Raw genomic sequence first — 142,225 nt, forward strand, 5'->3', positions numbered from 1 at the left:
GGGGAGTACCTCACTGGATGGAGGCCCTGAGGCAAACTCAAGACCGATTTGAAGGATTACATCACTCAGCTGGCTCAGGAACATCCGGGGATGTCCAGAACAAGTTAGTCCAGGGCTCCGTAATTCCAGTCTTGGAGGGCCAGTCTGCAACACAGTTTCCAGATTTCCCTGCCAAAACACACTTACTAAACCTGGCAATTAGCCAATTATGATTGTGTTTGAGCAGAGAAATCTGCAAACTGTGTTGGATTTTGTGCTGTAAAAATTGTGCCATTCTTTGGATGAGATGTTAAACCAAGGTCCTGACTGTCTGAGGTTATAAAAACATCCTTGGGCATCTTTCAAAAGAGCAGGGGTGGTAGCCTGATGTCTGAATGGCCTTGTGCTCGTGTTTATGTTCCTGGCTAAAATTGCTCACTGTGGCCTTATCAGATCTGGCCTCCTAATCATCGCCTTTATCTTACTGGTAAATTCTCTCCTGCCCCTTCACCACCTTAGCTACTGTGTGGTGAACGTACTGGTGCAGAATGGCTGCTGTCGCATCATCCAGGTGGGTGTTACACAGTGGTGGTGGTTGAAATGACTCCCCATTGGTTCTATAAAGTGCTTTGGGTGTCTTGAAGTGCGATGTATAAGTGCAAATGCAATATTCAGCCATTCATGGTGATGTTCACTATTGCATTCCTCAAAAAAAATGCAACTGGACTTCTGCATTGAGGCTTATTATAATAATGTCAATGAGCCCCATGAAAGTGATTAGTGTACAGCAATGAATATGTCCTCTGCATTTAACCCATATGTGACATAGCAGGGAACAGTATCTTGCTCTGGGTTTCAAACCAGCAATCTTATGTGCCGCGTTTCACTAACCATTACGCCACCACTGCCCCCTGCTTAGCCTTATGCATTTTTGTACATTTTCAGTCTTTGTTCAAATATTTCACTAACATTGGTGCATTTAATAAGAGAAGTATTATGAAGTTTGGCATCTTTATTGTTCAGTATTGTTTTCGCGATTGTACGTCAATATTCTAGGATTAGATGGCTTCATCTTTACAGGCCAAAAACAAGCCTACCCCTCTGGACATCGAGTTAGGAATTTTGACATTACATAACAACCATGAAGCACTTTACAAAAGGCTATGAAGTCATAGATTAAAAATCCACTGTCAACACGCACACACACACACACAAACATAGTGTATACAATATAATAACTTATTATCCTGGGAATCTTATTCAAGTTCAGCAGTTACGTTATCATGCATGTTAAGCATGTCTGTAGGCAAATACTCAGACAAAATACCAAATTACAGTACATGTTGGAACATTGTAAAGTAACACACCGCAAGATCAAAGTCAGCGTACAGAACAGCTATATCTGTTGTGCTTTTTTCTGTCAGAAGCTGGAAATCCCTACTGATGAAAACCTGTACCGTAACATAACCACCATCTTAAATATTTTGAAACAAACAGCCACTTTTATTTATGTATTATTGCAACATGCCAGTTGCAAAATTCATATAATGCATTTGGAATCCCTCCGAAGAGCAAAACTACAAATTCATTGCAAACATTAATGCTGAAACTACTGTACAGCAAATGGCGTGTGGTAATACTCACACTCCTTCTTCGACTCTTGGATTAACTGACGAACATTACACTTGATTGAAATGCAGCTAAATAACAGCATTATACATTGACAAATAGACATCTTTTAGCCGAGTACATAAACCGTTACGTCTGTTCCTAACCAGTAGATGGCAGCACTAGCGCCAGCTTGTACAGCGTGGGCGACCATAACCGCATAGCGATACGCTAAGCAGCGATGAAAGCCTGGGGCTTCATTTAATATGTCCGTTTCATGGTATAATTTCCATCAGTTTAAAACAGCTGCGCTGCTTGTGGGTTACTGCACGGTCAGACTTGGGACAAACAGGTGCGCCGTCGGTCATTTTATTTATTGCAAGTGTCGTAGGTATCACCTCTTCTGGCTTCATTTTGGTTTTTTCCGTCTACAAATAATGTCCTGCTAATAAGTAAAACCATACTTTAATCTATTTTCCTGATTACGTTTACTTGAGTACTGCAGAAGAATTCACAAAATTCCCAATCACGTTTAATAAAAGTATGAAACAGAAAACATCAGCTGGCAATTATAAAATGCTACATGTTCACAGAACTTTGCATAACATTTCTTCCTGTTCTGACCGTTCATTCGCTTCATTTAGCGTTGAAAATTCTTCCACCCCCGCAATCAACAGTAACGGTTCAGTATCCCCACATTGTAATAACAAATTCTCCATATAAACATAACTCAGCTGGCTACTTTAAGAGCGCCTGTGCTTGACCGATCGCCAAATCCATTTACGATCCCTGCTCCACTCAGCCTGCCGTAGCTATCGGGGTTAAGCACGCGAGATGGACAGGCGCCGCTCGGCATACAGTTCACTGAAAGACAGCCTGACACAAATGTAGCAATGTGTTTCGTTTTTAAACTGAATGCTCAGAGAAAACGATAAGCACTGAAAATGAAGACGAACAATTATACGACACAGTTTGACGTTTTTCGCTTGAAATGCCGCAGCAGCACTTCATGGCTTCAGGTACGCGAGCACAGGTCCGACTCCTTCGCGTGCCATTAGGCGTAAGACGTTCGGATAGATCAAGCATGTTGTTAAAGACTCTGTCATGGGCAAATGACGTCATAATCTAGCGACAAACCCTTGAGTGTGGCCTGTCCACCAACATGTTTTAAATATAAAGACTAAGTGGTCAAAAGACAATGACCGTGTGAGAATGGCAACTGGACGTTTTTGCTTTGTATGCAAGATTTTTTACATTTTTCTCCTACATACATATATAAAACGAATAAAATTATATTATATACATGAGATAGACATGTATTATCACAAATCTTATTCTTTTCTAAAGCTTTTTTTATATATATAAACAATTCCCATTGTTTTATAAACCAGTATGCCACAGATGTGAAAGCTGTCTGGTTTCTGCATACTGTTGGCCAGGCACTGAGTTCTGTTTCTGCAAAAACCTGCAAGGTGTCTGTCTGCTACAAGGGGGTGGACCAACTCATGGGAGATATTTTTCTCCCAACATACTAACAAAAGGCCCCAGTTAGTCTGAGTGATTTCTGCCAAACTGGACAGAAGTCCCAGCTGTCATGAAAGAAATGTCCTTGTCACAGCTACTTGCTTAAAGCATCAACTGAAGACAAAATGCCATTAAATCCATAAAAGGTATCCCTTCACAAAAACATTGACAAATGTCCCATATATTGCAAACCATATCACTTATTGCCACTCCATGTGATGTTCTGTATGGTTTGTAGCACACTGAAAAGTGACATATATTGTCAGATCAATTCAGATCGATTATGCATGCTATTACATTGTTAAAAGCAACAATGATAGATTTATAATATATGATTCACTAACATAAAAATATATAAATTTGCCTTCATGTATTGGTACAGCTCTGTTTCCAAGGAGGTTACAGACAGGTCAAGAGTAAAGGCATGATTCTAAAAGATCACAGTCACTTGAGCACCTGCCAAGTGTCAATCTCAGTGAGATTTGACTTAAAGACACTGAATTAAAATAAAGCATTAAAATTTAATTGAAATGATACATTTCCCTTGGGTTAATCAAAATGAAAAAAAGTGAAAAAACTATATATGCTTAAATTAAAAACAAAAAAAAGAAATGTACAAATGAGGCAAATATACAAAGTGGCACTCGGATACAAAGGCTCGCGTACTGTCACATCTCAGCGGATCACCCCGCCGTCGCCCTTCAGCGATGCCATGGCTTCCGCCCACATTCCCTTTCCTGCTCCTTCAAACTCCTCTGTCCCTCTATGCGTCCCCCCGCCCCCTGCCCATCCACCATGGACTCCCCGCCTTCTCTCCTCTTCTGTCCCCCACTGGGTGAGGTAGGGGGAGGTGTCGGGGAGCACTCCAGATGGGCGAGTTGGGCGGGCGGATGGACTCTGTCCCAGTGGAGGGGCTCAGGTTCCAGTTGGCGGTGGCAGGGAGGGAGGCAGAACTGCTGGGTGGGGCATGGACCTCACATCCTGGTGGCGTCCTCATCTGAAAATCTACCCCTCCTTATCAGGAGTGGTGGTCTGGAAAAGGTACATTGGGCAGAGGGGAGAAAAACAGGCCACCTGTCAGCATTTTATAAAGGGGTTGGGGGGAGGGGTGACACTGTATCTGGACATGCTAAGAGAGTCACTAGCACGTCGCCATGGAGATTGTGTATCATACCTTATCCAGTACATTCCTGGGTGTTGGTAGAAGTCCAAGGACCCTGATCTCTGGATGGTTAAGCTGGGGTCCATCTGTGCAAACAGAAATGAGGGGAATTCACTGTACTGTTTTGATAACCATCTCTTGAGCTCAAGTCATCTTTCTGTATTCTCAAGACACTTAACCAGAGCTGCTGTGTGATTATGCCCCCGTCCTCCAGGTGGCAGTGGAGCACCAAACGATACAGAAAGATGTTCTGAACACAAGCATTAGACGAGTCTAATAAATGTCAAAATGTCCATAAACTTATTTGCTTTGGCTCTTTGTGTTTTGGACCCAGTTTCTATATACCTAATTGTTTTCTGTAAATGAAATGAAAAAAATGAGAACATGGCATGCGATGGCAAGACTCCTGGTTTCGCCCACACATAAGAGTTAATACTGCAGGGATGCAGAAGATTTCAGGCCTAATTAAACGAGCAGCGAGTCTGCAGGTGGATATTTGATGTCTGAGCTTTTTGAGAGCAGTTGACAGCACTGCTCAGATTAAGCAATATGCCAATTTCACTGTTTTCTAATAGGCTGTAATTTTCACTAGACAACTGCCTTGTCACATTTGTGCTCCACTATACACTTTACCTGCAACCAAAAGAAGTTCTTGATGAAAACTGTTCAGACCCAATATGAAAGTGCTTCCTAAATCCTAAGATTACATTAGTGTATTTCTCATATATTTATGCTCAAATATCAACTGACTAAATGCTGAAATAGGTTCTGTGCCCTTTCATGTTATTTATGGCTCCCTGGAGGCGGGGCTTACCGTGATGACAGACACTTCAGCCGTGGTGCTGATAGCTCGGGGCCCAGTGTTGAAATGCTTCTTGATCTTCCCAGCAACAGACAACTGGTGCTCATTCTCTGACAGGCCATCTTCCTGTGAGATGTGAAGGGAACACAGGTGAGGGGAGGCGACGCAGAGCACAGCGGGCGGGCAGGCGGGCCGCCATGTCAGGAACACCTGCACCGGTGCTATAACTGTTCTAGTGCCTGTCCCTTATTCCGGGATGGTCGGCCTGCCATTTTTACTTTCACATATTCCTGCATGGCTTAGTTCCTGAGCACTGCGTGTGCCAGTCAGCTCAGTGTTTCCCAATCCGCTCCTCTGGGACCCACAGAAAGTCTAAGTTTTTGTGGTCTGCATGGAAAACAGCATGGAGGGAGCAAAAACATGGACCAACTGTGGGTCCAGAGAACCAGACTGGAAAACAATGAGTTAGCTATACCCCAGCCAACACGGGAGTCATGCAGATCAGTATGTTACTTGTTGCCTTTTCTGGGGTTGTGCCGTGGGTCACTTACGTTGACCCAAGGATGCTCTAGAACCTGCAGGGCTGTGTAGCGCTGGTCCACTTCCACCTGGAGCATGCAGGTGATCAGCTCCTGAAGAGACAAAAGCCAAAGTATGCTACGACTCACACCATGTACATGCACACAACTACACAGACTGGCATATACCAAATCACATACCTTTGCAGAGTCGGACACATTATCCCAGTAGGGTGATGGAAAATCTAACTGCCCCATAAGGATCTGGTCAAAGAGAACTTCCTGATCTTCACTGCTTCTGCAAGAAATAAATTGTGGTCAGATCTTTTATACACAGACACCTGTTTGTGATGAATGTAGAATGAAAACTGTTTTCAGGTTAAATAAAACAATTTTTATTCGGCTTATTCAGTCTCCAGCCCAATGCCACTGCAATACTCCAGAATAACTTGGGACACAGCAGAAGGTTTTTAACTAAAATGAGTCGGGTATCCACACAAATACCAAACAAACTTAATAGAATCAGTTTGTTTGCATGTATATTACTGATGTTCCATAAACAACTAACATTCAATATTCTTCGAATGATAACATTATATTAGTGTTATAGTGTAACATCTTGAGATAATTATGCAGCGCAAAGTGCTGTACTGGCATTGAGTATCGTTCTGGATAATGGTGGCTGCGGAACGAGTAAAGATGGGGGTGACTTGAGAACCCACCCACGGAATGGAGGGAAGCCGCAGAGCAGGATGTAGGTGATGACGCCGGCTGCCCAGATGTCCACTTTGAGGCCGTACCTGCGGACAGATCAGCGGTGAGCAGCAGGGAAGGGCGATGAATAAGGTAGCCAATAGCGGGAGACAGCATGCAGACTGTTGACGGAGAGGAAGTGGCTTTCTTACCCGCTCTCTGCAATGATCTCTGGTGCTACATATGTGGGGGTCCCACAGACGGTGTAGAGGGGTCCGTCCACCACTGTGGCCAAGCCGAAATCACCAAGCTTGAGGGATTTGCTACCATCTTGGTGTTCGTACACCTAGGGTACAGAACAGTGATGGTGATGATTCACACCAAAACAGCTACTGTTTTATATTTTAAGTGTATTTCGCTGTTACACGGACACATTCACAATAACACAAACCACCAAGAGAATAGGCCTCGTGTATGTGCATGAAGATATGTTTGGCACATTCACAGAGCTAGCAAGAACAGTGGGACCCCAGCACAAAGCATTCTGGGTTGCCAAATTAAGTAAAACAAAATCACAGAAAATGTCTCCAATTGTGAAGGTAATGATTAATTTCAGCCAGCATAAAAAATATATGCAAACTGGCAATGAGAGAATTTGATCTCTTGCTAGCAGACAGCCCTAGAAAGCTACTTATTTTTGAAAATTCAGGTCAATTCAGGCACTCAAAATGCATAAGAGATGGTATATGAGTCTCTGAGAGTCTGGCGCTTTTCCGGCTTGTCACACCGGAACAGACGCCTGCCTGTTCCTTACACAGTGACAGTCCCGCTGATCCCTAGGCCTCGCCAACAGCCTGTTTAAAGCAGTGCTTCGGAGCACGAGCAGAGGCAATGAATCATCCCCCTCCTCTTCGCGTGGATGATACCGTGCATGCCGCTGGATTTAGAAGCTGCCCTTTGGTGCTGAGTACAGCCAGAACCAAGTTTATTTTTACGGTTTTCCTCGACCCGCGGGGCTTTGTGGGGGAGTATGGTGCCGAGAAGCCAGCGCTGCCCCCCCCCCCCCCCCCCGCTCCCAATTTCACAGCCATTGACGGGGGCCACCGAGACGAGGGGAAATAACAAACAGACCCTTTCATTTTGTCTCTCAGGAAACTGGATTTTTTTTTCCCTAGCTGTCGAATACAGTTCAACAGAGGTGAAAAAAACAATCCTGAAGCACTTCTGAATTTTACGTTCATGGTTTCAAAGTTACTTCTTGAGAGATGATTTAATTAATATTCATAAGACTGACCCATATATTTGTTTACTGCACAGTTGAATCTTTTATCACTGTAAAGATTTTGACAGGCAGTCAGACAAAAGATAGGAGGCATATAATAGCCCCCCTCCCTCCCCCACACACACACACACACTGGCCTCACCAGCAGGTTCTCTGGCTTTATGTCACGGTGGACGATGTTGAGGCTGTGTAGGTACTTGATGGCGCTGGCTAGGTTGTGTAGCATACCACTGGCATCTCTCTCTGTGTATTTGTTGGTGGAGGTAATAGCATCAAAAAGGTCACCGCCCTGGACAGAAACACAGAATGCAGGTCCCAATGAACAGCTGTGAGATCACTCCTGCGCAGACGGCCAATCATTCCACCTCTACTAGCAGGACTGATGACCAAGCCGAACCCTTAGGTTACTATCTATGTTTCAGTATTTTTTTTAAACACAAACATTTCATTGAAAAAGAGTCACTTGAGGAAAACCACAAAACTTCAGCTTTCACCAAGGTTCCAGATGTTTCCCCTTGAGACCCTCCGCATCAGCCTCAGCTGCCCACCCATCCTCAAGGAATGCCTTGTTGTCTCCAAATCTTTTCAGAGGCTGTAAGAAATATGGCCTATTTTCCCCTTCTCTGACATGTATAAGAGTTCCGTCTCCGAGGCTAATAAGTAGAGCAACAGCCCAAAATAGCTCTCCACTCTGAACAGGCCCGGCTCGTCTCAGGAACACTCATTAAAATGAAAAAGGCTGTCACACAGCGATTCTCCACCCACAGTGCACTGACACATCTCTGCCTCTTCGACCCGAATGTTCATCTCGGTTTGGGATGAAGTAGGATACAGACACACCATCTTCTACAGTGATTACGTTCCATCATTTGGTCTGGAGCGGCCTTGTTAACCAAACCAGGCACTAAAAGCTTCGACTCCTTGCTCGTTGCTACCGACGCACACATGCAGAGATGTTTTGGGCCGAGTGTTGTGCTTAGTGGCGTAAAAACAGGACTTCAGCCTCAAAGGCTGTAAAGCAGCACGGAAGGTAGGACACAGCTAAAATTCAAAGACTGAAGAAGCTGTAAGGACCAGAAGGAGTACAAAAATCAAGTGGTTTTCCTCAGGAGTGACTTGAAAATGATCTTGGAACGCACATATTCATCAGCGTTCCTCAGACATGGACATGGACAGAGGCATCTTATGTCAAGAAAGCTGTGTTGACTAAGGATAACCATACCTTGACCAGCTCCATAACCAGGTAGAGCTCACTGTAAGTGTCCATCTCCTCAATCAGCAGGACGATGTTGGGGTGTTTGACTCGTCGGAGGATCGACACCTCGTTCTGTATCATGTGCTCCTGGGAACGAACAGATTGGTCACGGGCATCAGCCGGATAAATCCAATACTCAGACCGCAAACCGACTTCCGCCTCTTGGGTGGACATGCTCAGAGGGCCACTTCCATGCACACTGCCTCGCATACCTTTCCTCTGCACTTGCCCTTGTTGATAATCTTCAGAGCGTACTCCCTGCCCGTCGAGTGCTCCACGCACTCCCGCACCACAGCGAAGTTGCCATCTCCGATGGTCCTGCCCACCTTGTATCTCTCGGCTATGGAGGCGGGCACTGGGGGGCAGTCATTCATTGCCTCGGCTGAAATGACGACACAAGCGAGGGTGTTAGAGGTCAGTCTCTAGTGGAGAGGGGGAGAAGCTCCTCTCTACCTTTCTACGCCACAATGGTTCCCTCCTTCCCACCCACTACACTCAGTACAAAGTTCTTGTAAATCAACGTCTATCCTTCCTCACCTTCTCCTGAGAGATCTGGGTATCTCACTGTTGATAGAGGACTGCCCCCCCTCTCCTCCACATACTACCACAGTATATTCACTCCCCACCTCTTACCTTCACTCCCTGCACCATCACCTTCTTCTATGGAGTTGGACACCTTGGTAGAGGTAAGAGACAGGGATGAGTTGCTGTCCTGGGATCCCTAGAGGAGGAGGGGAAAGACAGTTAGTGTAATCCTGGAATTAAAGCCGCCTAAACTCCAAATGTCAACACCATGAAAAAACGCCCTAATCCACTACTAACTACAGTACTTCTATCCAGGTAGCTAAGGTAACTAACCTTATACTAGTACTTAGAACTGCACATTCCTCCACTGTGAATGTAGCCTCACAAGAGCCAGTGTAATTTTTGCTTTCAGACTAGCATTTTTTTTTTCCCTGTTCTAAATCTCATTTGCGGCTTATATAGATGTCAGCCGCGAACACAGAATTCTGGTTTCCATGGGAATGGTTTAGGCAAGTGGTGCTAATAATATGTTCACAATACTGAGTCAGCTGGCTGGGTCAGGGCTGAGAGCACTTCCTTTGACCAAATAAGGGCACTTCCTACTTCCAGGTTCCATTTCTGACATGCAAAAAGGTATATCAGCTAATTCAATTCTAAGTTAGCTTAGCAAATTCTCTGTTAGAACACTGGCCAAATTTTACAATTTTACTTTATTATACTGCACATCAGTTTAGAACATAAACATTAATTGAACAATAAAATAAAATAAAAAGGACAATATGGAAACACAAAGAAGCCACACAAAAAAAAACATTTAGATGTAATCCTTTTTCCAATGCTTCGTATAAAAATTGAATCGACTCACCAGTATTTGTAAAGCACTAGAGTGTGTGTCACCTTGCTTTAAGCAGAGTGATGTTCCTCCCCTCAGTGCCTCTAAATGACTGCACTGCCCTGAAGGAATCTGACTGCACCAGGCTCTGAAGGAGCTGGTCTCCAATACAGCTCTGACCAGTCCATGCCAATCAAATCTCTAAATGCTCTCTCAGCCAATAGGCTACATATGCTCTCTGCAGTGTGGGCAACAAAGAAGTAAGTAAAGTGTGCATCTGTTTTACTAAAATAAAAAATTTTTGAGGGCAGAACGAAAAATCATTGGCTCAGAGAGATAACCAATCAGATTGTAGAGGAGGTGTATCTAAGCAAGTAGAAGAGGCGGGACTAAGACATCTGATTGGTTGGTCATCCTCTAGTTGCTTGGATCCACCTCCTCTACAATCTGATTGGTTATCTCTTCAAACCAATCATTTGTTCGGGCCTCAGAATATTTTTGTGTAAGCAAAACTCCCACCAGCATAATCTGGGCAGCAGTGGCTTAATGGTTAGGGAGGCGCCCTCGTAATTGAAAGATTGCAGGTTTGAATCCCTGACCAGCAAGGCACCACTAAAGTACCCCCCCCAAGCACTGCTCCTTGGGTGCTGAATTAGCTGCCCCCTGCTATGTCACGTTGTCATATATGGGTTAAATTTTGTTGTAGTGTGTCAACAATGACAATTAATCGCAAAAAAATTTATCTGCATCCTGTAAAACTACAGACACCCAAAAACCCTGTCCTGTCTTTCACTGAGCTAAATAACAGTGCATCCTGAAAAGGAGGATTTCCTTATCTGCATTAAAATAAGGATCACACACAGCACAGAAAAGCAAAAAATTTTACAAGTTACAACAAAACACACAGATGTTACATGACATTATGGCAGGACAAATGAAATCACAACTCAGGATAAGAATCAAAAAACCAGTGTGAGAAGCAGCAGGAGAATCCTCAGATGATCAGTGTTACATATAAACTGGGTATGTAGAGACAATTATGGGAGCAGTGATAACCAAGTTGGTCCGACAGCATGTTTTTGTGAGAAACAAAAAAGTCTGTACAACATTGCACTGGATGGCAGGGTGTGTTGTCTTTTCTGCTGCTTCTGTGCATATCAAAGGTCTTGCAGATATTACATAGAATCTCCCCTTATCAAGCACACATTATTTGACGAAACACACGTGACGCCGTGATCCATTTCCCGCAGACACATACGGTCATGCTGGTTCACGCATGCACAAAGGGCAGAAGAGTGGAGAGCATGCAACTGAACAGGGAGAATAATGAAGATGAAAGCATGTGCTCTGAAAATATAAAAGCCATGGAGCTGAAATTGTATGTGATGATGGAGGTCTTGGAGAATCATTGTGGGAGGTGTGTGTTTTCTGAGTCCTGCACTGAAATACCGTGACTAGATATTTCTAAGCCTCCACTACGAGAAGAAACTAAGGCAGCAGAATACTTTGAAATCAGCAACCCTTTCATGGTCTAAGAAACATGCGGGATGGGTGAATTCATTTTATATTCCTCTATTGTTTTCTTTTACTTTATTGAGCTTGCAGTGGACAATTACTGGTCTCTGTCACTCATTTCTTTGCAAAAAATGCATTGTTGGAGAGGTTGTGTCTTCGCAGACAGAGTGGAGAGAGTAATGGGAGGACGGGCTGATTTCCCCAACCTCAAAATCAATCATTGCAAATTCAGCTTCAAAAACATTTCAGCTTCGGAAGTTAAGTTCCTAAGCAGGCACAGTCCATAATGCACACAGAAGGCCAAATGCTTCAGTCTAATTTGGCACTCAGTGACAATGTGGCCATTCGCTACTACAGTATTCTGGAGACATTCCAGCGGGGAGCTATATGTTTTACAAATAAGCTCATGTATCACCCACAAGCCCCTATCCCTTCCCACACCACCTCACTTCACCCTATGCCCATCCGCTGTGGATGCTTAACGACAGGAGGTTAGCGAGCAGTGAACACAGGCACAGCCATGGTTAACCAAGCTATCTGCGAGGCAACGACAGGAACTGGCAGGGTGCCACGCTGAGGAGGCGGGCACCTTGCCGCACACCTCACGTCTCACACCTTCTCTCTGCATCCAGGCGCTCTGTACACCCTGAAGAGTGAAAGTAGGCAGGTCTATGTTTACGCCTCCCGAAGAAAAAAACACACCAGTAGCTACCAGACCTAAATGAATTTCCATGAGGAAAGAAAACAAACCACGAGAAAAAGACAAATTAACCTTTGATAGTCGACTACTACTGCTGGCTCTCTGAGGACAGAGAAACATCCAGAATACCTACAGTACATATAAAAGACCATTAATACTGATTAATAAGAGTGAGGAAACCCATTTCAACTGGCTCTAAAGAAGCAGAAGGTTGTTAGCCTTCATTAGATATCGACAAGCGGGACACCCAATAGGGCAAATGAATTCAGCCAACGATCACCCATCTTCTGGGGTGGAACCTTCAGCAACATGAGCAGTGGAACCAAAGACAGAATGAACTAGAACCACAGAAGCTCCTGCAAGGCTGGCAACATTGGGTTCAGCGTGGGCCAACGGGAAGGTGAAAGGAGAGGATGAGTGCTGGGAACCAGAAGGGACATGGACTGACCACAAGCTATCTTCCACCTCGTTTGCAGAGCTTTCTCCTTGCTCAGCATTCTTTGTGTCCTCCTTGCTCCTTGGAGGATGAGGAATGTGACTGCTAAACTACTGGGGACTCCAAACGATTACCGTGGTTGTTATTTCCTGAGTTTGAGAGCTGGTAGTGCATGCTGGGAACCCTTGGGTGTCCCACATTCTCATTCATTCTCTGCAGCCAGGAGCGATGCCATCACAGAAGTGGGACAAACCGGTTCTCCGATGAATGTCTAAAGCAGGGATTCTAGCTACCAAGAACATTTTCAGGACTCAGAGCAGCAGATTCAGATTCATGGCATGACACCAGAAAAATGACCACTCAGATGGTGCTATTCTGGAAGCTCCCGTTTTTTTCCCCCTTTTTCCTTCCAGCATCTGGAGACATCAAAGGAAATTAGCATGAAAGGGAAATTAGTATGGAAACTCAGCAGCCGATGGATGCTCTTAGGGTGGCGGGACACAGAGCTGTGTCTGGCTCACATGCAGAGGAGGCCACCCCCAGCCAGGTTTTATACATCTGGGTGGGAGTCCACTTTCTCCCATGAATCCAATATATACGGCACCATTTTCACCTGCCACAGTGGTGCTGGGCTAGATTTCTGAGCAAAGCCAATTCAAGCAAACACATTTGAGACGCTTAAACGGTTTATGGAACAGTTTACGGCTTATGTAGAGTAAAGCGTCGGCTCTGAAGTGACGGTCTTGAAGGGCTGTGAATGTGATCGATCGGGATCTGCCCTACAATTCTCTGCCTTCGATCAGCTACCCTTTGGATCAGCTATCCATGCTGAACCACTTGAACATAACAGAAACTCTTCCTGTTTAGTTGCATGCTCATCAAGGTAACAGCCAAGCTTTTACAAACCCAACTCCCCTGTATCAGTCTGTATATCCTACTGCGTTTTTTAAATACATACTCTGTACAAACTTATTGCTTTTCATTTTATATTCAAATAATATCAGCTGTGAACTCAGATCCATTTCGAACAAGGATGTGTCTCCTTTCTGGAGCCCAAAAAGCATTCTGGCGACTCCCAATGGCTCCTGTAATGTGAGCTCTATGCTGGGGTTTCAGTGGAAATTCTGTCCTTGTCCTGAGAATACAGAAGGAAGTGCATTAATGCATGCGCGTATACGCGAGTGTGCACGGCTGATCGTGTAACTACACACAACTGCTTAACCGCACATGTCTATATCTTGTTAAGAAGGTGCATAAATGTCTTTGCCAAGGTGGATAAATGCCAATCCAAATCTAAGATTGGTGGAGAAAGAGCTATACTAGGGATTTGGAGGTCCTTGTTTTGAACCCTAATGCAGCGATCAGATAATGATCTTCGCTGAAAATTTCATTAATCATCCTCGAGCACAGAGAGTCAGGTAAACAAGCACTGTGTATTTACCCGCACAGGACTATCAGCTAATAATAATACTGACAGTATTTTATAACATGTTGGTACTCACGGTCCAAATGCATGACAATGAAATATACTTAAATGTTCTCCAGGACATGGTCTCGCATGTGAAACTGCACTGAATCTGCTGCACCCTGTATCTATGGGGATCCATGCACTGCACACACTGCTGCAGCCATACTGCGACTTCTATAGCATGAGTGTGCCTGGTGCTGCCTGCCACCTGCCTGGCCCTGACTAGCCCATTTCGCCGTGGTGGGGACCCGGCAGTCTCTCGCAGGGCTGGTATGGGGGACCGGCTTTGCGGGATGCCAACGTGAGAACATGATGACAGTTACACACAGATGCGGACGGCGCTGAAAGTAATGCTGATGGTGTCTCTGTCGAATCCACAGCCGACATCGTGGCCGACTGCAGCGGCAAATGCAACAAACCGGACCGGTCCAATGATGCGTGTGTGTGAGCAGGTGAATATGTGATAGCATGTGTATCTGCATGCGTGTGTTTTAATATATTAATTGCAAGGATATACTTGTTTGTGTTTGTATTAGAGCAACAGCGGCGGGGGGGGGGAGATGGGATGACGTTTGAGTGGCAGCTGCCGGTTCTCTTACTGTGCGTTTCCGGAGGCTTCCTGGACTGGCTGGGGAGGGGCTGGGGGACTTGGCGGACTGGGGGGTGGACAGCTGGCTGCCGGGGGTCCCGTTAACTGTGGCCGCCAGACCGAGGGAGAGAGAGGAAGACAGAGAGGAACAGAAACGTACATGAGAACTTGAATGGGAATAGAATACAGCCCACGCAGCTTCGGAAATGCAAAACACACACGCAGCCGACGACACGGCACGTCTGCCTCAGACAGTGATTTTAACAGTTCATATAAATAATAAAAAAGCCAATGATAAAAATCATCATAAGGATCAAATGGGCAAGTGATTCTATAGAGAAATAAATGTCATTTCTTCAATGAACAAACCCTCCGACAGTCCTGTTGCCGACACTTATCTACCGCCTTATGACTCACGGTGAGCATCTGAACATCAGACAGATCGAACCTACAAGAACATCGAATCTTCACAGCCGTCACTAAAATCCCACCCTGTCCACACAGCCCTGCCACAAGACCGGCACGATTGGTAATTAATAAACTGTGAAACTAACATAACAACAAGCATTTCATAAAAGTAGTGAGAAGCTCTCAGCACCCTTGTTGGTTATGGTAACAAACCGCGGCGTATAGAATGAAACACGGAACGGCACGGAGCGAATGCCTGGCAGCTCACTGACAAACTAGCGGGGTGGCTAACCCCCCCAGCGTTTAGCCATCAGCCCTTGGAACCCCGACCGGCTATCAGGGAGCCCCCCCCGACCCGGCCCTACCTTCAGCGTACTGCAGCATGCTGCCGGCACAGTGTTAGTCCTGAGAGCGGGGAGTCTGCCGCCGTTCCGCTGCGCATGCAGTGAATGAGCACGAGGGGAGGGGGGAGCGGCCCAGATGTACCCGGCGACGGCATGCCATTGGCCGCCCGCGGGCCTGCGTCAGCCTGACGCGTGCCCGCCGGCGGCGCGAAGGCCCGCGTGGGGGGAGGGGGCCCCCGAAAGGATGGGGGAGTGAAAGATACTCCAGTGGATGGGAGGGGAGAAGGATTAGCCTGCCGGGAGCCGTGAGAAAAGGTACGAGTGTGAACGAGAGGCGGGTATAGGGCACATTGCCAGAACTGCCCCCCCCCCCCCCCACCTTAATTAAAGGGCAGACACCGCATGGAGTTGCATCTTCATCAAAATCACATAGCTGTGCCAGAGATGAACTGCCTGACGTTCTAAGAGGAGGGTAAACAAAACAGGCACCATGCCGACACGTCCTCAGGGGGGTGTCGCTGAGCGATACTGAATAACCTCTGTATCTCCATGTCACTCTGCAGCCCCCCTGCCTCCCTGTCCAGTCCCCAGCCTGCGCTCGTGCACTGCAGGCTGTAACGTGTCTCACACGCTGTACTTACAGTTCTTTACCAGCAATGTAGAGAAACAGAAGATTAAGAGCAGAATGACGAAGGGGGGGTGAGACCTGCCCCTCACTCCTAAATGTGTTCGTTCTTCTCACGCTCAGTACATCCAGCACCCTTTGCAGTTCCTCCCCGAAGCACACATGTACATACACGCCTACACCCTCCTAAACTGTTCTTCATCCCCCCCACAAATAAATGTACACTTATTAGTGTAAATAGTGTGTTGTCATTCATCGTCATTAAAATCAGACCCCGCTTAGCCTCCCTCTGCATAAACCTCCACTGACACTCCGGCCGGGAAGGGGACAGTGTGGCATGTGACAGACGCTGTGTGCTGTGTGTAAGAGCCACAAGGGTCCATTTTTGGACAAGGTTTTAGACAACAGATGCGAGGCTTTGAAGTGAGTTTGACAGACAAAGCTAGACAATGATGCACTCAGATTCCGTCAGCATCAGAGGCAGGACTGAGAAACACATACACACATTCACACACGCACACACAGATTAGGTGTCTATATCTTTGTGGGAACTTTCCATTCATTTCTCTGGGTATAATCTTAGTCCCAACTATGACAACCTTAACCCCTATGCACGCACGCACACACACACGCGCACACACGCGCACACACACTGCCTACCACCCAAACACACAATCAGCCCACTGCTTTGTCATTGGTCGTCCTCACCACACACAAAGTTACACACGCGCTCAGAGACTGGGCTCCCGTGCCAAGCGTGCTCCGTGAAGGCGTGATGGAGACGAGGTGGGGGTGGGGGTGGCGGGGGCTGGTAAACGCTGCCTCTCACGCTTCATGCCACACGGGTCGCCTCACTAGAGTAGAATTGTGTGCTTGTGTCCATTTGCAGACAGGTTCACAGATACCCCGGGTGCCACCAGCACCATCAGCATGCTTCTAGAACTTTTGATATCTGAGTGTGAATTCTAAACTTGCAAGTTTTGGGACTGTCTGTATATATATTTCGTACAGTGTGTCCACATCTGGCAGTATGAAGGAAGTCACTGTGCTTGTGAGTTTGTGTGGATCTGCATCTCTTTCTATCTTTTTAAGTGCTTGTATATGTCAGTGTGCATTTGCATGCCTATTTCTGTGTTTACGTGTACATGTTCCTGCATGTGTAAGAGTGTGTACACTCTGAACTTTGTTCCCTATGTTGGTATACACTGATCAGCCATTAAAACCACATGCCTAATATTGTGTAGGTTCTCCTCGTGCCACTGAAACAGCTCTGACCCGTCGAGGCATGGACTCCACAAGACCTCTGAAGGTATCCTGTGCTATCTGGCACCAAGACGTTATCAGCAGAACCTTTAAGTCCTGAAAGTCGCAAGGTGGGGCCTCTATGGATCGGACTTGTTTGTCCAGCACATCTCACAGATGCTCGATCAGATTAAGATCTGGGGAATTTGGAGGCAAAGTCAACACCATGAACACTTTCTCGTGTCCTCAAACCAATTTTTGCATTGTGGCAGAGCGCGCTGTCCAGCTGAAAGAGGCCACAACCTTTGAGGAATACCATTGCCATGAAGAGGTGTTAGCTGGTACGTGTCAAACTAACATCCACATGAATGCCAGGACCCAAGGCTTCCCAGCAGAACACTGGCTAGTATGTCTCCTCCAACTTGCCTTCTTCCCATAGTGCACCTGGCCGTCCACATGATGTAACACATAATGCGACTCATCAAACCAGGCCACCTTCTTCCATTGCTCCATGGACCAGCTCTGATGCTCATGTGCCCCTTGTAGGCAATTTCAGTGGAAAACATGGGTAGGTATGGGCACTCTGACCGGTCAGCAGCTGCGCAGTCCCACACTAAGCAAGCTGTGATGCACTGTGTGTTCTGACGCCCATCATACCCATATTAACGGCAATTTGTGTTACAGTAGCTCTCCTGTGAGATTGGATCAGACGGACTAGCCTTCGCTCAATGAGCCTTGGGTGCCCATGACCTCATCGCCAGTTCACCGGTTGGCCCATCATGGACCACTCTTGGTAAGTACTGACCACTGCATACCGGGAACACGCCACATGACCTGCCGTGTTGGAGATGCTCTGTGCAAGTCATCTGCCCATCACACTATGGCCCTTGTCGAAGTCGCTCAAATTATTATCCTTTCCCATTTTTCCTGCTTCCAACACATCAACTTCAAAAACTTGCCTAATATATAAAGGCACCCTTGACAGGTGCCACTGGAACGCAATAATCAATGTTATTAACTTCACCTGCCAGTGGAATTAATGTCATGGCTGACTGGTTTTTGCACATATGTCTAGTTATCTGTGTTTAAGTGAGAGAATACATGTGTACCTACAGTATAGTATGTTATTGTGCATGAGTACATGTCTATGCGTTTGTGACTTTGGAATAAACAAGTTACATTCTTGCCATCTGCCAGCCTTTTAAATTTAGCCTGTGATATACTGCAGAGAAAGCACACTTTCCCATACCTTTTCTGTTACATTTCTGCCCTGGAAATTTACTTGGAAGGTGTATGTCTATATAAGGCATTAAATTAAGCCGTCAGCTTTGCATCATTAACTTTCCCAGGTATTAAAGAGCATTAATACCAGAGGGACTTTGTGTAATATAATGAAGAAACATCTGGCATCTGTTATTTTAATTATGAAGTACTCAGTACTTAAAATGCCCTAAACATTTTGTGTCACACATGGCTGCACTTTAGGATTTGCAAAAAACAAACAGAAGAGATTTACACATTTCAAAATAAGGAGTATTTAAGAAATCCCATTCTATATAATTTCTAACAAATTATTTGTGCAAGGTAAATTAAGTGGGATACTGCTTAGTGATAACTCTAACCATCAAGCTTTTAATAATGTTTGTCATGTATGGCACGTATTATTAGCGTACAATACAAATAATCTACTGTACGTAAGCAGCTGCTTTCACATCTACATGAAGTTTTTAGATGTTAATCTAAGCAACGTCCCTTCACATTCGGGGCTGCCCACCTGCCATGAGATGGGTTAAAAAACAGGGGTTCTGGGCACCAAACGGGGGTGGGGACGGAGATTAAAAAAAACACATTTTAGAGGCATAGCTGGCATTCTTCCACTCATGCCATCTAACCATAGACTTTGACGGAGGCGCAGACTGTCCACTTGGGACAGCTACCCAGAATCCCCAGTTTCAGATCTGCCCGTCTGGCCTGATCAGTTGGGAGCCTCAGGGGAGGCTTCTGAAGTTCCCCATCGATCAGCCCGAAACACACTCCCTCTCTGGCTTGGTGGTATTTAATTAAATAGTATTGACAAGAAGTGTGGCCTCTGCGAACTCCTGGCAGGAGTATCCGAGGGGATGAGCTGGTCCCGCTGTGTGTGGAGAAGGTGACGTTTGAGGCTCTGGGGGAAAATGGAGAACGGATCGCCTTGAGTTTGAGGCGGTTACACACTGTTGGCACCAGGTAGCATGCATTACACAGACAAATCGCCTCAAAGAGTCCCAGAAGAGGCTCAGCTGCTATACCCTGAATTTTTAACCCGAACTAATATACAGCTGGATAAATGGGTGACAGTGTATCTTTCTTTGAAAAAAAGCATCAGCTAACTAAAAAACAATAGGAAGAATCATAACGATAGCTGTCATGGCATCCAGGCACTTCACGCTCTGTGACATCACCGTGACCCTGTATTGTACTGGATAATAATATTAAATCCAACCGGGTTAAAAGGAAATCACTGTCATTAAACAGGTGAATCAGGACAGGAGAGGAATCCTGTTTATTTATCAAGCCGTACTTTTTAGAGCGTATAGTTGTGTAATTTAGCGGAACGCTGTTTAATGTAAGAGGGTCAGAGTGGTACAAAAACAGGTTCTGTTCCCCACTGTCAGTACAGTTCAGTTGGGGTAAGGGAACATTCTCCAGCCTTTTGGGAAAAATACCAAGGTGGAGGACTGACCTCCACTGTTTAATTGGAGGTGAAGCTACTGGAAACTGGGCACTGGCCACAGCAATGCGGATAAGCCTCTTAATATGCCTTGGTAAGTGGGATAGAGGGAATGGGTTTGGGGCAAATGTCTGACCGTATGTCCTCACCTTGGAATCTGTCCGACTGTCAGACGCGTTTGATGGGAACCTGAATGGGGGCAAACAGCACCCAAGAGCTTCGGCATCAAGCTGCTTCCAGAACTCACATCTTCACATGGTTAAAATGGATTCACTAGACAGTAATAAACACACTTCCCCTCCCGGTCTTAAAAACTGGGGGGAGGGGTGATCTGAAGGTACTGAACTGCAGCAAAATAAAATGCCAGGCCTCTGTCACATCAGAGTGAGGAGAAATAGCAACCCTACACTTCTGAAGTGTTTTGCACTTCAAACGTTTCCTTTAATGGGGTTTTAATGCTTCTAAGCCAGAGGTGGTTAGGTGTGGGCAAAAAATGTATTTTCACGATTTACATTTCAATTTGTTGTGCCAAAGGGGATGCCTTGCATCCCAGTGTATGTGCACAGACTGTATTGATATAAGATTCTTCATTTACTGCTTTCTATCTTTTACTGACCACAGTTAAGGTATGCGAGTCTCTCTGCTCAGTGATGAGACAGGACTTGAGTTTAAGTGTCTTGTGGAGAAGGATACAGGGGCTGCCATCTGTCTTGGCTGATTAAGTCTGCTTGGCTGATTAGGTCGTACAAAGTGTGTTCCCTACTGTCTGACAGACAAAGCTCTCTGTTTACCGTGGGGGGGGGGGGGGGGTCCTACACCCGCCGTGGACTTTCTGAGCACTTTGAAAACTTATAAATAAATCTCAGTATAAAACTGGTGGCAAAGAACTAAGGGACTGGTAGAAACTTGGTGAGAAGCCTTACTGATGATTGTGTTACGGGTACCATACTAGGGGTGGGTGATCTGATTGATATAATACCGTGATCAATCTTGAAGATGTTCACAATCTACTTTTCAGGTGAATCACAGAGAACTTCGCAAAAAACCTTGATGGCCAGTAATAACGTGGATGACCTCCTAACAGAATGACCTCCTACTAGATGGCTGTGCTGATTGGCAAAATTATATCAAGTGTCTCTATCACAGGGTCTCTTTCATGCATTATGTATTTGAAAAACAATTCAATGTGAGCTATCAGCATGCCGGCTGAGAAGCTTTTGTCGGGTTACCGTTGGCACTTCTTGAGGTAATACAATAAATATGTTCAACCACTGTAAAAAGCATCCAACACAACTTTAATATCTACAATAAAGTTTAACTCAGGATTTAATGACCATTTTGAAAAGTGTCTTTACTGCAATATTGTGTTTTAAATAGTGCTAACAGATAAGTCCTTATGTTTGTTCTAGTCCACATTGTCATGCTCCGATTGTGCCGATCCTCTTGTGTGCCACGCCCCCTCATCTACCCCATGTGGAATCCCCGTGTTACCAGCTGTTTCTAACTGTGTTAATCATTGTTATGTATATAAGTGAGTTTCTGTGAGTCTTTCCCCTGTCTGGTCATTAACGCCTTACCATCCTACGTGCCGCTCTATGTTCATGATTGTGATTTACCCATAATAAACCCCACGTTCACCCGACTCCTCGATTCCTGTGCCTGCTTCCCTGCTCTGTGCCAGCGCACAGGTAGTGACACGGATATTCTTGACAGGACATTTCAAAACTGAGAAGATTGTAATTCAGACCAGGGATCCTGACTGTGTTAAAATTGATCGATTGTGATTTTTCTGGGAAGATCGCCCTCCCCTACACCATATGCTATGGAAGCACAGAGGTTCAGAGCTCAGCTGTTGTGTGAGAAGTACCACCCTCCCCAAGCACCACATGACTCACCAAGCTGTTTGACCCAAACTAACACATGGTGTCCGGGGGGGTGGGGGGGAGGTGGTGCTGAAAACCATGCTACAAGCTATTTTTCCAGAAGACAGGTTAGAGTCACGGGGGCATGCTGAGCGGAAACGATCACCAAGTGGAACCGGATGGGCTGAATAATGATCAGTCTGGCTTAGCCCTGGGTGGTGGGCATCAACAGGAACAGGCCCAGAGAGATTTATGGAGGAACCAGTCACACTTCCTATTTCATCAGTACCAGAAGTGAGATCCAAACCCAGCATATTATCTACTGGCCAAAGCCAGGTGCTTCTGGATTCATGTGACAAACATCTTCATTAATCTACAGTACAGTGCAAAGGTCTTAGGCAGTCAAAAGAAACATTTAAAGCTATTTATCTTGGTAGTAAGTGTAAATGGACGGAGTGCTGACTCTGAGGCTAGGGATCTGTGCCAGCAACTGGAAGGTTGCTGTTTCAAATCTCCTGAATGCCCAGAGTAATTCTACTCCATTGGGCCCTTGATTAAAGGCCCTTAACCTGCAATTGCTTCATCCTGGGTACGGCATTAATCTACATCCCGCCCTATAAGGAGGTCCTTCAACTTACAGGGAATAACTTGGGGGTTGATGACAGGATTGACACTCCAGCCACCGAAAAAAACTCACACTGGTCCAGTCGGACTAGTGTGGTGCTGAGGTATCACCCACCACATGGCTGCACTCAGGTTCTCATCCCTGAGGTGCTTTGTCATGTCGTGGGTGCAGCAACACACTGTAGTCAGTGCATGCTCCTTACCTCTCTCTAAGTGTATAGATGCTCAGAACAAAATACAATTTCACATTAGAATATATGCAAATGAACAGTAACACAATAAAAACTAACAAGAATTTCTTCTGTTCTTCAAAAAGTCACCGATATCTGGTTGGATGGCTAGATGAACCGCAGCCAATCCATGTATTTATTAAATTTCAATTAATTAATTAAATTAGTCAAATAATTCAACGAGGCACTGATTAACCAAGCAAAGTGTGCTGGTGATCGAGTCAAAAATAAATCCTTGGGTGTATTGGATCGCTGCTGCAAATACTGGGAGAGCTTTTGAAAAGGTTAAGCTATCACACTGACAGGCATAATATCATAGTTTTACACCAACACGAAGATAAATTAAACATAATTTTCTTTGCCAAAGACTTGCACAGTAATGTACTTTAAGTTCAACGTGCTCAATCAGTCAAGAAAAAAAGAAACCCAGAAAAAAACATGCCTTTGCTGTCCCTTTGAAAGCACTGACTACATTACAACAACAGAGGAAAACTTGGGCAGGCTTCAGTGTTAAAATACTAGGAACTGATCCTTCAGTAGTTTATGCTGAGCATCAGGGCACTTAGTCTCATCCCATGCTCTGCCATTCACCAGCCCATCAGCAGTGTTGGCACTCTGCACTGAAGGGAAGAAAGAACAATGCCTTTCTACCTTTATATCAGTCTGGCTTGTTCACTTTCGAGACTTTTGTGCTTTTCCATCTGGTTCCACTACATAAAATTCAAAGGAGTGGAGTGTGCCCTGGCACATTTACATTTATTTATCGAGCAGGTGCTTTTGTCCGAGGGGAGTATCGAGTGAGGCTGATAATACATCACAAGCATAACTCTCTTCAAACAGATCCCACAACGGCAGAGTGGGATCTTCCTGTCCAGTTACCTGCTCTGTGCCCCTCCAAGCTCTGTTTAGGGTTGAACACAGCGCACATGTGCATCCCTCAGTTCTGCCCGGCCAGATGAATGATGACTCACACAGTGCACTTTACTCTGGACCTCCTCCAAACCTACCCCCACCCGCTGCGATTCTGCCAGCTGCTCTATCCTGTCGTTCCTACTCCCACCACTGGGGTATGACAGGAGTGGCTGCACATTCACACCTCACCCGTCTACTCACTGACCACCCCCAGGAAGGCGGCCACTCAGTCTCGGTGCACTGGTCACTCGCTCTATGCCGCTTACCCCCTCACGCCCTCAATCATGTGAGATTTCATTAACAGCAAAGCCCAAAATCGGCATGGGGAATGATAGGTCTCTGTGAGTGTTTTAAATACTGAGCACAGACACACCAGGAGGTAAATAGGAATCAAAAGAATGGGGTTCAGGGTAGGATAGATTAGACTTTAGAGCTATTCTAATGCCTATTTAACTGCTTTACTGGAATATTTATCCTCTTCTCCCAGTTAATGCTCACTGCCTTTTGTTGTTAAAAGCATGCTACATATTAAACAAAAGAGATGGAACCTGTAGAATTCACTCCCCTTTCAAAGAAATGAATATGGTTGGATTATTTTTATATGCAGCAATGTGATACTGCTGCTCTGTGGATTAATCTTTTTCTGGCTCTTTAAGTTAGCATGAACACTACTGGATTCCGTCATACAAATGCGGATTAAATCGGCTTGTGTCACCACTTTAAAATTAGCAGGCTGCGCTGCACTCCAAGCGTGGGGCATGTGGACGTCTCCATATAACCCTAACCCTAAACCTAACCCTAACCCTAACCGCAGCTGCCTTAAAAATAATAATGAAAAACACCCTCCTGGGCTAGTGTTCTGTAAAAGGTGAGTCTGTGTGATGTACAGTGGCGGGTTTGGGGTGGGGGGTGGTGTTAACTGCACCTCCCAAAGCACTCACATATCTACTCTGTGTGACTGGGAGGACTTAGGTGGTACACAGCACTGCAATCACTCATTCATCTCCTCCCAGGTGGAGGTGGACAGACAGGCTACGTCAAATGCAGAGAAAGAGGGGAGTCAACCCAGGAGATGGGACCAGCCTCCTTCCTCGCTCTCCCCCCCCGCCCCCTTCCTCACATTCAGCAGTGTGCTACTTACGGTGTTTCATCAAAATATTCAATTCCCCAACCAGGACAGCCGCTACTAAGATTTGACTGGGAGCATTTAAGAATCCTTCTACTGCCCTGAATACACCGCCTGCTTATTACTTACCTTTGCTGACCATGCAGCAGTGCCTCCAGCTTCACAGCCCTGGTTACACTACACACTGTCCACTGAACTCACTGCACACTAAAAGCTGCCCGCTGACATCACTTCCTGGATTACACAAGGCCACATCACTGCACCTACATCTCACTGCCGACACACTGTCCTCAGATTACACACTATCCTGATTATACTACAGTGCCCACTAACATCACTGCACCTACATCTCACTGCCGACACACTGTCCTCAGATTACACACTATCCTGATTATACTACAGTGCCCACTAACATCACTGCACCTACATCTCACTGCCGACACACTGTCCTCAGATTACACACTATCCTGATTATACTACAGTGCCCGCTAACATCACTGCACCTACATCTCACTGCCGACACACTGTCCTCACATTACACACTATCCTGATTATACTACAGTGCCCACTAACATCACTGCACCTACATCTCACTGCCGACACACTGTCCTCACATTACACACTATCCTGATTATACTACAGTGCCCACTAACATCACTGCACCTACATCTCACTGCCGACACACTGTCCTCAGATTACACACTATCCTGATTATACTACAGTGCCCACTAACATCACTGCACCTACATCTCACTGCCGACACACTGTCCTCACATTACACACTATCCTGATTATACTACAGTGCCCGCTAACATCACTGCACCTACATCTCACTGCCGACACACTGTCCTCACATTACACACTATCCTGATTATACTACAGTGCCCGCTAACATCACTGCACCTACATCTCACTGCCGACACACTGTCCTCAGATTACACACTATCCTGATTATACTACAGTGCCCACTAACATCACTGCACCTACATCTCACTGCCGACACACTGTCCTCAGATTACACACTATCCTGATTATACTACAGTGCCCACTAGCATCACTGCACTGACAAATAAAAACACAAAAGACAAATAAAACCGGAGGTCCGTCTGACTGCGATAAATACAGGACAGCTGGTACATGACAGCAGCAGCTCCAAAGAGTTATAACAATTTAACAAAGCCCTGTACCCATAGCAGGACAAAAAAAGCCATAACTTGCCTTTTCATAACTCTTTTACCCAGCATGACCTGTGAATTAGACCTTGCTCCATTGAATATTCAGCTGAATAAAGCGATTCTGAAAGGCAGCATTACGCAGATTCTTTCAGCCAATGTCACGCATGCAATGTCACTTTTCTACATGTTGCTCGGTAATTCAGCTTTTCGGGGTGAAGTACCCTTCTGAAGGATGTAAACAGGTCTCCTGTGATGTATGTTTGCTCACCACGGGATCCTGCATTCATATTTCTGAGTCATTGGGCTCTCCATCCTTTACAATTGGGTCTGACTGCTAGAATTATTTCACTGAAAATACCCTGTGCAATGTTTTGTTCTGCAAAAGCTACTTAGAAATAAATCATCAATTTCCTGTTTAGTGTTTTGCTTGGACTGCATGGTCAGAGTAACCCTGATGTGGTCCTACAATCATTCTGTGTATTAAAGAGGGGGCTGGGCTAAGGAGGTAAATGGTGAATCACAGAATTTCATTCGGGGATCCACTGGAAGGTGTCATTAGGCCAGTACACAGTGTGCCTGCCTAGCGACTGCAGAGTCACGCCGCCTGCTTAATCACATTCTGAAGCTCTATTTAGCTAAAGCCCCAGAGTGACACATGTGCAATAAACTGCACGGTTCAACAAAACAACATGAATGGTATCTAGACTAATCAAAGTGCGTTTGATACTGAGATGCTGTGAGCCTCTGATGGCTATTAGGCCGGCCTGGTGGCCATGTGTTCAGCGCTGCGGAACTGATGAAGGACTGTGGCAGCTCTTGGGGGTTTATTCGGGGATTGGCCGGTGATAGAATAAAGGGGATTACAAAATGGTTTTGCAAACACTATAGAATCTGGTCTGGCCGGGAGATAATGTGGTGAAACAAGGCAGCTGGGCTACAGGGGCTGAGGGACCCCTCCGAGGACACCCCCTGGGTATAGAGGATTCCCTGAAGGTGCAGGAGCAAAACTGTGCTCACAATCAGATGAAAGTGACTGGGAAAGTGAGACAAATGTTATTATTACTCCCCTGTCAATTTAGGAAGACATTTTATATAACATCAGGCATGTGACATCACATGGTATTTTAATTACCAATCAAAAGAGATTTCATCTGTTACCTTATCACACTATGTGGCCAAAAGTATGTGGACACCGGCTTGGCCAACATGTCATTCTGAAAACAAGGGTATAAATCTGAAGTTGGTCGGCCCATTGTTGGTCAGCCTATTGTTGCTAAAATTGTTACTATGTAGGCTCTACTCTTTCCATTAGATGTTGGAACGTTCCTGGGGGGGGGTTTGCTGTCACTCACGCTGGGTATTGATGTTGGGTGATCAGGTCCCTTTCTGTGAGCTTGTGTGGCCGAACGCTTCGCCACTGAACTTGCCCCCAGAAGTTTTGACCTTCGCAATCACCTCACTTGCCAAGGGAAGTTCTAGCAGAGCAGAGATGTGGCAAACTGACTTGTTGGAAAGATGGCGTCCCATGATGGTGGCATGTGGAAAGTCACTAACCTCTCCTGTACAGCCACCCATTCTGCTGCCAGTGTTTGTTACAGGAGATTGTGTGACTGTGTGGTACACCTGTGTCAGCAATGATTGTGGCTTAATTAGGCAACTCCTCTAATTAATAGGGTTGTCCACATACTTTTGGACATATAGTGTATCAATGCTGGCACTTAGGCTTTCACCAGGACTGAAATAATCCCAGACACAAACTTATCTCTAAAGGCCCGTGTTCAGTCCTTACTGTAAGTTATTGCATTCCCATAATCAGTAACCTCAGGACAGTCCCTGCCTGCTTATCCACACATGCTCACGGCTTACTGGTTACACCCTGACGTTAGCCTCCCCTGTCATAGAGCTCTGTCTTCGTTGTGACTCGTTTAATAAGCTCTCCAAAGTCAGCTCTTCCCTTGAGAGCACTGGTCTGAATTACGTGAGAGGCAAGGTGACCCGAACCGGCCCGGAGTCACCTCGACCGCAGCACGTCATTCATCTGCTTCAAGGGCTTGTAACATGCACTGCCTGCCAAGGAGGCTCTACTGCCGGGCGTGGCGTCAGTGTGTGAGCGACTCAAACCTCATGACCCCAGCACTGAGTGAAGTGCCGGGCTATATCTCTGCAGTGCTGCATAGCATGCTGCATAAAAGCACTCTGTGTACCATGTAAGGTTGGGATGTGTGGGGACAAGGGCATGGACCTTTAAGCCAGCCAGGGCTTGGGGAGGGTTGTGTGTAGCCAAGAATTGCGCTCAGAAGATGCCGGAAGCCTACTCATCTGCTGACCCTGGACCAACCACTGCTGGCAGAACATTGTTCTGCCTCACTCAGGGACAGATGCAGGATACAGGACATTCCATCCAGGACATCACGCTTTTGGAAGAGCTTTAACGAGCAGCTTAACCATGGTGAACAGTGGCTCTGATCTGTTGGATCTCTCTGGAACCTGGACCAGCTAATTAGGAGGACATCCTGGAGGGAGGGAAGCTCTGTGTGTTCCGCTGACTCCCTAGCAGCGGTTTCCCTGGCAGCGGATCGCCCCGCAGGGCTGCCATCACAAGGTCCATGTGCAACGCTTCTCTAACAGTTCCAGAACATTTCCCGCAGACAGGAGCTAGCATGGTTGGGGGTAGCTGGGGGGATGCTGGTACCCTTCCGCACAGAGATCCCCATGCACATAATGTTCCCTGACGCAGAGGACAGCAACCTGCTGGCAGACAGCCGTTACATAAAGCTATAAGGGGAGGGGGGGGGGGGCGCACACTGTATTTTCACTCCATGCAAAATTTGCTCTTCAAACAGTGCAGGGAGTGGCGGGGGGGGGGGGGGGGGAAGGACAAAGTGACTACCATGGCTTAAGCTTCTGTGCAGCTGTAACTGCAATTTAAGCCCTATATATATATATAATATTATATATGCCTAGATACATAAACTCCGTGACTTAATAATAATGAGCTTATGTTCTGGCAAATAAGCCGTAAGTGAAGCATTATACAGTGCTGAAGTACTGCTATAAAAGCAGACTGTCTTTTTCTTGGCATTTTTTTTAAGCAACAGCATAGTATCAATTGAAACGTAACGAAACAGAAATAGGCAACATGTACACGTCTGTTTGCATACGTACGCCGACACCCAAACATGGAGCGACGCGGGAGGCTGCCTGGCACCGCGTCTCCTGCTGTGACAGCACGAGCAGCCACAAGTACCATCAACCTTTATCATTAACAATTATTTATTAAGGTTACAATAAGGGTTAACGGGATGATGGTCGTAAGTACCATCAACTCGCAGTTGCATATATCATAAGTCAAAATATATCTATTTTCTATAATTTATTATTTTACATTCTGAATTAAACGCATACGACTTAAAAATGTCTATAATTCTTCTTATTAATCTACTTCCTGCCATCCTCTGGCTTGTATTCCTCATAACGACCACCACGATGAGGCCAGCAGTCAGGTCAAACAGAGCAGCAAAACGTGAGCCGTACATGATCAGTGGATATGGAGTGTCCCCTTGTGTGCTACCCGCCCATCACCCACTGAGCGGAGACGCATCCGAAGCTCCGTGCGCATCCGAATACCAATGTGGTCCAAAAAGCACCCATCCCTGAGATCCGCTATGATCCGCATTCCGGCAGGCAGGAAGTCAGTGCCATACATGGGCATCAGCATCAACGCTCGCCTTGCCTGGCTCCAGTTTCCTTGGCAACCACAAGGTACTTTTTCCTCCTCTTGCAGCAGTCATCTCATCTAAATTTCGCGCAGAGTCGCCAGGGACAATGACTCCGTCACAAGCCCTCCTCCTCTTTACATCTCCGTCTGTAAGTTTCCGCCGTAGTTTTGAACACTTCGTCTGGCCTTGGATGACAAACACGTGTGCAGAAAACAAAACATACTTAGAATGCAAAACACAGCAGCCACACTAGACTGCCTGGTAAATGAGAGTGGTGAGGAGCAGACAGACTCATGAGGCGAGACAGGCTTGTGAGGTATTTGTAGCCTTCAGTAATTCCTCACAGAATCAAAACCCATACATATAAATGTGGCCCAGGCACACAGACAAGTCCAAACCCAACAGATCACTGCTGATCAACTCCAGGGTCTCTCTGAAGACCAGGCTACTTGCGAGAACATTTCTAGATTGTGCAATTTAACTTACTGCGGCACATACAAGCCAGACAGACCCCCCCTCTTGCAGGATGTATACAATAAACATCCACATTTCCCACAGAAACAGCGGCATCTCCAGCAAGGTGACCGTGAAGGTTGCTGTGGAGCGGGCTGGATATAGAGAGCACTGTCAGATGAAATAAAAGGGTTAGGGAATGTAAGAGCTGCTGAGTCCTCGCTGAAGTAAGCAGAACACAGAGGAGACATCCTGTTCCCTGCCTGCCTTCGTCAGCCGCAAAATCCTCGGGCTGCTTGTGTCGCCCACAGTCAGCCCGGTGGCTTCAGAGGGAGGGGGTAAGCTGCCCCACTTGGACTTTAACAACCTACACCCTCCATCCCCTTCTCTTCCTGTGGTCTTCTCTCGCTCCCCAAACCCCAACAAGCTCTCTGCCTCTGATGCTTCCACACTTCATCTAACATGCTCAGGCTCCTCTGGCCCGCTGAGGCAATGTAAATGCTACTTACGCATTCTTAAGGGCTGCGGATTTGCTGCCCAATGAGCCGCATTTGTCGCGCTGTCTTCTTGGCGAACCGCATGCATTGTGAGCACCCCCCCACCCCTCACCTGCGTGAGTCCGGCACATGCTGTGTATACCTGGAGTGTGTGTCTCACACATACAGAGCAAAAAGCACACACATACAGGCATGCAGGAATTTTTTTAGTTGTTTATATGAAGAATGCCCTTTGTTATAAGTAGAAAGAATGACCGACGCTGACTTTTAAAGCTGATGCATAGCTGCAAACAAGGAAAGTTTTCTTATTTGCACTTGCATTAAGACCGGGCTTTTATGACCCAGTCCAAACCTCTTATCCCATAATGAACGTCACTGTTAAAGCTAAAGGTAATTCTAATGTGTTTTGGAAACACTAATGATTTATTGCCAAGATTAAAGGTTAAAGAAAATTTTTTACAAAATGACAAATGATATTAATACACATGGAGACGTAACCAAAATGGCCTAAGGCTGGCCTAGGAACACAGTCCTGTGCATCTACTGGCATTAAATGTCTTAAATATCGGATTGGACGCCAATTCCTGCTACAATTTTTAACGTTTTAAAATCTTATTGACATATTCTGAAAATTGTCTCGTAACCCCAACTTTGGGAACCACTGTTACAATGTAACCAAATACAGACACTCCTCCACTTACGAACTTTCAACTTGTTCGTTGGGCTCTAGTTTTCTGTCCGCAACATAAAAATTTTTTTCTGCACGCCAATTCGGCCTACTACGACTTCTGCCCGCTACTACCACCTCGCAGCAGCGTAGCGTGCGTACTCCCAGTGTCCCAGTTCTTTGTACTTGCGTATACCCTTAAAATGATGTTGAATAATGACTTACGAACATTTCAAGTTACGAACGGCTGTTTGGAACGTATCTCGTTCGTAAGTAGAGGTGCGTCTGTATGAAGAAAATTGTACATTGCAAACTTTCAGACATACAGTTTATTGCAGTCCCACACAGTCAGCGGCCACTATATTAGGTATTTCCAACTAGTACCAGAAAGGATCCACTTCTACCTCCAGAAACTGCAAGCTAAATGTTCAGTGAACTATTTCCGCACATCACTGTTGTACCATGCTGTTATTCTTCTACTTGTGTCCTTCCCATTAGCTCTAACAAGGCAGGCCACTCTCCCCTGACCTCTCTCATTAACAAGTTGTTTTTGCCCACAGGACTACCACTGACTGGATGTTTTTTGTTTATTGCATCACTCTTCGTAAACTCTAGACACTGCAGCGGTTGAAAATTCCAGGAAGATGCACCCCAGCCATTGTAACGCTGAGCCAAACAGTGACTGAACCTCTTGACCCTGTCTGTATGTATTTGGTTGCAGCCGCATGATTCACTGCTTGGAGGAGCAGGCCATTTGTGTTAACAAGCAGGTGCACCTAATCAAATGGCCACCATCTGCAACACAGTAATGCAACAACAAATATGCAACCTCAACTTCACACATGCACCATGGAACAGCTGTTACCTGAGCCAGTGGAAGTGGGTGACTTGCTACCTCTGGCCTGGGTGGTGCCCCTGGGGCCGCTCTTGGCACGTGTGGCAGAGATCTTGCCGTAAGAAGTGGACTTCACTATCCGGCACTCTGCGGAAAGAGATGGGCATGAAGTCTGAGAGTTGAAATACGCCCCACATTTTCATTCACATCCCTATTCTGCATTCATATTTCACTCACCGAACTGGTCCACTTAGCCAGAGACTCTTACATTATGCATTTCTCAGTGGATGCTACCCAAGGAGGCCAAAACACGGCATATTCAAGTTCAAATTCCTCCACAGAGCTACAACAGCAGCTCCCCGGTGGGAATTAAACCGCCCGCTGTTGGTTACACATCAAGATTCTTCTTCTGGGTTGTTTAAAACTTTATTATTCCGGAGGGATCTTTCCCTTGAGTCCCTGGGGTGTTAATGAAGCCATTTAAGCAGACAGCATAATGTTACATGATTGGTCCGACGTGAGCTGCCTCAGATAAGGTCACGCGCCAGGCAGGATTTACGATTTGCGTGGGACGCCGATCTGATCCGCGTGACCTGGGGATGGAATGGGAGCAAACTGGGAAATGAACACAGAATATAGCGGTATTTGTTCTGACATGAGAGAAACCAGTAGGAAAACCAAAATGGGAGGTGAGTCTATAAATGGGTCATGCCTGCTTGGTGCATGTAGGCTGTCACCATTTAAAACAGGATATCATCGGTCACTGGTGATTGGCTGTATGGAAATGAAGGGGCGTGGCCCCATCCCAGGTCACTTATGCAAAGAGTTCCCAACCTCTGATCTGCGCATCTATACTGGTCTGTAACCAGTATTCCACTGGACCATGGATTGCTGAGGGTATCTCTCCCAGCCACACCTTTTTTAATGGCCCCTTATGTTCGTGCATTCCGATCACATCTAGAAAAACAAGTCGCCAAGTTTCACTGATCTGAGGACACCAAAAGGTTGGGAACCCCTAACCTAGGCCAACCCTCTATCTTACACAAACAATCCCGATAATGTATATACTGGAGACACAATCTTTCCCTGAGACTGTGGGTTTGAAAGCTCTGCAGACACTCTGCCGGACAGGCCAGACCCTCGTCCATTATCACAAGAGAAATGGTGCAGGCAGCGCTAAGTTATGAAGTATGACAGATGTATGCTTGGAGGAAGATGTGGGCAAAGCAGCAGCTCTATGTATGCAGCTGGTGCGCACTGTTATTGCACCGCATTAAGGGTGGTTACTTTACACGCTGCGTTGAGTGGATGAAGCGGGCCCAGCTTCTGTTGGGTCACCTCAGGGTTGCGGACGAACTTCACACGACAGATTACACAGAGCGGGCTTGGGTTCCAGGCTGTTGCACGGCGGCCCGGCACATGATGTAACATGGGAGCAATGCTGCTTCTTACGAGAGACCCTGCGCCTCAGATTTAATAGGAACGGCAAGTCCCATCAGCTGGCCGCCACCCTCCTGACGGTGCTCGAATCGAAGCAGCTTTATGCCCCCCAACACTGCACCGTGTTCAGAAAATGAGCTCCTTGTTCCTCCTTTGGGGCTGTGTTACCACAAGGAGAATGTTATCGCTCGCTACTCAAGCACACTGTACCACAAAAAAAAAAATACCGTAACATCTATTTGAAAGAACTCCAGAAATGTGAAATGTATCACATCAGTATCAAACAGCTGCTGCATTGTGCGAAAAAACCCGATGCAAAAAAAAAATAAAAAAATTTAAGGTTGAGAGACTTCTAATGGATTTTTTTTCTTTTATGAGCAAGGCAATTTCACTGCTAACATTGCACAAGCGTCACCAAAAGCAATTTCAATCGTCTCTTGACGCTTGGGACTACCCAGGCAGAAGGGAATGAACCTCCCTCCTGAACGCTTCAAGAAGCCACTAAAGTTCACTGATTAATTATGCTTAATTGTGCTTAATTACTGTATTCCCCTCTCCCATGGAGCAAACTCATGCTAGCGGTTGCTTTTGCCTCCGGTGAAGAGGACGTTACAAAAAAGTTTCAGAACCTGTTAATTTCTTTTCTTACACTGTCATCACTTTAGACGACCAAGTAATCAAATTAAATACTGTTCATTACTAATGATATGCTTAAAAGCCAGCATCACTGATTGCTAATTGGGGGGATATTTCGTATGTGTACATGGCTCTTCAATGGGCGACAAAGAAAAGAATCACTTTTTCCTCCCCAGAGTGAGTACTTTTAGTGATATTAAGTAGCATCTTTAACTGGCTAACAGACAGAAGCGATGATTGTCAGCTGGTTTAGTCTTTTAGAGAGTCGTTTTCATCCCAATCTTTCCATTCCAGCCTGCAGCCATAACATCCTGCCAGCGGAAAAGGAAAAGGCGGGAGCGAAGGATCATTTAGCTTGCACACACGCTCCTGGCTAATCAAAGCCTTTGCGACCTGCTCCGGTCTCACACACTTTCCCCACGCTGCCCGCTTGGCCCTTCATGTCGTGCACTCTGCTCTGTACCTGATCTCAGGACACGCTGCTCTCCACAGGGTTATGGGTGCATTTTTCAGGTTATGACACCCACACTTGAGGGAACAGAGGTTCAAAAGGCGGCCTGATAAGGTTCCAAACGCCCCTCTACTCGAAAACACCCAGCTGTGTCCCTCTTACACACAGCTGTACTGCATTTGCATTTACCAGACAGTTTTAGCCAACATGGAAGGGTTACAATTAATGTATGCTCCCTAGGATTTGAGCCCACAACCTTTGTGATATTAGCACAACAGAGTACTTGTTGAGCAATAAAATCCATCACATTTACTCCCTATAACTCACAGCCATACACTACGCATTCCTTCTAACATAAACCTGTACTATATTTGTTTCCTATAACACAAAGCCATACAGTATTCACTCCCTCTAACTCACAGCCATACAGTACTCGTTCCCTGTAACACACACCTATACTGTATATATCCCCTATAACACACAACCAGCCATACACAACTCATTCCTAATACATAGTCATACTGTACTCTTTCTCTCTAACACACAATTATCTGTATTTGTTCCCTTTAACACATAGCCAAACACAAAAAAAATCCCTCAAACACACAGCCATACAGTACTCATTCCCTCTAATACACAGCTATACAGTACTTACTCCCTGTAACATACAGCCGTACTGTATTTGCTCCCTATAAACCACAGCCATACACTATTCATACCCTCTAACACACAGCTATACTGTATATGTTCCGTATAATGCACAACCATATAGTACTCACTCCAACATACAGCTGTAGTGTACTCACTCCCTCTAACACAGAACTATACTATATTTGTGCCCTACAACTCACAACCATACACTACTCATTCCCTCTAACGCATAATCCCACACTATGTTCCGCTAACCTGCTACTTTGCCTCAGTTACACACAGATCTTTCTATCGTTCTGGCAGTTTTTTCTTCTTTTTTTAATTTCTCAATGGGAGAGACAAACCCAACAGCATCCCAGGAGCATGCAGGGTAACCATGGCAACCTGGCATCTAAGCTCTGACTGAGAATCAATGGTGTTTGTGTTTCACATTTTTATTCATTTCGGGCGGAAGGTCTCATCCAAAGTGGCTTACGTGGCCGGTGCGGCTGAAGGGGCAGGTCATTCTGTTTTGATGGACAGCTGTGGAGGAAGATGTCCATAAGAAGGCAGCGGGAAAATGAACGCATATGTGACCAATAAGCACCAGCTGTGATAACCGGGTCAGCACACCCCACAGCTGGTCCAGCCCCTTCAATAACACTTGTGATGCGTGCAGCACGACTGCAAAATAACCCGCAAGCTGCACGTAGACCGGAAAACGAATAATGGAGCCATGAAAATGAAACGGAAACTCAGGTAGCAAAAGCTTTGTTGACGAGCAAGTCCTAAAGCACGGAACAGATCAAACAGACTGGGCCAGCTCATCGGGGCCCGCCGGAGACCGTGGGTAGTGCCCCCCCCAGCTCATCGGCTAACAAGAGCTCTCAGTGACGTAAATGCCGAGGGCAAAACTTTGCAAGCGGTGGTGATGGTATTGGGGGGTGGCTATGAGTTACAGGGGAGTGCAGACGATGTGGGGGAATGGAGTCCTTAAGGCAGGAAGGGGAGTATGCCTCAAATCAGGGGAAGGTGCTGTGCTTTTCGGGTTCCTACCTACCCTCGAGCTTGTCAGCCAATTTACGGCATCCTTGAGCAAGGCAAATTAAGAAAAGTGCACAGGTAGCAGAAACAGCACTTGATTTGTTTCTTAATGCTGTCTTGTGTGTCTCAGGTCCACCTGAGAAGATGAGCTGCATGCAGGCCTGCTGAAGCTCCCATTACGTCTCAGTTACCATTCGCACCAGCTCAGGTGCATTGGAATGCTTCTTCTTGCATATCCCATATTATTCTCTATACACAGACATTCACACAGCTGAGAGTGAAGCTTGGGAGAAGCTTGCAGCCATTTATCTGGGGGGGGGGGAGTTAATGGTCCAACAGGGATACGACTATTCTTCCTTCTGGGGCTCAAACCGGTGACCTTCCAATCACAAGCACAGAGGACTAACCCGCTGAGGTACATATTCCCTCCATTATCCCCTAGGTGCAGGTGAAGGCTTTGAATGGGCCATCCTGTGGCTGATAAAATAAAATGGTTCTTTAATGGAGCTGTCACAGTCCCCCCCCCCCCCCCCCCACACATTTCCGGTCACATGTATACATGAAGACACCACATGTGACTTCATCTCACTGACAAGACATCAGAAACATCACTGTATCATGTCACTTTGATCCAAGCTGATCTAATGGCTTCTCGTTTAACAGAACCAATCAGAGGTGTCACGGGGGCCAACCACCTCCATGCTGGACCTGGCAGGGGTTTGGGCGTGGCCCGGCACGCCGCGGGGGCTTGATTAACGCACTGGCGGTGCCTCTTGGGTCTCGGCACAGGTGGATTGCACGCGTCTGACGGAAGTGAGGGGGAATGAAGAGCGATGAACGGGCCGGCCCACGCACAGCTTGAGCCTGGCAGGCACACAAAGGGGAATTCATTCATACCCCTTAAAGAATGAATTAATGCAATCATTCATTCAGACTGCGAATGAAGAAAACAGGGGGAGAGTAGTGGGGAGGCGGAGGAGATAACAGAGGAGTCCCTCACCGCTGTCATCCAGCATCAGGTCATCCTGGTAGCGGTACTTCTCTGCACCACAGGCGATGAAAATGTCGTCATCGCTGAAGAAGTCCTGCAGACTTGTGATCTGTGGCCAAGACAGACAGCAAAGCTGGTCACTTGAGCCTCAAATCCCCTCCAAGCTGGACCCCCTGACAGCCCACAGTTTGTCCCTCCCAACTCCCAGCCAATCAAGAACACTGAACACCTGGTACAGATGTCACACATATAGTACTGTGCAAAGGTCTTAGGCAGTCAAAGAAAATGAGGTTTAATGTTCCATGATTTACGTTGTCAAAGTGTGGCAGCTTAGCCATTTCAAAACCTCTGCTAAAATCAGCCCAGTATTTGCAATAACCATCCAATACACCCAGGTATTTTTTTAACTTGACCACTACCCCACTTTGCTTGGCTAAACTATATCCCATTCAGTTAGCTAATTAAATTATTTAACTGAGCTGGTGGTGAAATGTAAGGAATACATGGAATGACTAGGCAGTCCTGGGAGAGGTTTGGGAACCAGCTATGCAATAAGATGTCAATAACTTTTAGAAGGACAGAAGAAATTCTTGTTAGTTTATATCGTGTTACCAATAATTTGCATATGTTATTATTCTAATGTTAAATTCTGTTTTTTTCTGAGCAAATATATACTTACTACTACTGCTTAAGATTTTTGCACAGCACTGTACATGCGAATAGGGGTAGGCATCTCACCCTATAACGTCTCTGCATGTATGTGTCACACTCAAGTCACATACCTTGTCTGAGTGTGTGTGGAGGGGGGGTATGGTTCTCTGGCTGCCGCTCCCCTGAGAGACGAGCCTTTGGGTCAGGCTCGGGAAACTCGGCCATTGTTAATCATTTCTGGGTCAGGTTAGACTGTTTCACCAGAACTCAGAGTCCTCTCTCTAGCCCTGAAATGATGTGCGTGCGTGCATGTGAGGTCAAGGCACTCTCCCCCCCAATATCGGCTCTCCACTCCGCTTCCGCAGTGTGATTCATCCGCGACTGCGCTCCCGTCAGACACCGTGATGGGAGATTACACCGCAGTCATTGCTCCAGCCCCGTTTCCCCGATTCAGCTGCTCTCATAGATCATTTCTTACAGATCTCATCGGATGCCAAATAAGAAATATCTCCCCTCAGCTTCATATCTGCATCTGCGTTCACAGCCATGGTGGATAATAAATAATAAACCTGAAAGCAATTTACAAACAAAAGTAATAAGGGGTCCATCTCCCAGTCCCCTATGTCATTAGGCATCAGCAGGAACAAGGTGCCGTTTGTATAATCAGGTTCAACACAATTTGGAACAACAAAATAAAAAAAAAACATGGCAAGGTGAAATAATTACTTTTTGTATATCATATGCTTCAAATATTAATGTAAATTACCTAATGTAATTCATACTAGTATGACGCACCAGTGATCTGATATTATCGACTTTTGACATAGTCCTCCGGCACCACCATTCAGAGGCCATGGTGCCAGTTCACGCTGCTGCGTGAGTAAGTGCTGTGCCAATGTCGCAGGAAGAGTCACAGTCCGTGGCAGTCAGTGGACACTGTCATAGTTGGTGTCGGAAACCCCGCTGTTTGGTAGAGGGTGGGGAGAGATTAAAGGAAGCTGACTCAGAGAAGCTGACTCAGAGAAGCTGACTCACCAGCCAGCTCAGAGGCAGGTAGATGCTTATTAAGAGCTGGGGGAACAACACGGTCAGTCCATCATTTGTAACACAGAAGAGAAAGGTGCAGAGAAAGGAGGGAGGGAAGGGAGGAAGGGAGACAAGGAGGGAGAAATGAGAGAGGGAGACAGATAGAGGCACTAAACAGAGTCATTACGACCTTCCGGCACTTGCTCAACACACTAATCGCGTTTCCAATTTGTCTCCGAAACCATGCGGTGATTAAGCCCCCCACCCTGAAATTCTCCTTCTCACACATAAACAGAAAGACTTGGCTAATGTAGTGAGGGACACTCATCATCACTTCTTGAAATAAACAACTTTCGCTGAGCGGGGTGTTATGTTTTACTGCTTAACCGGCAGAAAGAGCAGATGAGAGGAAGTTGCAGCGGCATCGCGTTTAGGGCCTGTGAAATGGAGATGGCGGAGTCCGTATGCCATGCGATCTTGTGAGTACGTGCCTCCTGATCTCCCAGACTCTGTGGAGACGTGCCAGTTTTTATTCACAACCATCAAGGCCACTTGTCACAATGGGCGTGGCGCTGGGCTAATTTAAAGGCTAGAGCTCAGAGTTCACACAGGCAGACCTACAACTTTAAATGAGGAGCGAGACTCACTGAAAGACACCTTTAAACCAAGGAGGAGTGTCAGAAAGGAACTGATAAGGCAGACAGTAAATCACTGGCCTGGAAGACATTTCCTGCCTTGTATTGATTTATACTACATTCACAGCAGTCCCCCAGATCACCACTAGGGTGGTACAGGACCTCAAAAGGCTGATACAGATAACAGACCATCACCCAGACACAGCTGCCAGCAGTGTCAGGACATTTACTTCACAAGCTGCCTCAGAAAAGCCAAATGCGTAATGACAGACCCCAGCTATGCTGCACAGTCACTTTTCTCCCTGCTACTTTCCAGAAGACGCTACAGGTCCATCAGAATCCATTCTTCAAGACTCAGGAACAGTTTCTTCTCAACAGTAAAGAGAATGTTAAATATACACTGATAACTCGCACTGTAATCCCACATAATTATTCATGTTGACAACCTCACCACCTTGTTGATATACTTGTGTTACTGTATTTTGCATGTATATCATGTGTATAATGCATGTATATCATGTGTATAATGCATGTATACTGTATATAGTGTATGTATATTGTATGTATGTTATTGTCCTAATGTTCTCCCCATGCCGTCATCTCCTCCAGATTCACTGGTTTCCTCCAACAAAGTAAAAACATGCTAAGGTGAATTGAGGCTGCCAAATTGTCTGTAGGTATGAATGTGTGAGTGAATGGTGTGTGTGTGTGTGTGTGTGTGTGTGTGTGTGTGTGTATGTGTGCTCTGCGATGGGTTGGCGCCCCATCCTGGAATATTTCCTTCCTTGCACCTGTAGACACTAGACCGCCACGACCCTGAATAGGACAGTCTGGTACAGAAAATAGAGAATTGCTTACTGTGCTCACTATTCTGTTATTCACTATTTATTGTCCTTGAACGTTACATGTTTTTTTTTTAGTCTGCAGGGAGGTATGCAGACAAGTTTTTCATTGTACTTATACTTGAACAAATAACAATAAAGCTTTTGAATCCATGAATGTTTAGAATCGTAAATACAAGCCACTATTTAGAAACTGTAGCTTCTCCAGATTTCAGACTTCAACAGGCTCTTGTTACAACTTGCTGTTTTCCAGCTTCTGACGTACGCTTAGGTGGAGATATTTCTGGCGTGCTTTCCCACAATGCTCAGTGTCCCAGATAAGCTCGAAAAGCAACACTGACAAACAAACAAACTCACAGACAAAAGCATATAGACATGGGTGGGATAGCATCTAGCTCTAGAGGTGGTTGGCTGGCAGTAGAGGGGTTTTAGCCTAAGAGCCCGGCTTGGTAGATTGGGAAAGCACATACTGTTACATCTGTCAACAGTTAATGAGTGAACTGAGGATGCTGCTTCAAAGACGCCTGGGAGAAGCTTTGAACTGCCGACAATATGTGCATGAATAGAATCAAATCCTTCTACGGCTTAAAAGAAACACAGAGGTTTACAGCAGAATGTATCTTGAAAAACTGTTTTTCTGCAGTCAGACTAGCTACCCATAAAAACCACCTCACCCATTGAATGAGAGCTACAGTCACATGTGACTTAGATGTGAGTGACATATAACCATGGCATACAGACACACTGGTGAGAACAGACTTTCAAATAGCTGGGATTTTGGACAGGTTTCTATAACTTGGAACCAGTGGAGGACGCATTTAAAGATGTCTCCACGTGAGCCTCCAGACAGCCTGCATCTTCTCGAACATCAAGGGCAAAATGGCACCCATATTTCACCGTGTGTCTGTCGCACCCTGCAGTCAGCTGCCCAGAAAACACGAATGGTCAGAAAGACTAGGCATGAAAGATCAGAGTCTGGCAGGCATGGATAGCTTGCTTTTTATGCTGTTTAGATAAATAATAGGCTCAGTTATGTAACCACAACCATGATTTTCAAAAGACAGGGGGGGTGAAACAAACAAACAAAAACCAACAGTGTGATTTACAGATTCTAGGGGTAGGGGTCATTTGAAGAGACAATGAACACACAAGAGACAAAGCCATGTTCTTCTGGGCCTCTAAAAGTACCACAAGGGATTTGATAATTGCTAAAATAATTATTCACCAGTTACATAATTAAAGCTAAAAAACAATGCTCTCAAAAATGTGGACAGAGTGGAAAATGACAGAGCATTCTGAAATAATGGGATTTTCTTAAATCCCTCCAGTGGCACTTCCCAGTACAATACCATAACTGGGATTATAACAGGCACTCTCTCTTCACCTTTCAGAAGGTTAAGACCATCAATATTTGAGCTATAAGCAAGTTGACTGACTTAAACCTTCACTAGCTTCCACAGTAATGAGGCACTTAAATCCGAGACTCTCTTGATACTGATGCTGATTCATGTAGACTCCATGGAATCTGAATATTATTATTAGTTACATAACTCGCTTGTCTTTTATCCTTCACTTCAGGCTGCTTGCAGATTAAAGTGTTCTATCAACAAATATAAGGGCATAAAAGGTCGCATTGTATTATCAATTCAGGATCTGGGAATAGTGTTGTCGTTCACTGCTCAATAAAGAAACTTTTTAAAATCCAGCAGCTCATTTCAGATTTTGTATCTGTATCAAATAAGGCGAATCTCTCATTCTCTGTGAACTGCCTCAAGAAGCTTGATAAATAGCATTTGAAAAACCCTTTCATGATATGTTGTATAACCATTGCCCTTGGCTGTGTATGTTGGGCGAGAGCCACCTAGAGGAAATGAAGAGAGACAGCAATGTTCGGGTGCATGGCACTCGATTCCCGCTGCATTTATTCCTAACAGTCTGACACAAAACCAGAATGACTGTCTGAGAAGTATTAGTTGGGCATTTTTACATTTCGAAATTCCGATTCCAATTCTTCTTCTGATAAGCTAGATTTGCCTTCCATGTTCCATCCGAATGCAGTATATAGTTCTGGTGAGTGTACAGTCTCTTCAAGGAGACACACTCACACAAAATGAGAAATCTAGACACACCAGCCCACCAAACTGTATGCTTTTGGATTGCAGGAGAAAGTCTGGACAAACACAGGGAGAGCATGGAAACTGCTCATAAACATTACCGATGGCAGGATCTCAGCCCCCGACTCTGACTGTGTACTAGATAAGCATTTATGGATGATGGATGAATAGCTAGAAGTAGAACAGGAGGTATAGAGGGACAAAAGGACAAGCTCCTCTGCTCTGCAGTAATCAGCTTGTATTTCTATAACGTTAATAAGCTCTCTGCACCAGAATGACAGACCAGGTCCAATAGTCTGGGCAACCTTGATCTTCAATAAACTTAGAGGCAAAAATATTATTTCTGCATGCTGCACTGCTCATCTATCCATTTATCCTAAGGATACCAGTAACTTCCTTCTTCCATCCTCAGTTTCCCATGTCCTGTGGATCTGTTTGCTGGCCCGAAGATCAAGGTATTTCACTTTGAGTAATAACACACTAGTAACCAGCATGCTACCCAAAAATGTTCTGTAAAGGAGATGAAATCAACATACTTCAAACAGTGAAATTACCATGACATATTTAAAATTTCAATAAGAACAAATGGTGTAGTTCACATTTTGATTCATGGGTATAAATAAACCAAAATATTTATCATTTATAATTTGCTTCTTTCATTGACCTCCAGTCCTGAGTAAATGGAGATTTACTGTTGATCACCTTGCTTATCCTGTAAGCTTCACAAGGTGGCAGCAGCGATGCAGCAGAACTGGATCGGACTAGAATACTGCAGCAATGGATTAACATTTTGTCCATTTAACGTTGAGCAATCTTGCAGTTTCTGGATGACAACAAGAAATTGCTGTGGAAAAGAAACAGGCCACTAACAAAGCAGCACACTAATTGGCTGGGGACCAACTGACTGGGTGAAAAACGAATGATCTCAAGGGGAGACTATTCATTTCCATAAATGCCTAGAATGGAAACAATTACAGTGTGCTGAGATATATAGGCCTCCCACTCAGTGGATCCCATGATCTGTCATCGGCCAGCTGCCTGCAATCTTCACAGTCATGTGTTTTCACCTCTGTATGCACTGGGTGTGACTGAGCCAGCCAATCAAGCAGCAGATCAAAGACATTACTGACTGCCAATGACAGATGTAAAAACAACAAAACCTAATGCACCAGGAAAACAGTTCAAGTTCATATCCCATGCTTCCTCAGGCCCATAAAGACATGCTTCATTTTTTTTATTTAATACAATGTCTTTTTCAATCGTCAAATGCCCTACTGTCGCACTGAATTAAGTTGGCCACTAGATGGCAGTAGAGTTTGTAAATTTAAAGGTCCATCTGGTCTATGATTTCCATCTGCCTCTAGTCGACTTGGCATACACCGTCATCCAGGGATGATCTACAGGGCATTAGAAAATGCCAACGCCACAGAAGATTCAAAGTGCAGATTTAAAAAAAAAAAAAATAGTAACAATCACCCTTACAAAGACAAATCTAATTCCTGGGGAATTCTGAAAAGGCCATAGTCTGAGGCAGATCAAGGACAAGTGAGGGTCACTGTCATCCAGGCAGAACAATCCATGTGAAGTGCATGGCCACCTCCAGCACCTGTACTTGAGAGATACGACCTTCAAACTTTCAGTTGAGAACATTATATCCAGGGAAGGGATTTGTTTTATTAGAGAGAGACACTTAACTCACGTTTTTATTTTTAAATGCAACTGGCAACCTTTAGAAATAGAGACATTAAGGGACCAGAAGCAAGAGACTTGCGGCTAATTTAGATATAGTCAAAACCCTGAAAATCAAAAGGACGAGCAAGGACATGTATCAAATTCTGTGGGTTTTTACAGGAGGTGGGGGCCGTCACACTCCCATACAATGGGAACCACCACCGCACCACATTTAAGAAATGGCGTCGCCAGCATCAGAAGGTGCCCCGCGGCCCAGAGGAGACAGGCTGACGGCACAGATGAGCCAAGCACAAAGTGCTCTGCTCGGCCAACTTTGGCACCTTCTTCCCCCAGAGGAATAGGGCAGCGCAGGCAACATGCTGCAAAAACAATACAGCACATCCCACTCTAAACACAGCACAGCCTGCACCAGAACACTGAATGTTACGTCATTTGGAACTTAAAACTTTTAAAACTCATACTTTCTCTTGTACAGTCTGAAGCCCTATTTGAAGGGGTGAGCTCCTCCCCGATTGTTTACAACAGGGGTCACCAACTCCGGTCCTGGAGAGCTACTATCCAGAAGGTTTTCTATCCTACCTAGCTTCTAATGAGCCACACCAGTTCTCAGGTAAATACCAGGGCCAGGTGTGGCTCATCAGAAGCCAGGTAGGATAGAAAACTTACTGGATGGTAGCTCTCCAGGACCGGAGTTGGAGACCCCTGGTTTACAACTACAGGCAGACCTGCTAATCGTCTCCCCAGTCACATTGACTCCTTGACCTGTATGGCAGTTACCATGACAGCTTTAATAACTGTGTTACTCAACTGTTCTCATTATTATTATGCTTGAATTTTTTTTCCTGTGTTAGACTTCATCGAACCTTAAACTCAGTAATAATGAATTGGGTCAACATAATTAGAAGAAAGGTAGCAGTTCAGCAGGATCGAAGACTCATAATTTCTCCGTTTCTGCAAATTAGCAGCTGAAGAGGAGTTTTGGATAGCTTTTGGATCTGGCTTTGGTGATGTTGCTAGGGGATGAAGAGTCCCTGTCCACTCCAAAATCTGAAGTACATTTTTCTTCGACTCCCTGCCTGCCCGAGCAATGGCCAATATTTATTTTTTTTTGGTCTCTATAGTATTCAGATCCATAGACTCTGACCCCCCTACCATGCAGCAGATGATCGATTCACACCCTGCCATCACCTCCAACTATGTCAGTGCCCAGCAGTTGGGGAAACAGCTGGTTCAAACCTCTAGGCAGCCAACTCTGTCATTCAGATTTAAAAGCATGGGGAGAGGGAAAGGATGAGGGATGCTGCGTTGGGTATTGCGTCTGGCTGTGAGTGTGGCCCATACTGGGATTGTTTATACAGAAAGAGCCAGACGGGGAGCTGTCGTCAAGGAAACCAGACGGACAACAGATCAGCCATTTGAAACAGTAAGTGGAAGCTTCATTCTGCACTCACCTTGTTCACACATATTTCTCCCACAGGATATAGTTGTTTGGGTCTCTGGAAAGCTATTTTTTCATTATCTATTTTTCTCTCAGCCAAACATTCGGTTACTCACCCACTCCTCAGCAGCTATGAGGCTCAAAATTGAACCCCTGCTGTTGTGTTGTGGCTGTAGCTGCCAGGCTGAAGAGGAAGCTGGCAGGGGTTTGAGTTGGGCTGCAGATAACAGCAAGTGGATTCAGTATCGGCAGCACAGCTGCCCATTAAATAACACTAATGTTTGGACAGAGTTCATCTGAACCGTCTACAGTTCCAGGCATACGTGTTCGGGGAAGATTTACAGGGCTGTAAAAAATATCAGCACCTTAACATTTCAAAGGGCAGGTTTAAAAAAAAAAACAGGAAAGCTATAATAACAGTCTAATCCCCGCAGGGTAGGAAGAGTCCATAGTCTGAGGAATACTGGGTATCAAACTGGTAGACAGATGTCGGTACTTTTTTTGGGGGGGGGAATTAGAGGGATGTCTCTGCTGGTCATACAGCGTGAATGTCTGCATCCTCTAAGGTTCTGATATCCACCCAAGTTATGGATAAATTCCCACAATTAAGAAGGAAATAAGGATCCCACAGCAAGCGCAAGCAGACCTGCTAAGAGAGGGGGCACCGTCTGCGGAACTGAGCACACATTCTTTTCATCATGCACTGACCCAGACGGGGACAAAAGTGAGAGGAGTTAACACCCCGCAGGCCATCTCACACATAGGAAGGGAGAGAGAGGGAGTAAGAGAAGCACAGTCACAAGGTGAGGAGATGAGCTGTCCGTGGTGCTGAAATCCTGACTCACTCAAAAGATGGTGTCACGGACACTGCTGAGATGTTAATCAAGATAGCAGTTGGTGGTGCTGAACAAACCCACACACACCCATACACACATTAGGTATATACATCTTTGGTGGTACTTTCCATTCATTTCTATGGGCATATCCTTAATTTTAACTATGACAACCATAACCCCTATCCAGTCCTAACCTTAACCATAAGTTTAGTCTTTTGGCATTTTTAGTTTTTTGTAAAGCATTCAGATTTTCATAAAATTCATTTTCTCTATGTAGGGACCAAAAAAAACAAAAAAACGCCCTAACAAAATAACGAGTTTTTGTCACATTGTGGGTACATTCGGTTCCCCCAATGTAATGTATACATGCACACCCCCCCACACATACACATACAGTCGAGAAAAAAACAACAGTCCACATTAATATACAATCATATATGTACTACATAATTTGTCTGTCTGTCTATTTACATATTATGCACAGCCCAGCACCTATTAAGCTCAGCAGGACTCCATACTGACTGAGTGTTGAACTAGCATCACAAAGCCAGTAAACTAAACAGAGCTTCTGGGTGTTGACAGGAGCTGATTTAGTTGTACAACAGTAGTTCCCCTCCTTGGATCTAATATACAATGCTTTTGTTTCAGCTCTTTTAATGTTACATCATCTGCTGCTCGGTTGAAAGCTGTCTGATCCACACTGACACATTGCATCAGATCAGGATGACATTCTTTCTTGGTGAAGCAGTAGTGGGCCATTTTCTATAAGAATATCTGCTTGCCAGCCGCCCCATGGATACTCATTTTGGGGCCTGAACTGCACACTGTCTGAAAGGCAGACCCATAATCCTATTATGTAATTAGCTTGCACAAATAAGGCTAAATGCAAGGTGCACACCGGCTGTCCATGAATGTGGTTTTGCGTAATGGCAATTGCTACAGTAATGTAGAATGAGAAGAAAGTCCATAAGTTTGGACCACAGATATATGGAGAACATGCTACCTAGAAGACACAAAACCGTGGACTGAATGTGAGCCCCTCCCACTCCTACTTCAGTCCCTCACAGACAAAAGCACTGGCCTGGAAATACCTCAGCGGCAATTTAATCCAATTAGAGGCAAGCAAATCCCAGCCATTCACATGGTCATCTCTAAATAAAATGGCTGCAGGGACCCATCTCATGTGACAAAGAGCCATGTTGGGTGGCAGAGGAATGATGCTGTATTTGGTGGAGATAAGAAATTGACCAGCCTATACCCAACTTGTTCTATGCAGGTTCAATACAACTGATGGATGATGACTGTATCACTTGGCCTAATAGTAGCTATTAAGTATTTTATACATAGGTACACATGGCCTTTTGCGCAGCACAGTGACTCTGTGGGCATCCTGTGACCCTCATCAGGATAATTGCTTGGAAGACGGATTGATGTTGTCTTAGTCTTTATATAAGATAAGGTTATTTGGGAAGTGCAATTTAAAAACACAAAATGTCATAGTTACAGAAGGTCACGCTGTTGCTTCAGCTGCCAGCTCTAACAGGAACATGTAAGCCTGGATGTCACTGGGCTTTCGTCAGATTCCGCATTGTCTTGCACACTTCGTATAGTTATGTGGCTAAGCAGCCCTTTAGCAGTAGACGCTTTGCTTTGAATTATTATTGACATGTGACACTTCTGCCGAGCAAGTAAACTGTTTCAAATAATTCTAATTTCTCTGGAATGATCACCTAGGAGATTGCTAAGAAATGATGAGACCGCAGTTCCTCGCCAGGATTACTACTACACTGGCACACACGAGAACATTAGCATTAGATAATGGGGCATTACGATCTAATGACTCAAGCTTTCTGACTAATCACTTGGGTCAGTTAAACTGGAGGTGAGCGGCTGCATAATGTAGACTGTCTTGGAGCCTTTGAGTTGAGTCACTCAGACCCTGAGTGGGTGTCGCTGAACAGTACTGACCAGTCTGCAGCTGCCCTGCAGTCTATAAACTGCGATTAAACTAGTTTCACTTTGCATCCAAGAATACTGCCTAATTGACATAAGAGAATCCAGTGTAACATCGAAGTCCAGAATGATCAAGATTTGCTCAAAGTAAGATAAATCTAGAAATAATACCTGAAATTAAAATAATTTTAGATTTACTGGTTTATGCTTTAAGATTGAAAGTAACCTTTTTCAGAAGCAGAAAGACAGACATGCCCAACTGTGTGCAGGCATGTGCAGGGTACCTCCAGGGAATCTGGTTTCCTCCCACAGTGCAAAAACATGTATCCAGATAAAACTAGTGATGGACATAGAGGTAATTTAACAGGAAAAAAAAACACTCATGACCCAATATTCACAGCCTGGATGTGGCTGCAATAAGGATGGAAATGCCTGGAAGCTGGGGGCTGATAATGGCAAAAAATGCCCTGTCAGTGCTGATCCCACCCCCAATCTATGCTGCATTTTTACACTGCAAAGGCCAATAAAGCTGCATTTTGCTCAACTTGCTAGTTGCAACATCACCTGCTGCAATCTGAGCACCATATCACAATGTGGAGGCCACCTGCTTCTCCTCCTTCTGATAGAATCCCATGCAAGTGGGCAGCATAAGACCACGGCTTGATCAGAGTATGACACACTGGTTCATAAGTCTACCCGGCTTGCCAGGTTGTAACAGTTTGCAGAGTCAATTCCAAGAAGCAAGAATTTTGGTATACTCTTGGGCAGGGTACTGAATTTCTTTAGTCGATATTAAATTATTCAACTGGGTATCAGTGCAAGACGTATGATTATGTTAGTCATTTTTAACTTACAAACTCAGGCCGCAGAGCTAAAGAAATCAAATGCCTCAGCTAATCTAGCTTCTAGCCTCAAGTGGCATAAGGCTGACTTGCATAGCAGCTGAACCAACAAAGCTTTTGCTGAGAATGAAAACCAACACCCCTCAAGGCTGGGCTCATGAAACTCCCCTTCACAAGAGCATAGTAAGGTGCTGAATTGTTCCTCAGTGAAAAGAGGATTGGAAGATCTGGGCAGGAAGCCTATTGGAGTTGAAAGGGCTCTGGGTGACAAAATGCGCTAAAGGGTAATGAAAGACTTCACCTTTCAGTCTCATGTGAGGAGCCACAAGGTACTTACTGCCAATCTTTATCTGTTAAACCTGACAAGAACCCACACAGAGTCAGGGATGTTACACAACACTTTCATTGTGTAATAATTATTTTCAATACAATGTTTAAAATTATTCTCTTGTCATTCTTTATGAACAGTTTGCTTCAGATAGTTCTGTTAAAGTTAGTGGAACCTTGTTTCTCCCGTGATTCCTGTCACTGTTCAAGTGTCAGACCTTTGCCTTCTGGAACACAGTGAGGGGGCGGGGGGTGGGGGGGGGACAGATTCAGAAAATGAGGTAAACAGTAATTAGCAGAGGCACTGCACTATAGATGCCAGAACGATTATTACAGGACGGTCATTTTGTTTTCTGTGAGGAAGGAGAAATATCAGCAGGCTAAGGTGAAAGAACACCCCTAATTACACAGCAAACATTATTCAAGCTCGTGTGGGAAACAGATGCTGCACACCCAATCAGTGACTGAGACAGGTGCTGCCACCTGACCGTCGGAAACAAAAGTGGCTCTTGCCAACAGACAAGCAAACTGTCACTCTAGTCAATACAGTCTATACAGACACTCACATCTGTCAATACCCAGTCTATTTATACACTCACACTGATCAATAACCTTGAAATGTTTGTTCCTTTGCTTTCCATTTGTTGTCTTATTTAAGAAAACAACACTTTTGCAGAGCAAGCAGGATTACACTGAACAGCGGACAAAGATACTTCAACAGTAGGTAAAAATCAAGACAGTGCTTGAGTGAGGTTTGAGGTCAGTTTCATTAGGCCTACCACTTCAGCCTGTGAAAGGCTCCCAACTGTGACGGAAATGTGACCAATATTCACCATCAATGAGAAAGAAATGAGACCACCACAGACCACATTTTAGTATTTATATGCAAGATACCATCATGCAAAAGAATAAGCAAAAAAATCACTATTTTTTTTTCAGTAGTGCAGCCATTCATCCTGTTTTCTGCATGAAACATTACATTTTGATGCAAGTTCTTACCGAAGGGAACTAAACTAGATAAAAGCATATGGCAAGATTATTGCCGCTGGGGCAGGTATTATGCACATGGATGAAAGTGCCCTGTTTATGTGTTAATGAAATAGGCAGTGATAGTCTGTGAAAACGATGAGGAGAGGAATGGTGGCCAACTGCACTTAAAAGAGCAGCTTCTGCCAGACCAATCTTCTCCTTTCAGGTGAGCTTACAGAATAACACGCAGCAGCGAACCATCACTGACCATCAAAGCGAATCATTGCAATAGATGGAGGGTATAAACAGTTGGTAGAATGAAACAATGATTTTTCTACAAGAATATATATCTCAGCCACTGCATTTCATTCTCAGAAGCTGCAATTATAGACTTCTTGGTAAACAGCCCAGCAGATAAGAACAGCAAAGCCACTGTGCCAGTGGTATAAGCCACTTTTCTGCCATCCATCCCAGCATTAAAACCCAAAGAGCCCTGGCAACACAGCAGCCCATAAGCTGCCCTCTCTACATCAACGGCCCACTGTGACGTCACTGCAGTGCAAATCTTCAGTGCTGCAGGAGTGGTTCCTAGGCAACCAGCTACAGCAAGCACATCACTATAGAAACCACCCAAGGGAAAAGAGGCAAAAGAAAAGTCTGTAACACTGCCAGGTGGACAGGAACGGGTTGTCTGCTATAAATAGCTCATATGCGTATAAAGTACATCTTACAGAGACGTGTCATTTTTAGCCTCAGATGCCATTTGTCGTGAGTTTTCTGCAGTGAATCCTGCTGTCACATTAAAATAGTGTGAAACACCACTTCTAATTTACTCTTCCCTACATATTACTTTTTTCTTGCTGGGTTATGTTTACCCAGAACAACTAAAAAGCTAGCCCATTTACACTGAGTATTATAGAAGATCCACTTTCAGTACTTGAACCAAGAACCTTCAGAATTACAGTTCTATGCAGAGATAGAGATAAATCATCGCACCTCCTCTGTATGTGCAAATACATAAATAAATATAACGATAAAAATACTAATTCTTTAACTGCTATTTATATTCACTTACTTGGTAAAGCAGTTTGGTAAAGCAGGACATTTTCATTTATTTTAAGCCAGGTGGCTAAAAGTCCTTGTACAATGCTGAAACAGCAAAGCCCCTCCAAGTACTTCCATCTCAGTGTCACCTGCTGCATGGCTATTATAACAGTACAGGAACAGAAACAGTAGCCGAAGGGTGCTACGAGATTCTCGCTGGTTCTTAATTCCACCCTCTGGTTCTACGTTGGCTATTCCTGAATGTAGACAGGGTTCCCACTTGAACAGTGACCATCATGAAGGAATCTGGACTGAATTGTGATCCACTGGCTCCGACCTCCCCAAGTGTGGCAATACCACGGAGGTTTACACAAAAGGCCCAGAAACCTACTTTTATTTCTCAAAGTCCCACATCTTGATCTAGAGTTAATGAGTTTAACCATTTCCTCATTGTGCATTTCTCAGATGGAGCAAAAATGGTGCATTGAGACATGAGAAATGGAACTCTGGGGTTTGCTGTTTTCTTTCCCCATTGTGTCAGAGTACGATTGACTGTCTGCTCTATACCTGTTTTTAGGTCTCTTCTCTTCACACTTGATCCATTTGAATTTCAAGGGTCTCACACCACTACTCTGCCTGCCACATTCTCCATTTATGTCTCTATATTTCTCTCTCCCTCTCCAATTTTTACTTTCTTACTTCCACTCATTCTTAAAACCTTAAACAATTCTTTACCTTATGTTATTATTCATACCATATTTTTCCTCTCTTTAAATCTCTGCATTTCCTGGATCTGTGCTCTTCCATTTCTCTGCTTCTGCAACCAGAAATCTGTCTCTCTCTGAGCCTGTCAAGATATCCTCTGATTATCAGTTCCCTTCCACCTGTTCATTTTTTTCTACGCTCTGAAGATGTACCTTACTGGTAGCTCAGAACTGTTACATCTGGGCTAGTGGTTGGAACCACAAAACAAAGCAGTGACAGTTGTAACTCCTAAGACTACTTTCATCTGCTCTATGGAAGGTGTCCAGTCACAGTCAATGAGCAGATGTTATGCACAGCAATGACCTTTATACCATTCCACAAGCCTTGTTCCTTGTTTTTGGAGTTAGGATGTCTGTGGTCAAGTCAAGTCAGATTTTAACAGGCACCATTGTAGAAATCAAGGTCTAACCCAAAAACAAGACTTTATAGCACTTATGGTATTTTTTTATGTTTAAACAATGTAACATTTTACTAAACCCTTCATTATATGTTCAGTGCCTTGGTAAGAACCTCTATATGCTGTACAAAAGTGTTTGCAAACACTAACATCAACAACTACATGTTGCATTAATTGAGAAACTTTAATTAGAAATGCCTTCATGCCACTGACCTGGATGAGCAACTGGATGATGAATGGATAAATGGATGGAATAAGCAATGCATTATGCCTACATAATACAGACGCTCGCAGGGTTATGATGGTCTGTGTTACGATATTTCAACTTTACGATTAGCAAATGTTTTTCACTTTCATAATAAATTATATCAGATATTCAACTTTTTCTATAAATTATGCTTTGTGTTAATGATTTTGCCCAACTGTTGGCTAGTGTAAGTGTTTTAAGCATGTTTAAGGTAAGCTAGGCTAGGCTATGATGTTTGTCAAGTTAGGTGTACTGTATTAAAATGCATTTTCGCATTACCATAGGTGTATTGAAACATCAGCCCACCATAACATGGGCAGAGGCTGTACTTATGATATGGAAATATAATTAAATTATACAGAACAAAACCTTATGCAGGCCTCCTTCTTTAATGCTTTATTTCAGTAGCTGACCAAGGTGCTGGTTCATACGGTGAAGGGCTCTGGTGAAACAAAAAGGCATCCATCAGGCATCAAATCAGTGCCTGCGGACTTTTCTGGAAGCAGTTGGTATCCCATTACACTTTTTGTTAATTTGAGCAGGAGCCAGGGAAGCGGCCAATGGATGAGGCAGCTGAAGTCAGCGGTCAGAAAAAGGCCGGGGCTCTGGCGTCACGACTGCGCAGGCTGGCAGCTAGAACACCCTGACCTGCTTTTTAGGGGGGCTGAGGGGGAACTGGCCTTCTCCACTGCAGCCAGGATGTGACGAGGATGACATCTGCGCAGCACATCTCCTCTGCTTAGCCCCTCCCCCAAGGAACAACGTGCACTGAATCGAATGCACATCTTTGTGGTAAGTCACAGGTAATTGACAGGTTCCACATAAAGGGAGCAGCTCCTGACAGCAGATTGGGTGCAGGTGTGTGTGCGTGAGCATGCAGAGACATCAGTGCAGAATAAGAGTGTCAGAGAGCGTCAGAGAGACGAGAATATGTGGGCGGAGGAACCAGCAAAGAAAAAAAATACTTGCAGCTATTCCTGTCTTTTCTTTGTAGGATCGGCGGATATAGAAACTGTGTAGGCAAGTCTTGGCTTCTCATTCATATCTCTCTCTTGCTTTCGTCTTTCTCTCTCTCTTGGGTTTACTGAATAACTCACACTGAATATATATATATTCAGTGTGAGTTATATATGCAACTGTAAAAGTTAGTATTTGGTTGCTAAACTGGTGTGTTTATCATGTGCAGATTAGCATTTTAACACTGCCAGATACCTTACCAAATCATCTCCAGGTTAAGCACACAGAAGGGCTGCAGGGGCAACTCGAACTAGCAGCCTTGAGGCTGTGAGCCCAGATTCTTAACCGCTATGTGACCTGCTGTGAGGGAACATCATGCGACTGCTCCGGAGTGAAATGTTTCACACTGTCTTGCTGCGGCTGAAGCTGCTAATAATAGATCAGACAGCACCGCAAAAAGATGTAATTTCAGAATATATCATATTTAAATGTTGATATATAACATCAGTCACTGTGCAAGTATCATAGCAATCAATGTGAGTGATCCAGCAATTTTGGAGTCAGAGCTGAGAAATACTGGGTGGAATTTCATGTAGAATGTCTCCTGACAATTCCCTAAAACTGAAAACACAACTGAAAACATCCCAGTTCTTGATTATCCAGACTTCACCTTTTAAAATCTCCAACCCCATCAACAGAATGCTAAACAACAATGTCAAATAACTGAATGAGTCGTTAATGGTCACATCAGGTCACATCTCCTCAAACGTAAACTGGTCGTAAACTTCAATTAGTTAGTGCTGGGTTTTCAGGAAACATGCATAATTATGTTGTATATCTTGTTAAATCATCAGTGTAATGCACAACCCTGCCTGCTTGGGGCGCCATACTGTCCATGTGTTTGCCGCAAGAGCAGGACAGAGCTTGTTCTCTGCATCACAGTCAGTCACTTAACACTCTTCACAACTTGAAGGCCTGCCTAGGGAATGATCCGGACAAGTCATATTTTGGGGTCAAAGTCCATCTTCATGGATGTATACTAGAAGCATCTGGTGGAGGTCCATGCTGGGAGGTCTATGCTGGGGTACTGGAGAGGAGGGTCCGCCCGTTGGTCAAGCCGTGGATCCAGGAGGAAAAATGGAGATTTCGTCCTGGTCGCGGAATGCCGGACTATCTATTCACCCTCACAAGGATACTGAAGGGATCATGGGAGTTTGCCCAACCAGTCTACATGTGTTTTATGGACTTGGAAAAGGCAAATGATCATGTCCCTCAGGAGGTCCTTCAGGAGTATGGGGTAAAGGCTCCATTGCTGTGGACCATCATGTCCCTGTATAAACGGGGTGAGAGTTTGGTTCACATTGCCAGCAGTAAGACAGACTCGCTGGTTACTGCCAGGACTGCCCTATGGACAGAATTTCTATACGTAGCAAAGGAGTGGAAGAAATTTCATCTTTGCTTTTCGCACATGATGTGATCCTGCTGGTATTGTCGTGCTGTGACCTGCAGCCTGCACTGGGGTGGTTCGCAGCTGAGTGTGAGGAGTCTGAGGCCATGGTTCTCTACAGGAAAAGGGTGGATCGCCCTCTCCTGGTGGGGGATGAATTGCTGCCTGAAGGGGAGGAGTTTAAGTATCTTGGGGTCTTGTTCCCGAGTGAGGGAAGAAAGGAGTGGGAGATCAACAGACGGATTGGTGCAGCGTCAGCAGTAATGAGAGAAATGAGCCGGAAGGCAAAGCTTTTGATCTACCAGTCGATCTACTTTTCTAAGCTCACCTATGGCCATGAGCTTTGGGTAGTGACTGAGAGAATGAGACTGCAGATTCAAGCTCCAGAAAGGAGTTTCCTCCACAGGGTGTCTGGGCTCAGCCTTAGAGATAGGCTGAGGAGCTCAGACATTCGGGAAGAGCTCAAAGTAGAGTGGCAGCTCCACCGCATCAAAAGGAGCCAGTTAATGTGATTCCGGCACCTATCAAGGATGCCTCCTAGACAGCTTCCTGGGGTGGTGTTTCGGGTATGTCCAACCAGGAGAAGGCCCCGGGGCAGACCCAGGACACACTGGAGAGATAATATCTGTCAGCTGGCCTGGGAACACCTTGGTATTCCCCAGGTTGAGCTGAAGGAGGTGGCTGGTGAGAGGAAGGTCTGGGCATCTCTTGGAATTTGTGTGGCGGGGCATATTCATTTTCCATCTCGCCCGCTTGCTCATATTCACACCCAAAACCACACATACAACTGCGTATACATAAATATTAACATACAGAAAAACGGTGTGTCCAATTTTCTTTCCACACTAGGCTTGTGCAATATGATGAAATAATTGGTAATGATATTAGACAAATAACCCGGTGATAATTGCCTTTGTCGGGGTATTAGGATTAGGCTACACACCAAGCAAGATAACAAAAATTTCTCATGTGGCGCTCAGTTCAGCCTATTAGCATAAGTTTCCACCTTCATTTTTAAAAAAGACACACGTGATGAATACCTTTGGCACCTACAGGAAGAGAGCATGATACATCCTGAGATGGCTCACGGTGTTAAAAGTTTGAGAACCACCAGACGACCAGTGACCAGTTTTTAAAATCATCATTAAATTCGCCCCACCAATCAATCGTTTTCCACAGGAATTAAATAATGATGTCACGTCTCTCTGTTAATCAACACCCCACCCCCCAATCAGCAAGATTTAATGCCAGTTATGTAGTGGATTATCTGTATATCGTTTTTTCGTGCAGTTTTTCTTTCAGCCCTGCATCGTTCCATGTGTGTTTCTATTGGGGAGGGGAAGTGTTGGTTGACTCAATATTACAGACTAGTATTACAGTTTATCCCAATTTTTTTTTATATATCACTTAATTTTCTAAAATGTTATTCTTGGTCACACATTTCATATCCCCTGCCATACAGGCAGTAGCCAGCCTGTGGTGCAGTAGTTAGCACTGTTGCCTCACATCTCTGGGACCAGGGTTGGAGTCTCTGCCCTGGCTCTGTGCATGTTCTTTCTGTTTTGTCAAGGGGTTTCCTCCGGATTCCCTGGTTTCCCTCCGCAACCCAAAGACATGCTAAGATTTATGAATGCGTGAGACCTGTGATGGCTTGGCACTTGGATAGGAATAGGCTCCAGACCCCTATGACCTTGAAAAGGACAAGCGGGGATGGGGGGCTACAGAAGCATCTTATACTCTCACCTGCTTCCCATCAACAGTGTAGAGCTTCTTAACGACCCCAGAGTCGAGCTTGATGGCATCGGTGATGTCACTGAGCACCTGCTCGAAAGAATGCGCCGTCTTCTTGTTGAGCAGGATGCGCACAGCCTTACGCGGCTTGACTCCGCTGCGGACAATGGTCACCAGCTTGGGCCTGATGAAGTCCTTGCTTTCCCGGGCTTCCTGAGGGTTGGGCTTGGAGCAGGCCAAGGAAGGGGGAGCTCGGCTGGACACGGCAGTCTTCACATTCACTGACCAGTTTGGGCTGACATTCTTGGTGTAGTCCAGTTTCTTGAATGGCTCTACGGAGCCACACACATAGCTCTCACCTGCAGTCCAAAAAAATTTTTTTAAAGTGAATCCACAGGACAAAAAGCCCATAATGAGCACATGTGAGAACATTTCAAACATAATAATTCACCTGCTTAATCCACGTGAGATTTCCACTTAACAAATATATGAAGAGCACTTTACCACATTCACATTAAATACCTAAGGAGTAAAACAGTATCATGTCCCTGGGATTTCAACACTGACCATCATTTTATAATGGCTCCATTTCTTTATCCAGCACAACACCAGCTGGACCAAAAACACAAGTTGCTACTGGAAAAATATCTATCCCATCAAAACGGTAAATTTATTTAGCAGGCAAGGATCAGAGACCAAAGTTCAGATGGCATTTCTGGAACAACAGAGGTTAAGGGTCTTGCTCAAGGGCCCAAAAGCCTTATGACTCTGTTAGTCATGAGATTTGAACCAATGACCTTCCCATCAGATCCTAGCCCACAGAGCCATATACCGCTCCATCTGTGCTTTTGTGGTTACCTTAACACAAAACAGATTGTAAGTGTGTAATCTCTTTGTTGAGATTTAGACCCTGCACATGTTTAATTATACAGCAGTTACATAATACTTATCCCATTAAGCCTAATCCTCACCATAAACCTAGCCCAAGCCTTTAAAACGATTATGAAATAATAACGAATCAGAGACATACATTACTGACTTGATACCTTCCAAGACCTTCCAAAGTCATACTATTAATTGAAGACAAACATGTTCCTCTTACAATGGAAAATCCCTGATCGGAAATAGACCCCCCATTTTCCCAGCATCTTTCACACGACAGATCAATGATAATTATCCAGCATCGCTGATACTCATTGACGAGTTTAAGCAAAAGCCGATTAACAAGACCTGACAAGATGGAGAAATGCACCCAGACAGTGATTACACAAATGACAGCTCTGCAAAGGTTAATTGTTGTGACTTTGCCAACAAAATGCCCCATTTTTTGCCATCTTTCACCAAGCCTGAATTTTTCCCCCCTTTAACATGATGTTTGGCCCACTTTTTTCAAGGTCATGAAATACATGATGTAAATCTTTTCCATCCACCAGTTGGGTTTACATACCATAATAACCTGTTGCAAATGTTTTCATCTGTGTCGCTGTTATTATCCAAAACTACTTATGTAGTATGTCATATTTATATTTAATTTCAACAAGTACCACAACATAGGCCCTGGAGAACGCTCAGCATAGGAGTCTTTCATTACAGCTTCGTAAAACCTTAAAATGTCACCACCTGAATCTCTCTGACTGTATGAATATTTGGTAACGCTTTACATTAAGTGCACCTTCATAATGCATTCATAAGCAGCATGTAAGTACACCTTAACAGCTTCAATATACATTAATAACAAACATTACATGATTATACAATTACAGTATAATGTTTGTTATTATTATATAATGTTTGTTATTAATGTATATTACAGCTTTTAAGGGATGTTAGGATGTTGAGGTGTACTTGCATGCTGCTTATGAATGTTCTATGAATACTTAATGAATACATTATGAAGATGAACTGAACGTTTTATGAATCCAATATAAAAGCATTATGAAGGTGCAGTTAATGTAAAGCGATACAGAATATTTTGAGTGTACATGTGCACATTGTTCTAGTCCAGTCACTGTCATAGGGAGAAAGTGATGGTCAGAAAAGTTGATGACAATGAGTCTTTACAACACACTCTTACCCAGCATCCGCCATCCAACAGAGCTGTGAATTATTACACACAAAAGGTGTGATGTCCACAATTATTGGCTGTCTTGCCCATAATGCCCACATAAACCACCCCCACTCTAACACGCACCTGCTTGCCTATTTTTTGATTATGCATATTACACATACGTCAGCAAGACACACTGCCACCCCCCCCAACCCAAACCCCTTGAAAGAAAATTACTTGGGCATATATCTGAACAACCAAAGGCTGTGCTGGAGAGCCAGTGACTGGGACTGAAAAAGACTTATTGGAGAAGCTATAATAACACATTATGGAAAAGAGGGGCGAGCAGAATTTTGGGGGGGTGGTTGGTGATTTTGGGTGTTTGGCAACCTCAGCTGACATTCGTTCGGCAGAAATCAATCCAGTGGATTGCAGTCTGTTATTCACAGCTCGATAACAGGAAAGCCAGTGGCGTACTCAAATTACAGCCCCATGACAGCCAGCTACCATAAATTATTCTTAGTAAAAAGGCAATTGTCGAAAGATATAGACTGGATTTTATTCCATTTGGGGTGAAATGGCATAATCGGCCATTCACAGGGAAACGAAAAAAGTCTATGTGGGTTCCTCTGAAAACTTACATCAATCTCGAAAGTTGTACTATTTTGATGGCAACAGGCAAACAGGAACCTCTGAAGACCAGAGCTACAAAACCACATTTACGTCTTTAGTTTTGGTATTATTGGGTCTGACGTGGAGAAAGATGCTCTAAAACTAACCAAAACTGGTTTGGACATGGCCAAGTAATGAAAACAAGAATGAGACTGTAAGAGAAAATAACGTGTAGCCGCAGTTTAAAAGTTTGTTTTTTATAATAACTTATTTTATACGAAGCCCCTGAAGTGGCGGAGCAGTACCTTCCACCATCTGGTCAACGTCCGTTATCTTTTTACTGCCGTCGATGGTGTAAATGGTCCGCACTCCCTGCGGCAGGTGGACATTGTCGCACAGGGAGCGGGTGAGGTCCTCCAGCAGGGTGTCGAAGGCGCGGAAGCGGTCCCGGGAGACTGCGTAGACAGCGCCGTTGAAGTGACGGTCGCCGTTGCGGTAGAAGCGCACCTTCTTGGCGCGCTTCTCGGAGCTGAGCGCCCGCAGCGTGCGCGCGCGGTACAGGCTGCAGTGCGCGCTGTGGGAGGGGCTCGGAAGCCCGTTGGCTCGCGCTGCCCCGCGCCCGTGCCGCCGCGCCTTGTCCCGCTCGTCGAAATGCTCCAGTTCCATGCCTCCGGCCCGGGTCGAACTCATATGGGAGCAAAGGCAAAGCGAAGATCACCCGAGGAATGACACCTATTTAGGATGAGTGGAGAGGCAAATGATGCAATTATAAGTATGTGACAGGTAAATGCTTAAATTGTTTTTTTTTTTAATCAAAAATTGCATATGTTACTTTACGCTCCGATTTGTGTCTGTAAATAACTTTGTAATGAGAAATTGTGAGGTTTTCTCTTTGTAAGCTCTAGGTCGTGACGAGCTTCAAACATCTGCTGTCACGACCCGCACAAAGCTTCTGAATACGAAACACGTTACTAGCTGCGTGATATCTACTGTAGGTGACATTTACTTAATATGTGCGATTGCAGCAGAATAATGAGAACGCTTATTGCAAATAATAAACACGACGGATTTTAACCTGCTGCAAATAAATATAAATGCCAAAACTTTCGGAGTTGTAGGTTATAAAATGAAGGCCAAGAAAACTGTAAAAACTGTTAAAATTAACTCTGTTAAAGGGAAGTAGAGCAACACATGCCTGATATATAATTACACGCCAGTATATCAGTATGTTTTTCTTATATCTCCTAAACTGCTGTCAGAAACAGGTGCGGTTTTGTGTTCGTTCTGAGTAAAGCATTAGAAAAGATTCGTGATCCGCTTACCGTCTGGATGACGCTTGATCCAGCCAACACGTTTTAAACGGGGCACTTCCCAATTCAAGACCAATAACCGAAAATGGTCCCGCAGTTTATCAGCCCTGACCTGTACGTCTCTGTCGTCCCGCGGATCTCCGTTGTTTTTAGGGAGGCGAAGGAAGCTGGAGTGCGGCTGCTTTCATCCGTCCGTCGAGCGATTGCTGTAATTTGCATTAGCCAATCCCTCTTTGAAACACAGCCCATGAGTCGGAGTCAGAGCCCCCCTCCTCCTTTGCACGGTGTCCCCCGAGGTGTTCGCCTGTCGCGCACCGTCTCCTCGCCATCCGCCTGGACAGACGCGCTCACACAATCTCTCTTTATCACATCTGCGCTCAGCATACCGTAGACATCGCATGTGTTTAATATGTTACATGTTTGCAAAACATGCATATAAGTTAATCGCAGAATGACCTTATGGGTTCATGTAACTGACGATGTTTTATTAGTTTTTCATATGTATAAAAAGGCGTAACAATTGAGGTTATTGCGCGTATAATTAATAGGAGATGTCTTTAATACGTATGCAGACGATTCACGCCGCAGGCTGTAGCGGGCTGCGGATTCTTCACGCTGCCTCAGCGCCAAGCGATGCCTTAAGGTCGCCAGAAAGAAACAGCTGGGGTATCTGCAGCCAGGGTGTCTGTGTAAATGTTTGTGCAAGATAATGATAATGTATTATAAAGAACAGAATTTGTTTTCCATGGCAATTCACCAGCGTTACAATCTGTGTGTTTTGTCGTGAAATATCAATCTGTGATACAGCATTATATTCCACCCCCGGCAAAATACAGAAGTCGATAGATGTTAAAAAAGACAAGGGAATTACGGTTTTAATAAAATGCGCAAAGCAATAAAGAACGAGTTAAACGTGGTAAATGTGCCACCTCTTCTGAAAAATAAAAGCTCAGGTTGCCTCCTCATATCTAGTTGATTTCTGCAGTGCTGGCGATTAGCAGGTAGTACTTTTCCAACCGGACCTGCTCCCGCTGCCCAGTCCTCTTCAGGCAAACCCTTAGGGACCTAAGAGACTGCAGCTTCTGCCTCCAGCCTGCCGTCTGGGAGAACACGCTTTCCTTCCAGCCCATTAAAATATCCAGCAAGGTCACTGGAATCTCTTTTGCAGTCAAATAATGAGATGCTGGGTCTGAGACATCCCAAGCACCAGAAGAGACTGGATAAGAGTCATTTCAGTTCATTCACAGAGCGTGAATGGTATTTGCAATGTTTTCAGTCTCTGTTACCACATTTTTAATGGGTAGCATTAGCATCAGCTCAACTGACAAGTCATGGAGCCTTTCTATGTGACATTTTCCCAGTGTGTAGTTTACCAGTCCGTTTTACTGGTTTTTAATGGAAAAACTCCAGTGTGTGTGTGTGTGTGTGTTCCATAAATCGCTGAGAATTTGAGCAACATAACCAAGTGAAGATTCTCTTGAACTAAAATCTTTTCGGCATGTATTGTTCAAACCCTAAGTATGTAACATCGACAATCACAATACAAAACATTTTATTTATGTTTATAAAGGATTTGATTTCCTGTAATGAACCCGTAAGTAAGGTCACAGGACAGACATGGGCAGAGGATGATGATGGTTGGCTGCATGGGTAGTTTCCGGTAACTAGGCCACACGTGCATGACTCAGGAGACTTACAGCCATAGAGGGTCAGTGGAGAAAATAATGATGCCAAACGCACAGTGTCAAGTATTAATGGTTGGGGATGCCAGGCGAGATGACAGGGAGAGTGGGCCTCTCATTGGCTACTTCTGACCGAGAGAGAGAGAGTGCTGAGAATGTAATTTACTGCCTGAGACTGTGTCTCACCCAAAAACATTGACCATGTTTGGATTTCTCAGACTGTATTGCTGTGAAATGACAGAAGGAAATGAATAAATATTAATAATAAACATTTGCTGTTTTTCCATTTCCAAATGCTCCATTTTGTTTGTCAGTCGTTGTTGGAAAGTTTCGTAAGTTTCCCGACTCCCGTATACACTGGCAACAAAAATCTTGGTTTTCCTCATGTTGAGCATCTTGAATTAAATTGTCAACAATGAAGAGGAGGAATGAAATAAAAAAAAAAATAAAGGGCACTTTCAGAGCTGAGGCAGGAAGTCAACTGCTTTCAAGCCAGACAGAGAAAAAAAAAACATGAAATGTGTTGACCTACTTCCACCCCCCCCCCCCTCCCTGATAGTGCTATCTGGTCTTCTTGATGTTTGGATTATGACACAGGCTGGAAATCTCCAAGCATTCTGACAGAGATTACAGGCAGCATGCCACTGGTTACTCTCTGCAAACGGGTCTCCAGTGAGGCGTATCTAAGCACCAGAAATACGAAACCATGTGTATGTGTATCATGTGGGTGCCCCCTCCAATCTCTCCTGACAGTATAAATGAATTCCGGACCTCATTTTTCCATTCTCACATTCAAAGCCACCCTACCATGTTAGCCTTTGTGCCAAATGGTTTAAGTGTTCAGTCCATCTCACTCATAATTCAACAAACATCACAGCAACTGCTACCAGGCATACAACCCTACACTGTGTAGTGCCAGACATGTCCTGTAGGGGGTGCACATTGTTGCCAGCCATTTCTCGTATCATAGGGAAGGTACTTTTGTATATATTCACATTACTCATTATGACGGCAGTGTTGGCTCAAGCTCCATGTCTTTCAAAATTGGGGAGGAAGTTCACCAGTGTTGCAGAATGTAACACAGACAAATTATTCATGAGTCTTTACCTAAGACAGTTGCTGATCGTTTGCCTGAATAGCTAAATGTGAAGTCCTGTGATGGGTTGAACCTGCAACTCCACTGTGTCTCCTGCCGTGGGCCCTGTGGGCTCTAGGCTCACCACAACCCTGTGCGGATGGATGGATGTTGAGATTTTGGCATGATATTCACTAGAAAAGGCAGCTAAACATATTTCACTGACCGAACAGAGTAAGAACGGCCATCCCACTAACTTCCATAACCATGGAAAGAGGTAATTTACCAAAAGGAAAATCAAAATCCTTTATTTAAGACAAACACAGTGACAGTAGTTTTCTTAATGTGATTAGATCAGCATGTTAGTTTTGCAGCTGGATTCTGTATGACGGACATCACAATAAAACTATTAAAAACAGCTTTTTAGAAGATTTTGTTTCAACCGACCAGTTGAGTATTCTATCACTGTGACTCTTTATGCTCAACTGGTCGGTTGAAACAAAATCTTGGTCTGGATTTATACTCTCTAAACCTGAAATTTCCGCTTCTGTGTATGAGAATGGATGTTCTGCTTTTATTGCCATATTCAAGGATTTAAAAGTGTAGGTGGTATAGATATGTAGTCAGAAAATTATGCAAATACTGTCAGAGTGTGACACAGACCAATGTGATCGTGGGAAATGATTCTGACAAGAGGAGTGACATTTGGAAGCAGGGAGTCGGGGGGTGTGCACACTCACGGTGAATCTGTCAGCTTGGCAACGTGGAAACATTTACGTCTTTTTCAGGTTGTGTCACTAGTGCATTTCGCTTCAGGTAAAGACAGATTCACTGGTTTTAACAGTTAGATTTTAGGCAAAATCAGATATCCTAGATTTTAGATAAAAACACTATAAAATACCTATTTTATCATAAGTGCTATTTACATTTGTTACTGAAAAAGGTGAAAATCAGAAAAAATATTTTAAAATACACAAGCAGTGCTGCCAGTCAAATGTTTTTCAAAACCCTGTATTTTCACATTTTGGTTAAACTTAACCACATCAGCAAGCAATGCAGTCGTAGTAAATAACCTATCAGAATGATTTTAAGAAAAAAGAAGGTGAAAGTGATGACATGACCTGCACATGATCACCTGATCTTTGCGTTGAATTGATTTGGGTTGATATGGATAGAATGCTGGACCCTCTGTGACCCGAATAGGACAAGCAGCTACAGAAACTGGATGCATGCATGGATGGTTGGATGGATGAAATGGTCAAGGCTACATTTGTGGGCACTTTTCCAGCAGCATTGGAGTGAACTTCAGAAAAATATTGCATAGTGTTTGTTCAATTGTAATCACTGTAAAAGATGACCATTTTGATGAGTGCACAATGTAGCCATTTTTTATTATTCCTGTTTCTTTACATTTATTTGTTTAGTTGATGCCTTCATCCTAAGTCATATTAACTTACTATTTAGTAAATGGCATTTACAATTGAATTCTTCTGTGACTCTTTATGAATGTATAAGATGGACAATGAACGACCGGAAGAGGATCTAGAATATTACAGAGCTGATCTCTGGAGCCATTCACCTCTGCAGGGGTTTTAGATACTCAGTTGCTTAAATGTAGGATTGGTCTTCAGTGACTTGCTTCCAGGGGAGCTGAACGTCTGCTGAAAGGAATCTCCTCCACACCGGGACCTTCTGTGCTGTTTTGAGAACCTTATCTCTCACATCTCCAAGCTAATTTTGCTGGTCCGGAAATTCTGCAAGAGGCAGTAATTGCTTTAAAAGAGGATGCAGGACGACCAAAAGCACGCACACTACTCATCTCAGTCTTTATAACCAGGTAGTTTTTTTTATTATTATTCACAATGCACAACCACAGGAACCTGGCTCAAAGGTTTGCTGGTTCGCGGGTGACACAGTTAGGGATTCTGCTTCAGACATGGGACACCTCCCCTTGTCTCCCCCGGGGTGGTCCCTAGTGAAATGAGACCTTATGTTTGGCAGCCCCAGTACACTGTTGCATTATACGGGCCCATTGTTACAGTTGTAGTTAAAGGTCTGAGGGTATGTGGTGGCAAAAAGGGGGCAGTATAGTGGAGTTAGGAAGAGGCTTGGCCTACGGGTGACGTGGTTCAGGTTAATCCTGGGGTGGAAGAGGGGTTTCACAGCAGGAGGGGCCAACGGGGGTGGGGGGGGAGGCATAGTAAAATTTGCCGAGGGGTTGTTGGTAAATTGTTAAGAATTTTGCATGATCTTCTGTTATCTAATGGGGCACTCGGTAAAAATTGCTGGCAATTTGATCACTCCTGATAACTCATGGGTTCACAGTTTGGAAAAAACCATCATAGCAGAAATACCAGTTTGCAGGATAATATGCAAAATTGTCCCATTTCTTCATAGATAGAGAAATAAGTAAATAGCAAAGTGAATTTAAGGGTCAGAATAAACATGCAACGCATTAAAAAATCCTGTGAAACTCGCAAAAGAGCACAAACATGAAAAAGCTTTAATTGTACAATTGTTGATTGATTTTACGGAATGTATAAAAGAGGGAGATAAAATCATGAAACATTTTGAATGACGTGGGTTGGTGCTAGAGAAGTGAAACTGTATTTACAGCTTGTGGCCAGCAGAGGGATACATTCACAGCTGGGCTCTGCAGGGCTTCAAAACAGCGTTGCTAAACTTAAAAAAAATCAAAAGAATAGCGGTGAGAGTGTGTTGAATATATAGAGATTCCTGAGGGATTCGCATAGGACAGTTATGGGAGACTTTTGCGAGACCAGCAGGCTCTGTGATGAAAGTAAGACAACATTTAATGGTCATAAATTCCTGTGACATAATGATCAGTCTCAGTTTCCACCAGCAGCATAGATTTATCATGTGTCCAGATTCTGGGCAAAACTAGAACCATCTGGTACTTAAACAGAAATATCTGCCAGATTGGACCTACAGAATGAACGCGCTGTGTGTTACACAGAAGTACAAAAACAATGTTTTTGACATCACTTCCTGTTCCTTCAAATGATATCAGCAGATTCAGTCACTAGAATTAAATATCTGGGCCTCCTTTTGTGCTAAGATAGCCTGAATGATAATGGCAGTGGCGTTATGCGTGCCTGTAATGATCAACATCCAACCGACATTTTGTGTGTTCTTGTGTCTTTTCATATTTTCTCATAATTAGTGCTACATACCTGCTAAGTAATAGCTTATCCCCTCCAGGTTTTCGGACCCCGCAGTCTTCCAGTTCCACTGTCTGAGTCTTGATATAACCTGATAAAATAAAATTCCTAGGGTGTCCAGCAACCCTACTGACAGGTTCATGCCAGTTGATTGGCCTCTTTGCCATAAATATATTTTGTCAGGGGAGTGATCTGACCTTTGCTGATTGGGAAAATAATAAACAAGCAAGAACAAACAATCATATAAGCGAACAACCAAATAAAGTTGGTCAGGGGCGTCACCCTCAATATTTTCTGATGGGGGCTTGGTAGGTTCTGCCGAATGGGGGGTGGATTTTGCCAACCAGAGGCCTGAAGCTTATTTCTAGGGGAGTGTAAACTCGTAATTTTACTACCTAGGTACCTGCCTGATCGGTAACAGAAACATTTGCGTGGGGAAGGGAGACCCGTTATTTTACTACAGAGCTACATGCTTGCGGTACGAATCTTCAAGTAATGCCACAGTAGGCTTCTAACTGAGAATATTCAGAGTATCCTGAACACATACTAAAGTATTTTCTTCTGCAGTTGAATGCTGGCAAAAGCTCAGAGGAGCAAGATATACACCCTGAGGAGACCTGGCACTATTCCTAGACAGCAAATCCAATTTGCGTGATCGATTACCAAGCACTACCAAGTGTGACATGATTTTTATTTCTGCACAGCACACAACAGCATCCCGTTAAACTAATACATGCAATTAAAATCTGATGAAGCATAACACCCTTCACTGCAGGGGGGAGACCTGGATTAAAATTAATTCGCCACAGTTACAAAGCAGAGATAGTCTGGCATCTACCTGTTGCCACTGCATAGCAATAGATTGATTTGCAGCCTCTGAGCCAGTGTTTAATACTTACTGGGTAACTTAGTTATGAAACTCACTGCAAAGTCATGAATGACAGACACTGCACAAATGTACCTTAAAGCAATGATTTTGACAGTCCCTCATTTGTAATCAGATTTTGGATTAGGATATTAAAAATTTTTAATACATAAATTACACGGCCAATATGTAATTTGTCACTTCATTACACAATAGTAAGTGCCATATTTTTCCTTTTTCTTATAATAAGATGTTAGGAGTAGTTAAGCTCATAATCCACCCTGTGGTGAAACAGATGCAGTGTGTCAGAGCCATAGATAAGGGCTGAAACGACCAAAATATCATACGCTATATAAATGACCTCTCCCGCATATGGAACATAAAAGAGAAGAATGATTTATTTCCTTCAGTGTTTTCCCTTTGGTAGCCGATCTGCACTAGACTTTGTCCTCAGCCCTGTTCCCTGCAAACAGAATCAACCGCCTACTCATTTCTTAGTCTATGGTCGCTTAGGAGGAAAGACTAGAAATAAAGACATATTTCAGATTTAAAAAAACGCTACTACGTGAAACCAAACGCAGAGGGATGTTTTTTTAAGGTGTGGTTTGTTGTTTTGTGGCTTAGGGGGCACTCATTTAAAGTGATGTACACAGAGTAAAATTTTAATGTGCATAAATCTGAAGACGAATACCAAAAATATAGCAGAAAGTAATGTCAAAAAATATTACATGCTTTATTTTTATTTTATGGAACATAAAATTTATTTCCTCGCACATCCATATGCAGTCTAACATATCTTGTATTCCCAGCCAGAGTGTGACTAAAACAGCTTTACGTGACATAGGGGCCTGAGAGGGGGAACTGAAATGGCTAATCTGTTACATAAATGTACCATCGTCCTCAGTGGGGATGATGTGCGACTCCATGGGTTTGGATTCTTGGATGTCTGGAAGGTTGCTAGTTCGAATCCCATGGCCAGCAAATTAATCATATAACTGCGAGGCCTTTGCTGCTTAAGGTTTGAGGAACCTTCATTCACACCGACTGAACAAGCACTTACAGCACATACAGTTATCCAAGCAAGGCCAACGTTTGACACCACAAACCCACAACGCTCCCGCTACTGAAGAAACATTGCAATGCTGTTATTGAGAGAAGACTAAACTGGTAAGTTCTACAAGTAGAAGGTCTACTTCTTCTACACAACGTCCAGAATCTCGCAAGGCCTGATGTGGTTGGGGAGAGGAAATAAGATATAGGGCATGATGTTCTGTTCCCATTAAGATGTAAACAAAGTGGGTGACAATTCGATAGTCAGTCCCAGTCAGTCACTCTTTGTCAGCTGGTTCTACATATGCTATTTTTGCTGCTTAGCTGGTGAGAAGGTACCTCGGAGGGTCCTGACACTGCATAGGGATTAAAAAGCAGGCAACATGAGCCCAGGTCACATCCCTACTGTCCCCACCGGGGTTTTAAACCGGTAATGTATACATATATCGCCTTTCCCAGCTAACAAAATGACGTCCTTTCAATGTCATCTGAACGTCGACAAATGTCATGAAAACGTTTATAATTGACGTAATTTGGATGTTATTTTGTAGGGTCCTCGGTACAGGATAGACGACGTCATTTCCGACGTCCTTACCACGTCTTCATGACTCCCTTTCAACGTCCTCTGAACGTTGACAAACGTTGTGAAAACGTTTTTTATTGACATCATGTGGATGTTATTTTGTAGGGTCCTCGGTACAGGACAGACAACGTTATTTCTGACGTCCTCACAACGTTACCATGCTATTTCAGAAACAGCTATACAATGTTGTTTTTTGTCTTTTGTAGGACATTTTCAAATGATTTATTAATTTATGTATAGATCATACATAAATTCGTAAGCTAGAAAGACTAATTAAAAACATCCTATTAATCAAATAAAACACTTCATTAAAAAAAATATATAAAACAGCATTTTTTAACCATGGCAGAAATGTCTAAACAATTTAAGCAGTTTAACATAAACATACAATTAACCATATATATAAACAAAACAAACCATTATATATGCAATATATAATTCTAAATAATTATAATATATATTTAAATCCCGTGACCCAAATGGATAAAGCGGTATGGATAATGGATGGATATATATTTAAATATGAATAATGCATTAATTCCATATTTCAATCATCTCACTTTATTAACATCAAAAACTTTAATGACTTTAACATTTAATAACATTCTAATGTTAACATTAACAAGCAAATTCATCCGCTTCAGGTCCCTGCTCCATTTCCCTTGTATCTCTCACTGCAGCATCATCCTAGGAGAACACAGAAGAAATAGTTACAGAAGACCATACAGTAGTTTACCTCTAAAACTGAATACATTCGTTAGATAACCTTGCATGGTATGAGTGGGATAGGTGTTATGAACCATGCATGTAAGAACACACATATGTCTTAATGACATTTATACAACTATTCAGTGTTAAGATAATAGTCTCCCTGAAGCAAGTTGAGGTTAAGGGTCTTGCTCATTAGACCACCAACAATATAAAAACATCTCCATACCTTCTGAGATCCATGGCCTGGACAGTGCTTTAGTGTCACTGCAATTGAATTATCCATGGTGAGGTTGGTTGCTTCAGGATGAGCTTCACTGCATGCAGCTACAGCATTTGCAAAAGACACACACACACACACACACACACACACGTCACCTGATGTAAATATGTAAGAAGTATTGCCTGTTTTGTCTGATCATAAGTATACTTCAGTTTTTTAAAACATGTCATGTCAAAGTTATCTAATTTGATTGCATGACTCATGTCTACAGGGTCTTTATATGTCTGTTTTTTTAGGTCTTTATTATTATTTATTATTTCTAGGGTTATATATACTTACATAAGATCACATTGTATAGCTCCAACACCTAAGGATCTTTTCCCTTTCCTCCCCTTCAAACTGTACTCTCCCCACAAGGCACTGGTCCCTATTTTCCTTAAGATGAGCCTCACTGTGTCTCCAACATTGTTGCCCCTCAGCAGGCTCAGGTAGTGGATCTACAAAAAAAAAGAGTATATTTAAATCAAATTAAGATATAAACACTGCAGAATAAAATTCCTTTTCATGTAACAACATGTGTGTACTACATATAGAGAAGAATGGCAAGTTACTGATTAGTCATACATTTGAAATCAACACATCCTTTCTGATTACGTAAAACATTTTGACCCATATTTTGTCACTGGATTTACTAAGGAGTAATAATTTAGTATGAAAAATTATTCTTTATACAGATGTCTATTTTACAGTGTTAATGTGGAGGCAAATACCTTACCATTTTTCTTCTGTATGCCAGGTTGCTGCACAGGCCTACTATATCCTGTTGAGTCTCACATGGTTTCTCCCATATCACTTGTTCATGTGATGGGGAGGGTGCAGATATTTGTTGTAATCCTTGGATTGCATTCTGAAAGTCATCCTGCATCCTCTCTAACTTCATCATAATTCTCTTTTCAGAAGCCTCAATAAAGCTCTTGATAGCTGGGGGGGAAATTAATTTAACAGAGTAATTGTAAAATACTGAAATTCCCCTTTAAGCAACCATTTGAGGTCTTACAAGACCATGGAGCCAAGCATATGGCTAGGCAAAACATACATTTCAAAATGTATGCAGACAGGCAATATGTGGCATAAGCAGGTCAGTTCTGCTATGAACCTTGAAAACAAAATAACTAAACATAACTAAACAAATGCTTGTGTGGTTTTGAAGTGATACACAATTAGTTGGCAAATGCTCTCATCCAAAGCGCCTTTCAACTGAGTAAGATGTGTAAAAGTCAGGATACAGCCAGATTTGAACCAAAAAACACTTGGGCCATATCAGAGTATCCTACCACTAGAACGCCGTTCTGTGATGAAAGTGGTATTTCCCAATCATTACACCTAAAACCATGGGAAGGAGTGTAGGGTAAGGTGAGAGACATCAAATAGGTAGGTGATAATCCACTGACTGTTCTGCGGGAAAATTGTAGGAGTCTTAAATACTGACATATGCTTCTACTGGGAACTAGTGCTGCTCCAAACGATTATTCTTTAAACGATTAATGTAGCGATTTTTTTTCTCTATTTGACTAATAATAGTCGATTACGTCAAATAGTCGTCCTAACCCTACTGGGAACCAATAGAGTAAGATGAGAAGGGGAGTGACATGTGAACATCTCGATTGATTGACTGCATTTTGAAGTATCTACAGTGGCTTGGAAGTGCATGGAAAGAAGGTCCATTTATAGTATAAATTAGAAATGACTATACTGTACCTTGTAAGTTGGCATCATGCATAGAAAAGATAGAAGTAGGTCTGACAACTGGTGATGAACAAACTTAACACAAGACATAAAATACAGTTCAATTATAACATTTGTTTATAAAAAAACACCAGACATCAAATAATTATACTGTGCTATGTAATTAAACACCTACATTCGGGGGGAGCAGGTAGTGTTCTTTCTCTGTGACAGTATCATCATATAAATAGAATTATATAAAACGTGATTCATTTTCAATATGAAAGTATTTTAAAAAATACAATTCTAGTACCTTGTGAACTTCCCTTGTCCAAAGAAGAACTCATAGTACCTAGTGGGATATCCACAAGTTAAAGTTTTACTAATTAGAAAATAACAGCCTTATGCTCTTCAATCAAACCTTTGCAGTGACTTTTGAATTTCTTTTGACAAGCTAATCAGAGTTATGCAGGGTTTGTTACACTGAGTTCTATATTAAGGTTATATTGGCTGCTATATTAGTGCAGTGCCTTTCAAAACGAAATTCTATTGGAATTAAGGGTGGAAGGCAGATAAAATAAAATAAAACAAACAAAAAAAAACAGAGTTAATCTGCCTTCCACCCTTGCTCCTCCACAAGCAGCAATGTGAGCAGTATCAACAGCTGTCAATAGAAAATAAAATCGGCTTTATTTTATTTTGGACAACAGCAAAGCTTCCGCCCTCTGTTTCATAGGGTTGGAAACTCGTGAACTTCCGCTATGTACTCGGAAGTTGTCGGGGTGAGTGTCTGCACTTTGAAAAGAACCGCGTGCAATTCTGGCAGGAGCTAGGGGACCGACATTTCAGGGCTTAGAAAGGCGACAAAAGCAATGGATTTAATGACCGAAGAGACCAGACATGGATATAAGACAATAGCAGAATTACTAGGTATGAAAGGCACGAAGTAACCTATAAAAACGAACTGAGGCTGCTAGGCGATATAACCAATGGTCAAAGTGCAATTCTCAGTATTTAGCAACTGGAAACTGTAATAATGGTTTACGGTGCAATCCAAGTACGTTTAAACCAAAGTACGACGTACATATCGATGTACAGTAGCTAGTGACTCAGTCCTCATATGGATGAGGTAGCATGTTTAGTAAAATGCTCCGTTGCACCCTGGGTTGCCAACTCTCCCGCATTTGCTGTGATATGATTTCAAACGCTCACGCAAGATATCTAACGGCAAATCTATATTATTCCGTTTGAAAACCTAATATTAGCAACATCAGAAGCGTTAGGGTAGTTTGCTAACCCTATAAACTATTTACAATGTAATATAACTGTTACGTACATGTAAACGCGTGTGCATGTGTGCGCAGACTTGTCTCTAGTTGAGAATCTCACGCCAGGCAGCTGATCAAAGTTGGCAACCTCGTTAATGTCATCGTATAATTTGCCGTCCAAAAAAAACGGGGATTCTGTAACTGCAATCTTTCAGACGTCAGTAAGTGTGCATAGCGATATCGTGACACTAGGTGGTGCTATTTACCAATACAACTCCATTGTGCACGAACTATCGTTATGGCTGTATTTTCTTAGACAAAAGCGTGTAACATATTTGTGTCGAGTACGGTGTGCAGCGCTATAACGTATAGCTTTTATTACTCGTATTGTTTTGCTAGGCAGAAGCAGTTTAAAACGATTTGCTGTTTGCATGTATAATTTCTTGCATCGTGTCTGTCAAAGAGCAACTCACACAAGAAGCAAGCAAACTTGAAGAACATCAGAAGAAGCTGACCGAGCACAATCAAGCCCTCGGCGATCTTAACAAGTCCTTTAATGAGGTATATGCTTGTATATCCCTCAGCATACCGAGTAGTATTTACTGACAAGCAATAAAATGGCAAACAGAATAAAGAAAGACATAACGAACTAACAGAAGCAAGTGTTAAATTGTGGTCCAGCTTAGATGTACATTTACCAACAATGCTGTGTGTACTAAAACTGTTTATGATGCTTTGCAGACCCAGTCAAGACTGAAGCGCCTAGCGATGATTAGGTGTGGCAGCCATCTACTGAACCTTTAAATGTCATTGCTTACACAAATAAAGCTCATTTGCTTCCATCTTCTCCATATGTCAATTTTTATCAGGCTCCCTCCAGGTTTTGACTTTTCATATCAATATGAGTATATTGAATATCACATGACATTAAAGGAATGTGTCATGATGTACACAAAAAAATAGGCTTGTATTGTTAAACCTTGAAACTTTTTACTAGCCCAGGTGACAAAACGACACGGGAGGGAAGCATTGTTTGACCATTTATACATTTTGGGCAGCAGCTGACATTGCAGAGCATCTCTGGAAATATGATCCCTCATTTTCCCTCCACTAGTCTGTTAAACCAACTTCCCAGACCAGGATCAGACTGAGGATGGATGGATAGGTGGTTTGTTAGTCTGGACTTACTTTCAGCTTACTCAGTAAAGTATTATGAGATGGAATTTAAGGCTAGTTGCACTCCGCTTCAAATATGGGAATTATACAGTGCACTAAAGGTCATATAAAATATGTATTACATAAGCATGCATGAAAAAATACAAGGCATGAAGAAAAAACCTTTTTCTGGTGCTCGGGGTTTCCTACAAGGGCACAGGCCTTCTGTTAAACCTGCAGTTTTTTGTTTTTTTTTTATAAAAGTCTCCAAATCCAGCTGTTCAAAACTGACAGCAGCATCACCTCCACTGACTGTGCTGGCCCCCATCCCAAGTCTGAACTGCAAATAGTTAAATATGACACAGAAGGCAACCAGGAAGGGAGTGACCTAAATGAGGAAGGTGACCACCGAGTTGTAGAGTTCAAGAGCAAGTGTACAGTACCGGTCCATAGGCATCACGGCGGCGTTGATGGTTTTGGATTTACCAATAAATTTCGGGGAAAGAAAAATCACATTCCATCTGGACTGAGATACGTGGAGTTAAAAATGAGCAGCAGCAGTGTCTTATGGAAAGAAAAGAGGAGGCACACAAGTGCAGTTATGAAGTTTATTAACAGAAGGTGCCCCCCCCCCCACACCACCTCACCCAGACAGGAAAGAGACCCAACAAATCCCTAAGGCACCTATTAATCCTTTACAGGTTTGGTGTTGCAAGGAGGGTCTAGTATGTTTTCTATACCCCTAAACCTGAAAAGGAAAACAGAACCTGATTATTTTCCTTCAATAGTAGAAAAAACTTCAATAATCCACAAGGTAAAGAAACAATTATACTACAAGCAACTATTCCTCAAGAGGAAAGGTACATAAAAACAGAAAAACATAACCCGTTATTAGGGCACCCTTGGAGAGAGTAAATACATACTTATGCTTCACGGTGGAGACGGTCTCTGATGCCACGCTCTTGCCAATATTCGTCGACGCCAGTTCCAGTCCGGACCACACGGTTGCAAGTCCTGCGGGATTCACATTATTGGCTCATTTAAAAAAAAAAAAAACCCCACAGACAAGATACCGAAGGTGTGCAGTTTCTCGCTCCTGCGAGAGAAATGGACCAAGGAGTCTGTAAAATCATCTCTGTAAATCCTAGGGCAAAAACACCACCATTACCCCCGTTCCAAAAACAGTGCATGCCTTAATGATGACCGCTCAGTGGCACTTATTCCCACTGCAATGCAGTGCTTTACAAGGCTGGTGCTGGGGCACATTAAGGGCATCATTGCTGGCTGCATCCCCTCCAGTTTGTCTTCCGCCACAATAGGTCCTCTGAGGACGCTGCATTTCCATCTGTATTGACCTCTATAGTCCACTTGCATAATACAAATATATGCAAGGCTATTGTTTACGCAATGCAGCACGGCATTTAACATCCCATTCAGACTGATCCCCAAGCTCCTGCACCTGAAGGACCACGCACTGCATCTAGATCCTACCCATCCTCACTGGCAGACCCTAACACATGCACGTGGGCAGGAAAACCTCTTACACCCTGATCTTTAACACTGGTACTACCCAGGGCAACGTGCCGAGCCCCCTTCCGTTTTCCCTGTACGCACGATTGTGTGACCAGACGCAACTCCATCATCAAACTCATTGGCAGCACTATCCTATACCCAATCATCAACGAGAGGGTACGAGTTCCCCAAAGCAGCATCCAGACAACAAGCTCTCTCTGAATGTCAACAAGACTTGGGAGCTGGTCAACAGCTTCAACAGCAGGCAGGTAACCATCCCATCTATACTGGAGGACTGCAGCTTTAAATCCCTCGGAGAGGCGCCGGGAGCCAACCATAAGCGATCACAGCTCACCGCAGCCGCCGTGTGCACGACTCTTCAGCAGCCGCACTCCCTCAGGCCTCTAGGGAAGGCGTGAATGTGACCAACAATCCCCAGAAACCTCTACTGGCGCCCCGTGAGGTCTATCCTAATGGGGCACATAGCATGCGGGCATGGCAACCGCACAAGGCCACGAGGAACCATGTAACGCGGTGAAAGCGGCACAGAGCATCGCCGGCCATGCGCTTGTCTCAGTTTACTGCTCAGCCCAAGTTGGCACCTTGACAGCTGTATGCCCGAGATTTAGCATCATTTTAGACAAAAGCTTCTGCTAAAATGAATGTAAATATAAGACTATTTAAACAGCAGTGTTTGCACTTTAATAATTATGCTACCAAACGACAAAGGTAACATAATCTACTGCTGCAGTCACATGCCACTTTTTCACGCATTCATCTTGCACATAATACAAGGTTATACGTGTTCATCATTCAATCTCATTCACTGTTCTCTGTACACCTATTGTTATGAATCAGTTGGTTCACATCCAAGGGAAAATTTCACTATATGGCACATATGACATAAGACTTTGAATTAAACTTGATGGTAGAACTACAGTTGATCGCCTTCCGGTTCACGGTGTGATTATCCTCGAAATGGCTGATGTTTTGCTTGCAATTCTTCTCCATACCTTGCATCCCGCTGGCCGCCACCTTCATCGCGCCGTCGACGTTGGAGTGCCCGTTTCCAGTCTTCAGGGATCCTGGCACCAGCTTGCTGCCGTGCTTCTTAACATGCGGTGCCAGCTCCCTGCCCATGCAGCTGGCCACTGTGCAGACCCCGCCCACTACAACGGCACATGGACAGCTGTGACATCACTAAGTCTCACCCACTGGAGTAACATCAGACGCTAAACAGTTTTTCAGTTTAAAAACTATATATCTACAACGGCAAGGAAGGTGCTTAGTCCACATTGAAAATGAGCAGTGGAGATTTATTGCAAGCCCAGAAGAAGGATTTAATAACGCTATATACAGGGAGCCTGGACGCAAACCCCAAAGAGCTCACTGCACAAATCCACAACAGAAATTTAAAAAGGCAGAAAATGCCTTTTAGCAGCCATCCAAGTTCAAGGAAAGGACAGAGGGATGCGATCGTCAGACAGAGATGTCTTCGTGATGATACTCCACACAGGAGAGATTGGAGGTTCATGTTCTCAGATATGTGGAGTCGTCATCAACAACAGCCGTAGCAGTAAAATCGTTTCCGTCACTGGTTATGTCCACTCTGCAGTCCCCCAGTAAATAAACTGCATCATAATGACCCATTATAATCAAAGCGTTACATAATCGAATAAAGGTAGTCATTTCACAGAATCATTAACAACTACCCATACACCCATCCAGGGCTGCAGCAATTGCTTCTCACCTAAGTACTGGCTCACTTTGACAGCACCCCCCGTGGCCTGCTTGGCAACCTGGAAGCCTCTGGCCACACTGGCAGGGGCATCCTCGGGGGTGATATGCTCCCGCAGCTTGGACGCCCCCTTGTGGATGGCCTTCTCTGTGTACTCTGCTCCTTTTACCAGTCCCCAGCTCAGCCATGAAGCTCCTGTGCAGATACAAAACCAAAGATACCCAAGAAGATTAGATTCTGGTTTGCAGGGTCTTCCTGAAGGGAGGGGGCAGATCAGGGGGGGGTGCAGGGTCACCTGTTAGAATGCCATGGGACACCTTCTCACTCCACTCTGGCAGTGTCTTCTCCTCCTCCTCCTCCTCCTCCTCCTCCTCCTCCTGCACACCCACAGCCTTCTCCAGGTCTGGTGCCTGATGGGAACATGCTTGTGTCTGAGCAGGAACCCTGTTCTACTTCCCTTGCACAAAGAGACTCAACCTGAACTGCTTCAGTGCACTAACCAGCTGCATAAATAGGTAGGGTTTGAATTAATCAAATTTTGAGAAAAAAAAACAATGCTAGTTAACTTGTAAGTTTACAGACTCCATACATTTGTCATATTAAATTGAAATCTTCTGTTTGTTCCAGCTGGAATAAGGGCAGAACTTCACTGCTCTTGGACTGAAGCTGTTTGTGGACTGAAGCTGTAATAGCCATAGTCCATACTACGGACGTCACAATGCCATTTCATTTGACTGAAGTGGCCAAGTTTTTACTCCATCCAGCATCAAGGTGCTCACTGCTCAGCTAAAAGCAGTCTTAATCTTATATAAAATAAAATAGCCATCTTCCTTAATACTTCTCAAAGTCACTCAAAGGCCAGAGCCTAATGACGCGATAAAAAAAAATGATCATAACCACAATTACAGGTAACTGTAGCAGATCTAGATGAGGGCTTAATGAAACCTGCGATCTCTACCCTGGATACTGGATTCATTCAACCCCAGAGGTGGCTGAGAATGACCTTATTTTTTGCAAACAAGTTCTACCCCCCCATACCTCTCACTGACCTGGACTCTTAGGTCCGTCAGTTGTGAAAGCTGGTCCCGAAGCATCTTGCGGTCTGAGTCAGGCAACTCTGAGGACAGCACCACACCCACGTAAGACCCGGGAGTGACAGTCGATGTGTCCGGGAACATGAACAAGCCAGAGCTGCACTGCAGAACGGGGGTGTCTACAGACACGTCGTAAATCCAGTCACACACCTATAAAAATACATATACATTTCACATATTGCTTGGCTGCGTTTACATGAATCCCAATATCCATTCATTATCCAGTCATGTTTGAAATAATCCTGAGCCCATCGCAGTCGATAGATGCGAAGGTATATTTTTAATGGAAGGCCAGTTCATCACAGGCGCCACGTACACACAAGTACATAGACAGAGCTGGAAAAAAGTGCTAGACAGCTGCCTAGGGCCAGGTTGGCACAAGGGGTCCCAGACAAAGTCACAAAAAAAATAATAAAATTAGGGCTGTCAATCAATAATAATAAAAAAAATCGCAATGAATTAATCGCGATTAATCATAATTAAAAACTGCGCCCTGCCCCACCCCTCTCTCCGAACACAACCCACCCCTCCCACTCACTCACAAGTCCTGCATGCAGCGACAACATGGAGACAGACACAGACATGAGGCAAGCTAGCGAAGAGGAGCTGGGGGGTATTTGACGAAGCAGGATTTCTTGTTTAGCTGCATCTTGTTTAGACTTAAGGTAGACGGTTATATAGTCCATTTAGCCCAGATTACCATAAATCCATCAAGTTATCCGGCTAAGCAAGAAATCCTGCTTAGTGAAATACCCCCCTGGTTGGCAAAATAATATATGCCGGTGTTCTAACATTTCATCCTAACCTATGGAAACGTCCTACCTTTGGGTACTGCGCATGTGCACAATGAAATCAAGCCCCTTTTCTCATGCTTGAAGAACCGCCCACGGATCTATCCTACCTTGCATTTGAGTTATGGCTTATTTCTGTGTTTTCAATGTTCATACATTTTAAATATTTTATTAAATACACTGATCACACTTTACTGTCAGCATCATGCTGATTTACTACGCTGTATATGGAATTACCTGACATGTTTTAACACTTAATCTTATAAGGTATTTCACACTCGCAATGCCTGCTTACATTACATTAGTTCCTGTTTTTTAGACAAGTTACGTATTTATTTTTTGGATTTTCCGCTTTCAGTTTCAGCCCATAAAAACGACAATAACATTTTCGGTAAGGTAGCACCGATATAGATATATCTGTCGAAACATAGTAAGGTAGGACAAATTGACATTTTTGAGCCATTTTTTCATGTACAGCTGTCTGTAAATAAATTGCCCGTGACATTGAGGACATTTGGCTCTGACTTGGAACTGTCTATTTGCTATTACTTTATGGGAAGACAATACTGAGATATATTATTGTATATTACGCGGTTCAGCTAAAAATAGAGATATGATTTTTGGTCCATGTCACCCAGCCCTACTAAAGCTTAATATTAAATATTAAATGTGACATTAATCGCCAAATTAATGTAGAATAATCAGAAAGGATGTATATTTCAGATATAACAATGTAGTAGGTCATAAATGACAACAGTATAAAAAAAAGTATCTCTTGCAATCATTTTTATAATTTATATTGTTGCCCTATAATGCACTGATGCTGCTAATCACATGAATTATATTAAAATGAGCATGTTAATTATTTTTAATTAATCGTGACAATTAACATGTTAATTTTGACAGCCATACAAAAATATGTATTACACAAATACTCAACTCCACCTATAAGCAGAATAGGTAGTTGTCTAGGGTCCCTAAATTACCTGCATTGTGGTGAAAGTCAAATGATCATAAATTTTCTTGGTAGGAGGGCCTCCCAAGTAAAGCATTGCTTAGGGCCACTGAAAAGGTAGAGTGGGCCCTAGCTACATCACTGCATAGTGATACACTATTTTTCATCCAGCCAATCAGCATTACAGTTGTAGGTTGGACTAATGACAATAAAAGCCCATGTCTAACTTTCGCCTCTTTTCGAGGGTTTCTGTCCAGAACTGGCTCCGTTTATTTATGCACTAAAATTTCTTGCCAACTAAGACTTTGTACAGCTTTGGAAACAAAAATGCTGTGCTTTGGTGGTTTGTTCAGACAGGCCGGCTGGTGGGTCTTCCCCTGTCAGCCAGTAACACCATGAAGTTAAAGAGACCCAAAGGCAGCCGGGCACGGTGCCCACTGGCTCAGCGCGTCCCAACTGCCAAATTGCTCTGGCTACAGTTGCCAACAAAACACCAACTGTCGCAAGAGCACTGGTGCCCAGGGGCCGATTCATCGGGATGGGACAGGGAATGTGCAGCGTGGTTCTGAGGGGCAGAGCCTAGCGAACACAACGGAATGACAGTGTCATCAGCCGCATCCTCTGTGTCAGCAAATTAAGGTCTCAAAGTGCCGGAACAGGCAGCGTCCAAATTACAGCGCCAGAGATAAATCCCACACCAGAGCTCCTGCATTTCAAGGCAAAAATAATAATAATAATAATAATAATAATAAAACAGGAAAAATTAGACCCAACAGCAAAGCTGAGTGTAACCTGAAAATTTGTCCAGCTCGATTATACGGTTAAGTCCCAGAATCCATCTCCAGCCACTAAGCTCTGGATTTCGACAAGGTGACAGACAAGCGGCACAGATCTCAAACCTCAAACCCTGTGGTGGCGGTTTTCCCCTTTGTGACCTTCCACAGTGCTGTAGATTTACCTTTTTTGAAATCCCTACAATACAATTTAAAGCCTTTAAACCAGAAGCTGAATTAAGGCCAATTATTTTTATATAAAAGATATTCTACCTAAATGAATTGTTTGTCCTGTATAGTGTTTTTCATTAAAAATATTCCTTTTTAACTGCTGTTTTATCAAATGTGTTTTGATTGCACCTCTTAAACGAGGCCTTGAAGATAACTTTATAGTCACCAAAGCCATGTATTTCTGGAGTGAAAGTGTATTAATCATGTAAAGAAGAAAGCGCATCAAATCCCATCTCCCTGCTCCCCGCAATCCCAGAAGGCTTTCCACTGTTGCAATAGCAAAGTAAAATTACTGGCAGCCAGGGCAATATCCCCTTCCAATATGCCACCCCACTGTTATACAGGCAAAACAACTACAGAAAATGTCAAGCCCAAACATATTACTGTAACTGGTCAGCAAGCAAATGGGGCACCATCAATAAAACCAGAATGAAAGAATGGTGTAGGACTCTGGACTTTCATATCTCCTGACACTCTGTGGTCAGGGAGATAAGAAAAGTCCATCATAGGAAAGAAATTTCTCCTAGAGATGTTGTGAAACTATCAGGTCAGCCGAGTTGTCAGTGGTGGCGGGAGTGTCTTATTTGAAAACACCAACATAGCCTGTAATCCAAAAGAATACGGTATTGCGACCCTTAGAGACAGAAAGCGCTTAAATCAGTCTTCTGGAGAGGATCTGCCCTGGTTCGCCCATCCACTCCATCCAGTCTCGCGGAGATGATGGGACGAACACAATATCAGCCCACAGGTGACTCCTGAGACTGCTGATGCAATGAGGTGTGGATCAAAGTCCGGCCAAAGACGACAACATGACCGGACTCAATAGCTCCTCAGGTCGATGGCTGGACATGCAGATGATGAAATATATGGGAATAGAAAATGCTGGAGAAGCTCTCAGGATGCGAAACAAAAGAAAAAAAAAAAGTGGACTGTATTGTATTAAAACTGGAAATGACATATATGTCAAAACATATTTGAAGATCGGTATCGTGTCAAGCCATAAACACCTTCCTCACGTACCTGCAGGATGGATGGTGAACCTCTGGAGGCAGCATCTGAGACCTGCTTGGTACGCCGAATGATGCGTAGGTGACCTGGGCAAGAAGGGGCACTGACCTCCCCATCGGGAGTGACAAAATATATCTGCACCCCCTTTGGGATGAAGAGGAGTTCCTGACCGTCCCGGACCAGAGACCGAGTGGAGGCAGGTGAATCAAGGTCCATATTTCCAACTAGAGTCTGCTGACCCTCCATGTTTCCACAGGAAATGGTGAGGTCCTCATCCAAGGCCAGGGGGGTGTGAGCTGGTGGTTCCCTTGCAGCCCCTCCTGTAGCTCCCTCGTTCGAGGACGATTTGGAGGGAGATGTCATAGACTCCAGTACAGCCAAGCGGGTAGAAAGGCTGTTCAAAGATGCTTTGGTCTTGTTCTGCATCTGTCGAGCAGAGTGCCCAACAGGGCCTTTACACTCCGCTCCTACACAAGGCCCTCCCAGTCCCCGTGTCCCTCTCTTGTGGAGCCCTGGTGCTTTGGCACACTGCAAAACGTCACTCTGCTTCACAGCCTCACTTTGGAACTTGCAGGCCTTCTCAAAGACCTTCCTTATCGCCAGCACCCTGTCCGAATTAGTATGGGGCTCTGTGTTCTCCATTCTGGGAGGGTTTGGAGGTATGAGATAATTTGTAATCACTTAATACCCCTGGAAAATTCAATGGAACGATTAAAACGTCAAACGGTGAATAAGAAAAAAATGTATCTTCTGTGTCATTAAGAATTTGCAACATAAGAATGAGGGCCTTCAAGTTCCTATTTAAAGCATAAATTACGTAACTATATTGTTTAAAAAATAATCCCAAACAGACCGAAGATTTACTTTCCTCATATAAACAAACATCGCCTTGAATGGCTGCAAGCCACAACAAACACAGAGTATTTACGGCGAGTGTGTCGCTCTAATTGACGTCAGTTTTTTTTTAAAGTACCCAGAAGCAGGTTCGACTCATAATCTCGTCATTTAACACTTACCTACGAACCACAAAACCTCAATTTAATTACTCTTGCCCCATGCGTGACGATGTTGGATGACCGACTAGTACGCCATTCAAATAATCTTTTTAAATTGTCATAGTATTGCCCGACAATGTTTTTTTTTTTTAAATTACTTTCCTACTTTAGCCAAACATCAAATCATGGTATACGCATGCAATTACCTGAACTTACCGTCACATCCCCAATTGCTGGCGAAGCCATTAACCCCAAATGACGACCATTCGCTCTTACACGGTGAATAGCTGATTTTAAAAAAACAGCAAACCGCTAGAGGTGATTCACGGTCACATGATCTTCGTGCCAAACAGCAATACCGTGCAGAGAGAAACGTGCGCTGCCCCCTCCCATTATTTCAGAAAGCATCATGCATGTCTGGTGCGCATGCAATCGGACTCTCACAGCCTAACTAGCCGGCGAGTAGCAACTTTATAAAGGGTACAAGGGCTTTGTGTACAAGTCCCCTGGTGGAGAGTAAAAAGATGTTAAATTCCTTTCAAACTTGCTCGAGTCAAAACGCTCTTTTGAAGACAGGGGCATTAGTCGTTAACGTTACGATTTTGCTCTGACTTAAGGTTCGTTTTATGAACGAATTCTGTTAAATATCAGCCACTTAAGGCTACACTCAGGGGGGGGAAAAAAAAAAAGGTAAAAATTTGCATCTTTGATATTGGGACTTTTGCCTCAAGGGTCTCCCAATTGTACCCTTAGCTGCAGGTAGTTGTACTTTAAGGTACAGAAATGGACACGGAGGAACATTTTTGTATTATTGGTGTATTAATGCTGTTTGTACCTTTGGGATGTTCCTCTAAGTCTATTGCTGCACCTTAAAAGGTACAATTACAAGGGTACAGACCCAGGTTTTCACCCTTTGAGTGTAGCGTATAAGAATTTGGAATAATTCTTCAGTACTATGGTCATTGCACCCTTCAGACATCTTGAAAAGAGTGCAGGTAGTATCAATGCAGCTCATTTAAAACTTTGGGAATCTTCAAATCACAGCACCAGAATAGCAGTAGTTGAGCATGTGAAGTGGTTCACAATAATCATTCATGCAATGCACACAGATGAGTTTCCCGGGGTGGGGGAAGAATGAGAGGAGTAAAACCACACAGCCTTGGACCAAACTCTTGGTAACTTGCGTCATTTAATCAGTCATAAAAATGAATTACAGCACAAGACAGTCTCAAAATGGCAGAAGTATCCTGAAGTTGTTCCATCAAGTATGGAATCAATGCCATAGCCATGAGATTATAGAAGACACTCATACACAGGGATACAATCCCTACAAGGGGCAAGTCACTTAATTTTATTGTTCACTTGATAGCCTCCTATAGGAACTATCAGAGATAAACAGAAGATTAAAATTAGTTTAAAAACATTTCATAAACCCACATTTGCCTCTGCAGTTCATAGCTGGAGCCCCATCTGAAGAGGTAAGCGCTCTGATGTTGATCTACTGGAAGTAAAAGCCTAGCAGCATCAGTGGAGGGGGAGAGACTTTGGTGGAGGGACCAGAGCCACACTGCAATACCTGCAGAGAGAAACCAAAGTCAGCTTTGATTCATTATGCAGGATCCCATTAGAGCCAACAATACTTACTTTGAACTCTTGTATTTTTCTTGGACAGCTTGTTGGGGTCTGCTGCCAGCATCCAGGTACAGCTTGTGCAGTTCTTTCAAGCAGGGCAAGATTTCCACCAGTGTGTAGCCAGTGAAGGCATGTAGAGTATCAGGCTGTGGAGACAGGAGTGTTAGATGCCACTAGTCTTTGCGGCTCTACAGCAGCTCAAGCTTACCCAAAGAGTCTTGTTGATTGTGTAGTTCCCCAGGCTGTAGGCTGCAGCAGCGACCTTTGAGGGGATGTACTGCAGGAAAGGGTCGACTTCCAGCAGACTCAGTTCAGCTAGATACTATGGGGAAATGGAAGAATTCTACACCTGATCTACATGCATGATTTAAACAAGATGCACTATACACTGCAGGAAGCATCTTAATTACCAGGGCAAGATTTTCAGTCTTACTGCAGACAGACGCTACAGTGAAGAACTGCCTTAGGAACTGGTGAGCTGTTGGCACCGTCAGGTCAAATGCCAGGACGTTAAGGAGCAGCTGTTCCATTCTCAGGAGCTGCTTCTTGGAGTAGGTGTCATCAGTTACATATACAAGCTCATCCACATCTGGCGGATAGATCTCTTCGTATTTCCTGCAAGGAAGAAAGTTGTTTATGATACAGTTGAAGGCCACTGTGTCCAGACAAGCAAGCTCATGTACTTACGCAGCAACAAGAATGGCTGCTGCTCCCACTAGCTGAAGCTTCTCTCTATGGACAGACATACAGGACAGGAAGCGGTCCAGGTAGTTCACAGTCAGATGAAGGGTCTCAGTACAGAGCTTGTACTCTTCTCCAACATCAGCCAGCCAGTCCACCAGGATCACCCTCATGGAGTTGGTGATGTCTGGTTGCTTCTTCATGTATCCAGTCTTGGGTCTGTGTTTCACCTAGATAAACAGCACTCAAAACCAGGAAGAGGAGGGGATGGGGACTCCCAGCCACCCCCCCAGCATGCAATCTAGCATTTAGAATGAGGGTGTCAAACTCCAGTCCAGGAGGGCCAGAGCACTACACATTTTGGATCCCCCCCCCCCCACTAACACCAACTTCTTATGCCAATTATCACACAGCTCTTGATTGGAATCATTTGTGGTGGAACAGGGAATTAACCAAGCTACATAGGGCTCCAGCCCCCCAGGACTTGAGTTTGACCCCCCAATTTAGAAGGTACACACTTCACTTTGTCGCAGATATGCATGGATATCCTCTGAATATTCCGTAACTGCAAAGAAGTCTTGTGATGTCAAGTCATCTTCTGGCTGAGATCGCATAGAGGCATCCAGACAGGATCCTGTGCAAAACCACACATTTAGTCCATTGACAAGAATTTAATTTATTCATTAAATATTTCAAAAAGTCTTTAGAAGGAAAAGTATATAGCGTACATTCAATTGCACCATTTACATCCCTTTCACCTTTGTCACTATATGCATGTTTGCCCATGCACAATGTTCTCATCACTGCATGTACAATAGTTTTTCCTTGGGATCAATGAAGTCCACGTGAAGGCATTTTGAGGCACACTATACCTGAACTAAGGTCCAAGAAGAGGCAGAAGTCTTTATGCTGCAGAGCAGCATGGTCTTCATCTATCAACTGAGACTGTGCCACCCCAAAAGTGCTGGTGACTGGAAGGATGTCACTGGGCTCATCCACATAAATGTCAAAACTTGAATTGGAGAGGCAGGTGGGTAAAGTAGTTGTCGGGACTGAAGGGAATGCATTATCAAAAGCTGGCCTTCTCTTCAGTTGTGGGTCGCCCTAGAATACAAGGAAAGGCCAAATAAATGCCAACGACTACGGTTGTTTTTGCTTAGCTAATTACCAGGCAGCGCACACACACACACACACACCTGACCAGACGATCTACTATGCAGCTCGTTGTCATTCAACACGCCCAGCACGGTCCTCTCCCTTGTTTTTGATGTGAATGGCAAACGAGGAGCGTTAATCCTGTTGGGTTCACCCCGTTGGGTAGTTATGTTCTCCTGGCCATACCGGCTTGCAGCAGTGATGAAGCGACCACGATTCATGTTTCCCAACGAGCAACTACAGAAGTAAAACATACCACAGCAATTCACAATTCAGATCCGTTAATCAAACTTACATTCGTGAGCCTCAAAACATAACTGCGATTGCTTCAAAATATCTGCAATTTAAAAAATGCTAACCAACAAAATACAACCGAACAAATAAGGCAAATTTCGAAGAAAAAACACGCTTGCCTTTTTTTAGCGTGTGATCGATAAGGTGCACTCCTTCGAAACTACAAAATCAGCAAATTTTAAAACGCCTCGATAGTGAAGTAGCGCCTCTAGCGGTATATATGGGCCTCCGGCATCCGCTTTGACTACGCTATCGTACGGATCACCTGCGCCCGTCTTTTCGATCTCAGCTGATGCGGATTCATTCATCGCTCGCGCCGCTTCATAGGGCGGCCTATCAGAGCCGACGAACAACGTCGCGTGCGGGGTCTCTATGCCAACGGACAAAGCTATAATATCCGTGAACATCGGCGGGCAATACAGAAAGCGGAGTCAATTAAATATGGAAATATTTCCAACCCCCCCATGACCTTTAAATAGAAATCTCACAGATAGGGTAAACATGATATTCGTCCTAATGCTGTTAAAAGAAAGGCACTCAGCTTAACTGATTACTAAATTCCTGCTCCCTAGATTTCCCCTTTTTAATAGAATTGTTGGTCTAATGAATAAAGTCAATGTTTCTCTGGCGAAATCTGTGGGATTCTTATGAGTAGACTGAAAGTCTGAAATGGAACACATTTTCATGTTGATACTCCTCAATGGATTTTTATTCTTGCCTGTTGGAAACGAATAAAACTAAAACGTAGCCTGTCAAATGTAGTCCACATGAAATGTTCATTTTTCAACAAAGGCGAGTTGCAGAAGCACGTAAAGAAATCGAGACCGTCAAGAAAATCATGGCCAATAGCCACCAGGGGTCGCTACCATAATTGTCGCGTATAGTTCATGAACCAACATCCTTTCGTTTTGGTAGTGTGTAACAGCTCTTCGTGAAGCGTTACTCATATATTTTTAAAATTATTTTCTTATGCAAAAATATGTATGATAGCCATTTCAATGAGTACTTTTATGAAATACCCAATATAAAAAACACCAGTCTCTGAGCTCAGCATGACATGTTGGTATTGCAGGCACTAAAAATCAGAAACAAGGAAAAAATAACAGGACGCACGCCTTTATTTAAGTCCTGTTGCGCCTCTCACACAGCTGGCTCCTATCAAAGTCATGACTGCTACCCAGAAACAAAAATAAATGGGAAGTATCTGTGTTATGGATGTGGCATTTAGACTCATATTGGCAAACAAAATGCCTCAGAGCATGAACAAGCTTAGTATCAATGAGTCAATTTGCATATGTTTCCATGTAAACACATGGGTTGAATAGATACAAATCCACAGAATTCAAGCATTTATTTACATGTTATAAATACATAGCATTTTATCAGCTTTATGGATTTATGGAATAAACATAACTGCATGTCTTTGGACTGCAGGAATCCAGAGAAAACCAGTGCGGCATTAGGAGACCATGCAAACTGCATACACACTGAGCAGACGTGGGATTTGAACCCCCAACTCAGTGGTTAAACATTTAGAAAATAGATAGTTGGATAAAAGCCAGTACAGGCAAGGATGAAAACCTGCATTTCAAATGGGTTAACAGTTTCAATAAGGCTGTAACACCAGAGGCAATGATCTAACAAGCAAAATAACAGCTAGTTTTTATGAATCACAAGTGGATCCAAACCAGTCAAAATCTTACTTTTCACCAAAAGATAGCAATGGTGCACAGAAAAAAAACATTTTATATGGTCTAGAATAGGGCCTAGAATCATCTATGTTTTTTAGAGGAACTTATGAACCATTGATTGGCCATGATGTGCTTCTCTTCCAGTAGATGTAAGCCTTCCCCTATACTGAGCTAACTGTGGCCAACAGTCATGGTCTTAACCATATTTATCTAAATGTTGCCGTCCTTATAGCCAATGATAACAACAACTGGCTCAATAACTACTCAGACAGAAGTTATGCTCACTTAACAGCAACAAAGCATGCATTTATTGTATTCTGTAGTGGAGACCATTTCATGATTTGATGGTATGGGGGGCTCAGCCCTCTGAAGAAACATAGGACGTCACCTCCACAAGATCAAATTTGCCGAGAGGAGGGGGCAACTCTACAATAAAGTTTGCCAAAGCGGGGGCATGAAATGTATAAGAAAATCCAGAACAAATCGCTAATTGTTTTTAGAAAAACATTTAATATGGTCTAGAATAGAGCCTAGAATCATTTAAGTTTTGTAGAGGAATCAGGAATAATTTCTCACTGTGTAGCCAGTCAAGTGGTAGATGGGGCAGGAAGAACTGCGTGCCATCTTGTTTCAGGGGTTGCAAAACATACAATTTGTGCTGAAAATCCAGCAAAAACAGGGGTTAGATGTGAAAAAAGGGGTGGCCATTAACAAGCAGGAGGTTGTGGGTTCCTGACCTCAGTTCTGATATCGTAGCAGTTACTGTACATTCATGGGTGGATTGCGACACAAGCTACTGTATGGATTTTTCACCTGAGTGACACCACATCTCACAACTCATGCAAATTAAAAACTGGGACAAATAGCCACATTGGCTGTCATCACTGAGCTGTGGAAATGGATCTGTAGGAAGCGGAGCCTCTGGAGACAATGGCAATGCGTGGGACACATAGGAAATGGATGTACTGACAGTGATGGGCAGTAAGGCTGTGTGTGGGTAGATGGTCTCCCAGCTGGCTGTGATTTCTGGCTTTTAGCAGCAGGTTGAGGTCAGTTCTCATTTGTTGACCATCTTGTTACTTAACACACTCTGTGAAAATAACAGAATCTGCCACCCCCCCCCCCACCCACACACACACACACACACACACACACACACACAGACCTGTACTTGTATCTTATAACTTTTGCTATTTTTAGTTTTTTGATTGCATTCACAGATCTTTGTGGGGATCTGAAAAATTTTTCAGACAACATTAAAATAATAGGTCTTTATTACTTTGCAGGGAACATTTGGTCCCCACAATGTAATATAAACATAGTCCACACACACACAAAGACACACCTGCGTACATTGTGCCATTACATAAAGCCAGCATTTTTTTTATTCATTAAATTTAAAACCTTTTGTATAGGTGACTATTCTGAATTATCTCTCTGCGTATTCATTTATGATATGTGGGTATGTTCGTACACATTCATGTGATACCCACTGATCTGAAAATTAATTGTCAAAATTAATGTGAATCTTAGATTGAGGGCTTCCTGCTGTTTGCTCTGAAGCAGAGGGCACCACCATTAATTTAGAGCTGTTTCCTCTGCTGTTCATTGTGAATGTCAGGATTCCCAGTAGTGGTAACCGCGCTCCGTGCAGTAAATTTAAGCCACTTCACTCTGACTGGCGCATTTTTGGAACCTTGACCTTGAATGGGGCAGATTGATGCGCGGAGCAGCCTTCGGCGCTGCAGAGATTGCCTGGCGGAAAGCAGTTGAGCCAGAGTATGTGCTATGCGGTTTCCTGCTTAGGCAAGCCATGCACCACAAGGGCAACTTAAATAAGTCATGTTTTGCCTTTAGCCATTTTTTATTCAAACCAAATATGCAACTGCAGTGCTCATGAAAGCTTTATCAAAGCTATACAGTTTTTAAAAAATGTAATAGAGTAGGTATCTTTGAGTTTTTAACTGCTTGTGGGAGTTTTACTTACACAAAAATGTTTTGAGGGCAGAACAAAAAAAAAAAGATTGGTTCAGAGAGATAAGATAAGATTGTAGAGGAGGTGGGTCCAAGCAACTAGAGGAGGTGGGACCAACCAATGAAATGTCTTTCATTGTGTTTGTCAGAAGCAAAGGGTTCTGGAAGGAACTGCTCCAGGTTAAAGTGGTAATTAATTGGCCACCACTCAGTCACGGTGGGTTTCTGGGTGTTAGAAATGACCTTGAATTGCAGGGGATGTGCTACCTATTGTAGCATCATTTGGTCCAATCAGCGGGATAATTTGAAGCGACACGTCTTAAAAAATGCAAAAAAATAAAGGCTTCACGTGGCACCCAGACATCAGGTCAACCCATTATCCATGTATAATTCCCAAGAACTCAGTTTCAAAACAATCACCATTTTATTAGATGCTTAGAAAGTATTTCATAAATCAGTAGTGATATAAAGATTCAATAAACATCTCAAATGAAAAAAAAAGCTGAAATTGGATTTGATCAAGGGTTTTGTCAGAAACACACCTTGAACAAAAAATAACAAGCATACAGCTAGAAAGACAGTCACTCCATGAACGTCCTCCCACCATCAGTCACATCTTAAAGCATGAAAAGAGTCAGCATACATAGTGTTTTTTCCAGAATTATCCATCCATCCATTTTCTTATCCTGGTCAGAGTTATGGGTGGCCTGGAGTCTTCCAAGGCAGTTCTACTGAATTATGTGGAATGAATACATTGGTGGCAGTAAGGACACTGCAAACAGTGCTTTGATAAGCAGAAACAGAAGATTGCTGAAGCAGTTTATACATTTGAATGTCAACCGCCAACCCACACAACCCTCTATTCAAACCTTCAGCTTCTCTAGTCAATGCTCCTGCTGCTTAAACGTTCTGGAACCTTCTCAGTATAATCTGAGGTAATCTTCAAGCACCTGAAAAGAAAACTTGCATATTCCTCTGTATATACTGTTTTCAAAAAGGAAACCTCTACCTGACCGCTGGAGACAAAGTGAAAAAGCAACTGACAGGTCTGAGGTTTTTAGTAACAGAAATGTTTTTTCTTTGACAAACCTGACAGGTGACAAGAACCATTGACGCACCAAATGTGGTTGAAGTAAACAAAAAACAGTGCAATACTTCAAGATCCCACTGTTTTGGTCTGGATGTCAATCAGATGAGGTTTCCATGGAAACCTGCAGTTTTTTTTTTATCATGGTCTGAAAATGAAAGGTTTCCTGGAATTGCCTGAACAATCTGTGTTGTCACTTCGGTGTTTTCTATGCACATTAAAATGTCTGTCAAATGACACTGTAGTCCATGCCCCTAAAGACACACACACACACACACATGTAGGGTAAACATATCCTTATGGGGACCGCTCATTCATTTCAATATGAAAAATGCTAACGCTAACTATGACAACCTTAACCCCTACCCTGCCCTAACCATAACCATAAGTAACCTAACAAAATACAAGAGTTTTTGCATTTTTAGTTTTTTCATAGCAGTCACCGATTTTTATAAAATAGAGTTTTCCCTTATGGGGACCAGGAAACCGGTCCCCATAAGGGAAAAAAAACGGATATTTATAGGTATACCCGTTCACACACACACACACACACACACACACACACACACACACACATACATAGACACACAAAAACATCTGCATCCCCTATACTGGTGGGTGCAATTTGCAAACACAGATTAAAGGCTGAGGAATTTCCAACACTTGATTTAGACTGCTGCCCCCACGTACAGGTACAGGATATGACACAAGGAGCCTTGAGATCTTTGTCTTTTTCAAATCACACTTTTTCCTCACAGACAAAAAGCAGTCACCCTCACAATGGCTCTTGTCCAGATGGATCTCAAGATGAAAGTCACCTGAGCCAAAGGATAAGATCGCCCAGCCAGGTGAAAGAATTTCCTGTCCCCATGTGCGCACATAGGGACGTCAGCAGATGTAAATTGCATGCACTGGACAGTGCCGAGCCTCTGACATTCGATTAGCTTGATATATTGGTACTGACATCCCTGGACAGCAGAGCTACAGCAGCAAAATTTCTCACCTCAGAAATACAAAGATCTCGAGGGTATTTTTCACAGAGGGTGTGAGAGTCTCATTCGGTGGTGGCTGACCTCATGTAAGTCACAGGTACCTCAGGAACATCAGAAACTTTGTGGATGTTGTCTTTTCTCATAAGCTCTATGCAAGGAGCTGCAGTGTACAATATCTGCTACACGTCAAAGCAACTGAAAGAAGGAGAAACCATGCAGCAAGTAACTGGTTATCCTGGTCACGGTTACAGGGTGGGGGGCCTGGAGTCTGCCTCAATCAGTATAGAGCACAAGGGTGGGTACATCTTGAACGGGGTGGCAGTCTATTATAGGACACGTGCACACTCACACTCTATAAGCAATTTAGAGACACCATTTAGCAGGGGCGAGCTGGCAACAAGAAGCAGCTGTCAAATGGTGCCAATGTATTGTTTTGCTGGTCCTCCGTGGTACATTTTGCCGCCACCTGGGGGGGGGGGGGGGGTGTCCCGCTTGGAATATGGTATATTTTGCAATCGTGATCCCGGATATGCAGGCTATATAATACCATGGTTGAAGAAAAAAGTCCCACACAAGACCGAATGAGTGGGAACTGCATGTTATTGGGCTACGTGAGGATACTGGAGTATCTGGCAGTGTGGCGCAACAGAGGGAGGAAATGTAAACTCAACACACAGAGAATGGAGGTGGGATTCAACTTCCCAACCCTGGAGGTATGAGGGTATGGTGCTCTTTACTGAGCATGTTCACCACCTCTGAGGAGCAACGTGGGAAAATCCAGTGTTACTGGTGAGACATTTAGACTCATGTTGGCAAACAAAAATGCCTCAGAGCATGAACAAGCTCAGTATCAATGAATCAATTTAAATATCTTTTCATGTAACATCTTGTGTTGAATATAGACTAATCCTCAAAATGTATATAATATTTACAAGTTAGAAATACAACACATTGTATCAGCATTACGGATGTGACAGCAAACAGATAGACTTTTATGGGGGACTACAAATTTTCAAAGAAACTGTGTGAATTTTAAAGACAATTGCAGAAAGCAGTTCAGTGAACAAAAAAATTATATATTTGCTGTTCTTGGATAAAAATGGCATTATGGTTTTTTGACTTTTTTTTGCATTATGGATGTGCTGTCTGAACCAGTCCACAGATTATAGAAACCACATGCTTGATTATTTTTTTTACATGAAACAACTGAAATAGTCATCAGTGGCCAATCAATTATGAAACGAGACATATAGACATAAGTGAACCTTTTAAAAATAGTTTTGTTCACATGCTCACAAGGACATCTTGAGATTGACATGTCCCTGGGTCAACAAGGGTGGGGCTTGCGTTTCACTTCTTTAACCAATCACAGTCTTCACTGTATGACATCACCACATCGGTCCATTTTTTTCCTCATTTTCAGACTCAAAGCTTCTAGCCATTGATCAGGAAGCGCTCTGCAGCTCTGTGCCTTTGATTGGAAGGTTGCTGGTTTGAGAATTCTTATTCTTTTTATCATAATCATGAAATAAATTGCTCCATCCAGCCTTTGCAGGTAAGCATGTTCTTATGTTTTGTATGTATGACATGTGCCTTAACAGAAAACATAGACAATAAAATGGGTACTTTACAAATCTGTGCACCATGCTGCTTAACAGAAAACACTGGTCTCCAACAAGTTACCCCTACAAAGGAGGGTGATAATGTCATACAATAAAGACTGTGATTGGCTAAAAAAGTGACAGGCAAGCTCCTCTGTTGACCCAGTGACATGTTGAACTTGGCAAAAATCAGGATGTGTATGCTCTCAACTGGTTAGGTTGGCCTTTGCATGGAAATGCCTGTGTATATATCACACTTCAGGCTCTGACATAAGGGTTGTTTGTTTATCTGAGCTTGTGCTGTTCTTATCCAATTAGCAATGAGTCCAAACTGCAGGAGACCTGTAGTACAGCCCCTCCCACTGAGGTGTAATGAGATCCATCGGATGCCACAGAGCTGAATGTTACCAGGGAGGGTTTCCATTAATCAAACTGGGGGCAGTGAGCCTTGAGACAGCCGCCACTGGGTGGAACCACTCCCCAGAGCTCTGCTTTTCCTCAGGCGAGCAGCAGATCCCTGACCGGGAAGGGAAAAAAAAGGAAGATATCTGTCAGACGCGATTTCGAAACCTTTTCGTTACAGTGCAGCACACGCGTGTGTGCGTGCAGCGCAACAGCCCCCGGCAGAGCCCCCACCAGCTCCGTCTCTGCTCCTCACCATCAGTGACCCGACAGCCCAAAAAAAAAACAGGGGAGGCGGAGGCTTGAGCTGAATTCTAAGCTTCTCTGAAGTGTGTCCTGTTCATGAGTTATAGCTCGGCGAACATCACATGTGATGCTGAACAGTAAGAAAGCGTTTGTGAACATTATTAGCATGATTTTGTTGTCCTTCTAAATCTTATGTTATATATCCCACCTGGACTTTATTCATTTTTATGCAGACCACATCAACGACCAAAGATTCGTCGATTGCATGCATATTATTCAATCAAAGCAGATCAACTATTGTGATCTGGAAATGATGATCTGGGCTACGTGGGCGCTGCCAGCGTTTGTGTGGAGCAGTGACACTATCAAATGTATCCTCAGAACCTGCATGCTGGGATATTTTGCTCAGTGACATCACAACATGGGGAATCAAAGACAGCTTCTCTGTGAGCTGGGAGCGGCCCAGGACTGGGCGACACGGCAACATTTTTTATCATGATAATTTTTTTTCACATGAAACACCTTCAATAATCATCAAGATGCAGGTTGTCGTCAGCTTACGACCTATGCGACTGATTGACTTTACGACTGAGACCGCAGATATGTGACCATGACTATGCTATGTCTGGCAGCGCGTGCATCCCCGTGAGCAAATGGTGATGAAAGGGTTAAAAAAACACACCAAACAACATGGCTTAAAGATTATATAATTTTTTACATAGTATACTCTACATATTATAATTTTTGCATGTAAGATAAAAAGCCGACTTATGACCAAATCGAATCAGAACCGATCATGGTCGTAGGTCCATCCATCCATCCATCATCTGCCGCTTGTCCGGGGTTCGGGTCGCGGGGGTAGCAGCTTCAGTAGAGGCACCCAGACCTCCCTCTCCCCAGCTAACCCCACCAGCTCCTCGGGGGGGACACCGAGGCGTTCCCAGGCCAGCCGAGAGATATAATCCCTCCAGCGAGTCCTGGGCCTGCCCCGGGGCCTCCTCCCTGTAGGACATGCACGGAAAACCTCTCCGGGTAGCCGCCCAGGAGGCATCCGCACCAGATGTCCAAACCACCTCAACTGGCTCCTTTCGACGTGAAGAAGCAGCGGTTCTACTCTGAGGCCCTCCCGGATATCCGAACTTCTCACCCTATCCCTAAGGGAGAGCCCAGACACCCTGCGGAGAAACCTCATTTCGGCCGCTTGTATTCGCGATCTCGTTCTTTCGGTCATTACCCATAGCTCATGACCATAGGTGAGGGTAGGGACAAAGATGGACCAATAGATCGAGAGCTTGGCTTTTTGGCTCAGTTCTTTCTTAGCCACGACGGACCGGTTAAGCGCCTGCAGAACTGCAGACGCCGCTCCGATCCGTCTATCCAGCTCCCGATCTCGCCTACCCTCACTCGTGAACAAGACCCCGAGATACTTAAACTCCTCCACTTGAGGCAGTACGTCTTCCCGTCGTAGGTCGATTCAGTCATTATTTGATTACTTCAATGGTCCATTTTTGCTTAAAATTCCCTCAGAATTCCCTTAAACAGAGTGAAAGCGCAAACAAAAAGGCAGCAAATTGAATTGACTACAAAATGAAAATGTAATTTTAATAAATAAATCATACAAAAATGTTTTTTGTCATAGGGCATAACACTAGAAAACACTGACAGTACATTTTTTTCTCTTACTACCTCGCTGTTATTTCCAGGGAATGGGGTTGACTAGGGCTCGATAATATGCCCTAAAAATGATATCACTATATTTTCAGGGATTTTCATAATATTGGTATCACAATATTCTAAAACTCATATGTGGAAAGCAGTAAAAGATGACAGGTGCTTTGAATTTTTTTATTATAACGACCACATTTTTTCCCTAATAGTTATGGAGCATATGACAGGTATGATGATAATTTACACAAACAACTGACTCATACCTCGATGGAATTTCTGTAAAAAAAAGGGAATTAAAACTGTCAATTATACATGAAAACAACAGTATGGGCTATATCACAGCATCCAAATTGGTGACGATATGAATGTTCATTATCACGATACTATATTTCATCTATATATTGTCCATCCCTAGGGACACCAATGGCCTATAGGTTTAAGGGCCTTGCTGAGGGGAGGACCTTTGAGAAGTAATCTAGCCGTATACATGAATAAAATGCATTATATCCAGGGTAATTTGCATAAAACTGTCTACTAAGAAACCTGATCCTCTCTTTTCTCAGTGCATCACCCATTCTCTGCATAAAATCACCACCTTCAGATAATTAAAGCCTTTCATCAGTGTTGTTTTTCATAATAAGCTTTTATTCCTAAGTCTTTATCTTTAAATTGAAATCCCTGAAGGCTTTAAAAGCATAGCGGCGCACAGATGCAATGCAGAAACACATTTAAACCCACGCAGAGCAGGTTTAGTCGAAGGCACTCTGCACCTGTCAGAGCGTAATTGGGTGCAGCTGTTTTCTTTTTACCAGTGCTGTTTGACTCTTTGTTAATTTGATTATTATCTGGGTAATTCTGCAAGGCTGACGTGTAATGTGAGGTGACCCTTATGTGAGGAGAGCGCCACTCACATCTAGATTCAATCAGCACATCACAGCAGGACAATCCCAGCATCTTTGCTCACGGATCACTTTCAGTAAGTGTCTGAGCATAGAAGAAGTACATAGAAACAAGTACTAAAAATAGTGAAGCCATGTTTTATGTGGTAATGTATGTCTTTCCACAGTTACACAGTTGACATCCAACTGTACTTGACTTTTTCTCCAGAGGTCACCATGGGCTCAGTTTCCTGCGTGCTTTGCCGACATCACAGCCTGGATGAGTCATAACCACCTCCAACTGAAAACTCCGTTTCATGTCTTCACCCTAACAAGTTAGCATGACATCACGGTCCATGGCGGTTTGCTAGGAACCTCGGGGTAAAGACAGATGAACAGCCGTCCTTTGCACTGAACTTCTTTCTTTTAAACAAAGACAACACCTCAGATCTTAATGCTCTAAAGACATTGACCCAGGTAAAAAAAAAAAATCCTAAAAAGAAATCTTTAAATCTTGAAAGCAATAACTAAATTCGGATTTTATGATGAAATAGCTAGATTCATGTCAAAGTAATTCATCTCAGCTTTCCACTCATCCCCAAAAGAACACTAGACAGCTGCAACCTGAATGTTACTGCTAGAACTTCTTAATTATGAAAAAAGAGCACATTACTCCTGTCTTAAAATCACTGCACTGGCTCCCATGCAGTCACTTTTAAGATTAAGATTAAGATTGAGATGCACTTGGTCCCAGGGGGGAAACTATGGAATATATTACTGTACATACAGTAGTAGCTTTGTTTTCTCCTTGATAGCTGTATGCTTGTGATGCATTATTTGACTCCCTTGGAACTTATTTTGGATAAAAGTGTGCTAGATAAATAAATGTAAATGAGCAAGTCAGGTGCACCACATATCAGACGTCTCCAGGTGGAGTGTATATACCTGACGCTCCCGAGTTCATACTCGCCATGCACATCTCAGACAGTATAATTCAAGGTAATTCGAGATAAGACTGAGCTTGTGTGCCCATACAAGGAAAGCAAATCAATATCTTGTAATTTCCATACAATTAAGTTATCGCCACAAATGCTGTCTGTCCTGACTCATAAACCACAGTTTTCTTTCTCTACTCTGTCAGAAAAAGGGATTTGCTATCACTGGGACTGTATCCTCAAGGGTAAATGTACCTTTTAAGATACAGAAATTGACTCTGAGCATCATTAATGTTGCTTGTACTTCCTCAGAGTCCATTTATGTACCTTAAATTAGACTAAAAGGTACATTTACCTACAGCTAAGGGTACAACTGGCAGACCCTTGAGGGTACAGCCCCAGTGATAAGCAAAGGAACTGACTGGTACCCTTTCTTCTGACAGTGTACTGTACCTGGCATGAAAGGTTATAATTTACAGACCGCCTATGTTTGGTCTGAGAAAGCCATGCAGCGTCCTTTAGTTTAACGACTACCCTTTTTTTCTCAAAGCCCCGATAGATTCATCAGGCTAACCAGAGGGTGACGAGCGTTAGTTCGCGTCCTGCCTGCCACAGTCCACTTCATTAGGCTTCAGTAAATGAAACAGCGGCTCGCTGGCACCCGTGGTAGCTAGAGAACCAGGGGTATGAAGCAATAAAAATGTGAACTTTCGGGGACTGGAAAAAAATCCTTACGACCTTAGTTTATCAAAAAACGTTAATTTGCTTAAAAAAAAAATCATATGCACGCTACTTAATACACAAGTTATCTAATTCACATTTTCGCTTGGAAACGTTTATATTCACACTTTAGCATCGCATATATACAGGGGCGTAGCACCAAATTCTGGGCCCTATGCACAAACAGTGCCCATGCCCCCCCCTCAAAAAAAAAAACCCAAAAAAACAGCCTAATCACACAAGACTTCACTGGAATTTGGTTTTATTTGTAGAATGATTAAAAGCTATGATAGGAAATGTCACCAAAGATAGCCTAACATCATAGGCCTGCATGAAAATTGAACACTTTTGAAACGGTTTCACCGCTGTGTTGTTCATCAAACTACCATGTGAATGTGATTTCAATACGCGGAAGTGCGGCTGTTTAGAATGTGAATAGCGATCTTCACGCGAACCCAGGGGGTTAAGCAAACAAAAAAATATTTAGACTTATCTAGACTACATCATGTTAAGCTATGTGTAATTTCGCGGTGGTATTGGAAGTGTTTAATAATCACAGTTCATTTAATGTAGGCTATTTGCTTTCACATTTGGGCTCACCTTTCTTGGGAAAAAAAGTTTGTAAGTAGTTGCTTTCCCTCATTTTTTTTGTTTCTTTCCTGCCTCTCTTTTCTTTTTTGAAAACCGGATTTAGCTTTCTTTGGCATCATCTTCCATCACGGATTCAGCTGATTCAGCAGAATGACCGCTAAATTAAATGCGCCTAGTTAAAAAGCCCAGTAAAGAATAAACCATTGCAGGGGGTGAGGTGCTTGTCCTCAGGCACTGTAAGCTAGGACACAATTCAATCCGTCAACCGATTTATTTTCCCACAAAAATTACATTTACATTAGTTAGCAACATTTTTATGATCTTTGAATAATATTAATATATTTAAAGGAAAATAAAATTCCACATTCCTTAGGGGCCCTCCCCCCACATGGGGCCCTGGTAACTCAGTCCCCTTTTCCCCCCACTACGACGCCCCTGCATATATACATCGCAGACATCAACCCCAGCTATTAAACAGCCGCTTTCATAAACTAGTCATGTCTTTCAGAGCCGGTAGTCTTCGCCATTCACAGCTTTATTGGAGCGATTAATTGGATATGGTTTGCAATGTGGCGTTAACGCCCACTGATATATCTCAGTGATAGGTTTGGGCACCTCCGGGTTCAGCGTAAGAGGTTTATATGAGGACTGTTTATATCAGATGATTACTACGCGTTAACAAATTGCCTGAATGAACTCTGTTTATTCGTGATATAAAAGCAAAGTTAAAACCAAATGCGAGTTTCTCTAATAACCGAGGAAGTGGCTGTGGCGGGCTCTCCAACGCCCGGAGCTTAAGAGTCACGTTTCCTCTGTATGTACCAGTAACTGAAAATGTAACAATAACTACTTTCTTTTTAATAATGAATTAAGTTTCTGTAATATCTTAAAGAGCCTTGAAAGACTGTGTCTGTGGAAATCTATCCGTCGGGGAAAACGTTGCACTTTCTTTAGAAAACACTTAAGCAGAAAATCACCCATACAGCTAATTTTCGCGCCTCATTCATGAATTATGAATAAGTGGAGGAAACGATTTTGCAGTTCAGGAGATTTTGCGTTCTCTTACGTATAAATTATTAATCTCGGGGAACAAAAATCGACACTTCTGATCTCTTCCCAGTCCCCGAATGTCACAGGCAGCACGTTTGAGGTGTAAACAGCACCAGTCCATCACAGGGCAGAAACACCGCATCACAATGAAGGAAGAAATCAAACTCAACCTCGGAGCTGCAATCTTTGTTAAAGCCTGGCTATTACATGGTGCAATACTTGGAAAATCGCCTGCCTGTAAAGTTTATCTGAAATCATTGTGTATTACTTAATAAACTTGGTGTGTGTGTGTGTGTTATCTATCTACCTGCCAGAAGATAAAGGGATCAGGGTGTGAATCTCATCCACCGGCACAGTTCTGCAGCAGGGGTCAGTTGATTCACACCTCACACAAAAGACATATTATCACACTGTGATTGAGTAGAAGGCACATGGCCAGATGCAAAAGGAACAGCCATACTTTCAGTCTTCTAGGAAGAAAAAGAAATCAACACATTTAAAGGGCCAGAAAGCAATTACGCCACACAGAGAAGTGCAGTGCGATGTTTCAACCAACAAAATTCCTTTAGACAAAAGAGCAATTTGCAATTCTTAAGGCACTGAAATTTATGCACTGGCCTGGCCCACTGCCAGTGTACTGTTCCTAAAGCTGTATAAAAGAGACATAACAGATTTATTTTTTCTGAAGAAATGTGTGTGTGTGGTGGGGGTGGTGTTGGATGGAGGCTTTGAATTTGGAGCTTTTGGAAAGGGGCTTACACCAAGCCTGTTATTTTCTCATTTTTGGGAAACAATGCTGGAGAGGGCACTTAAAACATTACTGAATATTAAGGAACGAAAAAAATCTGGGCTCCCCCCCACCCCCACAAAGTGCACAATGTGATAATAATTCCACTTCAGTCTGACACAGAGTTTGTCCCCCCTTAGAGTAAATCTGGCGTGGCATGTGTCACCTTGACATTCACATGTGTGCCCTCAGTCACGTAAAACATGTCTCCCCAGCGTCTCACACGCGGAGCCCCACTTGTGCCTGAGCCGCTCACCAGTGTGACGGGGCTTTGCCAATTCATGCAGTCCTGGATTAACGACAATAACCGGCGCAGGGGATGCGGTCTTATCAGCGTCCCTCAGAGTGCGCCGATCCGCCATTCCTGTGGAGACAGATGTAATTAGTCAGGCCCCGGGGACCAGTGTTGCCAACGTATTAAGGGACTAATGCAGGATCCCCCCAGGACAGTCCACCCCCTTCTACTCTGCCTACGCACACAAATGGGAAGCTGATGCTGATTGGTCAATGGGATCGATGTGGTTTAAATATACTTTTGTTTCACTATGAATTTGATGAGGAAGGGGAATGGATTGCAGTAAGCGTCAGCCCTGCCTATTGTGTGTCCTTATGTTCTCTGGACAACTGCCCTGCCCCGTTTGCCTTCATGTGCTGCACCAGTGTTTCCACCTTTAAAGGCACTGGCTCACCAGTTGAGCATTTTGTCACTGTTGGTGTCGCCATTGCTGGCAAAAGCATCATCCGTGTCTGCATTGTTATCCCCTTGTATCTGTTACTTGTTCATGATATACTTGCACCTACACCCTCGTTTCCCTTCAGCCACGCCTGGCAGTTTGTGACTGTAAGGGCGTGGGGTCGTGACAGCTAGATGGCGTATAGTCTTCTGTAGAAATAACACAAGACATGTATGATGTTCATACGCCGCTGTTCTGAAAAATCGTCCGCCGCCCACGATCATTGTGCACGGCTTTAAAAATGTATTAACTTGAGTCGGGACAAAATACTTGCTGAGATAATAAAGGCCAATAGAAACAATCCACTGAAATACTGGGTGTTTCGTTGCTTCCAGCTGCAATTCCAATCCTCCAGCTGAGCCCTTGTCTCTTTGGAGTGAGAAGTTGTAATGCTGTCAGGATAAAAGTCCCAGAACCCAGCTTCATGCCAGATGTGCTTTTATATATATATATATATATATATATATATATATATATATATATATATATATATATATATATATATATATATATATATGTGTGAACTTTAATGTTGGTCTTCCAGCAACTAGCTTGGCACGCCGGTCCAGCAGTGAACTGACTGTTCTGTGTATAAGCAGGAAAATAACCGACAATATTCCGTCGCCCATCCAGGTAGTAGAGAACTGCTGCACTCACATGACTACGTATGTAACCCCCCCCCCCCCCCTTTCATTTTGCACACCTTGCGTACGACACCTGATGAGCCCTTAAAGCAACAGTAAAATAAAACAAGCAGCACAGTGCATACTGTTACAGGCTGTGGCACTGAGGAAGGGGGGGGGGGGGGGGGGGGCTCAACACCCAGTATCTCTTTGGAAGCCCAACCTCTAGGCATGAATAAGCATTAAATAAATAAATGAGGGTGGGGGGGGGCGATAGAGGATACATGGGGAAATAAATATGACCATACAAGGGTACAAAAGTTGACTTTATTTACAGTGCTGCTACGCATGACACACGGTAAACAGGCAGGCAGATTTCTCCTCCCTGAAACACACTCAGATGAGGGGTGCATGCCTTGTCTTCCAGGCACCTGTAGATGCACGCTGCGGAAGGACACCCGAGATCCTATTAAAACAGGTGTGGAGAGGGAAGGGAGGGGCTAGGGGAGGCTGGGGGGGGGGGGGGGGGGGGGGTGTAAATCCCTGCATGCTTCCTGCAAGCACATTGCTCGCTTCTAACGCAAGACGGAGTCATCTGGCAGTGTCATCCGGAGAGACACGGTTACAGGAGGAGAGAGAGGGAATTACTGCAGAGGAAAAAGGGGACCTTAAACAGCCGGGCGGCCAGTCCCTGCACTGAGGTGCGAGTCGGTGCGCCAGCGATCGCCGTTAATCGGTTACTGGGTCCTCGCTGGTCTTCCGCTCTCCTGTGCAGCCCTACTCTGTAATTCAAACTAAGTTAACATCCTTGCTCGGAACAATGCTGTCCCTCGCTGAGGCACATGCAGTGCTGACTGTACTCCTGGGAAAGAGGACGCATTTCTGAGAGATGTCAGAGAAGACGACCCTCCCCCGTTGAAGGTGAGTGACCCTTAGATCCATTATTTTTCTGTGTGGAACAGAAGGGCACACAGCTAAGTGGTCAGTGTTAATTTAACATGGAGAATTTTATATTACTGCATTTTAACCCAGTTAAACACTCTTTAAATGCGTACTTTCTGGTTAATGCTGGTAGTTTCGCTCTGCATGTCCATTATGTGTCATTTCCTGAGCCTGAAATGAGAAGTAGACGTTAATGATTTAAATTTTTTTTTTCTGCTAATGAGGCAGTGGTGCATTTGCATTGAGTTTTTAGGGTCACCAGAGGCTTTCCTCCAATGAGATTTGCAAGGCAGTCTAGATAATAAGCCAACCTACAAAGAGAATGAGCAGGAACTCAGAGTCAGCCAGAGCCACCGAGCTGCCATCTGAAATTTCATCTAGCACTGCATACTTTTTGTTTTTTTTTTGTTTATGGGGAAAGAGCTCATTAAGGGGATCTATGGGCTGCTTGGTTCACAGCGTGAGGCGGCTCTGAGTTACACCGTGATGCTTTCACTTACGACGGCATCAGCTGAGGCACAGTTGGGGGAGGCGTCAGGCGAGGAAGACTGACCGAAGAGCCTTCCTCTCTCTCCATCAGGTCACCACTGTGTACCCTTTGTGTGTGTCTCTCTCTCTCTCTTCAAACGCCATCCCCCAAACGTGAAAAGAATGCAATGGAGGACACAAACAGCCCCCAAGAAGGTTATAAATCCTCACATGTGCGCCTTCGACTAAAGAAAACCACATGCTTGAAAGCCGTCTGAACTACAACTTACTAAAACAGAGGAAAGGATGCATTTTTGTAACATAAATTGACACTTGGAAGGATCAGACAATCTGAAGTATATGTATGTTTATCTGCATTTAAGATGGCTATATTGGTTTTTTCAGTATGATGGACCTTATTAGTCTGCCATGTAAATTTACATAAACATACAGTTCCAAACTCAAATATACAATGCAAAAGTTTTAGGCAATGATGCTTAAATGTTTTTCCTGTTGGTGTAAAACTAAGACATTATGTCTGTGAAAGTGTATCAGCTTAGTCATTTCAAAACCTCCCCTAAAATAACTTTGCGGCAGCTATCCACCAACACACCCATGAATATTTTGACTCAACAACTAGCACCTCATATGGCTAATTAATACCTAAATGATACCTCGATTAAGTGAATTATTTACGTGAGCTGGTGGTGAACTTGAACAATTACATGGAATGGCTGAGGTGCCCCTGAGGAGAGGTTTGGGAACTGAAACAGTGTTCATCTAGCCATCCAAGATATTACTAACTTTTTGGAGAATAGAATCATTTCCTGTTATTCTTGTGTTACTCTTAACTAGTATACATCCTAGTGTTAAAATATCTTTTTTTTTTTGTTCCGAAGACATATACACTTACTACTGAGATAACTTTACACATCACCTTTGACTGCCTAATACTTTTCACAGTACTGTAAGAACGCATCCCTCTTTTAAGCCAAAGTAATTGCATTTAACTGCAAATTAAATGTTGTCCCCCATGAGCAAGTGTTGTTTATCCAGTGGTTTGTAATGCAAACTTTCCTGGGTCTCTATCAGGTTCATCACCTTGACCAATGTCAGATCTTTCCCGCCGGACACATGTCAAATCATTCACCTCGTTCATCATCACCTTCAGCGGCTGATGGTATGGGGTTTGTTTTGGCTGTCTGTCTCATTCAGGTCACCTTTCCACTGCTCCTCTCATTTTCCCCCATACACCAGGAGCAGCAATTACATCAGTCTTGTGGGGAAGACACATATACAACCTTGACTTTTTGTGTTTAAACCCCCCCGAGTTGGTATGACTCCCACCCCCACTCTGTGACACATGCAGACAGGTGGTCATGTGCTGCTCTGGGCTTGCGAAGGCCAGAATGTCATGACATTTCACTACAGAGATGTCTCACCATTAATTATTCATGAGCGATGGACACGAGAGAAGTGTAAACAAAGCTTGACCTTTCTTTGCTAAGCTGGGCATCCAGTCTCCCTGGACTCTCCTAATGGACAGCCTTCTTTTTAAAAAAAAAATAAAAAAAATATGGCAAATAATGACTGAATAAGCGTGGGAATTAGCATGTTGCCTAGATACCAAAAACATAATTATCCATGATTATAGCTCTCTTCACACCGAATTGGATGCATGCATTAAGTGTTTGTAACACAACAGCAACTTGTTTGTGCGCTTCTGTGAAACAAATACCGCCATTGACGATTTATTTACTGTATACAGCAATTAATCTTACCTTTTGGAACGTTTCATTTCACAGTACGATTCTGTTCACGAAAGTGACACAGCAACCATGCTACTGATGTATATTTATGATGCATTTATAAACAATGCACAGGTGAATTGCGGGTAACTGGGATTGCATTCAACTTCTATAATGAAGTGATTAAAATAACTTCCACCCTCCCTAACTACGATTGACGCATTCTGTCCACATCAATCTGTGAGCTCTACCCAGATGTCCCCCTGTGTCTCTTGCTGAACGTGTGTGCTCAGAGGCCACAGATCAGAGAGGTATCCTCCAAGGCTCCAGATGTCCCGACAACGATAACCCCACTCTGAACCTCCAGGGCCCATCAGCCTTGAGGCCTCGTGTGCATGGTGTGGCAGCCTGAGCGGGAGATCGTGCTCTCAACATCGCGAAAGTGCTTCATGGGTGGCGAACTGCGACCCAGGTTCACCCTCTCCGTGCGATAGGCTCAGATTGATTCACAAAGAAAGCACCACAAAGAAAACTCAGCGAGTCGTCATTCAAACTCCAAACTCCCATCGCCACCTTTCTTTGTACCTTGGCGAATTCATACTGGACCTCTTTAGTGGTGGTGGGGTTGGGTGGGGGGTCTAGGAGAGAAATTTTAAGAAGAAGCTTTACACACATGCAGTTGAGAGTGAGTTTTAGAGTCTGAGTGCAGCGTGATGCCATTTATCTGGCACCCCTGGAGCATTTCTGAAGGTTAAGGGTCTTGCTCAAGGGCCTGACAGAGATATGACTTGAGGCCCAACCCCCTGAACCACACAAGCCACCCTCCATGCTTCTAACAGAGTGATGTGAGTGGGGATGATTTCACATCTAATACTAAAGCGGCAGCAGAGTGAGATGTATTGCAGGTTGCCTGACGCTCAGCCAAATGCAGCCTACCTTTGATGTCACACCTGTGATCTCTATCTATACCCATCATGGTGTGATGCAAACAAGCACCCACCCTCATGGCTCGGAGCTTCACAGCTTTGTGTCTTAACTTGCCAAAGACTCGAAACTACTAGGGATTTTCTCCACTGCTGCCATACATCTTATTTTCATTGGAAGGAGAACATCCGACAACTGTTTTGGGGTCTCACAGCACAGTTTTTATTTGTTAACAATTAATAAAACTATATTTTGTAACTAAATAAATAAATATTTCTTTCTTCCACAGCAAATTTTGGAAACTGAAGGTTGTCAGCCTCAGTACCTTGATTCTTCAGTTTTTTGGGCATTGTCATAAAAAGAAAGAACTGATCTAGAATTGCATTGAGTGATTCTGGCCACAGGAGAATGTCAAAGATGGATCTCCAAGTGTGGAACTTCAATGGATCAACAGCGGAGAATGGTACGTTCCTCAATATAGCTCCCACCTCTGTGTCCACAGCAGTGGACCCTTGGTCTGGCCGGCCCCAGAACGTCTATATCTATGTCTCTGTCTTCCTTGGTTTGCTGGTCTTCCTGCTCACTCTACTGATCGTCGCCCTCCACAGACTCAAAAACATCATCAGTGCCAGTCCCTCTTACCCAGATTGCACTAGTGAAGGTGGGAGCTCTTTTACCAACATGGAGATCTGCAGCATCTCCTCCCAGAGGTCCACGGTGTCTTCTTTGTCCTGTTAAAGACGGCTGTCTCTTCAGAGCAGCAAAGCTGCAGAACACAAAAAGACAACCAGATACAAAACCGCCCAACTACACACAGATGCTTATAAGCACAAGCATTCCAAAGTTTATGGAGCAAATGTTTTTCTTTAAGCTCAAAAATACTCTGTTGTGATGTGGACGACATGGAAAGAACCTCGCATGGCTTACAGAGAATAATCTGAACTGGGTCATTTAATTCCTGAGAGGGGTTATGAAATGGTAATAATGAAATGCTCTCCTCTTATTGGTCAAGTCTTGGACCAATTGGCAGATCCGACTCTGGAGTAACAGTAACTGTGGCCCTGGGCTAGATGGTCACACAAATAACCCACTGGCACACGTGCACGGCAGTTTCTAATTGGCAGTTCTCTGTCAGAACCTGACAATGCCAACACGCTTTGCGAGCCACACGGCACTAAATCCGCCAGAAAGAAAGAATGGGATTATCTCAGAGGCATGTTTGCAGCACTGGAAGATAAAACACAAAAAAAAAACACTATGGGGAAAAACTCCTGGGGATTGCAACTTCAACATCACACATCTGTGCTCTTAGCCAGTGCAAAAGATAAAAAAGGAAAAAAACATCAAAGGGATTATTAGAGAGAGCAACACATGGATGAATTTCTCTAGAATGTAATGTTGGCTCAGAGTGTTTATTTTAATGTTTTATCTATGTATATGTGTTGTGCTAAAGGATTTGCCAGGGCCAAATCTGTACATAGTTTGCAAATGCAATAAAGATACTTATGTGGAATTGTAAAATAAAGTACTGAAGCACAATGATTAGTGGATAAAATATTATATGGAGATGTGATTGAGGTGCTATTGTTGTGTACAGTTTGTAAGTAGCTCATTAGCTATTTGGGAATAGACTCAGTTCTCAAATCTTTATGGATACTTTAATAGTATTTGATTTCTTCATGAGTATGATTCAGACAGACACAGAGTCCCATCACCGACAGTCCCAGGTTTGCCACAGTCATTGACTACACTAACCAGGAGAGTAGGTAAGTTGAGGGTAGGGTGACCACTGGGATGGATGTGTCCACAAAGGAGGACTGAGGGTCAAAAAGGAGAACAGCGATGAGGAGTTGTTGATGGGGGGGGGGGGGGGTTATTTCATACACATAACAGAATAGCTGAGAATGGTATATCTATCATGATAATTATCTTGCCATCTCGAGAGACCAGCATGAAAAAATATTTGCAAGCGTGGATGTTCTCGGCTTCTGTAGAATTATCTGTGCGGGAGTTTCACATTTTTTGTGCGACTGGGGGTGGGGGAGAGTTGAGATATTGATGGGAAGGTGGGTAGGGAGAAGGGAAAAAGAGGACAAGGGGGCTACAGAGGGCTGGAAAGCCGGACTGTCTGGATGAAATCCGGGTGACTGCTCACCCTACTTCAGGGGTCACCTCAACCTTCTTCTTGTTAGCAACTTTTTAAAAGACTTCCCATTTCCAATCAGAATTTCAAAACTTTTTCTCTTTACAGAGGTGAGCTGCACTGTGAGGTGAAAAAGAGGCTTAGCGTTTTGGGAAAAGTCTGACGATAATTTAAAGAGAGTGATTCCCCTCTATGACTGAAGCTGCTAAATTGATTCACGTCAAATCTTTCTTTCTAGTGGAAGCTCAGCTGAACTGACAGTAAATCCCAAATTACTGAAATGTCAAAAAAGTCATCATCCCTATGAATGTCAGTATGTATGAGAACAGTTCTGTGCATTTGTGGAATTATCACACCATTATCTCAGATACGAAGCTGTTTCAAATTCTGTATATTATTATGTATAAAGATGTCAGCAAGTGGCAATAAGCTCAATGGTATTCAGATGTGAAACTGACCGTTTTTCCAGTATAATTAATATTATTATTATTTTTTTTTGCTAGTAGAGAAATGATCAGAAAAAGAAAAAAAATTCATTATGTCAGATTGTCATTCCAGAATAGGTGGCTTTAAGACACTAGGCTCCGACCTCATGTCAACGGAGTTCTACAAACATTCTCAGACATAAAGATGGATCCTTCAAACTGTATAGCATTTTCCACCACCTTGGTATTGATGCATTGCCTTCAGGAAAAGACTTAAGAACAAAATACTAAACCTGGTTTAACTGGAAGAACATCTGCATAAGATGTGTTTTTGCTGGTGTTTGATAGCTGGACCCCAGAACACAGAATGTGCCTCGGTTTACTTATACTAATTGCTAATCAAGAACCATTTCTATACTCAATTTGCCTCAGTGACAATTAATAGATAAAAAAGACAATCATTGTATTCATAAACTGTCAGACAATAAAGAAGTTATTTATAGGGTAATATATTTCCCAGTCCCCAGAATGGACCTTGAAAATCACATTAGTATTGCATTTTGCACTATGAATGCAAATTAATGAAATGTGAGAGTCAGTTCACGTAGATATCTACATTTAAGATCCTCTCCCGGCTTTCCAATTTATTTTACAAATGTTTAACTAGACAAAACCTGCATCTTTTGCCTGTATATGTTTCTATGAATAAATTTTAAAAATCACCTTCTCCTGGAGTGTTTTGATAGAAAAGTCTGAGTCTCTAGCTTTGGTAGAGATACTTATGTTTGCATCAGCTTTAATGAGGGTCTGATGAGAGCTCTTGTGATACTTGTCCTGTTTTAACTTTACTTGGAACGTCTGTTTGTCTCTGATGCACTATTTGAGATTTCCTTATATGCAGTACAACACTGAAATGCAAGACCACTTCACCTGGCTGCTGGTCTTTGGGTCTGGTTCTGAGTCTTCTGGAAGCCCAGCAGAGAGATACCTGGCCCGGTGTTCCATACCTCTGCTAATTACCAGGAGGAAATGTCATCTGTGATTGGTGAGGGAAGTTCAGCAGCACCACAGCCTGCATGGAAGATTCACCTTCCACCAGCCCTGACTGCATCACGGACGCGGACACTCACTGCATCATGGACGTGGACAATGCGTCTTAATTCACCTCACTGACAGACTTTGATTCTGTTTGTGTCGGATGACAAGCTTAATAGAATGAACCCCATAGCAACCAGTCAATGAGGTAACATGCTAGCTTAATACATGCCTGAATATTTACATTTTTGTAGGGAAACCAGCACAAAAAAATTCCCCCAAGATCCATAATATATATATATCTCTTATCTTACATAACATAAAACTGACACGTGCAGGGGTTGGGGGTGCAGTCGTCAGTCATGGACCTGGGCGGGTTTGGTGCGGGAACGTGGCATGACACAGGCACAAAAAAAAGGTGGACGACCCACTGGCGGCTCAGAGAATAAAAGCGGGATTTATTAAACAAAACAGAAAACACTGCGGACACAGCAAAATCAAAGGACCATGAGGGGGTCAAAAAGTAAAGGGGATTAACAAAGACTAAATAACAAAAACCGAATACACATCTAACACTGAGAATATCAAACCGTCTAACATCGCAACCATCAAACAACAACAATGAACCACTGGGGAACTGAACAGAAGCAGGAACTAAAATACTAATGGGTAATGAGACTAACACAGGATAGGTGAGGCTAATTAACAAAGACCAGGGAAACAGGGCACAGATTAAACTAATAAACTGAAAGGAACTAAAAACATGGAAACTAAGAACTAACCAAGGAAACAGAAACTAACACTGGGGAATTACAGACAGGTAAAGACACAAGAAGAGGCACAAGGAACAAAACCAAAAACCAAATACAAAATCACAAGATACAAGAACTAGAAAAACTCAAATGAAACACTAGGGAGCAAAATACAAAAAAAGAGGAGGCGGGATTCAAACACAGGACAAGGATCACAGGCTAAACAACTAGACTAACATGAAGAACGGGATGACCAGCAACACCTGCTGGTCAAAAGGGGAAGGGACACAGAGAGGGACCACAGGGACTGACCCTGACAGTCGTCAGCTTTTACCGTCGAACACCTGCCCCTTAAAACATCTCTGCTCTGTCCAGACACAGAACACTATCCATAGTCTACATAAAGCTTTTGAAATGCAAACCTTACAACTGCTCCATTCTCCCTGCCCATTTGTTAAAAGTTCCTATTGCTAGAACAGGAAACGTATCCTTAATTATATTTAATAAGTATATCAATGATGAGTAATTGGAGGCCACGTCAGTTACCAGCTGTGCTCCTCCTGCACAATGTTATTCAGCATTTAACAACATTAAAAGGACATTTTTACATTTATCAAATCCCCGAGGCCAGTAATGAATGCATTTGTTTTCGTTCTTGTTACGTAAATAAATTCCATTGAGTACAAATAGTTAATCAAATTACATAAGATCTCATTTACTGTTCCCCAGGGGAGGCAACAAACGAATAAAGTAGGTTCTGTCATCCACTCTCATAATGCTTGTAGATGCATGCAGTAACATACACAGGAAACACAGGGCATCAGAATAAATTGAACTTTAATGGTCCCTTTGCAGTTAGATCTTTTAACACCTTCACAAGGCAGGGAACTAATAAGCAACAACTCTTCTAACACCCTTGAAAGACTCTTGTCCCCCTACTGCCCGTAGTATTTTAACATAAGGGACTGAACTATGGACGTACAGATCTATATAATATATCGATTCTTTCATTTAGAATGTTTTCATTTTTGGAATCGATTCTAACATCAAATCATTTACATATTACATGTAAAATGTTACTTGACAGGGTACAAATGATGTATTGTTATGCTGTTACTTGTTATGCTAAATCTTACATACGTTACAGGAAAGGTCGGAGGCAAAGGCAGGCATGGATGAAACCAAAAGGAGCTTTAATAAAGCAAACTACCATACAGGCAGGGAAAAAATAAAAAATACCAGACCACAAGGGGACTAGGCAGGGTAGGGAATGGGGCGCGGGGCATGACATCAATAGCCAGACTGGGGAGCACAGGACTAGATGGCACTCTTATACACCAGTAACGAGGGAGCAGACAAGGGGCAACTGGGGAGAGTCACATGAGGGCTGAAACGAGTGGTAGGACAAATTAGTAACAGGTGTGGCTCGTTAGAGGCACACTAGGGCAGGGGTGGGCAATCTTATCCGCAAAGGGCCGGTGTGTATGCAGGTTTTTGGGATAACCTGTAGGTCAGCTGCTCAAACCCAGGTGTGAGGACTCTTCAGCCAATCAGTCCTCTAATCAGTCATCTAATTAGGGAGTTGCAGCAAAACCTGCATACACACTGGCAAATTGTGGATAAGATTGCCCACCCCTGCACTAGGGAGAAAAGGAGAGGGATGCAGGAGCAGGGATGCAGGAGCAGGGATGCAGGAGCAGGGATGCAGGAGCAGGGATGCAGGAGCAGGGATGCAGGAGCAGGGATGCAGGAGCAGGGATGCAGGAGCAGGGATGCAGGAGCAGGGATGCAGGATGTGACAATACTGATCTCATGTTTGTTCATCATTAATGAATTGTCACGCTTGTATCTCATGTAAGTACTATATTTGTTACTATATCTGTTAGTTCTGCAAACCTTTGTGAATTATTGAAGGAACCACCGAGGAAAGTATTATAGGAATAAATAATGAATAATATATATGTAAAGAAGTGATCTCATGTTTGTTCATGGTTAATGAATTGTGATGCAACATTTATCCCAAGCAGTTACTGTATTTTTCACTATATATCTTAATTCGGTCATTTTTATTGAACGAATGAAGGAACAAGCAATGAATGTGAAATACTTCTCATGTTCATTCATCATTAATGAATCATGACATCTTTTCTTAAGTAGCGACTATATTTGTTTATGATTTGTACTTCGGTAGTAACTGAGTTATTAAGTATTTGTGCCCCTTCAAGTCAAGCGTTAGTGTTTTTACTACTATAGGGAGCCGCCCATATGGGGGAAGAAAGGGGATGAGATTCAGGGGCTCAGATACTATAGCGACTAGGGCAGGGGTCGGCAATCCAAATAACAAGATCTGATTTTTCCCATTTTAATAAAACCACACCATCACAGGAGCCACAACATGTTTCGTTCAATATTCATATTTTTATTTTGCATAAGATACACAACAGCCTATAAATCTAAACTGTGCTATTCTTTTTCATAAAGGGGATTTGAAGTAACGGGAATACGGAAACGCTACGATCGATCCACCAGCACAGCTGCCCGTTCGTCTAATTCTACCGTCCCCCTGGTTAGGGGCTACAAGCACTGGAAACAACTGGGGTTGCACTTGGCCTGGACCTGCGCCGAAATCTTACGGCAAATCTATATTATTCCATTATAAACCTACATTTAGCTACATCAATACGCAGGGGTAGTTTGCCAACCTTACAGACTATTTAAAAGGTAATAAAACTGTTTCATAGGTGTAAATGAGTGTGTAGACTTGTCTCGAATTGAAAATCTCACGCCAGCCAGCTGAGCAAAGTTAACACCCCTGGCTGTTGCCAACTAGTAAAGCGTTTAACTCAGCAACAAATATTTGACATTAAAATATATCCAAGCTCTCCCTCTAACTGCCACGCATCTCATTAAAGAGCTGTCTTAATGTTATCGAGGCAAAATCAATGTGAGGTTGTGTTTTATATTAAAAGTTAAAAACGATACATTGAGACCTCTTACTGGTGCCACAGTTTTCATAAAACCCAAATAGAACCGCTTAGTTCAAGGGGACGCAGCCCGAAACTGTTTGACAAGCAAACCCCGTTATAGAAAAGCGGCTGACGGGTCCAGACAGGCAAACTGCAAAGTATCAGGGTTTGTGAAGGAATTAGGAGAAGGGAAAATGTTATGTTTAGATTCACGTCCTATTGTATTTAAATATCCTATTGTATTTAAAGATTAATACAAATTTTAAAAAAGCAATTAGCTATTCCGTCTTTTTTTTTGGCTGCGATTCATCTGCACGATATACTCACATGAACTTTTTAAAGATATACTCTCGGCTGTTGACGTTAAATGATTGATTTTTATGAGACTGTCTGCAAATTTCAAAATATATCGATGGTTTGCACTTTACATAGTCCTTCAAGATCCCCGTTTGTCCAGTGTCTGCATTACAAAAAAGAAAGAAAAAAAAAAAACACCGCGAGCCCTCATTAAAGCTTAATGCAAACATAAGAATGTCTGTCAGATCAGAAATTACTTTCATGCCACATAGCATAGTACGTTGTCATATTTGTTTTTGATTGAAATTCTGTGAACCACGTAATCATTTCCCCCCCCACACTCTTTGAGAAATTGATCCATTTCCATTTCGTATAGAAACGATCTTTCTTTTGCAGAAGTGCCATGGGTGAGTTGCAGATATATCCAGAAGCGATTCTAGGACCTTTGGGGGCCCTAGGCAAAAAACTCCATGGGGCCTCCAACTGCCCCTTCCCCGGCATGGTAAAATGTATTACCTTTATTTTACTGTTAAAGCGTACATTAATAATACCAGCAAAGAGAATTTAATAAACACAAGACCTTTACCTTCACTTTCGTGAAAAACAGAATACATAAATAAAGCAGATTTGTCGTTGCAATGTACTATGTAATCTGCCGCCCTCGGGGGGCCCCTCCCAGCTACCTCGGGAGCCCCGAGGCCATTGCCCGCCCTGCCTGTCCTGTCACTGCGCCTCTGGACGTATCCCTGTACCCAGCCTATTAGAGCGGATACGGGCGTCTCGCGAGCAGCGACCTTCCGCGGTACCGTTGCGCGCCACTAGATGGCGACATCCGAAAACCCGCGGCGTCACGGAGAGGCGCGCGAGCCTCTTGCCTCAGCGTCACCACTCAGGCTTTGTTTCCTCCTGAAGGGATGACAGCCGCCGTCTCTGCTTGTTTTGTTTATTTTATTAATAACGGTGTATGCGGTCTGTGAATACATGCACCGCGAAATGCCCTGAGTTAAAATTAAATATCGGTGGTGGACTGTTACATTGCTGGGTAAAGCAGGCTATGAAGTAGCGAGTGGTCAGTTTAGCAGCTAGTTAGCCACGTTCGTTTGTTGACACATTAGACACTTTCGCTATTTTGTGTCTCGATTCAGGTTCGAAGCGTAAGAAAATAGCCGGAAAAATAGGAAAAAATGAACGAAGAAGACGGCTGCACGACACCGGTAAACAAGGAAACTAATATTTCACTGCTGTTCACCAAGGACGGACAGACTTACTTCGTGGACAACAGCGGGGGTCTGGAGAGCAGGAACACGGCCACGCCGCAGGAGCAGGACGGCGGCATGCTGTCCTACGACATGGACGATCCGGGCGAGGAGAGCGACGTCCTGGACACTTCGGACCCCAGGGACAGCGCTGCCAGCCCCGAGGAGCTCAACGACGAGGAGTCCTTCGGTGACAGCGAGAACGTGACGAAGACGTGCACGTACGATGGGTGCGCGGAGACCACGACGCAGGTGGCCAAGCAGAGGAAGCCGTGGATGTGCAAGAAACACCGCAATAAGATGTACAAGGACAAGTACAAGAAGAAGAAGAGCGACCAGGCCATGTCCAGCGGGAAGTTAGACGTAAGTATGTTCGTTTGTACAGAAGTCTGTCTGTCTGTCTATTTAAATACGCACGCAATTAGTAGCTATTTAGGTCCTCCTACCTAGTACCGGGTAGGAGCCTTTACCTCCAGAACCGCAGATAATTAATTCTGTGGTCAGAGAGGCAATTCCGTGCTCCGAGCTCTTAGCTTTAAGCTTTTCCAAGGGAATCTGGAGACTTTTCACCAATTCTGTAATACTTCCTACATCAGGGGTAGGCAGTCCAATCCGAAAAGGACTGATGTGTATGCAGGGTTTTGGGATAACCTTTTGGGTCAGCTGTTCAAACCCAGGTATGAGGACTCTTCAGCCATTCAGTCCTCTAATTAGTAATCTAATTAGGGAGCTGCAGCAAGAACCGTTGCCCACCCCTGTCCTACAGTAATGACGATTTAAAAAAACAAACAAACAAAAAAAAAAACGTCATGGTAAAATACCGAAAATGAAAGTCCGTGGGCTATCTGTTTTGAACAGGAAGGCTCAGAAGAGAGACCTGTCTCTGTTACCAAGCAGCGGTTGGGGGACCGGCTGGGGGACCGACCGGCGAGGCCCTCCCTCATTGAACAAGTTCTCAATCAGAAGAGACTGGTATGTTTCTGCATTGTATACATAAAGTGCAAAAACGTATGTTACAGTTCTATGGAGTTCACATTTTTTCCCTGCGCAACTAAATACTGCTTGTGTTCATAAGTCTGTATGTTTTTGTTTGGTTTACAGTCTCTGCTGAGAAGCCCAGAGGTCGTGAGCTTCCTGCAGCAGCAGCAGCGGCGACTTCTGACAAGCCAGAGAAGTGGAGCCGTGCAGCAGGAGTATCAAGGCTGCTGACAGGAGGCGCGGCTGGGCCCGAGAGCTAACAGACCAGCGAGCCCAGGCCCAGAGAGGCCCAGTCCAGGTTGTCATACTAATAGGAAACCTTATTTGGGATATCATTATCTATCAAGCGGATAATTTCTTTCTGGAAGTGGATTCATCCAGTAATTAAGGCAAATTTCTATTTAATATTCAACCCGATTGCCTCAAACAGGATTATCCCAGACCCATTTCCAGGAGTCCTCCTGATGTTGAGCATTACCTATAGGTCATTTGACATCCACAATGAATGAATCCAGTACAGGGGGATTGAAAACAGATTGTGTTAAAACGTGCACTGTCAAACTGGATGTAATAATCACTGGCTGAGTCCACTTCCCTAGAAAGAGGACATCCTAGACGGAGTGTGAGTGAACCTGGAGTTTCCAGGTTGATTTTTTTTAGAAAGCTCCTGTGTGGTTGGTTTCTCTTTAGTGAGATATAGAAGTTACACATTCTCACTGTCAAACGAGGGCCTTGTGAATCAGGCCACACCACTGGTTCATGACCCCTGGACCTTGTCGGGTCGACATTGTGTGTGTTTCAGCTCTCATTGAACTTCCTACCTCTCCACGGATTGAAAAGGCTGAACTGCTTCAGTCTGCTTCTTAGTACTCATGTGGCCTAAACAAGTACATACGGGGAACCACAGAACTAGTGATCGATGGGAAATGTGGCTTCAAAACTTGGGATGGGATTCCTTTGCCAGCTCAGACCAGATTGATCTAACGCTCTCCCCGGTTGATATCTGTTGAGACAAACAGATAAGTGATGGACAGCACATGCCGGTTGAAGTTTCCTGGGGATTCGGAGCCTCATTACTTCATTCACTATGTTAGTCTACACTCAGCAGTACCAGCTAAAGCAGGAGTTGGGGAACCTGATCCATGGAGGGCCGGTGCAGGTTTTTGGGATGACCTCTCAATCAGCCAATAACAGTCGGTCTGCAGGATTGGAGTTGAGAACCACTGTTTTATTATTGGCTGATGGAGAGGCTATCCCAAAAATCCGCACCCACACCGGCCCTCCATGGAACAGGTTCTCCACCCTTGAGCTAAAGGCTAGCAGGTGTAAGGTGGCTGTATCCACTACAGTCCTGCCTGTTTTCAATTATCTATTTTCGTGCTTTGCATATTAGGAACCAGGTGGGGAAATTAGTAATGGATGCCATGCTGAGTTTGAGAAAAGCACATCCTGCTGTTTGGCAGGACTGGAGTCCCAATACACTGGCGTGTACCATCACTGTGAAACGAACTATGGTATTTTTATATGTATAAACATTTTTATTTATAGCATCATAGTTACACTTGCTGTCCAGAGGATTGTGTAAATGGCAAGATTCCCCCCTCCCCAAAAAAAGGACAGCTGGTGGCAGCTAACATGCAGTTGATATTTGCAGCTGCACCCACAAGACATGATAGATTTGTGGTTAAAACTATCAATGTGTTTTGGCCCTTGTTGTGATCATGTTTTTTTTTTGCATTATTTGTACTTTGACGGACTATCATTGTATATTGAAAATCACTTGAAGTCCTTGTGCCATACTGCTTGTTCTGGAGAATTTGTCAGTGTATAGGTCTTCATATTATCAGTAACAGAAATCAATCATTGAAACCCACTTGTTGGTGGAATTAGTGAAATCAGTTACCAACTGGTTTAACCCTATTCCACTGGTTACTTTTTCTGGTTCCAGTTGGTGGTGACTGGTTGGTGTCCGATAGTGCTAATCCAACTCAGTGGCTCTGACGATTTATCTTTTCTCATCATGTAAGCTCAAAGAGATCATGTAGTCACTAATGGAGAACCATGACATCATGTCAGTGACAGTCATCCTTCATGTCTTTTTGATGTAACTCATGGATTTTCGACAACCTGTTTCAATAAATAGTGAACCGTGTGCTGCGTTTACCTGCGTGTCTCATCAGCCTGAAGTGCCCCTTCTCAGCTGATCTGCCGTGGGTCATTTGGCAGCTCCGAGCTGTTATATTATCATTCTTCTGTGTTACTAAATAAATCCAGAGACTGCGAGCATTTAGCAGAAGCTGAATCACTGTGCCCTGCTCGGCAGTCCTGTGTTTCGTTTAAATGGAGAAAGTCGGGATCGAACTGAAATGGCTTAAACAACTGCTTGTTTTAAAATGCTTTAGTGTAGGACAGAGCACAAATAGCTACAGCAAACAGAACAAACGGCGTTGGCAGATCTCTATTTTATACTGTTCTTGCCTGATGTGAGGGACAGGACATGCTGTAGAAGTATGCATGGGTCCTGCAATGTTGTTTGGGGGGTGGGAAATTCCTCAGTTCTGTGATTAATTTTTTTAGGGATTTTTCTGGTCAGTAACATACCTCAAATCTCAGGTGAAACTGCCGATTGTCCGTGAACGGACTTGTCCATGGGAAATTGGGATGGCATGGAAACTGGCACGATCCGAGGGCCCAAGCATTCTCAAATTCCTTATGTTCCTCCACAGTCCATTAGAAAGCTGCTGGTTTCTCCAGCTCTTCAGTACCAGCTTAGAGGACCAGCAGCCATAATGTCTGGAGATGGTGCCCATGTAATAAAACAGATCGAACAAGGCACACTGTCCCTGAGATAAAACTCTTCTAAGGACAGCAGTTTGTGAATGCAGTGACACAATACATGGACATCTTTTCTAATGCATTTCTACGTTAGTGGGACGGGGAAAATGTCTTGGGACCCTGTCTGCAATTTGCTGTGAAGCTGGGTATTTTACACACATTCATACACACTGGAAAAATAACAGATTTTACAACATATCTGGGAGCAAAGAACTAAAGTTCTACATAAAGGTTTATAAAAAAAAAACCAACCAAACCAAGCAAGCCACTTTATGTAAAGTATCCCAGAAAAACTCGCTAATATGCTCATGCTAAATGTTGCATGTGTTAGCTGCGGATGAAATTAAACGACCAAGAATTTGTCCTTATTATCGCCTAGGTGTAAATTCCACCGTTTGACGCTGACCTTCCTGATGTCACCTGTTCAAGGATGTCCCTGATATCTGTGCAGTAAACCTTCCTGAAAAAGCACTACGTTTCTGACATGGTGCAGCAGACCCATAAAGGGTTGTGCAACTGTTTCTCCTATGAGTTACTGTGACCTTTTTCCTTGTAAGATGTGAAATCACAGCGCATGAGGATCCACGGTGTGTTTTTCGCTTCTTTTTCTCCTCCGGTCACCTCTGACCCCCACATTGCTCACACCTTCACTGTTAGGACACAGAGGAGATGGGATTGTGCGGGGAGCCCATTTGGGTAAGAACTTTGTCCAGCCATTGGAGAGGGCCGTGCAGGTGGATCTCCACCCAGCAGGGGGTGCTAGTGACGTCCTGTCGGTGGTACTCTGCTCCCCAGCCCTGTGAAGTGTTCGTTGAATGGGGTGGGGGGAGAGACAAAAAAAGAAAAAAAGGACACCTCAGTGTTAATTGTCTGCATTGCAAGGCCCAGCACCAAACACATGCAGCTCCAGGTAGGATGTTAAACCTCCGAATGTCTCCCTAAATCACTGCCCTCTGCAGCGGGATTGATAGCGTCTGCAAAGCTGGTTCACGCACACGCACGCGGGCAAGAAGTGGACCAGTGGACAGGACGCAGTGGTCCTCTCTGAGGGCTTGGTGACGTGCATAGTAACCGGAGACTCATTAAATCTCCACCATGTGCCTTGGCTCGCACTTCAGTTTGTGTGTGCGCCCCAGTATCAAAATACCACCAGATTCTGTTACCACAGCAACACACAGTAGAAATTCTATTTGGGCCCTCGGTCGGATGTGATGTCGCGGCCCGGAACGCGACTCGTCCACTTCATTGGTCCACAGCGCTAGGTGGGAATGTGTCTGTTATCTGATAGTGCCAGGATCTCCTGAACTCTGATCAGTAAGCTTGAGAGGTTAAACCTTGCAGGGGTACGTGCCAAGCTACAGACTACACCTTCACCACTCCATCATGGTTATGCAAACATTTAAAGCACTGATTATTTTTTTAGAAGGCTATATATAAGATGACTTGAGGAACATGAAAAAGTGAACTCGCTACTTGTGAGTTGACAGTCCTGCACACCTGCAACCCTACCGTGCGATTGTGTGGTTCTGCGGCGTGCCAGTGGCTTCTCACCTTGACGAAGCTCATGCGGATGGTGCACATCTTGGTGAGCTCGTAGACCACCTCGAAGCCGTGGTTGACCGACTGCGAGAGCAGCTGCGCGAACAGCTGGTTGTTGAAGATCTTGAGGCTGCAGCCGCTGGGGATCTTGCAGACGGTGGTGGCGTGGAAGCCATGCTGGTAGTTGCAGTTGCGGCTCTGCACGAAGATGCTGCTGTCGCTGAGGCACTCGGCGTAGACCTCCCCGCCGACATAGTATAGGTGCACACCTGTGTGGGGGGGTCGGGCAGGGGGAGGGGCTTAGGGCGATGTTTGCAATGCTGCCAAAAATGTGCATTACAAAAATAGGAATGGTAATAATGGTAAAACTTTATGGGGCACAAATGTAGTATTATGCTATTATTTATGTATTAATTAACCACAAACTAAATCTTAGTTACATTCTGATCTCATGTTAATTCATCATTAATGAATCATGCAATGAATGAAGCAGTTACTATTCTGTAAACCTTTGTGAACTACTGAAGGAACAAGTCATGAATAACACAAGTTATGTGGTCATGTTTGTTCATTAATGAATTGATCTTCTCAAGTAGTTTGTTCATGATTTGTTCATGATTTGTACATTACTAGTAACAAACAGAGTTGTTACCAAGTATTTGAGGCCGGTCAAGAAAAGTATTACTGTAATAATACAATGGATGGAAACAAAACTTATTTACCTATGTATTTATTTTCTACATTTATCACCACACGCCTGGCTTTAAAAACCTGCCACAATTTAGACAGTTAAGCAGACCACTCAGAAATGCATCACTCGGATGAGGCAGCACATTCTCGCTCCAAATGCAGTCAGGAAATGACAGCGGGTGCCGCAAAAGCCGTAGCTGCAAGCCCTGCTTTGCCGAATCCTCATCCGACATTCACCACTTAAAGGTCAATTACAATGTTGCTCAAAGATAGATTCAACACAGATGAGAGTTCATCAGAAATGGTCCCCGAGGTAGCAGGATTGAAGCTAATTATTAAATGGCAGTGAAGCAGGCCTCAGGCTGTTAGGAGGAATATAAACATATCCAGCTGGATGCTTTCAAGGCTGCATGGATAGATTTACTTCCGCAACCACAAGACCCAGTTAACAGTGGCCACTTTATCCAAAGGAGAGAGAGAGAGAATCCTGGAATGTGTTCAATCATCTTTTACAAATAAAGCAGATGATTTAAAAATCATTCGCATAACTTGGGACTTGGAGTGGATGGCATGACCTAAAATCAATATTATAATATGTAAAAATATTTGTGTCAATAAAAACAATAATTAACCCAGCAAAATCTAGAACATTGTCACAGATCCCTGAAAATGAATAGTCAGTGGGATTAAATTATTTAAACATGCTTAACCGTTAAAGCTGAGTCTGCTTCATGCCATTTCATACACTGGTAGCCAAAATAGTGGAAATACGTCCAATTTTTAGAGATTGCAGAACTTCAACTGCTGCTGAAGTTACATATTTAATCGTGCAGCGTATGATATTTGTAACATTCCTTGATTGTTTGTAAACATTACTGCCAAAATGTATGTAGTCTTTTTTAAAGCGTAACGCCAAAAATGCTAGGTGTTTCCACAATTTTGGCCACCAGTGTATCTATATGAGGCATAATTCATAGAGGCAAATAAAATGTTCAGTAGTTTGTACTAATGTTCTAAGAAAACTAGAACTTTATTGGTTTTGCTTAAAAGTGCAATCCTAATAGTAACGCAATTAATTGTTCTTATCAGAATCATGGTTGTTCTAGCCTGGTTCGTTGTTAGCCATTGTTAGCAATACCAGTTGATAACAATGCATTGTGTGGTATTTCGTGCATAAAATCACCGTCCACAAATAGGTTGGACTATACTGTGTGTATGACTGATATAATGAGACATATATAAGACACTTAACTCCCATAACTCTTTATTGTTGATGCAGGGAGCAGTCATCTTGAATTCAGAGGTCGGAGCTGTAGAGGTCTCTCCGACTTTCCGAGTTGAAAGTCTGACTTCAGGGAGCGTTCCAACTAGGAACTTGGAAATTCCGACTTTCCAACTTTCCAGTTCAAATTGAACGCACCATAATTACTAAGCATACCGACATCTGCGAAAATTAGGTCAGTAGGTGCCGTTTAATGTCGGTATCGGTAAAATCTCGCTACGGTGCCCAGACTAACTTGGGACTTATGAACTGTGCTTAGGCAGTCAACCTGTCTGGCGTGTCGGGGGCCTCAAGTCTTGGTTCAGTAAATGGGCCCAAATGAGCAGACAGACAGCAAACTTTCCCATGTCTAGCAGACCTGTGTGAATCATGATATCATGATGCCCCCCCCATCCCCTTCCTCCCCACAAGGAATTCATTTCCATGGCAACCCTGTTCAATCATCAAAAAGCCAAAAATCAGACAGTGCGCATATTTTCCCCTCAGTCACATGACACCCACTATCATTCTCTTTATCTAGTCGCCTCTATTCGCACCTTCTCCACCTGCTCCAGCGACAGGCGGGCACCCACCTTTGCCAATATGCCTGCGTGTGTGTTCAATGGTCGAGTTGCGGTTGACGTTGGAAAGCAGGCCTAGGCAGAAGCGACTCTTGTTGTTGGAGGGGTCGGTGAAGCCGTCCACCAGGATGCTCCGTGACGAGGCGTGGAAAGTCTCGCCCACGCGGTTGTTGAGTTCGTAGTACGCCACTGAGCACCAGTACTCGGGCTCCTCGTAGCATACTGGCCGCAGGTCTGCAGGCCCAGAGGTCAAAGGTCACACACCTGCCCTTAATGTAACACAGACACTTACCTTTTTCACAGGGCTTACATAGAAATATAATTTTTGAAATATCCATTCTCCATCTGTCAAACTAAACAGGTCAGGGCCACAGGAATCTTAAAATGTCAGGTAACTTTTTGTAAGTACTGAAAAAAATATTTCCACTCAATTATATCGGACAAGTAGTACAATACACTTTAAACTAAGGTTTTTATATGTACACAGTGACATCCATTAGGATAAGCAGTGTTGGACATTTCAGGTCTAGTAACTACAAATCCAGACCAGGATTTTCTTTCTACCAGCCAGTTCAGCATAAAGAGTCACCATCAGAAAGCACTCAACTGGTTGGTAGAAACAAAATCCTGGTCTGGATTTGTAGCTTCTGGACCTGAAATGCCCAACACTGAGAATAAGCTGCCATTGTCGTGGGTTGGGTACCTATTTCCATTTGCACACACTAAGAAAACATAAGGGGACCAGGCTACCTATAGAATCCTCCCTGTGATTTTCTGCAGGTTCTAAATAGGAGACATGTGGACATCTCACCTCTGTGGGGTGCAGAGAAGACCAGTTTGTTGGAAGAATCACCCGGCTTCACGTCCTCGGGCGTCTCTGTCATGCTGTAGGGTGGCGGTGGTGTTTCAGCTGTGGGGGAGGGAGGGGTGGTGGTGATGACAATGGATATCTGACAGTAGTGCTTCTCATGTGACTGAAGTATGACCTCATGTCCCAGCAATGCCGAAACGGCACCTCCCCCCAAAGGCGGGTTCCGTAGATTAAAAGTGAAACTTTTTGCTAATTTCCGCCACCGGCCAGCGTACCTGTCACCTGATAAGGGCTCCCCGGCTCAGCAGCACTCCCTGGTGAGTTTGGGTAGCTGATCGTGCTGGGAGACTGTGTGAGGGAGCCGGCTGGGGAAGAAGAGTAGGCGGCGCAAGGGTGCGGCGGGAAGGAGTCCGGGTAGGTGGCGTTCTGTGGCATGAGCGGCTCGCTGTGGAGGGAGGCGCTGCGGAACTTGGCCAGCAGGCTGTGCTGGGGGTTGAACTCGCTGTGTCGCGGGACCAACACAGGGGGCAGCACTGAACACCGGGGGTGACACACACGAGAAAAAAAGACAATGGGAAAAACACCCAGGAATGAGTTGCGTGCACCTCCTACTTTGAAGAATAGTGGAGACAGTATGTTGCATGGCGACAAGTCACACAAAGTCCTAATGAGGAGGTCACTAATTTGAGTCTCTGAGGCAATGCTACTATCGCTGTAAGACAGATAACATGACTCTAGGTGTTAAAGTCACTTTAGATCAGGGGTGTCAAACTCCAGTCCCGGAGGGCCAGAGCCCAGTGTAGCTTAGCTCTTTCAGCTCAAGAGCTGTGTGGTAATTAGCACATGGAGTTGCAAGGAGTAGAATCAGGTGTGTGTTAAATGAGGGGAAACCAAAAAATTTGCAGGGCTCTGGCCCCCCAGAACTGGAGTTAGACACCCCTGCTTTAGATAAAAAAAGACTTCAATTTATTTAGCAGACATACATTTTTTTTTTGAGAAAGTAGGGTCAGGCAGTCCCTGGAGTAATTGGGGTTATCAGCCGTGCTCACGGGCCCAACTGTGAAATCTTTCAGCCAACCCTGGGATTTAAACCAGCAACCTTCTGATCACAACCACAATATCCTGAGCCACAGGTCACACCTGCCCACTAATTATTGGGAAAAGTCAATGAGGTAACCGGCAAACGCAGGCTACCTGGCGTCTCCACGCGTCGGTAGTGGTAGGGGTTGATGCAGATTTCCTTCTGCTTGGAGCCGAAGGGGAACTCGCAGCAGTCGAGGGCCTTGAGCTCGTGGTGGGACTGCAGGTCGGGCCAGCGCCACACGCGGCAGTAGATGACGTGCGGCAGGCCCTTGCGGTGTGACACCTGCAGCCGGCCGTCCAGCGAGCGCGGGATGGTGACGCACTTGCTGGGCTGCCCCGGGCAGCTGAGGGCGCGCTCCAGCTCCTCCATGGCCCCCTTCTTCTTCTTCAGCTTCTTCACCAGGGAGTCCACCGCCTTCTCTGCCCATTTCTCCTCCTCGTCGCCCTGCTTCCAGCCCAAGAGGCGCTTTACCGCCGGGCTGGTGAAGGAGAACAGGGAGGTGATGGAGGTGGTGGAGTGCATCGTGATGGTCCCGGGGACGGGGGAGGCAACCAAAGGGGGGGAGGGGCTTGATGTGGGAAGGGTTGGCTGACAGCAAGCGTGGGGGGGAGGCGAGGCGTGTGTGCGGCTACTGAGAGGAGAGGGGCGCTTCCCTGGGAATCCGGAGAACCACTGGCAGAAACTGAAGATGTACCGGAATTCCTGAAAAATCTGGCACAGGGTGAGAGAGCAGGGAAGGGGGGGGGGGGGGGGGGGGGGGGATTGGGAGAGAGATCAATGATGGTGAGGGTTTCCAATAATGAGTCAAATGTCCCAACAAACTTTACATCATCTGCCCAGAACCAAGAAAGTTTGTGCTGAGCCTGATATTTAATCATCTAACGAGGAAGACATGCACACACTATAATCAGGGGTCACTTTACTCAGCAGTGTACGATAGTTTGATATTGGAGGGGACACAACTTAATCATTTAAAACAAAGGCCTAATTATTGAGCGACTGAATGAATCCAAATTAAGTATTGGGGTGTGCAGGGTCCCACCATACCTTGGTCAGTAAGCCCCTGTTCACTCAAGCACGTGATAACAAATTTCATATTTTTACCTATAACCTACAGACAAAAATGCTCCATACTGTAGTTCTACTGCACACTTTGTCATGCCACAGCTGCCACCGTGCCTGTGGTGTCGCTGATTCGGAAAATCACCACTTGCCAAAACCTTTTTGCAACACCTCAAGTCCCACCCCCTTAATTAAAACCCCCTTCCCAACTTGCCGCGATCTATTGCCTTTAACGGACAGTGGTGAGACCAAGTTGTCTCCTTTTCTCTTACACACTACAAACCTTCCGTTCGACTGTGGAGTTGGAATTTTATTGGCACCCACGCCGACTGGCAACACTCGGTGGAATTTTGTCGACCCAGGCATCAAACGCACATGTGCAGTAGCCCCCCTCCCCCTCCCGTCCTACTGTACTTTATTAATAAGGCAGTGAGGTAACATAAACTTCCAATTCCACATCCAGTCCAAAGAGGTATGCTTTCCACCAGCGGACGTAAGGCATCCTCTAATATCGACTTTTTAAAGCTCCTCTCTCTCTCATTGTATATCAGCCCGCGCTTACTGCTGACCTAAAGTGGACTGACACTGCAAGCGATAGGTACCTCAATGTAAATTTCTATATAAAAAAAATAACATACTCCTATACACTACTCTGCCAAGACAAAGCCCCTATATAATTTAAGCACGCAAGTTAAATCCGCTAAGAAAACCAGAATCGTCTTTTACAAAAGCAAACAATTCACATCCAAGTGCTTCAAATAATGTAAAGTAAAAAATTGTATAAACGCAGTACGCTTCGTCTTGCAAATAAAGTGGTAATTCCGAAGGATTTACTTTTCTTGGCACAAAATGAAAACAGGCGTTCACTTCAGTGCGGCATCAGTACTTCTGTTCCGTTCTCATTTTCCTTTTTATGAAACTGGCGTCGGCCAGTCTACCGACTCAGATAGGCTTAATCACCTAGGCCTATTACTTCGCTATCGGGACCCCCCCTCAAAGCAAACAGGCGCGTTTCCTCTCGATAAACCCCGGATCACGGTGACTTCAGAATGCAGCAAATGGGCTGAGCTGCTCGGTCTGCTGACACGAAACACCTTGAGATGTCAACGGGATCAGGTAATAACCGCACACGGCGCAGCCCCGCTTACCGAAAAACCTGCCCCTACCACGTTGCTCCAAAACTGACATTTACAGCTGTAAATTATTATTTTACATTTTCTGCAGGAAATTAATATACAGTTTGATTATATTGTTTTACTGGAATTAACTTTAGGTTATACTCTTTATAAATATCTGTACATTTTTATTGATAGGATATATATTAAGCACCGATATAAATATATAATACAAAAATAAAAGTCGAAAAGAAAAGTAAGATCACAATCAAAATGGCTCGCTGTAATTTTTCCTAATGAAACTTTCTGAAATATACGATGTTAGGAAAAAAAAATGTTTTAAAGCCACACAAACAATTATATACCTGTGCAATAACAGAAAAAAAAATGGACATGTCATAGCAGAGAGAGAAACGTCCACCTCCATTGCGGAGAGTTTTCGCCCCTTACCTTGTGCGTCTTAGCAGAGGCAGCCACCCCCGCTGAGTTGCTCGCGCTGTGAAGGTGTGGAGCGTCTGCTTGCTAAGGAGCCGGAGCAGCGGCGCAGCCCCGGCGTCAGCCAGGCTGGAGCCTCAGCGCCTTCGTGCGGAATCCATCCGCTGGCTCTGGACCGCTCCCAGGACCTCGGCGCTCTAGTCCGACGGAGGCGGAGACGCGACGCTCCCTTAATTAATATTATCTGCGTGCCGGGAAGGAGCGCTTGCTCATCGACACACTGTTATACCTATTCTAGTGTTTGTTGTGGTATTTATTTATTTATTTATTTTCCAAATGTGCTTATATTACGAAATGAAAGAGCTGACAAGCGCACCTGTTCTGACCACCGTTTACAGTAGTTTAATAAAACTATAAATAGCAAACACTCCGTAAGTTTGGGTTCAATACATTCATTGTGCGCTGGCGATGACAATGAGTTGATCTCCACCAGCAAAAAAAAAGATACTGCACAGCGTAAATAATAAGTTCATTTAATTGTCCATCCATGAGAACTAAAGCGGTTCCATACAAGGAGTTTCCTACGCGACAATTAGCAGTTTTACGGCGCATATGCAAAGCAGATAACTTGAGGGCAGTCAGGGGTGGGTCACGATCTAACCCTGCCTGGCTAGGGTCAATAGTCATTCACTCATGTAATTTGACAGGCCTAGAGAGTTATGTAATATTACTCTGATTAGAATACTATGCCAAACTCTTAATACAAAACCAGTAAAATTGCCAATAATTCAAACTGATTTGGTGATAATCAGGAATTTAGGCATTTTCGAGGATTTTGTTTTGTATTTGATAGTGTGAACTATAGCTTACAATAAGAAAAAAATGTTTACAAATGACAATCTTGAGAGAAAATAGCCAGATATCCTTTACTGTGATATGTTTTGCCAAGCCACTCTCAGCTACCTGTTAAAATTTCCCCGTATTCTGTTCACCTCTTGGGGTAAATTATTGCGGGTGGGGGCTCGGGGGCTGGATACATGGGTTCAGACTCGGGCACATGCCGGCTGCAGCAGGAACGCTTTCCAGCTCCGGTGAGCCTGACTGCGGGAATATCGATCTCGGCGGAGCCCGTCCGCTCATTGCGGATGGATACATTTCGATCCTGAGTGTGCGGTGACTGGTCCAGTTAATGACGCAAGCCGGGCTGGCGACACACAGTCTGGGACTTTGACATTTTCGCATTCGAGAACAACTGGGAAGGAACGTAACAATGCTTTTCGAATACGGGTTACGTGAATGTCGACACCTGAAAATTAAGAAAAACAAATCAGTGTGCACAGTATACAGTGATATCACAAAGTGAGATGTTAAATAAAGCACAAGGTTTTAAAACGTCTGGGCGCGCAACGTCGAACAGAACAAGGTGCATCGTATTTAATCTCCACCGTAAGATTATTTGTCTGGATCGCACGCGCGGCAAGTTTAGGACAGGAAACAAAATATTTTAAAATTATAAATATCAACACACAATACCCAGGCAACGGGGTCTAGGAATGAGAAAAAGATATGAAGAGAAGGAGAGAAAGAAAGAGAATGACTTCCTGGCATAGAGACAGACAGGAGAGGACAAACAGGATATACTCCCCAGGGTACTGAACAGCCCACAAAAACATCCACATTATTAGGTTTGGAGTCTTCGCTAGACCTCAAAATTACACAAGAAAACAAATTATAACGGGACCTCGTATATTAAAACAGAAATGCTTCTTCTGAGTTGTTCCAAATTAAAAGCACCGAGAATACGGCACACAACCGTTTTAAAAGTGCTCTCATTAGCTCCTCATAAATAGGTGCGTCAGTATTCCAGGATGCATGTGCAAAAAGTACTGTTTAAATTGTAAATAATATTCTTTGTAAACCATTGAACCAATGATATTGTATTAACTGCAGACACACATTTTCTGTTTAATAAAATTTATTTCACTGCACTTAGCAGCTAATTTAGTGGCATGTTGAGGTGTAATTCCGGGTTTCTCAGCCAGTGCGGGTTCGGATGTGAGATGGACTGTAGCAGGGAAGCGTGATTCTCTTGGCAAAGGGCCGCCGCACAGACGCGAACCCGATTGGCGTCCGGCAAAATTGGCGAAACGTACAGATGAGACGAGGATTAGCGCCCCCACCCCCCCTCGCCGGCCCTAGGGCGCCGACATGAGAAATGTTTAATAGCCGGGCCTTGCGCTCGGAAAGAATGAGAAACCCCGATTGCTATGCAAATATAAAAGTCGTAATTAAAAAAAAAACATAAACGACATATTAATTTGTTTTGTCTTGCTGAACATTATTTAATTAAATTTATACTCGATGATTGTTTACTTAACTAATCTGCGTTCCAGTCCAAGGAGTCTCTTTACTGTAATGTAATGAGACAGCGCATGCGCTCGTCGTGAATGGGCTTGTCATTGCAGCACTCTTTGTAACAATTTTCAATTATAAACCTAGTTGCCCCTTGCTTAAATTAGTAAGACGTGCACATAATTTGCATCGATTACTTAATATCAGTTCAGTTCTTCTACATAAGATATTTAGCTCTGTGTAGATCAATGCATATCAAACAGAACTTAAGTAAAAATCTAATTTTGACGTACAATCCTGCAGCTGACCGGTGAGATACTTCAAAGCGTTGCATGATAAATCTCGCACTGTTCAATGCACAGGGCCAACAGCAATGGCATCCCATGCCTCACACACAGCCTCACATAACTTTTACTATCGCAGGAAGATGCACGTGGCATTTACAGGGATAGCTCTGTGGGAACAGTCATGTGACTGCAGCATTTCGAGCAGACGGACGCCCTTAACCTCAATTGCTCTTGGGATACAGTTTGATCCTGCTTTGACCCCCAACTGTATGTCTCTTTGGACAAAAGTGTCTAAGTACATAAAAGCAATATAGCATTAAAAACAGTGCAAACACACGCAACATTAAATTTGTTTTTCTGTATTTTTCCAACGAATTTGTTTTAGGGCTACCCTCACAGTTAATTCAGTGAGGGAAAACCTCTTTAAATGCAAATAGAATTGAAACATGGCATCTACAGTTCAAGTGAACAAAATCAGAATATAAAATAAAAATAATCATTGATAGCACTATGTGTCCATCATTGCGTCCTATCACACCCCACCGACATCAGTCATTGTGTCGTACACAGCATTAAAACCGTATGTAACAATGGATGGGCGCGCATCCAGAGCGCCGCCGTACACGTGGCTGCACTCTGCGTCTAGTCGGCTTTCTCCCGGGACTGCAACCTCCAGACGCCGGTTAGGTAGCGCAGGCGGATGAACACCAGGTCCATCCCCATCTGCAGCCAGCTCCAGAACGGCACCAGCTTGGACCCTGGGAACGAGCGGCCAGACAAGGGGTGTGAACTGGCCATCGTCACGGCGACCACATCAAAGAAACCGTAACGTGGCAACAGCCAAATACTGTGGACAGGTACCAAAATAGTATGCCCTCGCTGGCCCTGCATGACTGTCTGCCCCAACCAAATGTTTGTTCTCTCCTCATGTTTGGTGTTTTAGGCCCATGGGCAAAGGTACCTTGGCAGATTCAGGGGGCTCAGCACTTTATAAGGGCCCCAAAGCCTACAGTTGGGGGCCCACTTGGCAAAACCTACTGAGGCACGCATGGGAGTTCTACTTATAAAAACATGTTCTGAGGGCAGAAGAAAAAATAATAGGTTGTCTCTCTGAACCAAATCAGATTGTAGAGGAGGTGGGTCCAAGCAACTAGAGGAGGTGGGACCAACCAATCAGATATGTTGGTCCCGCCTCCTATAGTCGCTTGGACCCACCTCCTCTACAATCTGATTGGTTCTCTCTCTCAACCAATAATTTTTTCTTCTGCCCTCAAAACATTAAAACCTCCAGGAGCTACTGAAGCCCCCCCAGCAAATTATATACAAGTGGGACCAGTATTTCTTTAAAATGCCAACCTACATTTCTAGTAACACCACAGATTAGGCCCCCAGACAGAATGCATATACAGTGCATTTCTTGAACTACTGGAAATGTGCAAACTGGCTCTAAGCCCAGACCCTGTATATATCTAACTCCAGTCGAGACAGATAAAAGGAGCATCGCCTTTCAGACAGACTCTAGTCCTCCTGGAGGGCAGTTATCGGTTACCCACCTTCAATCTCCGTCCAGTTCACCGCCACCTCTGCAATGGGGATCTTTAAGCACTGGGCGATGTACAGGAGCTCCACGTCGAAGGCCCTGCAAAACACCAGTGACACTGATACTACACAAAGTCTCACTCTACATGTCTCTCATGTGTTGTTCCCTGATAATGGAATGAGCCGCTGAACCACATCCGATCATCAAACTCCCTTTCTACCTTCAAGAAACGGCTCAAGATACCTCTTTTCCAGGAATTCCTGTACTAGCCGGATATCTCTTTCGTTGCATAGCTCCTGCTCTCATACTGCTTACAATCGTACCTCTGTGTTTATTAGAAGCTCAGCCTAGCTGCACTTATGCCCAGTCGACTCCTTGACAGCCGTATTTTTATAAAGTGCTATTTGCCTCACTTGAATGTCACAAAAACATCTGCTGAATAAAAATAAATGTCAAAACATATAAAATATAAACAAGCAGAAACATGTATGTTCATGCATGCTCATGTCTGCTTGCCTACTAGGCTACGGCGTGTGGCTTCTTTGCCATTAAGTGCATTGTGAGTTTGCGTGAAACACGCCAGTGCAAAACCGCGCGCATGGCGATGTACTCAGCGATTTAATTTGACTGACTGGGACTTCATGCCGCACTGCCTGTGCCTTAACCACAGTGGCACTAAATCAAAACACGGAGGATCCCCTGTAATCACCACGGCAAATGGAAAGCCGCGTTCAAAGCATGCCTCACGCTACGACATTGGAGCGGAGCCTCGGACCGCTGCGGAAAAAATTCTTTGACATTTAAATCGCGCCCCCCCCCCCCGCTTTGCAATACGGATTGAGGTGGCTGAGTGGGGGGTTGGGGCGCAGGATCAATGAGGCTGCAGGTTTGCATTTCTCTGTCAGGTGAGTGGGGGGGCCTTGATCACAATGTGGAGCGCCCCCCCCCGAAACTGAATCCTGCACCACCCCCGCAGCTAAATTAAACTGCTCTTGGTAACTGGGTGCCACTGCTCCAGTGTTGTGGCCATCAGCGGAAGGCTCTGGTAGCACAGGTGGACAGCAAACCTTAACCGAAATGCGATTTATTGATCAGAACCTGCTGCAGAGCCGCTGTACAAAGGAACACGCTCACTTCAGAGGATGATGAAAATGACCTTCCACAAAACCCACAGAAATAAAATTCTGCACCGTGATGTTCCTCTGAGTCCATGCCCTTGACTAGGAGGGTACCTGCCATCCCAACTCAGCTCAGCTCTCATGCAAAGGGAGCACCCTGAGCTCTGGACACCTACCAGCGCTCCACGTGCAGAATGGAGAAGGTCCTCAAAGCAGCTTCCCGGGTGAACAGCTTGAAACCGCACTGGGTGTCCCTGATGCCCCTCACGCAGAAGAACCACACGAGAAAGTGGAACCCGTACATCAAGAAAGTCCGGAACACAGAGCGCTGTGGTGGGCAGGGTCAGGGTCACATTACCAAACTAGAATTTACTGTAAATATTGCAAGACAACAGCTCCCACTGACAAGATTCACTGTACTTTTGAATGATAATGAATGAATGCAATTTTATTGATCCCCATGGAGAAATTCTCTTTTCCCCTGTCCCACCCTGCTCTCAACAAGGACACACACAGATGAGAGCAAGCTTGGGGATTACAGCGAAGGGCGGCCACCTATGGCGCCTCTGGGACTTGGGGTTTAGAGCCTTGCTCAAGGGCCCATGGTAATGAAGAACAAAATGACGCTTCATGAACCATTTGCTGTATTTTTTGGCCCCACTAGATGGTGCTCTTGATTTGCATTAGGACATGCTTTGTGCCCTTTTTCTGTGCAGAGAGCTCCATCTAGTGGGGTCAAAAAAATACAGCAAATGGTTCATGAAGCGTCATCTTGTCACTAGCCCACAGACATGTGACTATTCTGCTGATGCTGGACTGGAACCAGTGACCATTCCATCACAGGCAGAGGCTTAGCTAATAAAACAACTGTTAAAACACCTCTGTAGTATAATTTTACGTACCCATTTTCTAGCTCATGGATAAACTATGCAGAATAGAAATGCAGCCAACAACATCAACACAAGCATTAAATACCTGAGCTACAGACTCCTTCTCCAAATGTGCCCTGGATCCACAGGAAATGGCCATGTTCTCCTGCAAGGCAGACATTGCTAATCAATCGCTGCACAGATCCCACTGTCATTGCTCCCAGGGTAAGCCTTGTGTCCAGTGCACTGAAAATGGTGTGGCGCACACAGGCATGCAAGACCCACTGGTTTTGGGTTGATATCCTGGAGTGCAGCCTCCACCTTCTCCAGGTCTGGGAACTTTGTAGCGCCGTCTGCATCCGCCATCAAGATGAGCTTCCCCCGAGAGCTCAGTGTGCCCTGGATGGAAGATCACATGGCAGAAAAATCCCCCCGGCCTGCTATGTCGCTTAAATTCTAACCGAAACACAGTAGCAAAAATTAAGAGCTTTAGCCGACTTTTGACATGCAAGCAGGATCAAACAGGGGAAGAGAATATAAATGATGACATGTCTGAGTAAAATGTATACAGTTCAAAACAATTAACTGTAACAAGAGCACTGGGTGCTTTTGGTGGGTTGTGTTAATTTACCACATTTTCTTAGCAGAAACAAGCCAACGGCAGCAGAGAGTAGCACAACCACAGGACTCACCATCATCACGGCACCCCCCTTGCCACGGTTCTTCACCAGGGTTAGAACTCTGACCTTACTGGTGCCGTACATCTTAGTGTATCCCAAGGCCACCTGGGTGGGGGAACAAAGCCTCCATGAAGCAGAGCGTTCCACAGTTAGGAAGCTCCCAGACTACAAGTGGGGGTCCTATCCCTATGGAGAAAGGGCTTTGACCTGACAAACTAGTGGATAAGAACCTAATCTGGGAATCAAGAGTCTACTGGTTCAGGAGTTATAAGGTGACCTGGTATTAACCATGAAAAACGTACAAATTTTTTTATTAAAAACAATGAAATACTGGGCTGTTTAATAAGAGAAGTTAAGAAATGAAAAGCAATGAAAACAATCAAATATTAGGGATACAAACACGTCCTCAAAATAAAAAAATAATTATTGCTGAAATTAAATTATTATAAATTACATAAATACACGCGTATTAAAATCGTTGATGTTTACCTCTGTAGTCTTATCTTTACTGCCATCATCAACCACAATGACTTCATAGGTGAATGACGACTGCTGCTTCTGCAAGAAGGTAAAGAAACATCGCCATTGGGCTGAACAGCTCAAATATTGTACATTACTGCCACCTATTGGCAGCTTATTATAACGCACCGTCAGCAGACAATTTGAGGTTAAGTGTTGACCATATCATGGGAAACTACATTCCCAAATTTAGTGTTCCCGGTGTTTTGAAATGACACCGACTAATGTCACCACATTACAAAAACACACGTTAGACCCACTGCTTGAAAAATGTGCGTCTAAAGATAACATTAATATAAGTCTAGCCTGTAGACCTGTCTGTTCTCCAGGTATTCCATAGCTTCTTCCATCATCACAGGCACTGCATGAGCAAAACAAAAGCATCAAGTTAATCGGCTTTACTTACCAGGTTCACTAAAGTTCCGTGATACAGTAGCCTAAACAATTTTGTAATATATATATAATCGATCATTTTACAGAGTAGAATACAAAATAATGTCAATATGCAAGTTCCCGATTGGTACTTTAAAAAAAATGTTTGACTATCAAATTCTTTTTTGCCTTGTTTTGTCGGAAAATGTTTTACATTGTACAGATTATATTATAACACATTATGCCTGAGTAGCATATCTGAACATTACATTATGCAGAATAAGAATAAAGTGAAATGCAAAATATGATTTCTGTTTGCTATTTATCCAGCACTTTGTATCGAAAGCAAAGTAACGGGAAGGACTGACATCTCAGCTGCTCGTTGTAAGCGGGCACAACCACCGTCAGTTCCCGGGAGTGTGGGGTCTGCAAGAAGGGAAACTCTTCCCTCTTGCCTTCTTCGGTAAGGAAACATTTCTCCTTTTCGTGGCGTCTGAAGCCGACCATTTTGGAGGCACTGAGATGTGCTGTAAGTAAGATCTGCAGAAAAGACCGGAGTCGCAATCAAAAACACAAAACTGCGACATCAAACTAGTACTCGACGGTACACCAGAAATTCAATTATACAGTGCCAAACAAAAGTGACAAGTGACATTTCTGCATTCATAAATCAGTGGCCCCAGTTGTGGGTGATCTAGGAAAATCTGTTCATCCTTTAATAACAAGCACATGCTTAGGCATGCAAGGTAAACAGAATAAAAACCACTCACCAATAGAAAACTGATCACTACCAAGGCACCCAGTAACTGAACTAAATCAAATAACCCAAAATCCATTCTCCATTCCCGGTGCAGAGAACAAGTTTAGAAGTGAACCGCACTGTACTGTACTGGTGGAATGAATATGCAAGCTGGGTAACCGATAATACCAGCTGCTATACTTTCACGGTTAACAAAATATATATGTGTATATACAGTATCAGGATGCAGACATGGTGGTAAAACAGACCGCCCCGTCCAGATCACAGAAAGACAGCCATGCGGAAGCCGAGCACTGGGGCTCAGATGGACCACATCATCACAGCAGTCCAAGAGCCCGCCCCTCGTCCAGATCCGGCACGGGAACCGAACAGCGGCCCCGGCTGGCCGGGAGTCTTAGTGAGGATGGAAAGCAGATGGAAGAGAAAATTACACATTTCAAAAATAACTTAAGTATTTTCATAGCGCGATTTAACATTTATTTTGGAACGTATAAAATACGGTGAATCATATTTTTATACAACATAAAAATGTATCGAATCTGCGGCTCCTGAGGGGTGTTTTGATATTTTGCTTCGTGAGTTTCGCTAAATCTAGAACATATTTGAAAACTACTAAAACGGTTAATTTAACGAAAATCGATAAAAAATTAACTATATATAATAATATTTTAAGGTACCGCACCATATAAACATTATAGTCCTATTTAATGTCATATTGTTCTTGATAATTATGTAAATATTATTTATGCATTTTATGCAAATGTTAATATTGGCTCACTAGATGTAATAATGTGTATGTTTTATTTTTAATTGAAAATGTGATTTATTCAGATACGACGAATCTGCCGTGAGTTTCACGTGTTTTCATCAGTTTCACCACAACATCATGGCGCCTGGATTCAAGTGAGTGAAATTAACGCTACCGGGGTTTATGGCTGGAAACAAGTTGATAATCCGGACGTTTTAACAGTATGTCGTTGTTTTAGTATTGTCCTTTGTTATAAGTGTACATTTCGGGTGATGTGTTGTCTCTAACTTGTTTTCTTGGTAGGTAAAGCTTGACAGAATTACCATGAAACTTGTATAAACAGTAAATAAAGCATTTTACCGTATTTTCTCCCACCTCAGAACTGCAGAGCCTTTGGAGTATCACAGAAGTTTTCTGGTAGGTGGCAGATAGATTATAAATGCGATTACTGTCGTTATCTATTTGCCGGTATGTCAGGCAAAGCCATGTAAAGATAACGTACTATTAGACGTAAAACAAACTATGGGGATGCTCTGCAAACAAATGAAAATACTTCCTTCCCTTTAGAAAGAAAACTGTCGACCAGATGGGAGGGAACTGGGTGAATTCAGAACCACTACACTGAATATTGGTGAGTAATGGATTTTCATCCTTAAACAGCAGAACTGCATGAGCTATTTTATAGGCAAACATTACGGCCCTTTCCTCAAACCGGTGTGTAATCTGTACATGGGAAATATTGCTAGAGAATTGTTTTTCACAGTCTCTGAATAAAATTTTTGCATCTTGTTGGCCAAGGTTCAATATCCACCGCCAACGGATCGGCTTTGGTGAAGATCGGGAACACAACTGTCATTTGTGGGATCAAAGGGGTACGACCTGCAGAATTCCTGCTGGAAATGATCCCATTTACAATGCCACACGCCCTTTCCTTGCCATCTTTTCTGCATTTGTAGGAGCTGACGTGTCCACCGAGTGACGCTCCAAACAAGGGTTATATTGGTGAGTCATCGCCCTGTTATTAAAAACCGAGAAGCATTTTTTGGACTTATTGACTTACTGTAACTCTGGGGTGTCCCAGTGCCCAATGTCGACCTGCCCCCACTGTGCTCCTCGAGGTTCCGCCCCGGTCCACCGAGCGAACAGGCGCAGGTAGCTAGCCAATTCATCGCAGATGTCATCGACAGGTACCCAACCACCTCTCCTCTGAAACGCTCTGTCCCTGGCCTTGTACATCATGATTGCACTGTACTTTATGAATTTCCTACATACAAAAGCTGGATCTGTTAAAAATTAACCATTGTGCCAAATTACTCTTTGCTTCTTGTAGCTCAAACGTGATACAAAAAGAGGATCTTTGCATTGAAAAAGGGAAGGTGAGACTCCTCTGCCGTTACTTTCTGCCGGATATGGGAATACGGCAGCTTGATGACTTCTCTCTGCTTTGTAGCTCAGCTGGGTGTTGTATTGTGACATTATATGTCTGGACTATGATGGGAATCTACTGGACACCTGTGTTGTAGCCCTGCTGGCAGCTCTGAAGAACGGTAAGCTCTGGAAACATTGTGGATGTTTGTTTGGGGTATAGCTGTTGGACCCCAGTTGGATCATATCAATGGTCCAAGTGGTACAAAATCCCTCAGTGGGCAGTAATTAAACAATTTCTTCCAGGATAGTAGAAGTATACTGACCTTAATGCCTGTTGAGAGGCTATGGCAACTTCTTTTGTTTTTTTTTTTACCACTATTTTTTTTCCCCTCACAGCGAGGCTTCCAGAAGTTACGATTAATAAGGAGACAGACCTGGCTGAAGTGAACACAGACAAGCTCCATCATCTCAATGTGTCTAAACACCCAGTTAGTTCATCATTTTCTATTTTTGACAAGTAAGTCTGTTTGGTGTGATGTCACGCTTTGGGTTTCGTGGCAATTTCAGCGACCTGTTGAAGTTTAGATCTAGTGTAAAATCTTATTTGCTGAGTGCACCTTTACTGTGCCTTTCACAATCTTCCAGACTGCAGTGTAAAATGGAAGTGGTTACATTTGTCCAGAGTTTGGTGGTTCAGCAGACAAACCCCTGAGCTCTTCTTTAAAGGATCTTCCTTTAAATTGTGCTGATGGTTGGACTTGTAACGTAAGATGTTTCCATTGTCCAAAGCACCATCGTCATCGTGGACCCGACCGTGGAAGAAGAGACCCTGTCGACAGCGATGATGACTGTGGTTACTGATGAAGATGACAGACTGTGTATGCTACATAAACCAGGTGACTCCCTCTGCGCCCTCAGATGATGTCAAAGGTTTCAATCAATGCCCAGTTTTCTTTTTTTCCCCCCAAAAAAGTCTGCTGTCCACCTGCCTCATCGTAATCTTGACCACAAACCTTCTGGCTCAGGTGGGAGCGCTTTATCTGGAGAGAAGCTGCAGGACTGCATCAGCCGTGCCGTCACGCGACATCGCGAGGTCAGCAAGCTGATTGAGAAAGTCATGGACAGCTTCGAGCCGGATAAGTGAAGACAGACACGCGGCCTTGTTCTTTTCTCTAAAAGTTGTATTTTCCACTGTCAATATATATTCTTTTTTTTATCGCAATAAAACTACTGACAAATAACTCTTACAAAAATCTGTATCTGGGTCCGGAAACATCAAATGCACGCAATTCCATACGAATATACACATTCTCCATGGGTAAAAGGTGAAGGTTTTAAAACAGGTCAACTGGAAGTTACATGTCAAAAATGGTGATGGTTTAGGGATCCTCGGGCCTGATTCCGGAGATTGCTTCTGTTCCTAGTTTCTTGAATAGCTCTGACTGACCTGCCCAATACCCAGCCCTGTTCTCTACAGGTATAGAGTACCTTATTATTGCATGACCTGAACAGAGCAGAAAATCTGATGAACAGTAGATTTCCATCTAAGACATTCAGAATTAATCAAAAACACATTAACATACCCTTTAGCGTGTACAGATTTTTCATTAAGTAGCTCATGAGACTTTAGCGTGTTGACAGCTCAGGGAAAAAAATGGATACAGGGTCTCCGGAACCAGGTCAGGGAAGCCCGTGAAAGGCCCAGATTTTTTGGGGCTAAAAAGAGAGCCTTGTCTCAAGGATAATCGGAGCCCTGCGATGGCCGAATCTGCAAGTCCGCTGAAGTGTTTAACTAAAAAAAAACAAAAAAGTGTGCAGAAGCCGGTGTGCTCCAGCAGAAGCAGACATGAGTCCTGGGAACAGTCTTTGATTGAAAGGAGAGTTCGCCAATCAGTGTTCCAGTGATGCTGCCGGTTGCCATGGTCACGATTTCGGCAGCGGCTGGGGCGTGCTGCGCTTCCGCTTACTTCTTGGGTGGCTGGCGGAATGTTGCCGCGGCTGCGCTGCCTGCGCCCCCGCCACCAAAGCCGTTTGCTGCTGCTGCTGCTGCGTTTGGTGCTGCAAGAATCGCAACTGTGTGGTACAAGGGGTGGGGGAAGGGGGGGGGGGAGAGAGGCGGTTAGTCCATCTAATGTGGTACCTCTGGGTTTCCCGACGTGACCTGGCTGAGTGTGAGGGCGTAAATGCCTGGGAGGGGGGGGGTGGTTAGTAAAAGCTGGAATGATATACAGGACGGACAGACGGGGGGGGGGGTAAGGAGGTGGGGATTGCCACAAAAAGAAGGGAAAAAAAAAAACAGCAGTTATATGGTGCTTGGAGACGCACACAGACCCAAGACAACGAAGAAGAAGATGAGAAACGGGCAGCACCAGATGCAGAGGAACCTGCAAACAGCTTTGCTCTCTTAGCGCGTCGGTCGCCCATGACCACTGCAAATGTCTGCAAATCTAAATGATCTCCCGGACGAGCTAGTACTCCCCGTGCATGCCAACAGACCACCTGCTCGCGAGCCTGACGCTC

General features: G+C 43.9%; 9 protein-coding genes and 3 long non-coding RNA genes across 26 annotated transcripts in view; 4 read left to right on the forward strand and 8 right to left on the reverse strand.

The window, feature by feature from the left end:
- Window positions 1–1,461: 1,461 nt before the first annotated feature.
- dclk1a (doublecortin-like kinase 1a) lies at window positions 1,462–61,738 on the reverse strand. Of its 5 annotated transcripts, XM_023805348.2 has the most exons (17): window positions 61,404–61,626; window positions 60,387–60,813; window positions 57,435–57,781; window positions 37,519–37,618; window positions 32,348–32,464; window positions 14,899–14,993; window positions 9,457–9,544; window positions 9,036–9,205; window positions 8,791–8,910; window positions 7,711–7,857; window positions 6,499–6,632; window positions 6,316–6,393; window positions 5,795–5,891; window positions 5,627–5,707; window positions 5,088–5,201; window positions 4,286–4,359; window positions 1,462–4,143 (listed from the first exon to the last, which is right to left on the reverse strand). In XM_023805348.2, exons 2-17 carry the CDS (start codon window positions 60,769–60,771, stop codon window positions 4,086–4,088), a joined length of 2,205 nt encoding a protein of 734 aa, XP_023661116.1. In that variant the 5' UTR covers window positions 60,772–60,813; window positions 61,404–61,626; the 3' UTR covers window positions 1,462–4,085. The 5 variants fall into 5 exon arrangements, with proteins under 5 accessions (XP_023661116.1, XP_023661117.1, XP_023661118.1 ...); XM_023805349.2 differs by lacking the exons at window positions 57,435–57,781; window positions 60,387–60,813; window positions 61,404–61,626 and adding an exon at window positions 37,214–37,382; XM_023805350.2 differs by lacking the exons at window positions 32,348–32,464; window positions 37,519–37,618; window positions 57,435–57,781; window positions 60,387–60,813; window positions 61,404–61,626 and adding an exon at window positions 15,662–15,742.
- An 8,635-nt stretch (window positions 61,739–70,373) lies between these two features.
- LOC111840478 (uncharacterized) lies at window positions 70,374–73,954 on the reverse strand. 2 transcript variants are annotated; one of them, XR_002837423.2, is made up of 7 exons: window positions 73,821–73,954; window positions 72,798–72,836; window positions 72,518–72,580; window positions 71,535–71,740; window positions 71,099–71,256; window positions 70,766–70,863; window positions 70,374–70,515 (listed from the first exon to the last, which is right to left on the reverse strand). It is a non-coding gene; the product is annotated as an uncharacterized lncRNA (long non-coding RNA). The 2 variants fall into 2 exon arrangements; XR_002837422.2 differs by having other exon boundaries at window positions 73,569–73,954.
- LOC111840477 (uncharacterized) lies at window positions 73,273–74,599 on the forward strand. Its single transcript, XR_002837421.1, has 3 exons — window positions 73,273–73,414; window positions 74,216–74,313; window positions 74,494–74,599. It is a non-coding gene; the product is annotated as an uncharacterized lncRNA (long non-coding RNA).
- Window positions 74,600–75,501: 902 nt separating this feature from the next.
- sparta (spartin a) lies at window positions 75,502–84,375 on the reverse strand. Of its 7 annotated transcripts, none has more exons than XM_023805353.2 (8): window positions 84,221–84,375; window positions 83,022–83,435; window positions 79,207–79,401; window positions 78,453–78,567; window positions 78,170–78,352; window positions 77,433–77,588; window positions 75,831–75,921; window positions 75,502–75,655 (listed from the first exon to the last, which is right to left on the reverse strand). In XM_023805353.2, exons 1-8 carry the CDS (start codon window positions 84,248–84,250, stop codon window positions 75,595–75,597), a joined length of 1,245 nt encoding a protein of 414 aa, XP_023661121.2. In that variant the 5' UTR covers window positions 84,251–84,375; the 3' UTR covers window positions 75,502–75,594. The 7 variants fall into 7 exon arrangements, with proteins under 7 accessions (XP_023661121.2, XP_023661125.2, XP_023661124.2 ...); XM_023805357.2 differs by having other exon boundaries at window positions 83,022–83,699; window positions 84,211–84,351; XM_023805356.2 differs by having other exon boundaries at window positions 83,022–83,699; window positions 84,221–84,349.
- A 799-nt stretch (window positions 84,376–85,174) lies between these two features.
- On the reverse strand, window positions 85,175–88,052 carry ccna1 (cyclin A1). Its single transcript, XM_072702339.1, has 9 exons — window positions 87,886–88,052; window positions 87,514–87,709; window positions 87,190–87,421; window positions 86,836–86,951; window positions 86,324–86,547; window positions 86,047–86,251; window positions 85,845–85,958; window positions 85,649–85,782; window positions 85,175–85,580 (listed from the first exon to the last, which is right to left on the reverse strand). Exons 2-9 carry the CDS (start codon window positions 87,691–87,693, stop codon window positions 85,529–85,531), a joined length of 1,257 nt encoding a protein of 418 aa, XP_072558440.1. The 5' UTR covers window positions 87,694–87,709; window positions 87,886–88,052; the 3' UTR covers window positions 85,175–85,528.
- Window positions 88,053–104,800: 16,748 nt separating this feature from the next.
- On the reverse strand, window positions 104,801–107,976 carry LOC140579437 (uncharacterized). Its single transcript, XR_011983469.1, has 2 exons — window positions 105,188–107,976; window positions 104,801–104,858 (listed from the first exon to the last, which is right to left on the reverse strand). It is a non-coding gene; the product is annotated as an uncharacterized lncRNA (long non-coding RNA).
- A 259-nt stretch (window positions 107,977–108,235) lies between these two features.
- Window positions 108,236–108,565, forward strand: LOC111840453 (serine-rich and transmembrane domain-containing protein 1). Its single transcript, XM_023805293.2, has one exon. It carries the CDS (start codon window positions 108,236–108,238, stop codon window positions 108,563–108,565), a length of 330 nt encoding a protein of 109 aa, XP_023661061.1.
- Window positions 108,566–116,316: 7,751 nt separating this feature from the next.
- Window positions 116,317–119,831, forward strand: rfxap (regulatory factor X-associated protein). The gene is made up of 3 exons (XM_023805291.2): window positions 116,317–117,064; window positions 117,560–117,673; window positions 117,803–119,831. The coding sequence occupies exons 1-3, from the start codon at window positions 116,630–116,632 to the stop codon at window positions 117,908–117,910; spliced, it is 657 nt and encodes a 218-aa protein (XP_023661059.1). The 5' UTR covers window positions 116,317–116,629; the 3' UTR covers window positions 117,911–119,831.
- Window positions 119,832–120,062: 231 nt separating this feature from the next.
- On the reverse strand, window positions 120,063–129,277 carry smad9 (SMAD family member 9). The gene is made up of 7 exons (XM_023805287.2): window positions 129,108–129,277; window positions 126,591–127,191; window positions 125,672–125,929; window positions 125,397–125,495; window positions 124,598–124,819; window positions 122,066–122,322; window positions 120,063–121,311 (listed from the first exon to the last, which is right to left on the reverse strand). The coding sequence occupies exons 2-7, from the start codon at window positions 127,000–127,002 to the stop codon at window positions 121,168–121,170; spliced, it is 1,392 nt and encodes a 463-aa protein (XP_023661055.2). The 5' UTR covers window positions 127,003–127,191; window positions 129,108–129,277; the 3' UTR covers window positions 120,063–121,167.
- Window positions 129,278–132,074: 2,797 nt separating this feature from the next.
- Window positions 132,075–137,744, reverse strand: alg5 (ALG5 dolichyl-phosphate beta-glucosyltransferase). The gene is made up of 10 exons (XM_023805290.2): window positions 137,600–137,744; window positions 137,198–137,369; window positions 136,772–136,818; window positions 136,428–136,496; window positions 135,951–136,043; window positions 135,544–135,657; window positions 135,365–135,424; window positions 134,566–134,717; window positions 133,285–133,370; window positions 132,075–132,489 (listed from the first exon to the last, which is right to left on the reverse strand). Exons 1-10 carry the CDS (start codon window positions 137,663–137,665, stop codon window positions 132,374–132,376), a joined length of 975 nt encoding a protein of 324 aa, XP_023661058.1. The 5' UTR covers window positions 137,666–137,744; the 3' UTR covers window positions 132,075–132,373.
- A 76-nt stretch (window positions 137,745–137,820) lies between these two features.
- exosc8 (exosome component 8) lies at window positions 137,821–140,946 on the forward strand. 3 transcript variants are annotated; one of them, XM_072702007.1, is made up of 12 exons: window positions 137,954–138,089; window positions 138,421–138,492; window positions 138,718–138,754; window positions 138,905–138,968; window positions 139,136–139,209; window positions 139,294–139,339; window positions 139,419–139,524; window positions 139,668–139,713; window positions 139,788–139,884; window positions 140,102–140,222; window positions 140,495–140,601; window positions 140,731–140,946. In XM_072702007.1, the coding sequence occupies exons 1-12, from the start codon at window positions 138,004–138,006 to the stop codon at window positions 140,847–140,849; spliced, it is 975 nt and encodes a 324-aa protein (XP_072558108.1). In that variant the 5' UTR covers window positions 137,954–138,003; the 3' UTR covers window positions 140,850–140,946. The 3 variants fall into 3 exon arrangements, 2 of the variants coding, with proteins under 2 accessions (XP_072558108.1, XP_023661056.2); XM_023805288.2 differs by lacking the exon at window positions 137,954–138,089; XR_011983468.1 differs by lacking the exons at window positions 140,495–140,601; window positions 140,731–140,946 and having other exon boundaries at window positions 137,821–138,089; window positions 139,793–139,884.
- Window positions 140,866–142,225, reverse strand: part of supt20 (SPT20 homolog, SAGA complex component) — an 11,670-nt gene continuing 10,310 nt past the window's right edge. For both annotated transcript variants that reach the window (XM_023805283.2, XM_023805286.2), the window contains one exon: window positions 140,866–141,778. In XM_023805283.2, coding sequence (XP_023661051.1) covers window positions 141,629–141,778 — 150 coding nt within the window. In that variant the 3' untranslated portion in view covers window positions 140,866–141,628. The remainder of the gene's footprint in view (window positions 141,779–142,225) is intronic.

This window comes from Paramormyrops kingsleyae, chromosome 18 (genome assembly GCF_048594095.1).
Source record: "Paramormyrops kingsleyae isolate MSU_618 chromosome 18, PKINGS_0.4, whole genome shotgun sequence".
Classification (NCBI taxonomy): domain Eukaryota; kingdom Metazoa; phylum Chordata; class Actinopteri; order Osteoglossiformes; family Mormyridae; genus Paramormyrops; species Paramormyrops kingsleyae.

Coding starts and splice junctions, on each gene's coding strand:
- sparta (XM_023805357.2), bottom strand. CDS start 83,651: ATGGAGAACACAGAGCCCCATACTAATTCGGACAGGGTGCTGGCGATA. Junction 77,589..78,169: donor CAAAGTGAGCCAGTACTTAG/GTGAGAAGCAAT, acceptor GTGCCGTTGTAG/TGGGCGGGGTCTGCACAGTG. Junction 75,656..75,830: donor GTCTCCACCGTGAAGCATAA/GTATGTATTTAC, acceptor TTTCCTTTTCAG/GTTTAGGGGTATAGAAAACA.
- smad9 (XM_023805287.2), bottom strand. CDS start 127,002: ATGCACTCCACCACCTCCATCACCTCCCTGTTCTCCTTCACCAGCCCG. Junction 125,930..126,590: donor CCGACGCGTGGAGACGCCAG/GTAGCCTGCGTT, acceptor CCCGGTGTTCAG/TGCTGCCCCCTGTGTTGGTC. Junction 124,820..125,396: donor CTTCTCTGCACCCCACAGAG/GTGAGATGTCCA, acceptor CTGGGCCTGCAG/ACCTGCGGCCAGTATGCTAC.
- LOC111840453 (XM_023805293.2), top strand. CDS start 108,236: ATGTCAAAGATGGATCTCCAAGTGTGGAACTTCAATGGATCAACAGCG.
- dclk1a (XM_023805348.2), bottom strand. CDS start 60,771: ATGAGTTCGACCCGGGCCGGAGGCATGGAACTGGAGCATTTCGACGAG. Junction 14,994..32,347: donor ACCCACTTCCACTGGCTCAG/GTAACAGCTGTT, acceptor TGGCGGCCACAG/TTAACGGGACCCCCGGCAGC. Junction 9,206..9,456: donor TGATGGTGCAGGGAGTGAAG/GTAAGAGGTGGG, acceptor TCGTCATTTCAG/CCGAGGCAATGAATGACTGC.
- rfxap (XM_023805291.2), top strand. CDS start 116,630: ATGAACGAAGAAGACGGCTGCACGACACCGGTAAACAAGGAAACTAAT. Junction 117,065..117,559: donor TGTCCAGCGGGAAGTTAGAC/GTAAGTATGTTC, acceptor TGTTTTGAACAG/GAAGGCTCAGAAGAGAGACC. Junction 117,674..117,802: donor TTCTCAATCAGAAGAGACTG/GTATGTTTCTGC, acceptor TTTGGTTTACAG/TCTCTGCTGAGAAGCCCAGA.
- alg5 (XM_023805290.2), bottom strand. CDS start 137,665: ATGGATTTTGGGTTATTTGATTTAGTTCAGTTACTGGGTGCCTTGGTA. Junction 137,370..137,599: donor TAGTGATCAGTTTTCTATTG/GTGAGTGGTTTT, acceptor TCTTTTCTGCAG/ATCTTACTTACAGCACATCT. Junction 133,371..134,565: donor ATTCTGCACGTGGAGCGCTG/GTAGGTGTCCAG, acceptor GGTGTTTTGCAG/GGCCTTCGACGTGGAGCTCC.
- ccna1 (XM_072702339.1), bottom strand. CDS start 87,693: ATGAATCGTGGTCGCTTCATCACTGCTGCAAGCCGGTATGGCCAGGAG. Junction 86,548..86,835: donor CATATCTGCGACAAAGTGAA/GTGTGTACCTTC, acceptor CTGTTTATCTAG/GTGAAACACAGACCCAAGAC. Junction 85,959..86,046: donor AGACTGAAAATCTTGCCCTG/GTAATTAAGATG, acceptor ATTTCCCCATAG/TATCTAGCTGAACTGAGTCT.
- exosc8 (XM_072702007.1), top strand. CDS start 138,004: ATGGAAGAGAAAATTACACATTTCAAAAATAACTTAAGTATTTTCATA. Junction 138,090..138,420: donor TTTGGAACGTATAAAATACG/GTGAATCATATT, acceptor TGATTTATTCAG/ATACGACGAATCTGCCGTGA. Junction 139,525..139,667: donor ATCGCAGATGTCATCGACAG/GTACCCAACCAC, acceptor TGCTTCTTGTAG/CTCAAACGTGATACAAAAAG.